At 42.4% G+C, this 143,660-nt stretch overlaps 8 protein-coding genes across 10 annotated transcripts; 5 read left to right on the top strand and 3 right to left on the bottom strand.

The window, feature by feature from the left end:
- Window positions 1-839: 839 nt before the first annotated feature.
- LOC122649177 (kinetochore protein NDC80 homolog) lies at window positions 840-10,943 on the bottom strand. Its single transcript, XM_043842553.1, has 4 exons — window positions 9,729-10,943; window positions 8,777-9,023; window positions 1,403-1,549; window positions 840-1,311 (listed from the first exon to the last, which is right to left on the bottom strand). Exons 1-4 carry the CDS (start codon window positions 10,850-10,852, stop codon window positions 1,078-1,080), a joined length of 1,752 nt encoding a protein of 583 aa, XP_043698488.1. The 5' UTR covers window positions 10,853-10,943; the 3' UTR covers window positions 840-1,077.
- A 22,160-nt stretch (window positions 10,944-33,103) lies between these two features.
- Window positions 33,104-34,264, bottom strand: LOC122671268 (probable ribose-5-phosphate isomerase 3, chloroplastic). Its single transcript, XM_043868401.1, has one exon. The coding sequence runs from the start codon at window positions 34,163-34,165 to the stop codon at window positions 33,290-33,292; it is 876 nt and encodes a 291-aa protein (XP_043724336.1). The 5' UTR covers window positions 34,166-34,264; the 3' UTR covers window positions 33,104-33,289.
- Window positions 34,265-43,510: 9,246 nt separating this feature from the next.
- On the top strand, window positions 43,511-44,170 carry LOC122643294 (FCS-Like Zinc finger 12-like). The gene is made up of 2 exons (XM_043836934.1): window positions 43,511-43,914; window positions 44,036-44,170. The coding sequence occupies exons 1-2, from the start codon at window positions 43,547-43,549 to the stop codon at window positions 44,067-44,069; spliced, it is 402 nt and encodes a 133-aa protein (XP_043692869.1). The 5' UTR covers window positions 43,511-43,546; the 3' UTR covers window positions 44,070-44,170.
- Window positions 44,171-45,006: 836 nt separating this feature from the next.
- Window positions 45,007-78,572, top strand: LOC122656474 (PITH domain-containing protein At3g04780). Its single transcript, XM_043850998.1, has 8 exons — window positions 45,007-45,213; window positions 45,338-45,424; window positions 45,532-45,655; window positions 52,691-52,739; window positions 52,844-52,901; window positions 53,012-53,058; window positions 53,168-53,245; window positions 78,506-78,572. The coding sequence occupies exons 1-8, from the start codon at window positions 45,175-45,177 to the stop codon at window positions 78,558-78,560; spliced, it is 537 nt and encodes a 178-aa protein (XP_043706933.1). The 5' UTR covers window positions 45,007-45,174; the 3' UTR covers window positions 78,561-78,572.
- Window positions 78,573-87,950: 9,378 nt separating this feature from the next.
- On the bottom strand, window positions 87,951-105,209 carry LOC122664599 (protein LIFEGUARD 2-like). Of its 2 annotated transcripts, XM_043860500.1 has the most exons (6): window positions 104,895-105,209; window positions 104,668-104,781; window positions 101,708-101,865; window positions 101,369-101,579; window positions 88,408-88,413; window positions 87,951-87,962 (listed from the first exon to the last, which is right to left on the bottom strand). In XM_043860500.1, the coding sequence occupies exons 1-4, from the start codon at window positions 105,142-105,144 to the stop codon at window positions 101,373-101,375; spliced, it is 729 nt and encodes a 242-aa protein (XP_043716435.1). In that variant the 5' UTR covers window positions 105,145-105,209; the 3' UTR covers window positions 87,951-87,962; window positions 88,408-88,413; window positions 101,369-101,372. The 2 variants fall into 2 exon arrangements, with proteins under 2 accessions (XP_043716435.1, XP_043716427.1); XM_043860492.1 differs by lacking the exons at window positions 87,951-87,962; window positions 88,408-88,413 and having other exon boundaries at window positions 101,266-101,579.
- LOC122664588 (VAN3-binding protein-like) lies at window positions 94,162-97,776 on the top strand. Of its 2 annotated transcripts, none has more exons than XM_043860481.1 (7): window positions 94,162-94,543; window positions 95,333-95,440; window positions 96,105-96,537; window positions 96,654-96,878; window positions 97,010-97,059; window positions 97,221-97,278; window positions 97,550-97,776. In XM_043860481.1, exons 1-7 carry the CDS (start codon window positions 94,229-94,231, stop codon window positions 97,765-97,767), a joined length of 1,407 nt encoding a protein of 468 aa, XP_043716416.1. In that variant the 5' UTR covers window positions 94,162-94,228; the 3' UTR covers window positions 97,768-97,776. The 2 variants fall into 2 exon arrangements, with proteins under 2 accessions (XP_043716416.1, XP_043716406.1); XM_043860471.1 differs by having other exon boundaries at window positions 95,330-95,440.
- A 1,624-nt stretch (window positions 105,210-106,833) lies between the features above and the next one.
- On the top strand, window positions 106,834-109,522 carry LOC122648733 (chlorophyllase-2). Its single transcript, XM_043841959.1, has 2 exons — window positions 106,834-107,121; window positions 108,815-109,522. Exons 1-2 carry the CDS (start codon window positions 106,834-106,836, stop codon window positions 109,496-109,498), a joined length of 972 nt encoding a protein of 323 aa, XP_043697894.1. The 3' UTR covers window positions 109,499-109,522.
- Window positions 109,523-122,185: 12,663 nt separating this feature from the next.
- LOC122648723 lies at window positions 122,186-123,434 on the top strand. The gene is made up of 3 exons (XM_043841951.1): window positions 122,186-122,305; window positions 122,501-123,116; window positions 123,271-123,434. Exons 1-3 carry the CDS (start codon window positions 122,186-122,188, stop codon window positions 123,432-123,434), a joined length of 900 nt encoding a protein of 299 aa, XP_043697886.1.
- The last annotated feature ends 20,226 nt before the right edge of the window (window positions 123,435-143,660 follow it).

The following is a 143,660-nucleotide window of genomic DNA, read 5'->3' as shown; positions in this document are numbered from 1 at the left end:
GATGTATGGGGCAGAACATTGGGCAGTTAAGAAGTGGCATATAACGAAGCTATGTGTTATAGAGATGAGGATGTTAAGGTGGATGTACGGATAAACTAAGAAGGATAAAGAGATGAACGAACGTAATAGAGCTGATGTGGGAGTTGCCCCCAATTAGCGACAAACTCCGAGATTGTCACCTGAGGTGGTTTAGCCATGTGCAACAGAGGCCTGAAGATGCCCCCACTAAGGAGCAATGATCTGATTCCGATTGAAGGAGGTAAAAGAACTAGGGACAAGCCTAAAATAACCATAGATGAGGTTATAAAGGATGACATGCATAGTCTGGGTCTTGTGCCAAGTATAACCTCAGATAAAGCCTATTGAAGGGCAAGGATCCACATTATCGACACCATGTAGCTGAGATTTTCCTAAATTCTTAGGCTATCCTCTTTCCTCTTACTTTCAGTTTTCATTTTCCATTGCTTTCCTTTTTTATCACATTTCTTTTTAAGTTTCTCTTACTTTCATTTCCCTTTGTGAGAACCTCAGTTTTCACTACTTCGTTTTTGAAAGGATCCATGTAGTCGACCCCATCTAGTTGGGATAAGGCTGTGTTGTTGTAGTTGTTGTTGATCATAAAAATAGGATCTGGCAAAATAGGCCAATTCAAATTGATCGATGCTGATTTCTATTAACCTTGATTCTTTGTCTACTAAGTCCAACTGAGTAAGAACAAATCGGACTGATTTCAACAAAGTCCGGATGGTCGGAATCGAGGGAGACCAATCCAATACCCAATTTTGAGTTTTTCAATCTTGTATGCCACCGAACACTCAACATGAGGCAAGGCAATTCCATTCAAACAATGAACTGTTTATAGTAACACAAAATAACATATATTCACGAGTACAAGAGTGTCAACATGTATAAGAGGGATCAATTAAATCAAATTATAGTTTTCCTTTTCCTCCTTCTAAGACCACCAACGCCCCCACCAAACACTGCAGGTAAAGAAGACAATGAGGCAGAGATCCATCAAGAAAAGCAAGGGAGAAATAACAGAAAGAAGCAAAAATTAAAAACTGCAATTCTGAGTCAGATAAGTCCTACATCACAGAGAGTACCAAACTGTGCCGTCAAGGAGTGCTTGTGAGCATCTGCCACAGCTTTAGCATTGTCCGAGAGATCGTTGTTCATTGCCAAGATTTTGGATTCCACATACTCTTTATACTTTGAGATTGAATCAACCAACACTACCAGTTCACGAGCACACATTTGTGTTTCTTCTTCAGTTTGTTCAATCGCAAGCTGTAGATTTGCTTTGGAAACCTGCACCAAAAATTCCGCATTGATCTAAACCCACTGAAGCATTTACAGTTCCCATCATATACTTCAGTGGAAGTGGGAAACAAGGACATACCTTCAAAGATTCTTCTGCTTCTCTTTCCACCATATTCATCTCATGCATTTCCCTCTCAATGTCTTCCACCTTTTTCTTAGCTTCCACTGCATATCTGGATGTGCAATCTTGTATTTCCTTCTTCAACATGTTCAGTTGAGCTTCACCCTGAAATTTATTATTAAAAGGAATCAAGGATACGCACAGAAGCAGCTTTCCAAATATAATTTGACTACCAATGCTATTCCCCCCCCCCCCCCTCTTTGGAATGAATTCTAACAAATTGAAAAATGAATTAACTTGTATCACAACAGCATCCAATTAGATAATAAGAACAACAATAATAGAGAAGAAAGAAAGAACCTTTTATGTAAAACCTAGCAAATGAGTATCCATCTAATGAAGAGCACTTAAGTAACATACTAAAGTAAATGAGAAACAAACATTATCCGGACTTCCATTCCTCAGATCCAAACTTCACAGTCAACAATGAGACCCATCTTGAGATTTGCAATGTTGTTTCATATATTTCCATATTTCTGGGACACTGCAATACAGTGCAGTTCCATAATAAACCACACACTTTTAGTTGCTTTAGTATAGTTCAAAAACTATCAATCATTCCAGAACCTATATAGGCAGATAATTTGGCAGCTCAAAAGTTTATACACATTCCCACCTCTAACATAAACAAGACAGTATTTCGAACAACTGCTGAGTGCAACTCTTAAGATTTGTGTCCATAATCATGTAGCAGCTTGCCAGAACAGCATGGGTAAGCACCTTGTTACTCAAGAGTACAAAGTTGATGATGGAGAAATACCATAAATTGTCATTGACATGATTACTAGGCCCTTGTTGAGACATATTGAGAGTGTGAAGGACCAATTTGGATCAGGAATTCAATCACCCATTTACTAGCCTATGGAATGGACAGATGGTTCTTCTGTTCCCCGGAAAATTCCTATTTGTTTGAAATCCACTATTTGGAAATTAATTGGAACTTCATCTAAGAACTGGGATATAAAGGATCTCGGGTTATTAATCAAAAGTATTTGCATTGTAGGGTCACAATTAAAATTATGAGTTGACAGTTAAATACTAACCCAACAATCAGCAGCCTTGGCGTTTTGATTTCAGCAGCCATACAGAGTTGTAGGCAGTAAATCAGATTATAACTCTAAAATTAACTTGTATAAAAATTGCAGCAGCTGGAAAAGATACTATAAGCCTCCTCAAGTTCAATGCACAAAAATGTGAGCGGTAGCAAAATAGCCATTGTGCCAGGCCACAAAGGTCCACTTATATCTGCCATGTGGGAGCTCACATGGCAATCAAATTTGGTGCACAGGTAGGTCACATTGTTCTCTATATATACCTAAAAATTTCAGCTCAATCCGAGTTTTATGCACGGAAAATACTGTCAAAATTCAGTTAAAAAGCTAAAGATAAGAGCAACACAGACTGGCAATTGAAAATAAACAAGGAATAATCCAATACAAGTGGACTATATGGTTGGGTTAGACCACAAAATCTGACATATGGCTATTCCAAGTTGGACCCTACCTATCCATATGCTGAAACTATCCAAATCATGTGTCACAAGGCACAAAGTGGGAAGCGATTGTGTCAAGCCCTGCAAAACTGCTGTTACACCACCCTTTTTACCCAGGATTAGTAACAAAAACAACAACAATAAACTCAGCCTTATCCCAAATTTACGGGGTCGGCTACATGGATCCAAACAAACAAAGTAGGTAAAACAGAGGACCAGACAAAATAAGGGAATGAAGAGATACAAAAAGAGGGAAGGAAAATGAGATGAGAAGTGAAAATTGGGAAATGACGTAAAAACAAAAAGAAAAGTGACAGATAAAAGTGAGAGGAAAGAGGCACAGCCCAGCAAGTCAGGAGAATCTCAGCTGAACAGGGTCTACTACATGGATCCTTGTCCTCCAATAGGCTCTATCCGAGGTCATACCTGGTACATGACCAGGATTAGTAGTTTACTACTAATAACTTACCTTTATTAATGAATAAATTCAGAAACTAAATAACAACCAAACTGTGACATCCCTATGGTATTTGCTAGACTTCTAACAAAGTAACAATTCCTGCCCCAAATTCTAAGCATCAAGGAAAAAACTCATTAGCACTATAGTCCAACTGCATGGTCCCAATAACTAATGTCAGTCCTACTTACAGAAATAAAATTTAAAGCAGTCAGTTAACCGCTAAGCCAACTCCTCATTTACAAGTCCTCAAAAGGTCGCAAACAACACAGTTTGCAAGTCCATCGACCAACAGCCCATGATTTAGTGTTGGTGTAAGGGAATCCCTACACCTATCCTATACCTACCCTACTGCTGGTGTAGGGAAGAATCCCTACACCTGCGGCTGGTTTTGGACAGCCAAGTTACATCACGCTTATTTCCACTAAAATAAGCCCCAAGTGATTTATCTACATCATATTGCCTATCCTATTTCTAAATCTTTTACTATTTCTCATCTTCCACCTCTACTTCACAACTTTACTTTGTCTTTATCTACTGTGCCTGTGTCTGAAGCATTGTATCATCCTGGTTGGAAGAATGCTATGAATGTAGAAATGGATGCCTTGTTGGATCGTCAGACATGGTCTCTTACTGACTTAACCCCAGGTAAGGAGCTTGTGCAATGTCATTGGGTGTACACGGTCAAGTATCTATAATGTAACGCTAGATTATAAGTAACCTAACCCCAATGATACCCACAGATGATAAACCAATCGCTCATTCAACATCAGTTAAAACACTGCAGCCACAGGTCCAGAAGTAGTGCTCAACACCAGAAATTTGAGAACTTCCCAAACAGCAGTTACCTAACTCGTATGGGCCTGATATTCCTATCAAATAGAGGTCTAGTAGGGAAGATGAAACCCTGCAAATCACAGCTCAAACTGATGTCTGGATGTAGAGATATAAGTAGGACATCAAAATAGAAACTAAGCTCAGAATTAGGAACTTAGTGAATAGAAACCAAACCAGCCAGTAGAACAAATCCAGGTTCGGATCAAGTGAAGAGGATGTTGAGGGGGATTTCTGCCCCAAAAATTAGCCAATTCCAATTGCCAGTTGCAGAGTTATTGAAGTCTGAAGTTGCAGCAGAATCTGGGCAGGGAACCTGACTCGCAAATGTGCAGCAGATCTTCTATTGGCAGTGTGCAACAGCAGCAGGCTTGGGTGGTGATTAAGAGTTGATTCAGACCTTCAAAAGTGGTGTTACAGCAGTTTGCTGCAGTCTCACGATAGTAACAGCAGAGGAAATCGATTGGAGAGTGAAGAAAAAGATAGGAGGGATCGATAGATAAGGCGAGGGTGTCAGCTCTCTCAGCCTCTCATCCTCTCTCAGGACAATAAATTGCTAAATAACAAGCTTTTCATTCATCAATAAATCGTGGGGAGGCTCCTAAGAGCTCATATATATTTATAGGCAGCAATACCTTACCCATTAAGGAACAGGAAATAGAAACTAACTTGAAATTGGAAACTAATATCAAAGGAAACTAAGATCTTGACAAAAAAAAAAGGGAAACAAACTGAAAATAGAAACTAAGTAAGGTTGCTTGATAGACAACCACAAAATATCTAAGAGAATATTTCTATACTAGAAACAAGTCTTCTAGAATGCTCCAACTGACTTCCTTAATTGTTTGTTGACTCATGCTCAAAGATTCCAGCCGGCCGACTGCTGTGACTAGAAGAAAAAGCCAAAACTGTCCCCATGATTTTGAGTTTGAGGCCCAAAGAACTCCCATCCCATGTGGGCTGGCTCAGCTTAAAGCTGGTTGGCCCTGTGGGCTGGTCCATGGATTGATGTAATGGACCAGACCTGAGGTTCTTGCGGCTAGTGTATTGCTTACCATAGAACTTATCTACATCAATCTACTAGACGGTTTTGTTGAACGACAAATAGCTCGCTCAATTGCCAAAAGATACACTCAGACTTATGAAGTCGACTATTTTGAGACTTTTCTGGTTTGCCTTAACTATGTTTGTGTACTTATATCTTTGGTTGTTAATCCTGACAGGCCTTTGTTTCAACTGGATATCAAAATTTCTTTTCTCTATGGTGATCTTGAAGAGTTATATATATAGAGAAACCTCCTGGGTATGTTGCTCAGGGGGGAAATGCACACAACGTTTGCCGTTTTTACAAGGCTATTTATGGGCTGAAACAGTCTTTTTGTGCCTGCTTTGATAAGTTCAGTAAAGTTATTGGTGGTTATGGGTTCACTCAGTGCTTCTTTGATCCCTCTGTACTTGTTCGTCGGCATGGTGCCAAGGTCGTCATTCTTGTTGTGTATGTTGATGATATTATCATTTCTAATAATGACTCTTTTGGCATGGAAGATGTCAAGGCATATTTACATTAGCATTTTCAGATGAAGGACTTAGGGATGCTCAGATATTTCTTGGGAATTGAAGTTGGTCATGGTTAAAAGGGTGTAAGTTTGTCTCAGAGGAAGTGTGTGCTTGACCTTCTATCTGAAACTGACATGTTGGACTGTAAGCCAATTGATAACCCTATGGATCCTTATCTAAAACTTGGTGCATGTGATGACAAAGAATTTGTGGATAAGCATTAGTACAGGTGGCTGATGGGGAAACTTATTTATCTAACTCTTACTCGTCCCAATATTTTCTTTGTTGTTAATGTTATTAGTCAGTTTATGGAGAATCCGAAGCAGGTTCACTAGGATGTTTCTTGTTGCATTTTGAGATATCTTAAAGGTGCTCCTGCGAAAGGTCTTGTTTATCGACATCATGGTCATACTGATATTGTGGGTTACTCTGATTTTGATTAGGCTAGTGTTGACGATGGTCACAGGTCTACTACTGAATATTGCACGTTTGTTGGTAGTAATCTTGTTACTTGGACGAGTAAGAAGTAAATTAAAATGGATTGGTTGAATGCAAAGGCTGAGTATAGGACCATGGCATAGGCTGAAATCTCCCATTCAAGAATTCGGTTTTTCAGTCACCAAACCCATGGAGATGTATTATGACAATCAAGTTGCTATTTATATTGCTAGTAATCCAATGTTCCAAGCTCAGCATTGGAGATATCTATGCTCCAGCTTGAGGGGGAGTGTTAAGTGTTATTAGGCGTTACCACTATTCTAAGGGTATCTTTGGTAGTATGTAGTTAGTTATGGGTAGAATTGTAATTAGTTGGTTTAAGTCATGTCCTTATTTTGTATTTGCATACATAGTTAACTATTTGTATGCATCATGGGTACCGGTTAGGTATTCTCTCTCTCCTTTCTCCCTTCAGCTCTTCTTCCTCCTCTCTTGATTGCTATTTTATTAGGTTGATACTATAACAACAACTCAGCCTTATCTCAACTAAATGGGGTCGGCTACATGGATCCTTTCAAAACAACGTAGGGAAAACTGAGATACACACAAAGGGAAAAGGGAATGAAAAAATGAAGAAATGAGATAAGAAAAGTGAGAGATGAAAAATGAGAGTAAGAGGAAAGATGATAGCCCAGGAAATCAGGAAAATCTCAGCTACATGGTGTCAACATGGATCCTTGCCCTCCAGTAGGCTTTATCTAAGGTCATACTTGGCACAAGACCCAAACTCCGCATGTCATTCTTCACAACCTCACCTATGGTCATTTTAGGCCTGCCCCTAGCTCTTTTAGCTCCTTTAATCGAAATCAGATCATTGCTCCTTACTCGGGCGTCCCCAGGCCTCCGTTGCAAATGGCCAAACCACCTCAGTCAACATTCTCGGAACTTGTCGCTGATCGGGGTAACTCCGACAACAGCATTAATATGTTCGTTCCTCACTTTATCCTTCCTAGTTTTGCCGCACATCCATCTTAACATCCTCATTTCTACAACACATAGCTTCGCTATATGACACTTCTTAATTGCCCAACATTTTGCCCTATACATCATAGCAGGTCAGACAACAATCCTGTAGAACTTTCCCTTAAGCTTTAATGAGATGTGTCGGTCTCACAGTACTCCGATTGCAGCTCCACTTCATCCATCCCACTTTAATTCTTTTTGAAACATCATCATCTATGTCACCTTCTTGGTGTATGATAGACCCTAGATATCTGAAATAGTCACTTGGTGGTATCTCTCTCTCCTTAATTTTCACCATGTCATCATCTATCATAATGTGACTAAAGTTACACATCATATGCTTCGTCTTTGATCTACTAATCTTAAAGCCTATTATTTCCAAGGCCGATCTCCACAACTCTAACTTAGCATTAATCCCTGCTTTCTCATCCACCAAAACGATATCATCGGCGAAGAGCATACACTGCGGTACCTCAACTAGGATTTTTTTCTTGGTTAATTCATCCATGATAAGCACAAACAAATAAGGGCTTAGGGCTGATCCTTGATGTAACACAACCGTGATTAGGAATTCATTGCCCTGGCCTCCTACAGATCTCACCACACCCTTATACATATCTTTAATGACCTCTATATATTTACTCGACACCCCTCTCTTCGCAAGAACATGCCCAGTTAAATCTCTAGGGACTCTGTCATAGGCTTTCTCCAGGTCAATAAAGACCATATGGAGATCTTTCTTGCTAGCTCTACATCTTTCCATGAGCCTCCTCAGTAGGTAGATAGCTTCTGTCGTGGATCTACCTGGCATAAAACCAAATTGATTCTTCGAGATATGAGTCTCTCTCCTCAAACAGGCTTCAATAACCTTCTCCCATAGTTCCATAGTATGACTAATTAGTTTTATGCTATTAGGTTGATACTATTACAGAACCCAAATCAATTTTAATTTAAAAAACAAAAAAAAAGCAAATTAAGAAGATAAGATTTAGCGATAGGAATTCACTCATTCACCAATTTTCTACAACTTACATAGGCGATTTGCATAAAGTTTAGCTTAAAAAGTTTCTAGATCTATTATTCTAATTTTTTATTGTTCAAAGAAACAATAGATCTAGTGCAGCAACAGTTGTACCAGTGTAACAAACAAAAGATATAAAGTTAGCGCGCAAACAAGACAACACAAGACAATATAGGTCATATTGGGTGCTTGACGTTTAGCTGCCCTATTCCAGTTAAGTAAAAGATCATGACTTTAGAATAAAAGCATTATGACAGGTCAGTCTGTGTGGCAGCTGCAGTAAGAACAAAAATATCAGAGAAGCTTACACTAGCAATTATTGGTCTCAAAATGTATATAAATTTTCTAAGCAATAAAATTGCTGAAATAATTCAATAACCTATTCTCCATAAGTGAAATTGTTGGTGAAGAGAAATAGCTTGAATTATCATAAAAAAAAAAAAAAGAAAGAAAGATCCAGTTTCCACAAGGATTATCCAATGCTAAATAAAAGAGTTCCAAAAAACCTACTTCATCAACTCTGGACTGGAGTCCTGCAAGACGGTTTCTTTTTGACTCAAGCTTAGAATCATTGTCTACTGACTGTTGCTGAAGCGAAATCAACTCCTCCAACTTTGTAACAGAGCTTTTATTTATGCTATCAATTAACGAAGTGAGTGCAGGTTTAATATTAGATTTGTAGTCAATCCCCAAGACTTCAGTAGGTGTTGATCCTTTGGCATTAAGCACATATTGAAAGTCATTTCCAAACTTTAACCTGTAAACAATAAAAAGGAATGAAGTTAAATGGAATCAGTGTGTGATATGATGTACACCTGAAATGGACAATGAAAATACCAAAAATCAAAAAGCATAAAAGGTAAAGAAAGAAAACAACTAACAAATAATAAGAAGGTTCAAAAAGATGAATCTATCATGGGTATAGTGTACATAGACTGTCACACAACCATGGTAGGGAAAGTAAAAGGAAATAATTAGTGTTAAGAGCCTCACCCATGAATCTGTATAAGAAAGATTAACAAGGCCAATCACATGCATTTCTTCACACAAAAAAAATAATAATAGAGGCAATAGTGAAACAGTAAGCGTTAACAGAGATAAAAGATTACATGCCCCCAGGAATAACCTCCAGGATCACTTGGCTTCAAAATCAGGGTTATAATTTGCTTTTTGCTAGTGTGAGCCAATGAATGCAAGAGACAGCAGCAAAATTATAATAATGAAGCTCTGGTATCAATTGTTCACTAAAAAACTTGACCCCAAACTCAGAGATTTCATGTATACCAAAGGACAAATAGTTCAAGGGAATTACTATAAATCAGAATTTCGAATTGTATTACACATATAAACAGGAAAACAGGAAATTAAACAATCACAAATCACAAATCAGAGTAAAACAAATAAACTGCGAGAACAATCCAAATTGGTACTTAAGAGAACATGACGAAGGGGAAAAAATCACCTCCTAAGGGCCTGGTTGCATTCAATGGCAAGGCTCTCAAGCTCCTTAAACTTATGTCCAAGTGCAGCATCAAGATCCCACGACTTCTCTTCCCACACACTCCTCGAAGCCTCTGCCTCGGCAATATCCCTCTCCACAGCCTGTAACTCCCTTTTCATCCTCTCCACATCCCTAGCATTTACTGTCTGTGATTCGATACTCTTCTTCAACTCTTCATTCTCCTCACGAATCCTGTGATTCTCCCTAACCTTTGTCTCCAACTCCATCTCCTTCTCCTTCAAAGCCGTCTCCACCAGCAAAATCCCATTAGAAATCTCCTCAATAATAGTATGAAACTTCTGCACATCCTTCTCCAACAGAGACTTATCCTTCTCTCGCTCTTCACTCGCGGACGGCGCTGTCCTCAGGGCTTCAGTCTCGGCCGCGAGATTCACGACCTCTCCCTCCATTAACCTAACCTTCTCGGCAGCAGCATTCATCTCCTGCTCCATCTTCTCAGTAAATTCGCGGTCCAGGTCATCGACCGCATCGTCTTCTCCACGGATATAGAGCGAGTAGCTGTCGAGGGCATAGAGAAGGAGCTTGTTGTCACCGAGAAAATTGCTAGTGATGGAGTCTGAGGAGGAGACATGATCCTTGTAGAGAGCGATCTGGACGAGCCAGTGGATGACGGCGAGGAGGGAGGGCCAAGTGTGAGGGGTACCGGGGGCTTTGAGGGCGGATTTGTTAAGTTTGATGGGGCAATTTAGGTGTTTTAGTAGGAGAGGGAGGTCTTCTTCGAGCTTGTTAAGATCGGGCCAATCGAGACGGTGGCAGAGGAAGCGGAGGGTTTCGGTGATGTCTTTGGCAGAGGGGAGCGGGGGACGGAGGGAGAAAGGGAAGGAGTGGGAGGAGAGATAGGTGTTGATGGTGCGGATGGCGTTGGATTGGTAGGAGCGGTCGTTCAGGGGAATGGAGGAGGCGGCGCGGCCGATACCGGATGAGGAGAAGGAAGGGCGGCTGCTGCAAAAGCTTGCGTCAGAGTCTCTGCTATCGCGGTGATTGGTGGTGGCTGTGAACTGTCGAGGGTCGACGGAGGGTCGCTCAGGTATGGAGTCCTTCGGCCTTCGTCTTCCCCCTCTCATCTCTCTCTCTCTCTCTCTCTTCCTCTAACTCACTTCATCTCTCTCAGGTATGAAGTCCTGCTGCTCGCACAACCCCTGTTCTGAATTCCCTCCAATTCCCAATTTCCATCGTTTCCGTTTCCAAAATCTCTCAGAAAAAGTTCAAAAATGGGGCAGCGCGGTTCGTCTGCTTTATTGGATGATACGTGGCGTGACAAAAAAACTGACACGGTAAACATTCATGCCATTTCGAGAGTTGTTTGCTAATGGCCCCCTAGATTCTGGCAACCTTTACATACCACTCCCCTTGATCTTAAAAATTACAAGCTCATGGGTTGCTTTTTTTTTTCATAGACGAAATATACTTTACATACCACTCCCCTTGATCTTAAAAATTACAAGTTCGTGGGTTGCTTTTTTTTTTCATAGACGAAATATACTATTAAATAAGAAGATATAAAATATTTTAGAGGACGGGCCGTGCAATGGTAAGGTTGCTCCATTGTGACCAAGTAGTCATGGGTTCGAGGCTCAATACCGTTAAATTGTTTAATAAATGGTTTCTTACGATATGAAATGTGTTGCGTGTGAAAACCTCCGGTAGTGGTTCGCCCGGGGATGAACCTGCAATAACCAAGCAATGAGCGCAAGAGGGCCGGTGTGGCTCCGGCCCAGGATTCTCCGATGCTCAAGTCAGGTCTTCAACGCGACAGCGTAACTGCGTATTAAAAAGCAAGAAGTGGAATAGAGCTCCATACCTGGGTATTTATAGAGTAAGGAGGAGATGAGACGGTTGGGAGAGTCCTAGTATGGTAGGAGTCCTTCTTTCGGAAGGTTCTCTCGCGTAGAGAGGAGTGGAGAGTTATTTTCGGGGTCGGACTCTTATTAAGGTAAGAGTCCATGTAGAGTGTGATTCTGTGTTGCGCTGGGATCGTGGCTCGGTCCTTATCCCGTGATTGTCGGGATGTGCTGACGTGGCCCGGAGATCCCCGGTGGGGTGCTATGGGAGCCTCAATGGAGGAGGGCTCGGCCTACGAGGTCGGCCCATGGGGTCGGCAATGGAGGTCGGCCCGAGAGGAGGTTGGTCTCGGCCATGAGGTCGGCTAGGAGTCCCTGGCTGACCCGTATAATCTCGGCCTCAGTCACCGGCCAGCTCGCTCAAACCCGACTTTGTCAGGTGACTTATCGGATATGGGGTCGGCCCAATTTCCTGCTCGGCCCAACTCGGTTCTCGGACTGAGGTCGGGTCGGCCACGTGACAGCCTCTGATAGGTGGGGTGTTTTACGCCTCATCACAGGCCCCCCCACTCATCAGGTGTCGGCTCGGCGCTGATGAGTGAAATTTCCTGGGTGCTTGTCGGGAAGATTGTTGCGGTTGGGCCGAGATTATTTATTGCTGCGGATTTGACGTTGCACGATCTGACTGTTGGGTGTCCGTGCCACGTCAGCAGAGTCATTATGGCGGGCTCGGGAATTCGAAACGTCCTTCGATCCGGGCCGTTGGATCATGCTGAGCTCTGGTCGGCCGTTGGATCAGTGAAACCCAAGGATTATAAATAGGTGACTCCTAACTATTCATTCTTCACTGCTCTAAGTTATTGACTTCTCGGCAAGTTTGGAACCGTCAACTCGGCAGATCTCGTCGTTTGCCTGCTCGTGATCGACTCGGCTGAAGCTTCGTTCGTGATCGTCTCGGCCGTCGTTTCGTTCCAGCTCAACTCTTCTTCAACCAGTAAGTCTTCTCCGCCCAGTATGTCAGTTGGTAGTAGTCCTATGGGCGAACTGCTCGCCAGGGCGGCAGAGGGCGCGAGTCCGAGCCGAGAACTCCCCGTCCGCTCTCCCACCATAGACCTGTTGGGCTCGACCTCAGACGAGCCCGATGTAGTGGAGCTTCGTCAAGCCGAGGTGGCCGAGCCCCCGTTACCCATGGAGTTTGCCCACGCGGCCCAATCCACAGCCGCAGATCGGGCCGAGAACTCCGGGTTGTCCTCATCAGATGAGGAATCAAGCGAGGGAGATTCGTCCCAGATGGGGGTTGGCTCAGTAAGCTCGTCCACCGACGCCCCTGAGCCTGAGGAAGGCAGTGTCGGCACCGTTCCGAGCACAATCACGGAGGCCGACCTCGACTATCTGAGGACGACCTACGCCATCCCCGAGGACATTCAGCTCCGAGTTCCTAATCCCGGGGAGATGGCCTGCTTCATCAGGCCCGGCGAGGTGGCTCTGTACGAGACGCCCTTCAAGTATGCATTTCAGCTCCCCGTTCTCAGCCTGGTGGACCAGATCTTGGACCACTTCCACCTGTCTCCTGGTCAGCTGGTGTCGAACTCCTGGCTGGCCGTCTATGGCTTCTACGCCCTGTTTTGCGAGATGGGTCAAGGTGCGAGCGTGGCGCTTTTCTCTCGGCTCTTCTTCCTGAAGAAGTCTCCCGAGAAGGGGTGGTATTATTTCTGCCGCCGATCAGGGAAGAGTGCGGTTCTAGGCGGTCACAAGTTTCTGGTCGGCACGCCGACCTTCAACAAGTATTGGAAGCCCCGTTTTTTCTTCGCTTCCATTCCCAACAGCCCTCTCCGAACCGAGTGGAAGGAGATGAACCTGAACTATGTAAATAGGGTACTACCCCTGACCGAGAACGAGATGACCTCGCTCGACCTTATCCCCCAGCGTCCGCCCTTCGATGTTCTCCGGCTTCAGGACGAGGGGTTTCTTCAGAGTTGGCATATGACCCCTGGTAGGAACCCTTGCCGAGCTTATCTCAGTTATCCGAGCCGACCCCTTAACTTAGTTTTCTTTTCCTTTTCTGACTTGTTTCCTATGTTTTCGGTTTCTCTTGCAGTGGTCGGCCACATTCCTCCAATGGACACAGCTCGGATAGGAAGAAGAAGAATGCCGAGAAGAGACCCCGGGGCGAGTCCTCCAAGGCCTCCAAGGGAAAGGGGGTGATGCCGGGACCATCGGACGCGGTGGTCGGTCTGGAGGCCGAGAAGAACATGGGTCAAGCCGGGTCTCCGAGGAAGGGGAAAGGCCGAAAAGGCGAGAGGAGCCCGTCGAGAGACCTCAAACGCCAAAAGCTCTCGGTTAACCTGACGAGTGGCGGCCTTCCGCCCGTGGCCTCTCCCACCAACATCTCCCGATACGTCCTGGGGAGGGCTTCGGCCAACAACGTCCCTGTGAGGCCGACCTGGCGCCTCTTCCCGGGGGACTCGGCCTTGACGTCGGCCGCTCACGCCAAGGAATGGCTTGATGCAGGTCGGCTCCCAGCCGACAAGGAGAAGCTGGAGGCGCTGTCCGACCCTGAGCTCCTCTCCACCCCATTTCAAGACTTCAACATGGTAAGTTTCCTTGTCGGCTCTTGCCTATGATCTGACATGTGTAGTTTATCCTGATTTTTTGTTCTCATGCTTTTTTGTAGGGGTTCGCCAAAGCAGTGGAGACCATGCTCCGCTTCGAGCGGCTCCTAACCGAGAACTATTCCTTGGGCGTCCAGGTGCAAGAAGGCTTATCAGGACGCCCAGGATGCCGTTCGAGGCGTCGGGAGACCCAAGAGAAGCTCACCGCTGCTGAGGCCAAAGTGGAGAGCTCTCAGGCCGAGGTGGCCAGGCAGAGAGAGAAGGTCCGGGCTCTGTAGGCTCGGCTCGCCAAGGTGAAGGAGAAGGCCAAGGAACATCTGGCCACGGCTCGGAGCGCGGCGATTAGCGACTATCTCCAATCGGAGGAGTACGCCGATATCTGCCACGAGATCAGGAAGCCTCCCTTCGCCGAAGGTTTTGAAGCAGGCCGAGCTGAGCTTTTGGCCGAGATCAAGGCAGCGTATCCTGATCTCAATCTCTCCCGCTTTGACGATGATGCGACTACTTTTGCAGGGGAGATGGGAGATGAGGAGGGAGCCGAGGTCACCCAAGCTCAGCCCCTGGAGGCACCTGCTTCAGCCGACGTCGTCCCTCTGGGAGCTGGACCTCAAGACCCTGCTGCCGAGCCCAACACCGTGGACGCCTCCGAGGGTGCCTCCAAGTCCCACGCCGAGGAGGCGGAGATGTAAAATTTTTTATTTTTTTTTTTGTATGTGTGGGGCCGAGCTGCCTCTTTTGTAACCATGCCGATCAGTCGGCTTACAATGAATAAAACAACTTATTTTTGTCAAAATTTGTCTAAGTATTTGAACTCGGCGCCCTCAGTGTTCTTTTCCTTGCGTATTCTGTTTCGTTTGTGGCCGAGCTGCCGAGTCGTTTCACTAACCAAGCTTAGGAACTCGTCTCTTTTCTATCCATACCAAACGTTGTCGGTGGTTTCGGCTATGCCAGCCCGAGGTCAATGCGATCTTCGCATTGGATGGTTAATTCGCCTTTCCCTTCAGTCAGATTGGAGAGGCTATCATATAAGCGGACGCGTGGCCGAATATCCTTCTTGGCCGAGCCTAATGCCTTAGCGTGGTTTTGTACTTCATTAGGCTCGGCCAAATAGGGACGTTGGCCCCTGAGAGGTCGGCCATGTCTATGTGGACATGTCTTACGACTCGGTTGTCGACCTATGAGGGTCGGTTTTTTATGTCGGCCTGGTCTATGAGGACCGGTCTTATGACTTGGCTGCCGACCTATGAGGGTCGGTCTTTGATGTCGGCCTGGTCTATGAGGACCGGTCTTACGACTTGGCTGCCGACCTATGAGGGTCGGTCTTTGATGTCGGCCTGGTCTATGAGGACCGGTCTTATGACTTGGCTGCCGACCTATGAGGTCGGTCTTTGATGTCGGCCTGGTCTATGAGGACCGGTCTTACGACTTGGCTGTCGACCTATGAGGGTCGGTCTTTGATGTCGGCCTGGTCTATGAGGACCGGTCTTATGACTTGGCTGCCGACCTATGAGGGTCGGTCTTTGATGTCGGCCTGGTCTATGAGGACCGGTCTTATGACTTGGCTGCCGACCTATGAGGGTCGGTCTTTGATGTCGGCCTGGTCTATGAGGACCGGTCTTATGACTTGGCTGCCGACCTATGAGGGTCGGTCTTTGATGTCGGCCTGGTCTATGAGGACCGGTCTTATGACTTGGCTGCCGACCTATGAGGGTCCGTCTTTGATGTCGGCCTGGTCTATGAGGACCGGTCTTACGACTTCGACTTGGGAGCTTGCCAATACGTTGAGTGTTGGAGAAAAGACTTTATTGAATCAAATGTCGGAACTGAAACCGAATACAAGCATGTTCAATTATTGAAAAAACTTTTTCAAATTTTCCGAGTTCCAAGGTCTCGGTACCTTCTTGCCCCCCGGAGTCTGCAAGCGATATGTGCCAGGGCGAATTTGCTTGGAGACTATGTACGGGCCTTCCCAGTTTGGTGCTAATTTTCCTTGTTGCCTCGGCTGGGATGCGCTGAGTTTTCTGAGAACAAGGTCCCCTTGACGAAAATGCCGCTCTTTGACTCTTGAATCATAGTAGCTTGCCGTCTTCTGTTGGTACGCCGCGTTTCGGAGTAGGGCATTTTCTCGGACTTCATCGAGGAAGTCCAAATTGGCTCGCAGCCCATCTTCATAGGTCTTCTCATCGAAGTTGAGCACTCGGTATGATGAAGCCATAACTTCAACCGGTGCGAGGGCTTCGGTCCCATAAGCGAGGCGAAATGGACTCTCCCCGGTTGGAGTTCTTACAGTTGTCCGATATGCCCATAGGACGCTTGGGAGTTCTTCCACCCATCTCCCCTTGGCCTCATCCAACCTCCTTTTAATGCCGGCAAGTAATGTTCGGTTGGACACTTCTACTTGTCCGTTTGCTTGTGGGTGAGCTACCGAGATGGGTCGGAAGTCAATGTGGAAGTGCTCGCAGAATTCTCGGAAGGCCGGGTTGTTGAATTGCGCGCCATTATCAGTGATGAGAACTTTCGGTAGCCCGAACCGGTAGATGACCTTATCTCGGAAAAATTTTTCCATGTTCTTCTCAGTGATGGTGGCAAGGGGCTCGGCCTCGACCCACTTGGTGAAGTAATCGATCGCCACTACTACGTATTTTCTGTTTCCCGACGCCGGGGTGAAATCTCCGAGAATGTCCATTCCCCACATAGCGAATGGGATTGGGCTCAGCATTGAGGTTAATTTTGTTGCTGGTCGGCTTGGGATTGGCGCGAACAGTTGGCACTTCTCACATGTTTTCACGTATTTCATGGCCTCTTCTTGCATTCGTGGCCAATAGAATCCTTGACGAAGTATCTTGTATGCAAGAGCTCGGCCGCCCATGTGACTCCCGCATATTCCCTCATGCACCTCGGCTAATGCATATTCGGCCCCCTTCGGTCCCAGACATCGGAGAAGAGGGGCCGAGATTGCCCTTTTGTAGAGTACTTCGTCGATCATCGAGTACTTGGAAGATCGGATCTTGACCTTCCTTGCTTCGTCTCGGTTCCCCGGGAGCAGGTCATTCTCCAAGTAGTTGACAATGGGGTCCAACCAGGTCGGCCCATCCTCTTCAATGTGCTTTATGCTTTCTTCTTGTAAGGATGGTTTCTCCAATATTTCTATGTATACTGACCGGCTCAGATATTGGAGGTCAGCCTTGGCCAACCTAGATAAGGAGTCCACCGCGGCATTCTCTTGTCTCGGTATTCGAGTCATCTCGAAGTGTTCGAGCTCGGAGATCAGATCTCGGGCTCGACCCAGGTATGCTATCATCCTTTCGTCTTTTGCCTCGTAGTCTCCGTTGACCTGGTTGACCACGAGTTGGGAGTCTCCTCGTACCTTCAACCACTTTATGCCCATAGCTTTGCTGACTCGAAGTCCAGCTAGAAGGGCTTCATACTCAGCCTCATTGTTTGAGGCGGAAAACTTGAACCTTAGGGCATATTGGACCAGAAAGCCTTCGGGGCTTACAAGTATTAGGCCGGCCCCGCTTCCTCCGGAATTGCTTGAGCCGTCAACATTCATGGTCCAAGTCGGGTCGGCCGTAGCCCCGACCTCCTCGACTGTCTTTTCTTCTACAACCTCATGCTCGGGCCCCGTGCATTCGGCGATGAAGTCGGCCAGGGCTTGTCCTTTTATCGCCGTCCTCGGTCGATAGCTTATATCATATTCACTCAGCTCAACTGCCCAGGAAATCAGCCGTCCCGAAACGTCGGGTTTGTGTAATATCTTTTTGAGTGGCTGGTCGGTCAGTACCACGATCGGATGGGCTTGGAAGTACGGCCTTAGTTTCCTTGCAGCCGTGATTAGGGCGAATGCTACTTTCTCGAACCCGGAATACCTTGTCTCGGCATCAACAAGAACGTGGCTAATATAGTATATCGGCCTTTAAGTTCGACTCTCTTCCCTGATCAACACCGCACTGACCGCTACGGGAGTGGCGGCTAAGTAGACTTGAAGTTCCTCTTTTGGTTCAGGTCGGCTGAGAAGAGGCGGGTTCTCCAAATATTTCTTCAACTCTTCAAAAGCTTCTTGGCATTCGGATGACCAGATAAAATCTTTTGGGTTCCGGATATTCTTTAGGGCCTTAAAGAACGGTAGGCACTTGTCGCCCGATCTCGACATGAATCGCGCCAACGCCGCCACACGTCCGTTTAGCCTTTGCACTTCTCGGATCGTCCTTGGAGGACTCATCTCTTGGATGGCTCTGATTTTTGCCGGATTGGCTTCGATGCCTCTGACAGAGACCATGAAGCCGAGGAACTTTCCCGAGGTTACGCCGAATGCACACTTGGCGGGATTCAGCTTCATCTGGTTCTTCCTCAATACGCCGAAGGCTTCTTCCAGGTCGGCCAAGTGGTGCTCGGCCTTCAAACTTTTCACCAACATGTCATCCACGTAGACTTCCATGTTCTTTCCGATCTGCTCGCGGAATATATAGTTCACGAGGCGCTGGTATGTCGCTCTGGCATTCTTCAATCCGAACGGCATGACCTTGTAGCAGAAATTCTCTTGGTCAGTTCGAAAGGCCGTGTACGACTCGTCCTCCTCATGCATCATGATTTGGTTGTAGCCGGAGTACGCATCCATGAAACTCAGCATCTCGTGACCTGCCGTGGCGTCGATCAAGAGGTCGATCCGAGGTAATGGGTACTCATCTTTTGGGCAGGCCTTGTTAAGGTCGGTGTAGTCGACACACATTCTCCACTTCCCGTTCGGTTTAGGGACCATGACGACGTTAGCCAACCAGGTCGGGAATTTCTCTTCTCGGATGAATCCTGATCGGCGAAGCTTCTCCACCTCTTCTTTGATTGCAGTTTGCCGATCAAGTGCGTAGTTCCTTCTCTTCTGCCGGATTGGTTTCCGACCCGGATCCACATGGAGTCGGTGCTCGGCTATATGTCTGGGTATGCCCGACATGTCAACGGCCGACCAGGCGAAGACATCGGCGTTCGCTTTTAAGAAAACTCCGAGCCGCCTTCTTTGATCTTTATTTAGTAGTGATCCGAGCTGGACCACCTTGGCTGGGTCATCTTCGCTGAGATGAAGTGGGGTCAGGTCTTCCACGGGTCGCCCTCTTCTCTCGATAAGCTCATCCCGCTGATCCTCGGGGAGATGTTCGACGCACATGGCCATTCCTCGAACATTACCCTTGTTTCGCTTGACGAAGGTAGCGTAGCACTCTCGTGCCTTCTTTTGGTCGCCTCGGACCTCACTGACACCGTTCTCGGTGGGGAACTTCATCTTCAAGTGAGTCGGGGAGATGATGGCTTGGAGGGCGGTCAATGACGGACGACCGAGTATGGCGTTGAAAGCCACTACCGACCATACCACCATGAATTTGACTTGGATCGTCGCCTAGCAGGGAGCTTGCCCAATTGTGACTAGTAGATCAATCGAGCCCTTGATAGTCGCGGCCGCTCCCGAGAACCCGTGAAGCGAGGTTCCTTCGGGCTTAAGCGCTTCGTCGCCGAAGCCAAATTGTCGGTATGCTTCCAATGACATAAGGTCCACGGATGCGCCGGTATCGACCAATACACGGTGTACGGGTCTGTTCGCAATTTCTACCTGCACCACTAAAGCATCGTCATGAGGTAAACTTATACCTTCGAGGTCGGTTTCCGTGAAGGAGATCGTCACCGCCGGCTTGAGTTTCTTGGAGGGCATCTCGGCTACTCCGACGAAGCGAGCGTTTGCCTTAGCCTTTCTAGTACTCTCTTGCCCGGGCCCCCCGAGGATAGTGTATATGGGGGCTCCCTTGTCATTGCTCGGCCCGGATCCGTCCTCCTTCTTCTCTCGGCTCGGACCTTGTCATCGTCTCTTTCAACTCGCTTGTTTTCGGCCTTAGGCTCGGCTCTTCTTTGATCTCGGTCATCAGGCCGCCGACCTCCACGATCTTCTCGGCCTCCTTTGACATATCGCTTCAAGTGGCCCGCTTTTATCAGCTCTTCGATTTCTCTTTTCAGTTGATAACAATCTTCGGTGTCGTGACCGATGTCCTTGTGGAATTGGCAATATTTGTTGGGATTCCGAGATGACCCCGCTTGCATCGGTCGGGGTCGGCGGATGTACCCCCCATCTTGTATTTGCATCAGGATCTCCTTGCGAGATGCATTCAATGGCGTGTAGTCGGGGCTCTGAGCTCGATCCGACCTGTCAGCTCGGCGATCCGTCCTTGGCCTTTTGTCTTCTCTTCGGTCGTCTGTTGTTGGCCTTTTCTTGTCGGTACGACCTTCGTTGCCCTTCCGGGCTTGGAGGACCTCGGCCATATTTGCGAACTCGTTGCACCTCTCCAAGAGCTCGGCCAGGTTTCTTGTCGGCTTCCGGGCCAAGTCCTTGATAAGGTCCATGTCGGCCAATCCGTTGCTCATAGCCGTATGGGCCGTGGCCTCATCCAAATCCTTGATATCTAAGGATTCCTTGTTGAAGCGGGAGACGAATGCTCGGATCGACTCGTCGGGCCTTTGCTTCACGCTGAGGAGGTTGACCGTGGTCTTCTTATGTTTCATACTACTCTGGAAGCGCGTGACAAAGGCTCGACGAGTTGAGCGAAGCTTTTTATGGAATTCGGCGGCAACCAGGAAAACCATGAGGTCGCCGCGCCCTTGAGGGATGCAGGGAAGGCTCGGCAAGAAACGATCTCGGTACCCCCGTACATGGTCATCATCGCATTAAAGTAGTTGATGTGATCTGTTGGGTCGGTCGTCCCGTCATACCTGTCGAATGGGGGAGGTTTGAAACCGTGTGGTAGCGGCGCGGTCATGATCTCGGGAGGATAAGGGTGACGCCCGACCAAAGAGTAGGCATCCGGGGTCGCTTGTTTCTTCAACCCCTCCACTTGCTTGGCCAAATCTCGTAGCCGCTTCTCCAGCTCGGTTTCAGGTGCTCGGCCAATCGGCTCCTCGGCCCGGGATTGATATGGTCGGTCGTCCAGCTGTAGTCGGCCATTCTGGTCAGCTCGGTCCTCACCATCCTTCCTTGTTCTTTTTTCTTCTTGGAAGTTGGACCCTCGGGGGCTCCCCTGTTGTTCTTCTCGGGGAGGTGAGCTCTGACGCCGGGGAGTATGACGCGATCCTTGTCCGTGTCTCGGCGCGCGCCTTTCAACCGGGTCTTTCCTTTGTTCTCGGAATATCCTCGGCGGTTCGTCCTCCCCGATCCGTCCAGAAAATACCGACCTCCTTGCTACAGAGCCGGCTGGTTCAATTTCCTGCCCTGTTCGCGGGCTTTGGCGATGTTCTTGTTCACCCCGTCGAGCGCCTCTACTGGGGCGCGGAGGTGGAGTCTTCTGACGAGACGGGTGCGAAGACGCAGCCCGACTCGGCTCGGCCCTACGCCGGCCACCATTTTGCTGCAAGTTTCTTTCAGCGCGGGCCGGAGCTGGAGGGACCGCGGCCGGCGGCTGACCCATCAGCCCGCCTCGGGCCATCTGGTTCATGAAGGCGCGCAGCATCTCGTTGGTGTGGAGCATCTGCAGCTGCAAATCCATAACCTGTCGATTATTTGCCGGGGCTTCTGGGTCCAAACTCTCCGGCAAGGGTGGCGGTGCAGGTAGGACATTCCCGTCCAAACTTGGCTCGGCCTGTACCCGGCTAGCCGCGGCCGTGGTTAGTGCACCTCCTCCATTCCCGCTCTCTGGAGGTGGAATGGTGCCCGTGATGGGCTGCGCACCCCCTGCTCTAGGGGGTCTTCTGTTTATCCCCTGCCGAGAGGCTTCGGGGGGCGGTGATCGTCTCGTCGGCACAACGGGTTGCGGCTCCTCCGTACGGGAAGTAGAGCCATGTTGCCCTGACCTCGTATGCACCATTATTATTGTTCTAGGAATTGGCAGAAACGACGATGCTTGCTGATGTCGTTCCCATAGACGGCGCCAAATCTGTTGCGTGTGAAAACCTCCGGTAGTGGTTCGCCCGGGGATGAACCTGCAATAACCAAGCAATGAGCGCAAGAGGGCCGGTGTGGCTCCGGCCCAGGATTCTCCGATGCTCAAGTCAGGTCTTCAACGCGACAGCGTAACTGCGTATTAAAAAGCAAGAAGTGGAATAGAGCTCCATACCTGGGTATTTATAGAGTAAGGAGGAGATGAGACGGTTGGGAGAGTCCTAGTATGGTAGGAGTCCTTCTTTCGGAAGGTTCTCTCGCGTAGAGCGGAGTGGAGAGTTATTTTCGGGGTCGGACTCTTATTAAGGTAAGAGTCCATGTAGAGTGTGATTCTGTGTTGCGCTGGGATCGTGGCTCGGTCCTTATCCCGTGATTCTCGGGATGTGCTGACGTGGCCCGGAGATCCCCGGTGGGGTGCTATGGGAGCCTCAATGGAGGAGGGCTCGGCCTACGAGGTCGGCCCGTGGGGTCGGCAATGGAGGTCGGCCCGAGAGGAGGTTGGTCTCGGCCATGAGGTCGGCTAGGAGTCCCTGGCTGACCCGTATAATCTCGGCCTCAGTCACCGGCCAGCTCGCTCAAACCCGGCTTTGTCAGGTGACTTATCGGATATGGGGTCGGCCCAATTTCCTGCTCGGCCCAACTCGGTTCTCGGACTGAGGTCGGGTCGGCCACGTGGCAGCCTCTGATAGGTGGGGTGTTTTACGCCTCATCAAAATGTGTACATTATGACCCTCCCCAGAACTCACGTGTGCTCATGTTTGAGTATAAAGAGTGAAAGAAGTCTAAAAAATTCAGATAAAAAAACCTATAGGCTATATAGGTCATGTGGCCCAGATCCTTTTAGAAAAGACACAAGTGAACAGAATATGCCAAACTGGCTCCTGATGAGAATTGCAAAATGGGCAAAATGGATTAAGATCACTCCATTTAGGATGCACTCCCAATCTCTAAAAAAATTTCCACCATTGAGGATTAGGAATGTGAAGCATTGTGAGGAGAGGTCCTATGGAGATACTTAGAAGCCAGTTTTGTAGCAAAAAAACCTGTACTAGATAATGTACACCACCAAGAATCAGGACCTTGAGAAATCGGGGTTCAAACTATTTGCCCAATTAAATGATAAGGGAACAAATTGGAGAGAATGTCTAAATTCCAAGGCGACAAATTGGCAGAGGAGGAGGGTTTTTTTAGAATAGTTAAGGAGGTTAGGACTTAGGATAGAATAAGAGATGAGAGAATATTTGGAGGGGCCTAGGGGTCAATCCAAAAAATTAAAAAGTGATCTGACCATCTCCAATTTTGTTTACATTTAAGATGAGGAATAATGCTAACAATATTGTTGTATGTCCAAGAGCCCCTCTTCTTCAATATAGAAGCATAAAAAATAGACCAATTATGAAAATACTTGGCTCTTAAAGATCTAGCCCGTAAGGAATGGTTGTCATTGAGAAGACGCCAACCTAATTTCAAGAATAGGGCTTTATTGTGGGTGGCAATATCTCAATCCTAAGCCTCCTTGAAATTTTAGGGAACGAACCTTAGACCCCGAAATCAAATGGGCTTTTTCCCGACTCCTCTTGTTCCCCATCCCAAAATCTTAATCAGATGAAGGAAAAGCAAATTAGGACATGAGGTATGCTAGGATAGCAGCGAGAATAAATTGAGTTAGAATATTACTCCCCGCAAAGGATAGTAAGTTAGCTTTCCAACCCGTTAATCGATTTTTTATGCGATGAACAATATGTTGGAGAAACAGTAACTTTTTTTTTTTTTTTAATAGGGAAACAGTAACTTTCACTCAACCAAGCATACATTTTACCAATTTTACCCCGAACTACCCTCCACCTCCCTCTTCTCTGGTCACCCTTCCTAGCAACCACCTGACCTATCATCCACCCGAATCGCCCACCGTCCAACACCTCACCCCAGTTGCTACCACCGGCCAAGATATCAGCCTTGTGCATCGCCAACTCCTACACCCATGATCACCTATTTTCACCCATGCCTTCCTGCTTGACCACCCCTAACTGTCCCCAATATCACCCTCTCTATTGCACTCCTTACCAGGACTAGCAGCTAAGGGTGTCAAAACCTAAATTGAAACCGTAAAATGGTTCGACCCAACCTAATCGAGCTTGATCCAAACCGAACCGATGCATTATCGGTTCGGCTTCGTTTCCGAGTTAGAGCCCAATTCGGTTTTGGCTCAGTTCGGGCTAAACTAATGGGCCATTGATTGGCCTACCCGATAGGACCGAACTGAACCAAACACTTCCGAAACCTAAAAACAGAACTAAACCACCCAATTGACACCCTTATTAGCAGCCATGGTCGAACCCCTACAATCATCACCTCAGTGGGAGAATTGAAGCTTTGCCAGAGGATTCTACCTTGTGGGTCTCTTGGGACAAGATTTCCGGAGTTGAGGAGCTCAGCCTTATGGTCGTTAGTTTCAGAGTCGTTGGAGGATCAAATTGTTGAGCTGTCGAGATCGGTGAGGACCATGATTCCATGTTTTTGAAGTGAGAGTGTATAGCTATGACCATCCACAAGCTTGTCTCCATTGCCATCTATACTACGGTTCTGTTCACCAAGTTGGTAGACCAGATTGAGAAACTTAAAGCATTTGAACCGACCTCATAAAACTAACAGTTAAGGCTTTGTTCGGAGAGGTGAGAAGGTCTGTTTCATCTTCAACAGGCAAAGATAGCCTCTATACAGAGAACTTTGGGTTGCTTAAGACGTGAAAGAAGAGAGGAAGGAGGTGAGAACGAAGAGAGGATGAAGGAAATATAAGGATGCACAGAGGGGGGAAGGGTGTCTCATGCTTGCAAAGAGTCAACCATGACTATAACCACCTTCAAATCCTAGGGATAGCTCGACAACATTTCGATCAGGGTGAACATCCCCTGGGTGAGGGTGGGGTAGGACGGGCAACATGCATCTTGGTTGTGGGGTGGGGGCGGGTGGCGTTGTAGGAGGAGGAAGAGGCAGGGGGAAGGGGTGAGATTGTTAGGAAGAGTCGTGGATGAGGGGATTGCAGAAGAAAAAGAAAAGGGAGGACAATTGCAGGGGTGGGGCATGATTGCGGAGCGGGGGTTTGGGAAGAACAAGGGGCGGGGTGATGGGTGTTGGAGGGTTGGACGGGGTGGTTACATTGGTGATCGGAGTAGGAGGACGTAGAAGGTAGTTGGGGGTAAAAATGGTATAGTATTTCATGGGCTTATTTGGGTAGTTTTGTAAACCCAAACAGTAATGGGCTAGTTTGGTAGTGAGAAACCCAAATGTGAGAAATCAAGTGATTTCCCTTCTTTTTTTTTTTTTTTGTGTGAAGAAAATATGCATTAAAATTAAGGGTTACATTGAGCGAAGCTCCCAGATTTACAAAAAGAGAGCTTAGAGGTCCTAGTTGATACAGCATAGTTGTGAGCTAAGTATAACTGTTTTCTGCTAACTTTAGTAATTACAGCAGAATTAAAGGTACTAAGCAAGTGTAAGTTAGAAAGCAAAACAAAACTTGGCCAAGGCCAATAAGAAAATTGTTCAGAAAATAGCCAAAAGACTAATTGTTGAGACTCCATCCAGATTTTTATATACTTGATGTTCTTTTCAATTGCAACCTCGACACTTTCTTCAATTGCTTTGGTTTCGACTTCAACTGTTGAACCTAAAGATCCATAATCACAAGTGACGTTAAGACGATCATCATTAAAGAAAAGACAAGAAGCCCAATCCGCCTTTTTCTTGGAATGCAAGAAACTGTCATAATTCTAATTTGCAGTTAATTCCTACTTTTGTCTCATTTACCAAAACAATATCATCAGCAAAAAAACATATCCCAAGGGACCTAATCTTAAATGTCTCTCAAATATATTGGAATTACATTCTAGCCAGAGGGACTAGATTATAGCATGGTAAGTGAAAGTCAAATCTGATATGACTTAATCAAGCATTTAAGCCTTGGCTTTTTTTGGTGACACCTCTAAACTCACATGGCAGGAACAATTGATTCTGAATATTCTCAAGAAGGTCATCCAAATATCAATGAGAAGGGACAGTTAATCAGTAAGTGACCAGCTGTTTCAGAATGGTTGTAGCAAAATGTACATCTGCTGACCATGGAATATCCTCTTTCTTGTGAAAAATCAAGAGTATGAATACTTCTGTTGGCAGCCAACCATTAAAACAGAGTATCTTAGAAGGTATTTTGGCTTTCCATACACACTTTGTAGTGCTAGCATTCCAAAATAAAAGGAAGCAAATAAAAATGGGCGGCGGGCATTCATCTCTCCCAATTTGAATTTTGACAGGTCTTTATAGCATTAATTTTCCTGGGAACATAACCATGGAGGCTCCAAAGTCTAGTCTGGACAATATCTCAGTGATATAATTGATACCTGCTCATACAATGTATATTTAACAATTTGACAAAAATTATAGAAAAAACAGCCATTTTGTTGCCACATCAACTTTTTAATCTCAGTCCAAGTTGGAAAACCCATCAATCATGCAATTCAAAAAAACAACTGAATGACCAAAGTCCTTTCTCTATATTAATTAAAATTAAAAGAAGATAGTGCATGCAATGGATAAACAAGGCATATCAGATCAACCAATAATTTAAGCTGTTCAAACAAGGAAGTTGGCCTTGCTGTACTGAAGAGCAGTAACCAGAAATCTATAGCTTGGATGCTAAAACTCTAATTGTATCCTATACGCATGTCAATGTAGTCTTGACTAAAGATGATATCTGAAATCAAGCAATGGATTTAAGGTCAAAAGATTTTAGTCTATTGAGAATTGAAGAGTTTAGAATTTAAGTTCATCCTCAACCATACAACAGGTCAAAATTATACCTTTTAGTTTATAAAAATTCAAATGTAAAACAGCCTACATAGGATTCTAAAATTCTGCGTTACACCTTTTTATTTTATGAATAATTCTGTCTTAAACATTTTATTTTTTTTTGGGGGGGGGGGGGTGGGGGGGTAAGTTCTTACACTTCAAAATTCTTTTTTTTTTTTTTTTTTTTGGTTGAATACACTTCAAAATTCAATCTGGTTCTTCTGGTATTAATTGCACAATTCAAAGTCCAAACGGTAAATTTGGAACTCAAAACCTAACTATGTCCACTTAAAATAGATTTAACCAACAAATCACCCACCCACCCCCCCTCCCAAAAAAAAAATCCCAAACAAATTAACTCACAATTTCCTAAGATGTTGATCAACTAAACCTGGGTAGCTTAGTTCACACCTAAGCTGCGTCTGCTTGCAAGAGAAATATAACGGAAGAGAAGTAAAATTAAATCCAACCTAAAAAAGAAACTTTTGCAAACTACCTAACATGATTGTAGCAAAGTCGACCTCGAATCAGGGCAACCAGTGGGACATCGATTGCAGCAAGATCAATACAAAGAAAGGAACAGCAGCAGGGTTCAAGACTGAGGTCTAGTGGGCTCCTTAGGGGTCTGAAGCACTTCTCCAAGTATCACTCTGATTGGGAAGAAGAGTGCTGAGATCAAGACCTTCGAATCAGCAGCAGTGAATAAGGAACTGATGCAGCCTCAAGTGTGGAAAGTGGTCTTCTTTGCCTCTGGACAGAAACAGCAGATTCAGTTGTTTAGGATGCTCTCTAGGTCTTTGCAGATGTAGTAGCAAGTAGCAGCACTTGATTGCAGTCACACAACAGCAGGAACAGTAGGGAATCGAATAAGAGAAGAAGGGGAAAGGGACAAGGAGATTCGGCTCTCTCAGCCCTAGGATTTTGGCTCTCTCAGCCAGGCCTCCCAGCCCTTCATGTCACACGCATGGACAAGAGAAAACTTGCTCAAAGCAATAATAATCAACTTCATTAAATCATCTGTTTGGCTTCTAAAAGCCTTACATACAAATAGGTAGCAATGACTTGCTCCTCAAGTTACACTTAGAAAGTTTTAACTTTGACAAGTCCTAAAATTGGAAACTATAAAAATAGAAACAATAAAATAGCAAGTCTCTTATAAGGCTGAGACTTGGATTACAAGCAATGAAACTAAAATAAAAACTTCTAAATAAAAGCTAAGCAACTAAAATAGAAACTCTAATTTAGAAACAAATAGCTAACAAAATAGAAACTAGGCCTCTGCCAAAATAGAAACTAAATTAATAGCAGTTTCTAATAGAATATTCCACCAACATCCAGCACCTAATCTTCACACCAGCAGTTCATATCAACCCAAATCACTGTTCACGCGAACAGTAACTCGTGGTTATTTATTTATTTTTTGAATTCTGTCTGTCTTCTTCATGCTTCGATCTACATCAGATTGTGTCACCAACTCCAAATAATTCCAAATTTGGTTATCAAATTTTACTTCCCTTTGCAATCAAATCTTTGGATTTGAAAAGTAACATAAAAATTACATCTGAAAGGGTGTTTCATGCCCGGTAGCAGAGGCTACGTGGACAGGTGAGAGCCAATGGATGCCCCCTATGGGTTCATCAATAGGGGGCAGAGAGGTCATTTCATGGGGGGAGGAGAGAGAGAGATAGAGGGGGGTGCTAGCAGAGACTACATCCCCAGACAGAAACATTCTCCTAAAGTATAATTACTAAATATGGTAAGAATTTTAAGTAGGTTACATAATCAACATAGGGTATGATTACAAATGTTTCTTTTTTAAACCAATTTCACTTCCCCTCCATTTCATTTACTTGCAACCAGACAGAGCCTTGGTGGACCCCTTGCTCTCTTGTAAACCATAATAAAACAATGCCCAAAGTCTGAAACAATCAAGCAGTGCAGCTGTTAACTGACCACAATTTATACAGTGGTTCTTTATGCTTAATTGGCCATAAGTCATATGGCGTTTCAATCATATGCCTACAAAGCTATAACTATCTTTATGCAAGAGTCTGATTTCAAGATTTAAGCCATGAACATTCCCATCAATGGCTGGCAGCTTGCAAGATTTATGGTAAGAAAAGAAAATATCTTTTGAGCAAAACTAAAGCACCTTCAAGGTGAAATTAGAAATCAGTCAAATCTGTCAATTAGAAAGCAATCAAATTCCCACAAAATAAATGCATATAGGATTAACCTATTTGTCATTTACAAGTTCTGGAGGATGCTCAATTTTCCATCCAACCTGTTAGCCACATCCAATGAGGGATGCAATTGATAGCACATAGGCATATGTAAAGAAAACTGATTCCAAGAAATTATGAACGCATTGATGAAAAGGCAAATAAAAATCAACTAAGAAAAGAAGCCCCTGCCTAGCTGCAAATCCTGCTCAACAGTAGTCTAAGGTATCACACAATCACACTTTACATGTATGACATAAAACAGTTTTATACGAAACGAGGAAAATGGGGACTATTGTTTACACATACATTATTAATAAAGTAGCTGTCCCAAAACATACCACCGTGTGCACCAAAGCCGGGGCTGCTCGGTTTTCAACTTGTTCTTCTCCACTGTTTTAAAGCACTCATGAGCTAGATAACAATAGCTATAGACTACCATACATGATGAGAAGATTCAGTTACTCCCAACAGCAAAAGAGAAACACCATAATCAGAAAACTCAGTTATTTCTGTTCTGGCTTTTTGTTGTTCTTTTTCTTGGAAGGGTCTAGAAGAATCCGGAACTAGGAATCACCTCCGCCCCCGGCAGACTATTAGCCCCCACATTTCCATCTGTCACCCCCCATACACCATTCGCCCTCAAACTTCCAGCCCAAGTGCTAACAGCATTGAGGAATGGGGCGACGGCCTCGAGGAGCTCGAATGGGGAAGGGGAATAAGGGGTAGACCTAAATCCCCGGATGAAAGGGCGCCTAAATAGATTATGTTGGAATATGTAATCCAGATTACCGTGGGGGTATTCTAGTCCTTTGAGGGAAGTTTTTATGTTATTAAGTTTAAGTCGGCTATGTGGGTTTTAGTCCCACATCGCCTAGTTTAGTCTCTTTGTAATTTCCCCTTTATTATAAATAGAAGGGCTTACCTATCAATGAAACTAAGCTATTCTGTTCTCTCAATAGTCTTCTTCCATCTTCTCTTCTCTCTTTTCTCTTCTCTGAAGTTACTGGTTACAGGTCCTAGGTTTTCTACATGGTATCAAAGCTAGGCAACCAGTGACTGATTCTCTCCAAGATTTGCAGTTTTGAGAGTCGTTTCAAAGTTCTCCGATTTATGGAGAAACCCTAGTTCATAGAAGAAAAAAAAGAAGAACTAGGGTTTCTTGCTCATTTAATCTTTATCGATTTTTTTAATCTTCCACGGTCGTTTGTTGGTCTTTCCTGGTTCGAAGAATTGTTCAATGGAGTCGATGGCTGCTACTGATTTGGATTTCTAGCAGAAGAATCCTACTGCTGGTTTCTGATTCTTGTGGAATCGATTTCTGGTTCACACTGAAGATTTATTCAGTGGATATTTCTAGAATCATTTCTGGTTTTCTGGAGTCGATTGGATTCCTGGTATGATCGCTTGATCTAGAGGTGTTTACAAATAGGATTTCTGCCTCTAGTATGTCGGTTTTTTTTAAATTCCTGCATACTAGCATGCCTTTGGTTTTCTATTGTTGAAGACAACACCGCCAAGGCAGCCTGGTTATCCCCTTGGTTTTCGCCGGATTTCCCTCCAGTTTTTGAAAGTGGGTTGGTATAAACCCTCTTTTCTCGTGCTGTTTTTCTGCCATTGATCGAGTTTGGGACAGAAGACGACACTGCAGGTGGTGTGGAATTATTTTTCTCCTTATGAGATTTAGCAGATCTGTTCCAACTATTGAGGCATCATTGCCCTCTATAAGAAAGTCACTTGACTGGTATTTGGGGTCCATCTGACCCCCTGATATTTGGTGGTGCAAAATCACTTATGTTTTTGACTCTCAGCTGGTGTTTTTGGAAGATTTTCTAAGCTATTCCGTTCTCTCAATAGTCTTCTTCCATCTTCTCTTCTCTCTTTTCTCCTCTCTGAAGTTACTGGTTACAGGTCCTAGGTTTTCTACAGATTAGTAGCAAGGAAATGTGGTTTTATTCCTGGGTGGGGAACAAGTTCCATCTTTCTTTCGTTAGTTAACCCCAGTTCTTGAGATTATTACTTGGCTACATTCCCCCCTTTAAAATCAAGCCTCTGCAACCATTGCCACATTTTTTGCTGCAAGAAAATCAGACATTCGAAGCTCCAAGTAATTCTATTTTTTTGCACATGCACACTCCAGCTGATCAGAGTGTATGCTAAAGATCTAGTAGAGACACACAAACATCTCAGAAGGATTAGAAAAGAGTACTATAACATTGTAGGCATTTCACCCTTCTGAACAAGGAACTAAAACTCGTCTCGAATACAGGTTTCGACCAGCCAAATTTCTGAGTTGGGTCGAGATCTCGACGAGTTGGGGTAGTTTTTTTTTTTCCAACTCGATGGCTGGTTTAAATGGATTTTAGACCTATTTTGGGGCTGAAACTTGATACTCAGTCTATTTTAGGCCATTTAAACACAATGGCACTATCAGATTTTGCAAAAACAAAGTCCAAATAGGAGTTTCACTTTGGACCCTAGGTTGGTAGGCGACGACGTACTAAAATATCCTACTCTACACATAATTTAGCAATAGAAAGCAATCAAAGCATTTAATTAATGTAAAACAACTTAAATACGCATTAGAAATGTTAAAGTGTACAATACATCAATCTGTTTAACATACTACATCTATGATCTATCACCACAGTAGCTGAAAGATGTCTCCGGCAGCTTCTATGACGAAATCCAGCTCAAAAATGGTGAAAAATGGTGAAAAACAAGTGGCAGCAGCTCCCAAACAACCTCTCGGTCGAGACAAAGTCCAGATCTCGACTCTCTCGCGAGATCTGGAACTAATATTAAGTGTTTTGGGTTGAGATCTGGGTCGGGTCGAGATCTCAACCCGAGATGGAGTAGTTTTTCGTATCGCATGAGATCACGTGTCGAGGTCTTGAAAAACTGAGAAACTCGTCAAGATCTCGCGAGTTTCAGTTTTATCCTTCTGAAACCTGTGTTTCTGAGAGAACCACTGAAAAATGTCAAAACCAGAATCTCCGTCGAAATGTTGAAATTCAATGCTGTTTCAGTGACAGATTTGTGTCCCATACACCTGAACCGAGTTTCTAGAATCCCATTGTGTTGACTGGACAGAAGGATCTCTTTGAAAGTTGTAATAAACAATAAAAAAGTGAATTAATACCAGTAAATCCAAAGGTTAAAAATTAAATAAATTCTTTACACATCTGACTTTGAATCCGAACCTCTTCTACTCACTGGAAACAAAAATCTACAGACAATTACTGGGATTTTCAGCTCAAAGTACTCAAAGCTCTTCTCAATGTATGAAACGCCAAGGAATGAGTTTACATGACTTGATGACTATACTAGTTAGGACCTGTGATCTCATCTCAAGAATCCTCATATGATGGCCATTACATCTCTTGTATGATTTGCAGCGATCAAATTCGGGTACAGATCCAAGTTGGTGACTTGGAAGGAGAGCTGTTCAATCAAACTTTGTTAAGTTCTGAAATTGTGTGTTTTATACTTTTATCTATTTCATTCTGTATTATCTTTGTAATGCATGTTAGGCAGAATATGAAGCAAATACCAATGAAGCCAGAAGTCCACTCACAAATGCTTTCGTTTGCAAGCATTCGATCTCTATTGCGAACTATGTGCAGAGGGACAGAATTATCAATCTTCCTTCGTAATTCAAAGAAGGAAGTTTATTGAGTTCAGCCAAGGCAGCATCATTCATATTGCATTTCGAAAAACTCCTGTCCCACAACTTTTCTAGCGTGGGATTCAAAGGCATAAGCAGACGTCATCCCACACAAATTACCAAAAGCCAACTAATAAAACTTATGCCTGCATTCCTCAATAGCAGCTATTCATGAAATAGAAACAAATACCTTTTCATCTAAATAGCCACATTTTGTCAATTCCTCACTTTCCTGAATTTACCAGTTCTAATGAACCAATAATGAAATTCAGGAAACCCAAGTAAAGCATAATGGATAAAATACAACTTTTCTAATTAAGAACCCAGAGTATCTGACTACATTTCACAAACGGGGGAAAACCCAAATATTTACCAACAAGAAAGGAAATTTGAAGGATAAGAAGAAGAAATGAAAATGCGAACTGAGAAACAATGACAGTTTTAGTATCTCACCCTACAATTCAAAAATCACTTGGTCTTCACGCTCACTCCTTCCTTCCCGGCAATAATAACTGCGGAGGCCATGTCGAGAAACAATCCATGCTCCACCACTCCTTCGAACGATGATATTTCTTTCCCTGCCGCTCCCGCTTCCTTGATTGGGGTCTTGAAATACAGATCAACAATATAATTTGAATTATCAGTAACGTAAGGCTTCCCATCTCCATCCAATCTGAGCTTTGCCTCGCACCCTTCTTCCTTGAACAATTCCTGTAACCTCGTCAAGTTGTACTTCCAGCAGAATTGCACGACCTCGACGGGCATAGCAAGGCCACTACCACCAAGACCAGTGACCAATTTAGTCTCATCAGCCACCACGACGAACTTGTCCGATGCTGCCTCCACCATCTTCTCTCTCAGCAGAGCACCACCACGTCCCTTGACCAAGTTGAGCTCTGGGTCGACCTCATCGGCGCCGTCGATGGCAAGATCAATGTGGGGGTGGTCATCGAGCACCGAAAGGGGGATACCCAGTGAGGCGGCTTGCTCAGCGGTACGTTTCGATGTGGGTACGCCCACAATGTCCTTGAGTTTGCCCGAATTGTAAAGCTGGCCAATTTTGGCGACGACGAAGGCGGCAGTGGAACCGGTGCCGAGGCCTAGGACCATGCCGCTGCTAACGTATTCGACAGCTTTATCGGCAGCGAGCTTCTTGAGGTCATCTTGGGTGAGAGGAGGGGAAGGGGAAGGAGAGGAGAAGGCTCTGATTGACAAGTGAGCATGAGAAGGGGTGCGTAAGGTAAAGGATGAGGGGCTTCGCAGGATAAGACGGGTGGCTGTATTCTGAATGGCGGAGGAGGAAGTTTTGACGGAAGAAGGGGAGAGAAGGGGTAACGTGGCCATTGGGGAAAGATTAGAGATTGACAATTGGATCGAAGCAGTAGAGAAGAAGAAGAACGGGAGGTGGGGAAGTGGTTTTTCTTGTGTCTTCGCTGTTGTACAGCACAGTATGATTTTTGGTTGTTTGGTGGCCTTTTTATAAAAGAAGAGGTTCTGATGTTGTTGATGGGCTGTGTGTGATGACGATGAAAACTTGAGATTTTCAGTGTTATTCCAATTTTCCCAAATTATTTACAAGCATGGATTGAATAACAATTAAAAAGAGTCAAGACTCAAAGAGTGAGACTGTGTGAGATGATAGCATGATAGGGTGGCAATGGACCCATGAGTGGACTTTGGTGTGTTTCCTTCTGGTTGGTAACTGTTAAAAGCCATCCACTCATCTCTCATCATTTCAGCAACGATAGTGCAAGAATAGCCCAAAGATTTCCTCACGCTAATTATGGAGCTGAGTAAAGGAAATTTTCTTAGGTGAAAACTTTTTCTTCACCCACATAAAGGTGAGAGGATCTCTTCATCCGTGTTGATTTGACATTATGGTTAGACTCGTAAAATATTAAAATCTTCTCATTAACTCCCACTCTTATTGTTGAAGTACCAATATCCTTTCTAAGTTCAACCAAAGGGTTAGATTTTGTGGTTGAAGGGATTCTCTAATGTGAGTTGTGCAAAGAGGTATGGAGCATACAGCACTCTTTAAGGTAAATCTGAACCACCAAGCACACATCACTCTAGGCTCTGTTTGATAACCCTTAATTTCCTTGATTCCATTGATTCTTATTTTGTTTTCTAACACTGATCTAATTTTATATTATAAGAAATCAAATCGACCCCAAAAGCCCTCAAAAATAAAAAATTACAGGACATATTTTTTGTGTTTTATCCATTACAGAATAAGCCAACTTGGAACAAACCATGTATGAAATTATATTTATCACATCCTGGTCCGGTTAATAAGGGTCAAGTGTGACTGGATATCTCTAACATCTAATCAATCCCAAGGATCGCAAGTGCAGTACTCCATTTACAAACATATATCACAAGTACAGTAATCAAACGCAGCGGAAGAGATTAAGTAATAAGATAACATCAATAATAAAAGGAAACTAAGTGATAAAGCATTTGTATTAATGATAAAACTTGTGTTACAGCTATACAATTTACAAAAGTACCACAAGATATAACTAAACAAGAAACTATGGTATATCTATACAAAAGTGATTTATAAATATAAAAGAGTGGGGGAGAAGCCTAGACTGCCAGGCCAGGTTCAAGAGAAAGCACAATCATCACATGTGCACGAGGCATCGTGCACCACATACAGCGGAGCCTCAACTCCAGTACCCGTAGGAGGATCCAGAGCGGAGGTAGCTCCCAGAGAAGCATCAGCAGTAGTAGTAGAGTCATCTGAAAAATAAGGTTAACCACAGGGGTGAGCTTCATTGAGCCCAGCAAGAGAAACACACAAGCAAATGCATATAGTCCATGATGAATGGCTTAAATCTAAGTATGCTTCTAGCATCAGATATTAAGTCTCATGGGGGTATAAGTGTTACTACAGTAGGTATGATATCCTCGGTCCCGAAAACACATAACCAGACGTCGATCACCTAAGACATACCACTCTACCATGGTGGAGACCCGCCAGCTCAAGTATTATGCATTTGACGCCAATGAACCCCCCAATGCTAACCCTACTGAATTACCCGTTTCGGTATTACACATCAGACCTAGAATAGTGAATGGCATCCCGATATTATACATCGGACCTACCATGGATTATCTAACACCTCAATCCTAGTTGGCAAGGGTCTTAGCACTGAGTTCATGTCAATCCTAACCATATGCAACTAATCATTATGGCATATGAATCATAATAGATAGTACAGCAATTCTGTCCAACAACATCAACATCATAATAAATTTCAAGAATCAAGTAATAATGCAAATGCAATATGAAAATGCAACGTAAAATCATGCACAACTAATGCAAAGAAGATAAAGCTATAAAAGTACATAATCAGTATTATTAGTATGATACATAACATGGCAATCATAACAAACAGAAATTAAATACACAAATACGCCAAAATTAAGGTCAAAATCCCCTTACCTAAGGTTGGATGAGTATCCAAACCAAAATAGCTTCCATCCCACAACAACAACCTCACTATTTGGCCTTACAGTCCTAAATAAACAATAAATAATATGTATTAAGTACAGAAGGAAACCCCAGGTCAAACCCCTAACAAGCCAAACCAATCAAACACAAAGGAGGCGGATGGAGTTTGGCACAGGGGCCGGACGTCCGCCTGGTACCTGCAACTCCATCGTCCTGTCCAAAACAGAATTGGGGTTTTTTATTGGAATTGCATGGATCTTCACATGCATGGGCTCAATGTGATGGGAGAGTGTACATTTAAGGTAGGTACAATGAATTGGGGATCATTTAAACCCAAAATCATGGTCCAATTTGAGGGTTTATCCAAAATCATTACTAGGTTACCTAAGTTGGGTTGAATTGAATAGTAAACTCAAAGGATTGAAGGAAAAGGGAGAGAATTCACCTAAACAAAACTGGGGGTTGGATTCCTACCTGAATTTCTATTTGTAGATGATGTTGGCAGCCCCTACTTCAAGCTCCAAGTCCTAGCTTTCAATAAACAGCAATCTTAAACCCTAGGCTCCCCCTTCTCTCTTCTTCTTTCTTCTTTCTCTTCTCTTCCCCTTTGCTGAAATCGGTTTTGGTTCTCAGCTTTGGAAAGAAATGAGTTGTACGGCTAAGGAGTGCTTATATAGAAATGCCTTACTAAGGCATGTTTACCTTGGTTGGTTAAAATCAATTTTAATAATGTGTTTTTCAAATATGATTATATGTAGAAATAACTATATAATTAGCTATATCTAAGTCATAAGGGTGATGTCATGTGACATAAGCAGGAATCCAGCTGGGGTAGACTACAGGAAGTTGAATTATGCACCGAGGATGTGGTCCCACAAGTTATAATTACCATTCTGCCCCTAATACATAAATTAAGCAATTATACTATATATAAACATATAAGGACAAGTTTTTACCTACAATCCGACCTAAGAGATTGAGAGTTTCTGCATGTGTGCGTCCAAGCACGTTTGACACATGTAGCTTAGATGCACGGATCCGGCAGGGCCTTCGGATTCCAAGATGGCTAACTGTGTTGGCTCCCCAAAATCTTCCATAGGTGAGTCGAGGAGTTGATCCGAATCCTCCACCAATACAGCCCACAACATTGAGGCAAACATGGACACTGAACCAGAACCTGAAATCATACAAGTTCCAAAGTTCAAATTTATAGTGGATTTCACAATATTGTTCCTGACAAGTTTGACCTTTTGCTCAAAACCTTCGACGCTCAACCCCTCTCATCTTCTCCTCCTTTCTTCTTATCCCTCTTTTCGATGCTCAACCCTTCCCATGTTCATTGTTTAAGTTCTTCATCCCTACAAGCAGCAAAAGGAGGTATGTCTACCTCCCTCCCTCTCTTATATGATGTTACTCTTTTATTTCATTTTACTCGCCTGTACATGTGCATACAAGAAAAAATCCTCCCCACTACCATTGGGGAGATGTTTGTGCACAAGCACAAGAGAGACTACCAGTGTCCCACCATTGCCATGTTTGTTCCATTCTTGTTGGCTTACTGGTGGTGCCTTTGAGCCACGGGCAAGCCCCTTGGCTGAGAGCCCTTCATCATCGGAGGGGCCTACTAGTACTACTAACCAGACTACCAATTCAAAGTTGGTCCCACTTTAGTTATAGTGGAAGCACCCAATTGACAGAGGGAGTCCCACCCTAGAAAGGCTCAAAACCGTCAAACTCTTCAACCATAAACATTCGAAGAGGTGTCGTGTAGCGACTCTTAAGCTGAGGTAGCTAATAGGTGCAAGCAAGCATTGTGAATCGCATAGAGTTGCCCCTATCTGCCAACATGCAGATAGATAGGGTGGGTGAAACAGAAGGGATGGATGTTTGAGCGATCAATCTTGAAAATCGGAGTATTGATAGGTGCGTCATTGAGTGACAAATGGAAATTTCATGGAGAATTACAATCCCCACCGCGTAATAGTTCGCTTACACGTCTTCATCGACGTTGTTTTTTTACTAGAGTAGCTCTTTGATAGGACCGAAGAAAACAATGCAAGCAGGGAGTCAAAGAGCATTCCGCTATGGGCAATAGGTTTAGATAAAAAAATCTTTCCTTCCAATCTTGAAAGTTCTAGGCCAACTCTCTCTCTCTCTCTCTTGCGCACACATATGCTCTAAATTCTAATTAAATTCATATTCGTCCATTCTCTCGAGCCCATTTGAACTTGAGCTCCTTGAGCATGTCTCCATGAATGCCCACTTAGCCAGCAAATTGGCCAATACATCTTTTCTGACTTCTTCATATTAGAGAAACTAAGACTGTCAATTGGTCTGATTATTCGATTTGGTTCCAATGTGGTTTACATTTTGACAAGGTTAAATCAAAACCGAACCGGATAGGAATCAACCCAAAGCATAATCGTTTTGCATTCAATCTGGTTTTACCGGTTTCTACTTGGTTTTCATTTTCGATTCACAACCGGTTCACATGCAGTCTATAGTGTCGTTTTGGAAATGGCATTGAAGATAACCTCAGTTTTGCAAACCCTATATATTTCCATGTTTTCTGATTCTCTCCCGGTCTCCCCCACTCATCTTGTCACCCATGCCTCTGTGATAATATATATATATATATATATATATATATATATATATATATATATCATCTTCACCCATCCTTCTTTTTCCTTTCATGTTCCTTGTTTTCCCATTTTTTTCTTCTCTACTCTCAAATGATAAACAAACCATTTCTTCCATTAGCATGTATGGTTTTGTTAATCTCTTTTTTTTAAACCCTGAATATTATCTAGGACCCGGGTTGGCCCCTAGGATATTATTAAAAATCAAATAGAATGAATAAAAAGAGTACAAGGGGGGACATACCCTCCTTACCCCAACTCGACAAAAACAAACAACCAAAGGCTCACAATAGCTCACTGAACAACCTCACTCCCTTACAGAAAACCCAACAGAACAACGAGAGGAATTATTTCCCCAAAACGGGAAACCCAATCAAATCCTCCCGAATGATGCGCTTGAGACCGAGGGGAAGATCACTTTCCACTCTAAAAGAGTTCTCGTTGCCGACGTGCACGCATAGTTCGCCAACTAATCCGCCACCCTATTGCCCTCTCTAAACGTGAAGGCAGTCAATGGCTGAAGAGAATCAACCAAAGCCATAATCTCATTGAACCAGTACCACACCTTCCATATGTTGCAACTCCTTATAGCAACACAATGCACCACAAATGCCGAATCAAAATTCACATGGAATTCCTTAAAACCCATCTCCGCACAAAGCTTGAGACCATTTCTTAATGCTCTAAATTCTGCAATAGAGTTCGTGCATTCACTATAGAAATTAGCCAAAGCAGCTAAACACATGTCCTTCATGATTCCTTATTACACCCCCTCCTCCCCCTATCCCTGGGTTCCCCTTGCACGCCCCATCTACATTGAGCTTCACTGCATTGAAGGGGGGACACCAGAAGACTAGAATAGGGGGCCTTCGGCGAGAAGGAAAGTGAGAGAGGTTAAAGATTTGGAGAATCAGATTTTCCCTCAGGGAAGGAAGTTTAGAGTAATAACCAAAATATGGAACTTTTTTCACCTAGTTTTTAACCTACTCAATTATCAAAGATGTTGATCAAACTTTCCCATCGTGGCGTCTACAGTTTCTCTCTTTCCATAGTTCCCAGATGATGAAGGAGGGAATTAATCCAATATTAACTCCACATAAACTTCTCGTATGGTTTTGTTAATCCATTTTAATATTACCCATCATTTTCAATTTGTGTTTGAACATATCTATAATATAGTTAGTCCCAAGACATTTTACATATTTTATGTTTCAAGTATGATGCAACAATTGTTGTTTATTATTAATCATTATGTTATTAATCAACCCAATCGATGCGTAGGCTAATATTCGAGTGAGACGTACTGGATGCTATTCGTTTTTCGACTATTATTCAATTTAAAACCATCGATTTTTTGGTGCAAATCAAAACTAAACAAGAAAGAGAACCTATGAAATCAAAATCGGATCATTTTTATACAATATGGTTTGATTTGATCATAAATGGATGGTTTTGGTTCAATTTTGACACCCGTAGAAGAGACCACTTCATTTCCTTCTTCATGACACCAAGGACGAATTGTTGGTCTCCCATACTATTTTCCACAAATCCTCATTGAAATCAAGTGATTGGGCGCCAACTGTGGAGCCAAGTATCGTCTCAAGGTCACACTTCCCCCTCACGTTCGATACAACCTTCTCAACAATTATCAAAAGCATGCTACAGTCAATAGTCTGTTTATCACAATCTAGGTACAGTTTAAAGAGTTCCCTATTATCCAAACAAACCGAGACAAGAATTTGTTTATGAGCCCCTCTTCCTCACTAGATTGTGATTCACTATCTAAATCTTCAAGTGGTTCCTTGAATAGAGTGAAGAAATCTAGAAACGAAAGGGGTAGATTTTGGGATTTTAGGGTTACAAATAAGTGAGAAGAACCTATGGATGTTCGGAGGAGGGACGGAAGGAGAAATGAGGTTTGTGAGTTTGCATTTCTACAAATAGAAGTTGAAGGGGAGAGCCACGTCCTCGTGGATCTTGATAGATTGGTGTTCGCTAGCTTGTAGACAGTATAGGGCCTCAGTTTCATGCCTGTGAACTATTAAGTCCACGGTATCGGGAAGAAATCGCTTTAGGGTTCTGCTTTTGTTTTTTGCGAGGAATGTTCTCTCTACTAATTCCCTCTCTTTTGATTTAAAAAAAGCCAAAATGGGTAATGTCATTTCAATAAATATTGGAAAGTGTAAAATTGGAGAATGGAAAATACTGTACCAAACATTGATTTTGATCTCATTCTGTTCCAGAATCGATTCTAGAATAATATTACCAATCGCCGATCTTAATCTTAAAAATCATGGAATAAAAAAAAATTCCCACATGGAATAAAGGAATTGAGAGCGGGATGGTTATCCAACATGGCCTAATTCTTCATCACCATCTTGATGCTGCAAAACAACCTAGGCACCATCAATTATGGTGAACTCGCAACCCAAAGATCCTCCACGCAATTTGGGATTAAGGAATAAAGAGCTAGAGCTTCAAATTAATTACGAGATGGAGAGTAATAGAGGTCATTAGAGGACATTCTATTGTATCTTTTGGGGGAGAGGTGAATTATTAGACTAAGTTCCTACGATCGATATAATACCCATCAAGAATAGGTCCCAAGGTCTCACTTCAATGAGATAAATCCCAGCTAACGAAGGTTTTATGGTTGTTAATAGAGTAGTTGTTGCAATTGGAGCCTTGAAAACCAATTTGTAAGGTGAGGGAACCCAAAACCATATCTATCTACACCAAATCCCTTACGGAAGGGATATGAGATTAGCCCCATATTACTAATATAGAAATGTTACTCAAGAGAACTCGCCCTAAAAACCATCTTGTAAAGTGAAGGAACCCAAGATCATATTAATCTATATCAAATCCCTTATGGAACCGATGTAGGATCAACATTTCATATAATTGATATGAAATTGTAACAAAGTGGTAGAGAATTTGAGGATCCAAAGTAGTCTAGTTGAGGTTCATACCAACACCAAAGAAGCAAACTAGAGCTTTTCAATGCATAGAATATTGCACACTTTTTGAAACCCTTTTATGGTTTTGTTTTTTTTTTTTGTAATCACACAAACCATACGCCAATCCCAAAAGGTTAACCAACTATTGGGACAGCGGAATGGCGGATATCCTTTCTATGGTGTTGGACTAGTTAATATCAACAAAAGAGTGACATAGTAATGGTTCCTCATTCAATGTTTAGGTATACAGAATTGGACACGTTATCAGCTTCCTTGAATTCTAAAAATCAGATTAAAATCAACTTAGAATCATCTGCAAATAGTTGGAACCCAAGAAATTGGAGTTTTTTATTCAATAAATTTGGGGATCGTATTACAACAAATATATCTCATTGTTTTTTTTTGCTGTTTTATTGAGTAAGAGATAAAAAACAAGAATAATGAAAAGAGGGTGGACAGTTGACTTGGTAGATGGTTGTGCCTCTGTTTGTTGAAGCTTTGGCCAAAGCTTGTACTTAAGTTCAAGTCCCCTCCGACACACTTGGGATATGTATGGTAACCTTCCAAAAAATGGGTTCTAGTGTTTTTTTTCTGATTTTTGGGGCAGAATTGAAACAGATTATGTATGGGTTGTCTGGTCTGTTTTTGTGATTTTTTGAAACGGACCAGGTGATATAATAGATTATGGCAAACTTTTAAGAGATACCAAAATGATGTTTCTCACATTTTAGAATTGATTCTACCAAATTTTTTGTGAAACAAGTGGACTTAAGTGAATCAGGGGCATTGATGAAATTTACCATCAAAACATTGTTAGAAAACTCTATTTAGAGAAGGAAACTTCAAATTGCTTTGAACACAATCTCACTATCTTAAAGAAGATATTTGCCCTACACAACAAACTCACCTTCAGGACTCAACAAAGCAATAAAAATAAAACATAGAACTTCTTTTAGAGATGCTAAATGCAAGAGAGAGAGATATTTCGTTTGAACACAACACTTCTATTTTATAGAAGTGGAGCACCTCTTCTGAATAGACATATCTATTCATTTTGTATTTAGACCATTAGATCGATTGCCATCCGATCTAACGGTCCAGATTAAACCAGAGATGAACCTGTTCACAACAGTCATATCCTATCAAACGTGATCATAGGATCTTCTAAATCGGCGAATCTGATCATTTCAAAAAATCAACGTACCAAATCAGATCGCTTACATCGTGATGCAAGCGTGCTAAGGGTTAAGTGCATGCGTAAGCCACTAACGCCTCTACAGCCCACTGCCCACGCTGTCCTCGCATATACACCATAGAATGTCTCTCTTTTCCGGTTTAACTTAAGAGATAAAGAAGGTAATATAATAAATACTATTTATAACTCTTGTAGTTTTCCGATGTGGGACTAAAGCACTTTACCCAAATAACAAAATATTTATTTAATCTCTCATCTTATTACAATCTATCTAACAAACATAACAAAACCTAAAACGTCACCCCTCATCTCTCAACTTTTGCAACTCAACTTATGAAGAGGAATCCGAAGAGAGCAGACTAATCTTAGAGAAGGGAAGATCCTGCAAGAGAATCAATACTGTTTAATTAATTCTCAAGATTGCTCTCTAGACTAGAGAGAGAGAAGGGTGTGTCGGAGGAGGAGATGACAAGCCCTAAGAGCATCTTCCAGTCACCGTCATCGAGAGGTTGCTACGGCGGCATGAAGAAGAAGAAGAATTGTGAACAAGTGGCAGGTGCGGTGGGTTTGGGTATCGTTGCCGCCATGGAGAAGTCCGGCGCTGGAGCCGGACAAGGTGAAATCCTGGCCAAATTCTTCGTGGGGAGCATCAATCTCAATCTCAACCGCAACCGCTCTGACCCTATTCCCATCGTCTTTTGCTTGTCACCGCCTGCATGTGGTGGTGTAGTCTCTGCCAACCTAGATATTTTGGCGTTTCTGACACCAGACTTCCTTAATTCATGCCATTTGTGTCGGAAAAAGCTCCATGGTAGAGATATTTATATGTACAGGTAACCCTTTACTCCTCTCTCCCTTTCTCTCTCTCAATTGATTAGCAAAGGAGTTAATTTGTATAGTGAAATTTTTTTAGATTGTAAAGTAATGAAAACATATAAATATATGAATTTGCAGGGGAGAGAAGGCGTTTTGTAGCACAGAGTGCTGATACCAACAGATAGTAACGGATGAGAGGAAGGAGAAATGCAGAGCTAAAGATTCACAACCTGCAGATCTCTCTGCTTCTCCCCATCCTAACAATTCCATTCGGGGTCATTTTAGGTATGCATAGAAGGAGATGGAGAAGGATTTTTAGAAGTTTCATACTATTATTGAGGAGATCTCTAATGGGATTTTGCTAGTGGAGACGACTTTGAAAGAGAAGGAGATGGAGTTGGAGACAAAGGTTAGGGAGAATCACAGGATTTGTGAGGAGAATGAAGAGTTGAAGAAGAGTATCCATACATGTTTTTGTTTCTCTGTAATAGCAGAAACAATTTTTTTACCATACAACATTTGTTGGTACAAAATTACTCCAAAAATTAAAAAACAGAAAAAAAGGATTCTGACTCATAATCAATTTTTTGAAACAGAATGGTTACCATACACATCCTTGGGTGCCCAACTGAGATACCCACCCTTCTTGTTATCCCCTAAGGCCCTATGGATGCCCAATCTCCCTTGGGGTCCATGTCACTAGTTGCAAGAATCGGCTGAGAGTTAGAGCAACGTGCACTAGAACAAGTTGGAGCAAAACAAAGCTTAGCCAGACTGAGCTTAGTCACACGTACGAATTTGTTGGGAGCATGGCTACAAAATATAAAGGAAAAAGAACTCTGCCTGGGAGGGTATCTCCTGTGTCCAGACATAGAGGGGGCGAAATGACTGCCCCACTCCCATAAAATACGAAAACGTCCCCCAAACAGATGCTTCTATACACGCTCCTTCGCGCTGGCACAGGAGTCACGCTCCCGGACAGCAAACCCCTTTCCTATATATAAATTGCCACCGCTACCAGCGACGCAGCGGCCACGGGTCGTATTCCCGTATAGGTGTATACTCTTTTTTGCTATCTTCCCCGATACAATCTCATTACAATCGCGTTGTTCCGAAGACTTGAAAAGAAAAGATTCTCGTTGATCTTCCTATGCTATAAAAGGAGAGAATATAGCAGTCCACCCCACTACCATATCCTTTTCCAATTTCACTGGGATTTCTCTCTCGTATTCTCTGTCGTTTCTCCTCTTGTGAGTCCTCTTTTAATCTGTCTCGCCATGTCTGCGGAATCTACAACTGCAGTGCAAAGAGCACAAGTAAAAACCCTAATCTCTTTTTTCCCTTTTCCCTCTTCGCCTTGTTTCTGTACTGATTCTCTACGTTCTTCCTTTCTTGGTTTGACAAAAATAAACTTTGATTTAACGCGAATCTTCCTATCAGGTTGATCTATTGGACTTCGTAGATTGGAGTAGTGTCGAATGTCTCAACTACAACTCTAGTCATTCGCTCGTCAACGCCCTGAAACAGGTAATGAAGCGGATGGATTGGTTTTCCTATATTTAATTTTGTGCTTGTTGTTTACCCGATGTGTTGTACTTTTGTATTTTAATCAATTTACTGTCTGCTCTTCTTAGGGTTACAGAGAAGACGAGGGTCTGTATCTGGAGAGTGATGCGGATGAACAGCTCTTGATTTACATTCCTTTCACCCAGGTCATTAAGCTGCATTCTATCGTTGTCAAGGGTTCGGAAGAGGAAGGTAATTATTAGTTCATCTTTACTTTCCGAAGTTCTTCCGTTTCCAATTTTTTCTTTGATAATGTTGTTATCTCATCGCTGAAAATTAGTGCTGATTAACGATCTCTTTTACTGTTTGTTCATTTGTTGCATTTGATCTAGTTGCTTACTTTTTCCTTCATTCTCATTATGGTGACTTTGTGTTATTTTCCTTGCATGAAATAACTCTTATCCTTAACTTGCCGTGCTATTTTGCTTTCTGTTCAAATAAAAGCATTTGAATCTAGAATTGATATGACCCAAGTGCGAACATCCAGAATTGGCAAGAATTGAGAAACCAATGAAAAGATATGCCTTGCTCTATCTTAAATAGTGGATTCTATATTTACTTAAAAGGCTTTGAACAGGACTTTTTTTTTGGGGGGGGGGGGGTGGGTGGGGGGTGGGGACAACAATTCAGTTTGTGTAGGTTTATGTTCAATACACGGTGTCTTTTGGTAGCTGATGTGCTTTAATGAGTAATGACTAATATAGTGTAATCAGATGGCTACAGAAGGACAGTGGTTTTTGCCCTCCTTTGGAAGTCGTTGACTGGTTAACATTTGGTTGTTCACTAGGCTGGTAAAAGTGAAAGTAATTCTAAACTTTGATGTTGGTTTTTGTGTGTGTAAGCAAGCATGTGCATGCTAACTGTAGAATTGTTCATATTTGTACATAGTTATTGAAAATAGAGATATGGATTACAGAATATAAAGTGCTTGCTAACAAGTAGCTTACAGGCAAAACAGAAACTTCCTATAAAATCTAGCCGCCGTACATCAAAATAGAAACTTCTATTTTAGAGAACAAAATAAAAATAATAACAAACTGAAATTAGGAGCTACATAAGAGTCTATGGCAATGAAATAAAATATACTTTCTAAAACTGAAAATAGAAACTAAACTATGGCAGCATTAGAATAGAATCTTTCTCCACTTGATGGGCCCACAAGATTTTTTAAAAAGCATCCTCACACAAGGCAAATATGGGCTGTGACACTGTTCACGTGAACAGTGTTTTGGTCTTTTTTTCTTCATATTTCAATCTACATAAAAAACTCTTAAAATCCTTAAATGTAATGTTAGTATTTACTTTCAATTGACTGAGGGTCAAAGTACCAACATGAGATCAAGATTGATAGATTAACACATTAATTTCTTGGCCTTCCATGTAGACAGCAACTGATCATGTTTTGGTCATTGTTGACAACTAACAACTTGTGCAATGCTAGTATAAGTTGATTGGTATTTGATGCAATCGATAAATCCTTACTGGGAAAAATTTTCAGTTAGTGGGTGCATAGTTCGAAAACTCGGGTCTCGGACCCTTGGAAAACCAAGACGAGTCGAGATCTCGTTGAGATTCTGCATATTTTTTTTTGACTCGGACCCCCAACTCGGTAGGTTTTACACATATTTTGGGTCTGAAACTTGGTATTCAGCCTATTTCAGGCCATTTAAACACAATGACATGCCCAGATTTCCCAAAAAACAAGTCCAAATATGAGTTTCACTTTGGACCATAGGTTGGTAGGCGACGAGTCGTACTAAAACAACCTACTCTACACATAATTTAGTAATACATAGCAAATTAGCAATCAAAACATTCAATTTAGTACATATCAATCAAAACATTCAAATAAAGAGTACATTACATCAATCTTCTCTGAATTTGTTACATAAAATGTGATCGAGTAATGAATTCTTCCCCATATCGATCCACAAAGAATTCCCATGTCATAGAATTGTTGAAGTGTTGTGCATAGTGTGACACAGCCTCCATATAAGTGTTGTCATCAACAGATACCCAACTCCCTATCCTAAGGTACATAGGAGGTTGTTGGTATGAGGTGTGAGATCCACTGCTATTGTCATATTGAGTTTGAGGTGTGTATGGTTGGTTTGGGACTGTGAATATGTACCCAAAACCTGACCCAGTGGTTTGATTGTCAAACTCAACTGTTGACTGCCCAAACTGACCATAGCCACTATATTCAGAACTGGTGCTCTCCTGGCCATATTCATAGCCATGATGATGCTGAGATGAATGCCATGACTGATGCTCACTATTAGTATCTATACTCATGCTTCCGAAACTTGCAAGCATGGTGTTCATACTGTTGTCATCATCCTGAGCATGAGTGTTTGCGACCCTTCTTTCTGTTGTACGTTTTAGTGTGGCTACCATGGTCTTGATCTTGAGTGGCATGCGTAAACTGAGACTCACCTGTGAAACGCACAGGGTCCTCCTGCATTCCCACTTCATACTGGTACTGCTCACGCATCCCCTCATGACGATCATCATAATAACCACCACTCTGCATGCCACCACCACCACTACTACCACCATCACCACCGTTATCATCACCACCATCATCATCATCAGGAGGACTTCCTATAGCAGGCTCTAAAGGTCTCGGTGACTTTGAATGTGCACGCCTCTCTTGCGACATATAGTCCTTAACATCAGTACCGGTTACAAACGCAATGGTGGGGTCGGGCCTACCCCCAGGCTGATCCATATCGGGTGTACCACGATCCCTCACCCACTGGAATAGGGGATCCTCATCATCATCAGAGTCCTCCTAGAAAATGTTGGACAGTTCAATGGGTTCTTTGTCATTGGCTTCAATTCCTTCATGTATGTGCCTTATCCTTAATCTCATATTGTAGTGCACATACACAAGCTGCTCCAGTCGTTCGCTACCCAACCTGTTCCGCCTCTTTGAATGTATCAATGAGAATGTACTCCAGTTGCGCTCGCATCTGGAGGATGAACAAGTTTGTGAGAGCATTCTCACTGCTACCTTCCTCAGGTTGGGTGAACTTGTACCATAAAGCATCTACCAGTCGGCTGCATTACAAATATAGAATATTAAAAATATGTACATTCTAAACGGATAAAATTATAATTCATAAATATAATATCATGCCACCTACCAGGGTTTGACTTTTGTCTACCCTTCACTGCAGCTTGTCGACCGAAACTTGCTGAGGCCTCTCTGAAGTATTTGATCTATTTTCATTTTAAATTTCAAACATTGTTAGAGGCATTAGTATTTGCTATTTAGTAAGTACATTCATAAACTAACTACCAAAGTACCAAAGTCCCATACTCTCACCTCATCATTGCAGGTAGCTTATATCTTTGGATTGGGCTCTAACTTCTCAATAACAGCTTGAACTCCTACTAACAAATCTGTGTCTAGCCCAAGATTATGGGAGTACTGATACTTTGGATTCAAATAGTATGTTGGTAAAGTAGACACCATAAATATAATTTGTTAGTGACTTAATGCCTTTGGGTTTTGAATATGTAAATGTAAAAAAGTTTTAACATTTAAAGTGTAAAGTATGTTGAACTCACCAACTTTATGCGATGGGTGACTCAAGTGCTTCTCCCACCGCTCATCAATGATGTTAATGTAGGACTTTGCACTTCGAGGTATAGCAACTCTAACCATTTCCTTCATTTTTTGAATGACAGCATAAATGTGGGCCAAGGTAGGCTTCTTCTCTGTATCAACCATCCGCAATACTGCCACCACTGGCTCTAATATGGCAACCACTTTATGCAAGTCCTTCTAGAATCCGTCACTTGCAATGGTCTGTTGTGCTGTCCTCCCTTCTTCTGACCTAGAACCTTGCCAACCAAACCATTGTTCACTTGCAAAAATAGACCTCAGACTTATCACCTTCGTCTGAAAGCTCTTCAATGCAATGTAATTGGTGGCAAATCGAGTGACATCAGACCTCACTAAATCTCCGTTGCATTTTTCCCTCAATAAGGCTAAAGCATAACCATGGTTATACACAAAATTTGTCACTTGTCTGGCCCTATTTACCACACCCGCCGCCAAAGTTTTTTTTCCCATGTCCTTCAGCATTAAATCAATAGAATGTGCTGCACATGGAGTCCAAAAGAGCCGGATCCTCGTACTCTTCTTATTCATCAACTTCTGTCCAGCCTTTTTAAAGTTGGAACCGTTATCCGTCACAATTTGGATAACGTTCTTTGCTCTTACCTCGTCCACCACTTGCTTCAACTCCTTATATAAGTATGATGCATCCTTTACATGCTTTGATGCATCGACAGACTTCAAGAATACAGTCTTCCCATTGCAACTCACCATGAAATTTATAATGGACAGTTTAGTAGGTCTAGTCCAACCATCAGCCATAAGAGTAATCCCATACGTCTCCTACATTGGCTTCAAACCATCAATGTACTCTTTCAGCTCCCATACCTCCTGAGGCAAATATACATTATATAATTCATGTGGTGAAGGCCCCTTCCATCCTGGGCCAGCCCTCCCTGCAGCGTCAAGGAATGCATTATAGTATGTTCCTTGTGCTACATTAGCTAGAATGCCATTGTATAGCATGAACTTGTTGAAGACTTTCCGTGCTTCCTTTTGTTTACCACCAAACATTTGCGGGATGGTTGGCTGGTCGGGATCTTGTTGCCTAAAAATTGTTGGATATTGCTTAAAAATGGGATCTGGAGAATGTGCTCGTGGTCGGGTTGGGGGCCGTGGTATATTTCTTGTCCCAGTGCTTTTCCTCTTCTCATCTTCTTGCATTGGTGCAGCTGAGCCAGATCCACCAGCTCCTCTTGCCTACTCATATCTTCTCACATTCTCAAAATGCAAACTTTGTCTACTCTCTGCCAAAATCTGCTGGTAAATTCTCCATTCAGCCTCTGATTGAAACTCACCAGGTGGAGGCCTAAATTTAGTATCATCTCCTCCACGGACCTCAACACCAGGCCTCTCTAGTACTGTCTCATCAAACTATTGTTGCATTCTTTCCCTCTCAGCTTTCTTTATTTTTCCTCCTCTCAAGTGTTGTGCCATAACTAGTTTTACTTGGGTCGGAACATTTGGGTATGAGGCAACATCTTTGTCTGTACCAGACAAATGTTGTTTTAACCTTGTGGCTTCTCCAGATAGCAACTTTCCACAATAATTGCATTTGGACTTCTTTTTGTCTTCGGACATCGGGACTCCATATTGCCATGCTATATCAAACATTGTGTACAAAATGTCTTATATTTTACACTGTTACATAGAAAAACATGTATTAATAACTATTAAAGACTTAAAGTAATGTATTCAAGATTTGAAGTATTCTATTCATAACTGTTAAACATAATGTCAAGCTACTAGAACAATGAAATAACTCTCTCTTATTTATTCCCTAACCCTAGTATTTATTTCTTAATTAAAAATAATATTTAGAATTTTTATTAAAAATATTTATACCTTAAAGTATAAGAAAAATATAATGTAATGATGTATTTGACACCATTTGAAGTTGAACATTATGTACATATGTTGTGCATAATTTTCCATAAACAACAAGTATTTTTCCTTAATATTATACATATTTTTTTAATTTTAATAATATTTTTATTAAATCTGAAAAATAAAATAAATTTTTTAATGGGTGAAAATAAAAAACTGATGCATGAAGCTGTAGAGCATCCAAAGTTGTTCAACATAAATGAAAATCATTTCCAAACAATCAATATTCATCCTATTTTTTTCAAATTTTTTTCTTCAAATAAATCATTTATTTTTGCAGAAATTATAATAAAAAAATTAATAACAGAAAAATAATTCGGACTCCATCAAGTGATAGATTGGCCAAAGTTGTTTAACATATCTCAAAATCACATGAATCTATCAAGGATTGAATAAATTTTGTGGAAAAAAATAGATTTGGGGAAAAGAAGGAATACCTTTGAAAAATCTTCAAATATGTGATGATTCTTGCAGTATTGGAGTTGAATCTTCAATTTAGTAGTTGAATCACACTTGAAATCATGCAATCCATCCAAAATTTGAAGCAAAGAAGAAGAAAATGGAGTTTGGAGGTTTTTTTTTCTAAGTTTTAGAGCTTTAGGACAGAACTCGCCGAGATATGCGAGTTCTGTCCATGGTTAGGTGGACTTAATGAGGTAGATGGGTCATGAATGGGTAAAAAACCGATATCCGAAACGGAGACCGAGATCTCGGCGAGATATTGCAGTTTTAAAATGCGTACATGGTTTCGTCTCGGGATTTTGAAATACTGAGAAACTTGGCGAGATCTCGCGAGTTCTCGAACCATGAGTGGGAGCATATATGCTGTCCATTTCTCTAAATTCTTTAATCTTTACAAATAGATACACAAAGGATGATTAGTCCCTTTGCTTTAGGTGCTACCCATAATCTAGAACTGGAAGCATATTGTTGTTAAAACCCTGGCCATTCTAGCTAATAAAAGGTTAAATTGCTATATCAAGCCCAAGACCTTCTTCTGTTGGGTCTGAGAACTGTGGGAACCTCCGACTCTGTCTAAGACCACCCACTTCCTTTGTCATGGTCCAAGGTGACCCAAAGTACCATCTGACCACTATAGCAGATTCCTTGTGACTTGCACACATGTAACATGCTTTTGGAGTGATTGAACCCATAGAAATCAAATTGTCGAGGGTTAAAATATTGTTTAGGGAGAAACAGTTGAGGGACTTCTTAACTAAATTTTGTACTAAAGAAAAGATGTAGGTGCAGCTCTAAAGGGAGCTACTTCATAGAAAAAATCCCTCCTACACTTTCAAGCAATAGACTCCCATCTGACCTTCTACGGTTATCAACTTTGAAGTCGATGTAGTTGTTAATGCCTTGATCTGCTTGTTCATGGGATCACATCTTTCTTCCCTTCTAATTCCCTTTTTTTTTTTCCTGGTGTTGTTTTCATTATTATTTATGTTTGAGTGCTGCTTCTACTTTTGTGGGGGCAGAGCTTCTCATTCTCACGACTGTCATGTAGTACAAGCAGTGTGCAAATAGTCTCGGGCACACTCTTTTCTTCCTGTATGTCCTCCGTTATGGTAATTGATTTGCTAATAAACCAGTTGTTTGTTAGCTTTTGTTTGATTAACTTGTTTTTCCTCCAGAAATCTGTTTAAGCTATACTGGAACCACTGACTACATTTGAAATACTCATATTAGTGTTGTCTGTGTGTGGCTAGGTCCCAAGAATGTGAAGCTCTTTGCAAACAAGGAACATATGGGTTTTAGGTAACCTGGAGGATGATTACTCCTACAAACAAAACCTCCGATTGGACATTTTAGTTTGTTTGCATCATTCATACATTCTTAATTTCTACCGGTAACTTCTGCAGTAATGTCTCTGATTTCCCACCTAGTGACACTGCTGTGCTGACCCCAGAAAATCTTGAGGTAAGGATTTTCTGTCCAAATGCTACTGTCAAAGCAGTTGTTACAGTCCACAAATGGATTTTTAAAATGAAGTTGTTATCATTGTCAACAACTCCTGTTTCACTTCGTAGGGCAAGCCAGTTATCTTAAAGTATGTCAAGTTTCAGAGTGTTCGTAGGTATGTGTGATCTTATTGTGTTGCCGTACTTTCCCCCACAATTATTTTCTCTCTGTGGCAATATGTTTCAGGGAAGTAAATTGATATAGTTGACATATATTTGGTTCAGCTTGACAATTTTTATTGAAGACAACCAGTCTGGTGCTGACATCACCAAAGTTCAAAAAATTGTTCTCTATGGAACAACGTAAGTATATTCTTTCCACTATCTTTTTTTCCTATTTAATATCTACATTTTCTTCATATTTGCATTGATCATGGGTTGGCTTAGTGTTTTGTTTATTGTTTTATCATCAGTTTTCTTTTCTGATGCAGTTTCATTAGACATTAGTCCTGTATGGAGGCCCATAAGGTGTTGGTGTCAATCTAATGAGCTGAAATTGACCTTTGGGTAGTTATATTATAGGTTGGGTCTTTTATTTTCTGGGTTTCTTTGGAACGGGCCTAATTTATAAGCCCATAAAGTGGGGATAAAGCTACTACACAGGATTAAGTGTTTTAGTTAGAGTTCTATTTTGAGTTTATTTACATTTTTGTGTGTGCGAGTGTGATTAGTGGTCATTTTATGAGTCAATTTAGGAATTTTAGAAGGTTTATATATACTTAATACACCCCTCAAGAGATGATTTGTGATAAGGCATAGAATCACCTCACCAATCAGATGCTGCCACTTGGCCGAGCCGAGGTCAATCCGAGGACTGATCTGAACTGAGAGAAGTCGGGCCGACCCGATCCCCGAGAGATCACACGGCCGAGCTGAACACCACGGCTCAGCCCGCAAAGCACTCCCAAATCAGCCATCGACCCCGAGCCGACCTCACGCTAGTCAACCGAGAGCGAGACCGAACTCTGAGGCCGAGCTCCGAGGCAGACTTCTGAGGCCGACCACTGAGGTCGAGCCCTCCACAAAAGCCTTTATAACAGCTCGCTGGGAATCGCGGAGCCACGTCAGCACAATCTGAGAATCGTGGGTTAAGGATCGAGCCACAATCCTATCGCAATACCGAATTACACTTAGATATGGACTCTTACCTTAACGGGAGTCCAACCCCGAAAATGACTCCACACTCCGCGCAACAGGGTAGAGCCTTCCAAGAGAAGAACTACCACCATACTAGGACTCCTCCAACCGCTTCATCTCCCTCTATAAATACTCAGGTATTGAGCTCAAATGCTCATCTCACTTTTTACTAGCTGTTACGCTGTTGCATTGGAGACCTGACTTGAGCGTTGGAGATTCCTAGGCCGGAGCCACACCGGCTCTCTTGCGCTCACTCGGTTTTTTGCAGGCTCATCCATGGGCGAACCGGGCGACGGAGGTTTTCACACGCAACAGATTTGGCGCCGTCTGTGGGAATGACGTCAACTAGTCATCGTTGTTGCTACCAATCCAAGGGGCGAAGACAATGGTGGTGCAAACAAGACCAGGACAGCACGGCTCCGCCTCCCGCGGAGATGAGCCGCAACCTGATAGGCAGGCGAGGCGATTACCGCCCCTTGAAGCATCATGGCAAGCCGCGACCGGAAGACCCCCTCGTGCAGGGGGTGTGCAGCCCAGCATGAGCGCCGCGGCCAATCCAACTCCCCCGCAGGAGGGTGGGAATGGTGGAAGTGTGCTGGACACTGCAGCGGCTGACCGGACACAGGTCGAGCCAAACTTGAACGGGCTGAGCCTACCACTGCCGTCGCCACCCTTATCGGAGAATTTTGATCCGGAAGCCCCGACGAATAACCGACAAGTTATGGATTTGCAGCTGCAGATGCTCCACACCAACGAGATGCTGCGTACTTTCATGACCCAGATGGCTCGGGGTGGGCTGATGGGTCAACCACTGATCGAGCCCCCTCTAGCCCCTGTCCGCGTAGAGGAAAACTTGCCGTAGAATGGTGGCCGGCATGGGGCCGAGCCGAGCCGAGCCGCATCGTCACATCCGCCTCGTCAGAAAACTCCTCTGCGTCCCAACAGGAGTGCTCGGCGGGATGAGCAGGAGCATCGTCGGAGCCCGAAGATCGGGCAAGAGATTGAACCAGTGGCATCGGTAGCGAGAAGATCGGTATTTTCGGGCCGGCTCGGGGAGGATAGACAGCCGAGGGCACACCGAGAACAACAGGAGGTAGCCCCCCGGCTCCGAAGCCCTCCGCCTCTCCGAGAAGAGCAGCCGAGAAGCCCCCGTGGGTCCAATTTCCAGATGGAAAGAAGAGTAAGGAGGGGTGATGCTGACCGAGCTGACTAGAATGGCCGACCTCAACGGGATGACCAAGTGATCCGGTCCCGAGCTGAAGGACAAAATGGCCGACCTTGGCCTAATGAACGGGACAATTTGCATCAGGTGGAAGACCCGAACGGTCGAGCTCCTGAAATCGAGCTGGAAAAGCGGCTACGAGACTTAGCCGTGCAGGTGGAGGGATTAAAGAAACAGGCGACCTGGACGCCTATTCCCTGGTCGAACGACACCCTTATCCTCCCGAGATCATGACCGCGCCACTACTGGCCTTGTTCAAGCCACCTTCCTTTCGACCGGTATGACGGGACGACCGACCCGACGGATCATATCAACTACTTCAACGCGATGATGACAATGTACAGGGGAATCGAGATTCTCTTGTCGGGCTTTCCCCTCATCTCTCAAGGGTGCGGCAACCTCATGGTTCTCCTGGTTGCCACCGAACTCCATAACGAGCTTTGCTCAGCTCTGCCGAGCCTTCGTCATGCGCTTTCAGAGTAGCATGAAACACAAGAAGACGACGGTTAACCTCCTCAGCGTGAAGCAACGATCTGATGAGTGGATCCGAGCGTTCGTCTCACGTTTCAACAAAGAATCCTTAGACATCAAGGATTTGGATGAGGCCACGGCCTATACTGCGATGAGCAACGGGCTCGCTGACATGGACCTCATCAAGGACTTGGCCAGGAAGCCGACCTGAAACCTGGCCGAGCTCTTAAAGAGGTGCAATGAGTTTGCAACTATGGCCGAGGTGCTCCAAGCCCGGAAGGGAAACGAAGGCCGAGTCGAGAAGAAAAGGCCAACGATCGATGATCGCAAGGAGGAAAAGCGGCCCAGGACGGATCGCCGAGCCGAGAGATCAGACCGAGCTCGGCGTCCCGATTACACCCCACTGAATACCTCGCGCAAGGAGATTTTGATGCAAATACCGGACGGTGGGTACATCCGCCGACCCCGACCGATGCAAGCCGGGTCATATCAGAATCCCAACAAGTATTGCCAATTCCACAAGGACACCGGTCACGACACTGAGGATTGTTATTAGTTAAAAAGAGAATTGAAGTGCTGATAAAAGCGGGGCACCTAAAGCGATATGTCAAAGGAGGCCGAGAAGAACGTGGGGGTCGGCGACCTGAAGATCGCGATCAAAGGAGAGATGAGCCGAGGCCTGAAAATAGGTGGGTCGAGCATGACGAGGATAAAGCCCGAGCTGAGAAGAAAGATAACGGATCCGGGCCGAGCAGTGACAAGGGAGGTCCCATATACACTATCCTTGGAGGGCCCGGACAAGAGTCAACTCGGAAGGCCAAGGCAAATGCGCGGATCGTCGGAGTCACCGAGATGCCAGGCAAAAGGCCAAAGTCTGAGGCGACGATCTCCTTCATCGAGGCCGACTTGGAAGGTATAAGTTTACCTCACGATAATGCTTTGGTAGTGCAGGTGGAAATTGCAAAGAGACCCGTTCATCGTGTATTGGTTGACACGGGCGCATCCGTGGACCTTATGTCGCTAGACGCGTACCGACAGTTTGGCTTCGGCGATGAAGCGCTCAAGCCAGAGGGCACCTCACTTCATGGGTTCTCGGGAGCCGCTGCCACCATCAAGGGCTCAATCGACCTTCTAGTCATGTTTAGACAAGCTCCATGTCAAGTGACGATCCAAGTCAAATTCATGGTAGTGCGGTCGGTGGTGGCCTTCAACGCCATACTCGGCCGCCCATTATTGACCGCTCTCCAAGCCATCATCTCGCCGACACACTTGAAGATGAAGTTTCCTACAGAGAACGACACTGGAGAAATCCGAGGTGATCAAAAGAAAGCTCGGGAGTATTACGCTACATTCGTCAAGCAAAATAAAGGTAACGTCCGAGGAATGGCGATGTGCGTCTAACACCTCCCAGAAGACCAGCGGGATGAGCTCACAGAAAGGCGCGGAAGACCTGTAGAAGACCTCATCCCGTTCTCCCTTAGCGATGAAGATCCGACAAAGATAGTACAACTCGGGTCATTGTTGAGCGAGGAACAAAGGAATCGGTTTAGAAACTTCTTGAAGGCAAATGCCGACGTCTTGGCCTGGTTGGCCGCCGACATGCCCGGTATACCTCGGCATATAGCCGAGCATCGACTACACATAGATCCGAGCCGAAAGTCGGTTCAACAGAAGAGAAGGAACTATGCCCTTGATCGCCAAGCCAACATCAAGGAAGAAATAGAGAAGCTACGCCGATCAGGATTCATCTGAGAAGAAAAATTCCCGACTTGGCTGGCGAATGTCGTTATGGTTCCCAAGCCGAACGGGAAATGGAGGATGTGCGTCGACTACACCGACCTTAACAAGGCCTGCCCAAAGGACGATTTCCTGCTACCTCGGATTGATCTCTTGATTGACGCCACGGTGGGGCACGAAATGCTGAGCTTCATGGACGCGTACTCCGGCTACAACCAAATCATGATGCATGAGGAGGATGAGTCGTACACGGCATTCCGAACTGACCAAGAAAATTTCTGTTACAAGGTCATGCCGTTCGGGTTGAAGAACGCTGGAGCAACATATCAACGGCTGGTGAACTATATATTCCGCGGGCAGATCGGAAGAAACATGGAAGTCTACGTAGACGACATGTTAGTGAAGAGCTTGAAGGCTGAGCACCACTTGGCCGACCTGGAAGAAGCTTTCGGCGTGCTAAAGAAGAACCAAATGAAACTGAACCCCGTCAAGTGTGCATTCGGCGTGACCTCGGGAAAGTTCCTCGGCTTCATGGTCTCCGTCAGAGGCATCGAGGCCAATCCAGTGAAAATCAAGGCCATCCAAGAGATGAGCCCTCCAAGGACGATCTGAGAAGTACAAAGGCTAAACGGGCGAGTAGGGGCATTGGCACGATTCATGTCGAGGTCGGGCGACAAGTGGCTGCTGTTCTTCAAGGTCCTCAAGAACATCCGAAACCCGAAGGACTTCATTTGGTCGGACGATTGTCAACAAGCTTTTGAAGAGCTGAACAAATACTTGGAGAACCCGCCTCTTCTCAGCCGACCCGAGCCAAAAGAAGAGCTTCAAGTTTACTTAGCCGCTACCCCGATGGCAGTCAGCGCGGTGTTGGTATGGGAAGAAGGCCGAGCTCAGAAGCCCATATACTACATCAGCCATGTTCTTGTTGACGCCGAGACGAGATACTCCAAGTTCGAGAAGGTAGCATTCGCTCTTGTCACGGCCGTGAGAAAGCTAAGGCCATACTTTCAAGCTCATCCGATCGCGGTGCTGACCGACCAGCCTCTCAAGGAAATATTGCACAAGCCTGACGTGTCAGGTCGGCTGATCACCTGGGTGGTCGAGCTGAGTAAGTTCGATATATGCTATCGCCCGAGGACCGCGATAAAAGGGCAAGCACTTGCCGACTTCGTCACCGAGTGCACAATGCCTGAGGTCGAGGAAGAGAAGACAGCGGAAGAAGCCAATGCGGGAGCTAAGACCGACCCGACGTGGACCATGAACGTTGACGGCTTGAGCAACCCCGGAGGGAGCAGGGCCGGGCTGATCTTAATCAGCCCTGAGGGCTTTCGCATACAATATGCCCCATGATTCAAGTTCCCAACCTCGAACAATGAGGCCGGTACGAAGCCCTCCTAGCCGGGCTCTGACTGAGCAAGGCTGTAGGCGTCAAACAGGGTACGAGGAGACTTGCAACTTGTGGTCAACCAAGTCAACGAAGACTATGAGGTAAAAGATGAAATAATGATAGCCTACTTGAGCCGAGCACGGGAGATGATTTCCGAGCTTGAGCACTTTGAAATGATCAGAGTACCGAGGAAAGAGAACGTCGTGGCCGACACCCTGTCTAGGTTGGCCGAGGCCGACCTCCCAAATCTGAGCCGATCAGTATACATTGAGATTCTGGAGAAGCCTTCCTTGCAAGAAGAAAGAGTCGAACACATCGAGGAGGACTGGCCGACCTGAATGGACCCCCATTGTAAACTACTTGGAGCATGACCAGCTCCCGGAGAGTCGGGAAGAAGCAAGAAAAGTCAAAATCCGAGCTGCCAAGTACACCATGATCGACCGAGTGCTTTATAAGAAAGCCATCTCAGCGCCCCTTCTCCGATGCCTCGGACCGAAGGGAGCCGAGTACGCCTTGGCCGAGGTGCACGAAGGAATATGCGGGAGCCACATGGGTAGCCGAGCCCTAGCATAGAAGATACTTTGACAAGGGTTCTATTGGCCGAGAATGCAAGAAGAGGCCATGAAGTATGCGAGGAAGTGTCAGCTCTTCGCACCAGTGCCGACCCGACTTGTAACAAAGCTGACCTTTATGCTGAGCCCGATCCTTTTTGCTATGTGGGGGATGGACATTCTCAGAGATTTCACCCCGGCATCGGGGAACCGAAAGCATGTGGTTGTGGCGATCGACTACTTCACCAAGTGGGTCGAGGCTGAGCCCTTGGCAACCATTACTGAGAAGAGCATGGAGAAGTTCTTCCGGGATAAGGTCATCTACCGGTTCGGACTACCAAAAGTGCTCATCACCGACAATGGTGCGCAATTCAACAACCCGGCTTTCCGAGAGTTCTGCAAGTACTTCTATATTGACTTTCGACCGGTCTTAGTAGCTCATCCACAAGCCAATGGGCAAGTAGAGGTGTCGAACCAAACACTACTTGCGGGGATCAAAAGAAGATTGGATGAAGCCAAAGGTAGATGGGTGGAAGAGCTGCCGAACTTCCTATGGGCATATCGGACAACCATGAGAACACCAACCGGGGAGAGTCCTTTTCGGCTAGCATATGGAACCGAAGCCCTCACTCTCGTCGAGGTCAAAGCGTCATCATACCGAGTGCTCAACTTCGATGAGAAGACCTATGAGGATGGGCTTAGAGCCAACCTCGGCTTTCTTGACGAAGTCTGAGAGAACCCCTTGCTTCGGAACATAGCTTACAAACAGAAGACGGCAAAGTACCACGACTCGAGGGTGAAGGAGCGACATTTTCGCCAAGGAGACCTCGTCCTCAGAAAGCTCAGCGCGTCCCAGCCAAGACAGCAAGGAAAGTTGGCACCAAATTGGAAAGGCCCGTACATAGTCTCCAAGCAAATTCGCCCAAGAACTTATCGCTTGCAGACTCCGAGGGGCAAGAAGGTACCAAGGCCGTGGAACTCGGAAAATTTGAAGAAATTTTTTCAGTAGTCTTCTTAGATATCCTGCTTGGCACGGTCTATGACGAGCAATTTTGTACTCGGCTTTGGCCTCGACGTTGACGATTCAATAAAACAAAGTCTTTCTCCACTACTTAGCGTACTTTCAAGCTCCAAGCATGTCGAGTCATAAGACCGACTCTCATAGGTCGGCTAAGTCAGAAGACCGACCCACATAGTTCGGTGACTAGACCAACAAGCATAAATTCTCGCCACAGTCGAGCCGAACGAAAGCCAAAAAGCAAACAAAAATATCCAAGGCATTGTGCTCGGCCATAGAGTCAGCTCAGCCGCACAACCAATCAAGTGGTAGCTGGACTGAGCTAACCGGTGAAAACGACAAGTTAATAAAGATGGACGACAACATGACCTCGGCCCATCGCAGACGTTTCATGACCAAGCAGTCAGGCCGACCTGACCGACCCAGCACAGCATAGCTAAAAAAAACCAAGTCCGGGAACTCGGCTAAGAGGCCGGGTCGGCAGATCGGCCACGGCACACAGATAGTTAAGAACAACACATGCAAGGAAAGAAAGGCAAATGAGTGCCGAGCTCAAACACTTAGACAATTTGTAAAAAGAAAGTTTTCTATTCATTAAAGGCCGACAACCCGGCATGGTTACAAAAAGTGGGCAGCTCGGCCCCGTACATACAAAAAAAAAAAAAGAGAGAATTTATCCAAAACCCCACACAGGGGGATATGTACATCAAAAGAAGAAAAGGGAGCCTAGAGCTTGGCGGTATGGAGGGGGTCCTCGGCAATAGGGTCCTCGACGGTGACCTCCCTGACGGCGGTGTCCTCAGCAACCTCGTCCTGGGGAACGGCCACGGTCAGGTCGACCTCCACCCCAGCATCGTCTCCCAACTCCTCGACCACGGTGGTCGCGTCATCGTCAAATTGGGAAAGTTTGAGGGTAGGGTATACAGCCTTTATCTCCTTCAGAAGGTCGGCCCGACCAGCCTCATAACCCTCGCCTTACGGCGGCTTCCTTTTTTCATGGCACACCTCGGTGTATTCCTCCGACATGAGGTACTTGGTAACAACCTCGGCTCGAGCCCGTGCTAGGTCGTCCTTGGCCTTCTTCTTGGTTTGGTCGAGCTGAGCCTTCAAGGCCTCAACCTCTTCCCCCGCTTCGCCGCCGCCTCCTCTAAGCTCTTGACCTCAGCCTCGGCTTCCTCGAACTTTGCTGCGGTCTCCCAACGCCTCAGGACGGCCTCGCGAGAGTCCTTGTTAGCCAACTCGACCTGAGCCTTAAGAGAGTTCGCGGTCAGAAGCCATTCAAATCGGAGGAGGGTCTCCACGGCCTTGGAAAACCCTTGAAAAAGATAACCGAACATTAGCAAGGCCGAGCACAACAGGTCGGACCGCTCAATAAAAACCGAACAGAAAGCTTACCATTGTAAAGTCTTGGAACAGGGAGGAGAGGAGCTCGGGGTCGGTCAACTTCTCGAGTATTTCCCTGTCCCGAGGAAGCCGACTTGCGTCGAGCCATTCCTTTGCATGCGCGGCCGACGTCAGGGTCGAGTCCCCTAGGAAGAGGCCCCAGTTTGGCCTCAGCTGGACATTATTGGCCGAGGTCCTCCCCAGGACGTACCGGGAGACGTCGGTCGGCTAGGCCACGGGCGGAGGACCACCACCCGTCAGATTGACCGAGAGCTTCTAGCGTTTGATGTCCCTCGGCGGGCTTAGCTCGTCCTTTCGACCCTTCCCTCTTCAGGAGGGGCTCGGCGGGGCTCTGCTCTTCTCGGCCTCGAGGCCGACCACCGTGTCAGTTGGGCTCGGCAGCACAACCTTGCCCTTCAACGTCTTGGAAGACTCGCCTCGAGACTTCTCTCCTCCTCTCCGCGACGGTCTCGGCCCTGAGCCGAGCCGTGTCCATTGGGGGAATGTGACCGACCATTGCAAGAGAAACTACATGTTAGAAATATGCCAAAAGAAAGAAAAGACCAAGTCCACAGGTCGGCTCGGATGCCCTAGCCGACCACGGCAGCCTGAAGACAACTCAGCTCAGACTCCTACCAGGGGTCATATGCCACCTTTGAAGGAACCCCTCGTCCAGGAGCTGGAGGACATAGATAGGCTGATGCTAACGGATCAGGTCGAGCGAGGTCAGCTCGTTCTCGGTCAGGGGCAAGGTCCTGTTGACATAACCTAAGTGGGTCACCTTCCACTCGGCTCGGAAGGGGCAGTTCGGGATGGAAGCAAAGAAGAACCGAGGCTTCCAGTTTTTATTTGAGGACGGCGTTCCGACCAGAAACTTGTGGCTGCTCAGCCCCGCGTTCTTCCCAGTGCGGCGGGTGAAATAATACCACCCCTTCTCCAGCGACTTCTTCAGGAAAAAGAGCCGAGAAAAAAGAGCCACGCTCGCAGCTCGGCCCATCTCACCGAAGAGGACGTGGAAGCCATACACGGACAACCATGAGTTCGGGACCAGCTGACCTGGAGACAGGTGGAAATGGTCCAAGATTTGGTCCACCAGGTCAAGCACGGGAAGCCTAAAGGCATACCTGAAGGGCATCTCGTACAAGGTCACCTCGCCAGGATGAATGAAGCAGGCCATCTCCCTAGGGTTAGGAGCTCGGAGCTCGATGTCCTCGAAGATGGCGTAAGTCACCCTGAGACGTTGGAGGTCGGCATCAGTAACTGTGCTCTTGACGGTGTCGACACTTCCTTCTTAAAGCTCGGGAACGTCAGCAGACGAGCTGACCGATCCGACCCCATCTCGGGAAGAACCTTCCTCACCCGATTCCTCGGCATCGGTTGAAGATGATCCCGAGCCCTCAGCTCGGTCTTCAGGAATTGGCTGGGCCTCAAGGCCAGACTCCATGGGCAGGGGGAGCTCGGCGACGTAGGCCTGACGCGGCTCTGCTACGGCGGGCTCGTCCGAGGTCGAGCCCAACAAGTCTATTGTGGGGGAGCGAGCAGGGAGCTCTCGGCTCGGACTCGCACCCTCAGCCTCCCCAGCGAACACCTCGCTTGCATGACTACTACCAACTGACATAAAGGGCAGAGGGGACTTACTGGTTGAAGAAGCTTCGGAGACGAGCTGAGCACGAACTAGAAAGCTGAGAACGCCGAGCACCGAATGGGCTGAAGAATCCGAGCTAACCGAGCAGTCAAAAACTTGAAACACTTAAGAATGAATGAAGAAGGGTCGCCTACTTATAGCCATTGAGCAAAGAAGATCCAACGGCCCATATCAATAGACGATTCGACTTCCCGAGCGCAATTATGGGGCCGGATGACGTGGCACTGCCCCAACTGTCAAGCCGTACAACGTCATATCGCTGATAGGATGAGCTCGGCTCGGTCGCAAGGAGAGGCAGTCGAGTAAGCCAGAAAATTTCACTCATCAGGGCTGAGCCGACCCCAGATGATTGAGGGGGCTTGTGATAAGGCATAGAATCACCTCACTAATCAGATGCTGCCACCTGGCCGAGCCGAGGTCAGTCCAAGGACCTATCTGAACCGAGAGAAGTCGGGCCGACCCGATCCCTGAGAGATCACACGGCCTAGATGAGCACCACGGCTCAGCCCGCAAAGCACTCCCAAATCAGCCATTGACCCCGAGCCAACCTCACGCCAGTCAACCGAGACCGAACTTTGAGGCCGAGCTCTGAGGCCGACCACTGAGGCCGAGCCCTCCACAAAATCCTTTATAACAGCTCGTCGGGAATCGCGGAGCCACGTCAGCCCAATCCGAGAATCGCGGGTTAAGGATCGAGCCACAATCCTATCGCGATACGGAATCACACTTAGATATGGACTCTTACCTTAACGGGAGTCCGACCCCGAAAATGACTCTCCACTCCGCGCAATGGGGTAGAGCCTTCCAAGAGAAGAACTCCTACCATACTAGGACTCCTCCAACCGCTTCATCTCCCTCTATAAATACTCAGGTATGGAGCTCAAACGCTCATCTCACTTTTTACTAGGTGTTATGCTGTTGCACTGGAGACCTGACTTGAGCGTCGGAGATTCCTAGGCCGGAGCCACACCGGCTCTCTTGCGCTCACTCGGTTTTTTGCAGGCTCATCCGTGGGTGAACCGGGCGATGGAGGTTTTCACACGCAACAATTTGAGCCAAGAATATGAGTTTGTTTTAAGAGTTTTGGTGCTGTTGAGTAGGGCCTAAGGGATTCGTATCGCATAATTGAGTTCTTCTCTTTTCTTTTGTTCTCTTCTTCCTCCCAAAACAATCTATCTCATCTGTTTGCCCTCCCCTTCTATCGGTATGATTTCTTCTCTTAACAATGCTGTTGCTTCCTTTATCTCAGATCTGATCACAGATTTGATCCTTGGGTTCTCTTGCATCAAGATCCATAATCTGGATTTTCAGATTGCATTATTTTCTTCCCCCCCTCTTTTTTTTTTGGTAAAATTCCACCCCCTCTTTTGGGTAATACTGAAAGGGAAACCATTTCATTAATTTCTATTTAGAACACCATGCAAGGTTGGTCCTCCCTGCAATAACATCAAACCATTAATTTATTTAGTGACAGTAGTGACACTATTAGCTAGTTCAAGGGTTCTCCAGTCATTACTTAGAGATTCTAGGTATCACGGTATCTTTAATACAGCCCCATGCATATTTAAAATGTTTAGTAAGTAGCTCTCCACATAACTAAATATATGGCTGCACCAACTTCCTCCCTAACAGCCTTCAGTTCTGCTGTTGTTTTAGTAGTCACTCCCAACTACTCTTTGTATGCTTCACTGAAGAATCCTTGTCGATATCTGAAATGCTTTGCTTCACCCACTATATCACTTTTAACGAGGATTAACGTAGCCATCCATGTTTACTATCTGTTTAGCCATTCTTTAATTTGTTAATGCTTTAGACGATTCATTTGAGATGTGCTAACTACCAACCATTAGGCTGTTATTTGTGCCAAGGTTTAGGTTCTTTGCATGTTGCAAAGCAGATTTGGTTTTTGTCTTTCCAAATTTGCAAGTGAGTGAGGTTAATATGAAACATTAGATAACTATTCCTCCTCCGCTTGATCTCGATAGGTGGTAGGTTGTAATGTTTGTTATGAACTTTGTAACAAACCCAGAACCTGTAACCAGTACCTGCAATAGAAGATAGAGAGAAGAGACTATGGAAGTGAATCAAGTGATGCGGATCCGGTAATACGATACCAACTGAGACACACCATTTTCTACAAAAAAAGATACGTATCGGTATGTATCGTATTGGTACCGACCGATACCGATACATATCGGTCCGTTTTGTATCATAACGGCTGATACTTTAAACCATGGATGTGATGTGGATCCGGGGTCCAGAAACCGTATTTGGATCGCTTACAGGCCTGCCCAAGTGTTAGTGATGCAGGAGCAATTGATTGGTTAGACCGGACTGTCCCAATTTGGCAGCCCATGCCTAGACGCAACTAACCACGCACCAACCTGCCAAGTGCCAGCCACTCTGTATGCGTGGAGCATCTGCTGGCCAAAACCAGCCCCTTTTGGCCCTTGATATTCTCAAGAAATATTTAGTAGGATTGAGTCTTATATTTTCTTCTTTCGTCTTTTCGTATTCGTAGGTATATTAATGTATCTCTTTAAATTCTTAGATTAGGAGTCCAAGAGAGTGAAGGCTAGTATTTAATGTTTTATGGGAGTTAGTTTCTGGGTGAGTAGTTAGGTTAGAATAGTGTGCTAGTCATTAATGTTTATTGGTTTTAGTTTTTAAGAATGATCAAAGTCCAAGAGTCATTTTCTTCTTTAAATACCCTTGTATCCAACCTTTTGTAACATGTTGAGTTGAATTATTGAATGAAACAAAAGTTGGAGCCTTGGTGGCCAGACCTGCGTTGAAGCAGCCCCTTCCCATACCCTCAACGTATTCTCTTTTTTCTCTCCCCCTCTCAATCTCCTCTCTTTTCCTCTCTCTCACGATACTCCTTCTCATCCCCACATCTCTTCTTCTATTTTCATCTACAACCCTCCTAGCTATCTCCTTTACATCTTCTTCAGCCTCCAACCCATCTCCATTAAACCTGCAACGCAACCTTTCATCTTCCATTCCTTTAAACAGCCTTACAGCCCTTAAACCTAACCCCTTTTATTCCTCATCTCTTCCACAACACACCAGCCACTTCCCTCACCTATCCCTCAAAACCGTGGTCTGTTTCGAACTTGATTGTTCACCTCCCAACAGCCTGCAACTTCTCTCTTCATCCAAGATCAGAATCTGATCTTGAAACCTCATCTTCTCCCTTTATCCTATCCCTTACTTCCCTATAAATTAGATCTGATCTCTCCATTATAGATTTGAACCTTCTGCCTGCGTCAGTTAGATAACTCAAATGATAAGCACAGGTGGCAAAATGGTAAATATTTGAAGTTTATAAGAGAAATGGCAAAATGGTAAATAACTACAAGTTAGGGATGGCAGTATTGTAATTAATGGGAGTCCAGTGAATGGGATGCAACCTATTAGTGAGAGGAGTAAATTAGGAAGAGGAGATAAAATAAGGACAATAGAGGTAATCAGAGAAAGGGAGGGGCAAATATGGAAAGTCAGAAAAAGGATTAAAACACAACTCACATGATTGGAGGTATCTTCAACCTTAGGTTAACAGAACATGGCGGTAATGTAATTCTAGATGGCTAGAATACCAACTTGAACCAATAACCAGGATCTGCTAAGGGTTGGAGAAATCGGCTAGGTCAAAATAAGTGAAATTCTGAAATTAGGGTTAGGGTTAGGTGGGATCTAGGGTTAGGTTAAGTTGGTGAAGGGAAGTCTTCCAGTGAAGGTCTTGAGATGTTTTATGTAGGTTGGGTATGTAAACAAAGATGGATATTAAATTAGGGTTTGGGTTTCTGTGTTTTGGAAAAGTGGAATGAAGGAGAATCTGGGGTTTAAAGTGATCACCTAGGACTGGAACCAGAATCGAGTCTCCCTTATGGTGCAAGGGAAAGATCAAATCTAGAAAGGTGGGATTTTGATGGGTGGATTGGTGTGGACAGGATTAAGGGTATGGGGGATGAAGTTCGGGTGTAGGGGAATGTTAGGGTTAGGTTTAGAGGATTAGGAGAAGGGTTTGGGGATGGGGTTATGAACTTACTTGTTAGCTTAGGATTTCTTGAACCTTGCAGCAGAAAACCAGCAACTGAAATTAAATCTTCAGACTTTCGGCTATGGTAGAATTGTGAACAACTTGAATGCTTAATTGCAGATCAATGGAGAGAGAGGCAGTGAAGGCTATCTTAGCCTGGGTATCTCACCCTCATAGCCTATCTCAGGACAGTGATATTTGCAGAAGCAAAATTCTTTATTCATTAAATCGTGGGGGGCTCTCAAGAGCTCTTACATATATATAGCCTTATGGCTGGACAGAAATCAAATTCTAACTATGACTCAAAACTTAACTGGGACTCATAACTAAACTAGGAATACTAACTAGGACTTCTAACTAGGATTCAAACTTGCACCAGGAGTCTCAATTAGAATTACAATTCAATAAAAGACTAATAACAAATTAAAATCAAATTTGAGCCCATGATTTTAGGGGATTCTTCCCTTACACCTACCCGATGGCTACTCATGCTGGTGTAGGGAAGAATCCCTACACCTGCGGCTGGTTTTAGACAGCCAATTTACATCAACTGCCCCCTCTTAAAAACATTCGTCTCCGACAAATGGATGAAAGACATGTAACTCTCATAGAGATCCGGATCAAGACGCTTGAAGTCGTCGACGTGAATTCAGGTGTTGTCACTATTAGGGCGATCCTTCCATTTGACAAGGTAAGAGTAATAACCACGACCACCAGGCATAATAGTGAACTTGCTATCAAGCACTTTCTCAATAATATCATCCGTAGGAGCAGTGAAACAGTGGCAAACGAAGAGCATGTTCAGTGTCACCTTTGTCAGAATGGTGGCCGGCATATAGGGTGAGATCAGCTACATTGAAAACATTACTAATCTTCATAGATGGAGGGAGTTCCAGCTGGTAGGCATTGGGCCCTATGCGCTGCAGTACTTTGAAAGGACCCATCTTGCGGGGCTGGAGCTTGTGGTTGGCGTCCGGAGGAAGTCGCTCAAGAGAAATACGAACTATCACCAAATCACCTAGTTGAAATTCCACATATCGACGATGATGATCAGCCGCGGCTTATACCCATCATTACTAATAGCAATGCTTTGACGAACGTCGGCATGTAGCTCTGTAATATGCCTCAAAAACTCATCAGCCTCCACACTAACATGAACATGAGGAGGAAGTGGAATCAAGTCCACAGGACGCTTAGGTTGCAGACCCAGAACAATCTTAAAAGGGGTACGTCCAGTGGTGCGATTAGAGCTGTTGGATGCGAACTCTGCAATATCGAGGATAGAAGGCCAATCTCTTTCATGATCACGAACAAGGCATCGGAGAAGATTGCCTAAGCTATGGTTAACCACCTCAGTCTGACCGTCGGTTTGAGGATGAAAGGTTGTAGAGAACTTCAATTTTGTATTTGTTTTCATCCACAAGGTCTTCCAAAAATAACTAGTGAATTTCACATCTCGATAAAAAACAATAGGCTCTGGTAGTCCATGAATATGCACCACCTCTTTGAAGAAGAGTTTGGCTACATGACTCGCATCTAATATCTTCCGGCAGGGGATAAAATGAGCCATCTTCGAAAATCTGTCCACCACTACAAATATAGAATCATGGCACTCCCGTGTAGATGGTAAACCTAGAACAAAGTCCATACTAATATGCAGCCAGAGTGCATGTGGAACTGGTAAAGGTGTAGAGACATGTATTCTGTTTATCGCCCTTAGCAAGTTGTCAAGCACGACAATGTTGGATAACCTGCTGTACATCACCTTGTAGATGTGGCCAATAATATAAATCAGTAACTGCAGCATATGTCTTGCTAACTCCAAAATGTCCTCCCATACCACTGCCATGTAGCTCTCTAATGAGGTGCTGCTGAAGGGAAGTGTTAGGGATACATAACCGTGTCCCTAAGAAGAGGTATCCATCACGTAAAGAATACTTCGCATCAGTTCCACCTTGCTGTAACGTGGCATGAATAAGTGAAAAATCAGAATCAGATGGGTACTCATCTCTTATGTTCAATGCTGGCACTGTGACTAGTGGAGGTTGACATGGTGAGTACTTTGTGGCTTAATGCATCAGCGACCTGATTCTCTTTGCCTGCTTTGTACTTTAGAGCGAAGTGGAACTCCTGGAGATAAGCAATCCATTTAGCATGTCGGTTGCTTATGGATCGTTGTGAATGCAGATACTTGATGGCTTCATGATCAGAGTATAGAATAAATTCCTTGCCCACAAGGTAGTGTCTCCAATGTTTCAGGATCTGGATCACTGCATATAATTCCAGACCGTAGGTAGAGTAACGCCGCTTGGCTTCGTTTAGCTTTTCACTGTAGAAGGCAATGTGGTGACTTGATTGCATAAGAACTCCACCAATTCCAATATGGGATGCATTTGTCGCCATCTCAAATATGATATCAAAGTTGGGTAGCCGTAAAACTAGCATACCAGGGCCGTGCATAAGCGGGCCTAGCATTGAGTTGTGGCCCTTTATTCATTTTTGAATATATTGCCAGAAGAGCCTTGTTTAATGGGTTGTGGGTATTCTGTGGAAGTATTTGAACCCAACATGGTTGAACTTAAACAACTAGGTTTTGGTATTTGAGTTGCCTAAGGTCATGCCTGTCTTGTCTATGAGGGAGCAATGGAGCATGATGTGTTCCATGCTACAATATGAAGGTTTTGTGTTTCTTTCTCCTAGATAAACTTGTGATGCAACTATTCGAGTGTCTTCAACACATTCCCCAATTTTTTCATGGACTGCATGGCATACATGGAAGGTCACACTGGACTAATACAGCATATGTGGTAAATTGATGAAAATGGCTTTTGGTTGTTCTACTACCTCATAAGGAGATGCGATGGCCAATTTATACTCAGGACCTTAGTTGTCACGGTGTGGACGCAAGGCGACTAAGGCGCTGTATGCCAAGGTGTTGTCTTGGCGACCCTAGGCTTCGGAAGGGGCTTGGACGCAATGCGACACCAACAAGGTGACTAAATGCCAAGGCGTTGTCTAGAGGACGCCTTGACAACTATGCTCAGTGTTTGTTCATTGAATCTTTACGATGTAAGCATGGATGGTAGATTTGATGACCCCTTGGAAAGTGAATGGGTTAATGACCTGACCAAGGATCGAGATCTTAGTTCCGGACCTGGTTTCGGTCATGCCCAAAACTAAGATGTGTCGGATCACGTTTCGAGGTTTTGACCTTGGGTTTCGTTTTAGCCAGGCCCGAAACCGGGACAACTCAGAGATTTTGGTCAGTTTCGACCATAACCTACAACCATGGTTCTGACACGGTCATCTATATCAAGCCTTCTATGAAGCACTTCTTTATGGATAATAAATGTATGAATGGCATGGTTGGAGGAATAAATTAGAATTTGGAACAGAAAGAATAGGAAGAGGGGACGAATGCTAAGATGTGACCTAATGATCGATCCCTTTCCCTACTGTTTGGTTATTAACCTTCTTCTTTCTTCCCCTTCAAGGTTGATTAGGATTGCTGCAGTAACATTTCACAGTTAAAAGCAAAGTTCAAGGTTTCACCAAAATTTCGCGATTTTTTTAGGTTTCACAAGATGTTGAAATGGAATTCCTTGCGATATGTAAAAGATGAAAGGTTTCGAACGAAATTTCAACGATATGTGTTTTTCAAATGAAATGGGTTGGTTTCGACTCTAAAGTATGTGGAAACTTGGTTTTCTGTGATCTTTGGCCAAATTACTCCCTTGCAAGCATGGAGCAAGTTGGTGGGCAGTATTGGAACACATCGAAAGTTATGATTTGCTGCATTCGTGAATGGTTTGTGCAAGATTCAAAGTTGTGTGAATTAGACCATATTAGATAATAATGTATACAACAACATATACTACCAACCTAGGGTTTGAAGTTAAACTACCATTTTGAGTATCTTTTTTTTTCTTTTAACAAGCTAAGGGTTCCACTATGTTTTGAGCGGCCTAAAATAGGGTTTCTAGAAAGATTCAAGACCTAATTTGTCCTTTTGGTCTTTGAAACCATCCACCGAAACTTACTGGAAAAAGTGTCTAGGAAACCAGACTCGAAACCGAAACCTGGAACAGCAACAACAAACACAGCCTTATCCGAAATTAATGGGGTCGGCTACATGGATCCAAAACAAGCAATAAAAAGGAAGACAAATGCAAAATGGAAAATGACATGAAAGATGGAAACTGAAAAGAAAGGAAGAAAGAAAGAAAGAAAGAAGGATGAAAGTAAGAGGAAAGAGGCACAACCCAGCAAGTTAGGAGAATCTTAGCTAAATGGGGTCTGCTACATGGATCCTTGCCCTCCAATAGGCTCTATCCAAGGTCATACTTGGTGTAAGGCGTAGACTATGCATGTCTCACAACTTCTCCTATGGTCATTTTAGGACTGCCCCTCGCTCTTTTGGGTCCTTCAATCAGGATCATATCAGTCCTCCTTACTGGGGCGTCACTAGGTCTTCGTTGAACATGACCATACCACCTCAAGCGACTCTCTCGGAGCTTGTCATCCTTCGTAGTTTTTCCGCATATCTATCTTATCATCCTTATCTCTACTACATAGCTTCTCAATATGACACTTCTTAACTGCCCATCATTCAGCCCCATACATCATAGCCAGTTGTACAATAGTCCTCTAGAATTTTTCTTTAAGCTTTAAAGGGATACATTGGTCACACAACACTCCGGACGCGCCTCCACTTCATCCATCCCACTTTAATTCGTTGTGAAACATCATCGTCTATGTCACCTGCTTTGTTCATAATTGACCCAGATATCGAAAATAGTCACTTTGCGGTATCTCTATTTCCTCAAATCGCACCATGTCAATATCCATCATAGTATGACTAAAACTACACATCATATACTTTGTCTTCGTTCTACTAATCTTAAGGCCTCTTGTTTCCAATGTTGATCTCCATAGCTCCAACTTAGCGGTAATCCCTGCCTTTGTCTCCTCCACCAAAACAATATCATAGGCGAAGAGCATTCACCATGGGGCCTCGTCTTGAATACTTTTGCTTAGGTCGTCCATGATACGCGCAAAAAGATACGGGCTTAAGGCTGGTCCCTGATGTAACCCAATCGTAATTGGGAATTCTTTGCCCTGACCTCCCCACAGATCTCACACTAGTCTCCACACCTTCATACATATCTTTAATTACATCCACATATTTACTCAACACCCCTCTCTTCACTAAAACATATCAGATTAGATCTCTGGCAACTAGGTCATAGGCTTTTTCCAAATCAATAAAAACCATATGGAAGTCCTCCTTACTATCTCGATATCTTTCCATGAGCCTCCTCAATACGTAGATAACTTTTGTCGTGAATCTACCTGGCATAAAGCCAAATTGTTTCACCGAGATATGAGTCTCTCTTCTCAAACGGGCTTCAATAATCTTCTCCCAAAGCTTCATAGTGTGACTCATTAGCGTTATGCTTCTATAATTATTGCAGCTTTCGATATCACCTTTATTTTTGTAAATTGGGACTACAATGCTGCACCTCCATTCATCAAGCATCTTCCTTGTGTTCATAATCCTATTAAATAGAATGGTAAGCCAATATACCCCACAACCTCCTAGGGTTTTCCACACTTCTATTGGAATCTCTTCTAGACCTGGTGTCTTACCTGCTTTCATCTTTCTTAAGGAATCTTTAACTTCTTCCACGCTAACCTTTTGTACATATCTATGACATGTGGTGTCATGTTGAGCAATGTAATCATCCGAGTCATTTCTACTTGACCTATCTCCATCTCCATTCTTTTATTCTATGCATCACACTGATTAAAGTTAGTAATTTGTGGTTTCTGTTAATTTATTTTTCTTCTAGTTGCTGAAAATTTACATCTCAGTTCTTAAATCATACTTCAGATTTGGACATCGGACCACATTTTAAACCACACTACGGCTTCAGAGTCTTATTTTGATTATGTTTTGATAGAGTCCTATTGCTACTCGAATTGCTGAAATTCTCAGAACTGGTTTCTATTTCAGTCCTCGTTTCTGGTTTCTTGTGCTAGCTTGATTGTTAACTATTAATGCTTGCTTTTGGGTTTCTGATTGATCATCCTTTCAATACTGTTTTGGTTTCCCTATAATCTGAGATATATCCCTTGATTTGGAAATCCTAATCAAAAGTCCTACCCTCATTAAGATTCCTCTGTAGATCCAGATCCAACCATTGGGTCAGAGTCATCTTTTGAGGGATTGTTACCTGCTATATTATAGACCTTCGACAAGAATATTCTCTGCATCTGAACTTCTGATCATTAGTTATCAAAATTTTCTTGAATCTGGTAGTTTTTCTTCACTGCGATTCTGGTTTTCAGTGGAGTTTTTGAACCTAATCCCTTAGGCTTCTAGAAACCCATCTATTATTAGACTAAGGCTCTCTTTGGTATAATTTCTATTTGTATTTATGACCTATTTATAGGAATAACTTACGGACCATAAATGATAATCGTTTGGTTACTACTAGACACAATGATAGAATAGGGAAAGAGAAGGCTGCCAGACCGTGTGGCACCTGTGCGCAGGCACAGGAAGGGAGAAATGACTACCCTGCTCCTCATGAAAAGAAAAATCCCACCCCTGTTTGATGTAGATCGAAGCATGAAGTAGAGAGGAACCAAAATCGGAACAATGGGACCAGATTTGAGGTTTGGTTAGAAGTTCCAGTAGAGGTCAAATCTTGACTCCAAACTGTGTAGGGTGAGTCGTTTCTAGTGGAGGTATGAGCCCTTAAAATCTCAAACTGATCCCGAAGGGTATCAGGAGAGATCGATGTCAACAACTAGGGGCTGCAAGTACTGCCCAGAACAGAGTATCGATGGCAAACACAAAGGAAGATGAGTAGTAAGAGAGGAAGAAGAAGAAATATAAGAAATAGAGTAGAGATCAAACCTGGAAGGGGAATAAGAGCTGGCTCGATCAAGTAGAGAAGACAGAACAAAGTGAAAGAGTACACGGTTGCAAACACAGGTAAGCATAAACCAACTTCTTCATTCAATTCTCCAAAATCTCAAATCTGAGTATCGTTGGAATTCAATGGTATTTAAAGAAAATAATTGAAGACTCCTACTCTAAAACTGAAACAAGAAATCCTAATTGAAACACCACCATACATCTCTCCTGTTAGAAAGTGTGTCTCGATTGAAGCCTTGGAGGTCTATGGACCTCTGTTCCATGGGATTGTCTTTGTCTAAGTAGTTTAGTTTCTTCTTGTTTCTTCTTTTCCTATGGTAATTAGACTTTAGGTTCCTATTGTTTAACTTTAGACTTAGCTAAAGTAGAGTTTTATTCTATTATGTAATTTGTTCAGATCGGTATAAATAACATTGGCTTGTGCAATGAACTATTCTATCTATCGCACAACCTTCTCTCCTATTTTTCTACTTCTCCCATCTTCTTCCTGTCCTTTCTCATTCTCTGGTTTTGGTCTTTTAAGCTCTGATTTATCTCCAATAAAATCACCTTCACCTTCAAGAACCACAAGACCTTCGTTGGAGGTTGTACCGTGGGGGTACATCTTGTGTGGGTAGCTGACAATAATAGGGGGTGTCCCTATCGTGGTATATCGTGTTTCATCAGTCTTTACTTTTATATGTTGTCTAAGGCAACTACTTGTAGTCTAAGCAGGAAATCTGCTTAGATTATAACTAGGATTTGTTTTCTATATTTCCTGTGATGAGAGAGTGCATAAATAAAGCTTGGCTGACCACGATAGAATTATTCTTTCTATCGTCACAACCTTCACCATAGTATTATTCAATTCTTCTCTTCTTCAATCTCTTGTGCTGACTGGTTATTAGTTTATTTATCGTCAGAACCTTCACCATCCCCCTCTCTTCCTTCACCTCCAAAACCTTCACCCTCTCCATCTGTTTGTTCAGAGCTTGACCCCAAACAGGTGCAGGCCCTCCTCCGTTGTCTCAACTTCCCAACTGCCAAACCTCCCTGCTTTTAACCCTCCCTCTACAATGCCACTCTCTGCAATTCCAGAAAGCCCTTCAGGCACCTTGTCTCACTTCGACTCATCAACTGTTCCAACGACATTGAAATGTCCATCACTGCCTTGAAATCCCCAATCACGTTACAAGTTCTCAAGTATCTCAACTGCCTTATCCCACCTATTCACTTTCCAGTGGATGGTTCTTTCCTTGAAAGCCTGAAACCAACCCAACAGATATGCTTTCCTTGAACCCTAAGACCTGAATATGGAGAGAGAGTTATAAAAGTACCTACTCTTGGGTTTGAGCTGTCACAAAACCAAAATAAATGGTTTGTGGACACAAATAAAAAACTGCTCCTTGGCTATTTATGATTTGTAATTTATTTTGATTAATTTTTTTGCCTGCTTGCACTTATGGAAGGCAGAGAATTCTGTGCTCAGTGCACTTGATGGGACAAATGGCACAACTTTGACAGGAGATTTTGCTTTTTATGATATTTTTTCGTGGTGTATGTGTTTCTGTTATAGAGGGCGAGCCTTGGTGCAACGGTAAGGTTGCTCTATTGTGATCAAGTGGTCATGAGTTCGAGTCTGGAAACAGCCTCTCTGTGACAGCAAGGGTTAAGGCTGCAGACATTATGAATCTCCCCAGACCCCGCAGTGGCGGGAGCCTCGTGCACTGGGTATGCCCTTTATATGTGTTTCTGCTATGAGAGGGTTCCCTGAAGTTCTACATGTTTGGTCTTCAACTTTGCTTTGTTAGGCCTGAAAGAACATATGGAATGGGGTGTTGATTGTGGGGATGGCCTTTTGGTCTAAAGATTAAAAGGTTGGTCTCTGTGGAGTTGTTTGTTTGAGATTCATCAGATATCCCTCTCTTTTTTTATGATGTCCATCAAAAACTTAATGTTGAGGAGGGTTCTACATATTAGTTAGAGGAGACTTAAATTTCTTTTATCGGGAAAATTTTTTTTGGTATTGGAAGTTCTCAGATTAAAGAAATGGAAATAACTGTGGTTCTTTTAACTCATGCCAAATGTTTGAATATCACTGGCTTTGAGAAGTTTTAGGATGGGTTGAGCTCTCCCGGGGATTCCATTCCATTATTTTTCTGGTTAGCATTTTATTAAAATGCTTAGCCAACTGAATATAGCCAGCAAATAGAAGACCCATTCAGGTGATTGTCTTGTTTCCCCCCCCCCCCCCTCCCTTTCTGATTTTGATACAACACTACTTAGGGCAGTTTTCTTAAGTTTGCCTTCGAGATAACTTCAAATTTTTGAGGGATGGTTTAGCTTCAGCCACGGGGAACAGTACAGGCGTATTATCGACCATGTACTGTTAGGGGGGTGGGGAGGGGCAGACATTCAGCCACTTTTCATGTACCAACGGTGCAGGAAATTTTTCTCCATTGAAAAATTTTCAGATTCTCCAAAAATGGGTTTCGGTTTTACTAAATCATTCATTCATCTTTCGTTTAACCAAATTATCCAAAATAAAGATGCGTATCACTGAAATGCCTGAAACAGTGTCAGCCCTAAAGCAGCCCCACCTATGTAAAATTTTGACATTTTTACCCCCAATCAATGTCCTGAAAGTGTTAATCATGTGAGCATGGGTGTGGTGACAACTATAACAAGTATGAGGGAGGAAAAGGGACAACTGTAGCATGGGTGCGGCACACACAGTTGGAAAGGCGATGCCTTGGCGTCCAGGCCCCTCCAACGCCTTGGGTTGTCTAGATATCGTGACAGCCATGGGCACACATGATTAATATTTCTTATGGACATTTTTTGCTACAGTAGCCGTGGATAAAAAGATAAAAATGTCAAAAACATATGTGGTGAGGGTTAAATATAGAGTATGCATTATTTAGGCTGTTTCAACTTTCAATAGTACGTGTGTGTGTGTGTGTATATATATTCGGTAATTTGGTCAAATGAAAAAAATTGGGTCGGTAATTTTGTTGTAATCTGATAAATTTTCTTGTGGTTATGTTTGGAAGATTAAAAAAAAAGAGGAAAAGACAAAAAATAGAAATTTTTATAAAGAGGAGAGAGATAGACACATTAACTCATCATTAGTTTCATCACGACTTTTATCTTATTATGTTTTTTTTTTTGCCTTCTAAAAACATATGTTATGTTTGGAAGACAAGAAGAAAAGAAAAATTATTCATTCAAAAAAAAAAAAATTAAAAAAAAAACATAATAAGACAAAAGTAATGATGATAATAATGATTAGTTTATGTGTTTATCTCACCATTTTCAGAAATTTTTAAATTTGTTATTTTCTCCGTTTTCCAAACAGGCCTTACATGTTGCTTAAAATTTGTAGTTAATTCACCTCCAATCTTGCGCATAAAGGCTGTGAATGGCTGATTAAGAATCTATTTGTAATTTTGGTTTTGGATATGCCTTTGATTTTGATCCATTTGATCCGGTAAAAGTCTGGTGCAGACCATGTAATAAAGGGGGAGGGGGAGGGGGAGGGGGAGGGGGGGGAGAATAGTTAATGCTGCATTACTCGTTGTGGGGTTTAAAACCTATTTATGACCGACCATATTATGCTGTCATTTTTATGGGTTTGATGCACGGACATCATATGTGATACTGATCCGGATCTTGTTGGACATGACTTTGTCGAATGTAATTGTCATGAATTGCAATGGGATCAGGGAGGGAGTTGACTCAGTCTTGTAGATATGTTAGTAATTGGATTGAAACTCTGGATATGGAGGTAAAAAATTGCTATGGGATCAGGGAGTGAGTTGACTGTGTCTTGTAGATATGTTAGTAATTGGATTGGAACTCTGGATATGGAGGTAAAAAAAGCAAAGCTATGGACCTGAATCTGTTCCAATCATGGTCACAAGTCACAACTACATTGACTGCTTGTGTGCTGCTTCTAGTGTGCTGGTTATGGATATAATTTTCATATTACCTTATATATATATATTTTAAGAAAAAAACCCATTTTGTATGTAATATGACGCAGGGTGGAAACAACGGACATGAAAGGGTTGAAGAAGATCGAAGAACATGGGCATTGAAAGAATAATGGAGAAGTGGGAAAAGGAAAAGGAAGCAGAGAAGAGAAATTCGAATTATCAGATGTATCAGAGCAGAGGGGAAACATTTCATCCTCTCTCTCTCTCTCTCTCTCTCTCTCTCTCTCTCTCTCTCTCTCTCACACACACACACACACACACACACACACATGTATTTCTCTTTGAACTCTTAATATGGATTTTCGATTAACCTTTATTTTTAAAAGCCTCGAGGTGGGGGTGCCTTTGAGAAAAGGAGAAAAACCAAAAAACAATATGTATTTCATCATCGCTTGGGCGAGAGAGCTATATGGCGTTTTGGTTTGGTTTCTCAGTGTTGTGCAGTAGCAGCAGCCTTTGTTGTCTTGTCTATAGAATCTTAATGGTGTGAAAGATCTGATGATCCCTTCAAGTTACGATAAGCCTTTCTGTCGGCGGCGTAAGTAAAGGATTGTAGCAGTAGTCTTGTCTATGACGCCATTAAATTTGACACTTTGAACGGAGGGGCACATCTGTGATTTTAGTCGACAGTCTAAGAATCCGGCTTTCATTTTTATCTGTGCTTCTCTCCGACTTTTGTGCCAACGTCTGCTTTCTTTCTCACACCTTTACTTTCTTATAAATTAAGAAAAAAAAAGACCCCTTTTGCTTCTTTGAAGCTTTCTTGTATCTCGCGCAGCCCATCATCTTCTTGCTTGGTGGTGGTGGTGCTCTTTACTTGGGAGGCTTTTGGACCGCTGGCTTTTAGCTTTAATTAAAAGAATTTTAAGGACCCCTAAAAAATTTCCATTTCATTTTCATCCTAACATGGGAATTCGACAATGCTCAAATGTTGTTTTGGAGTAGGATATTATCAGATTTTGCCAAGATTGAGAATTAAGCATTCAATCTTCCATGAATTAAAGAAAATTGTCTAATGTTAGTAAGTTATTTATTTCACTTCAATTTTTTTTTAATGTCTCATTGCCTTGGTTAGAATTTTATGAGGAAGGGGAGGGAAGGGAATGATCTTATTACATGTGGAGTTCAAAACTTTATTGAACATTACAATAAAAATTATGAAATTACATTATTTACTGTACGTGCCTTTCTTCTCTTTGGTTGTTTTTTAACCCCAGTAAATGTGGTCCTATAACTTCTTCTTTTACCCTGTCTGTCCGCCAAACAAATAGGGCCCAAGAGATTCAATAGTGGTATCATTGATGCAATGCTTTCATAGTTATGATGGGTTGGGTTGGTTAAATATTGGGCACATGGTGCGGTGCCTCTTCCAAAAATTGATGTTTCTTTACTATGATATGATATGTCCGGTCGATCTTCGATTTGTAGCTTCTTTGGTGCTTTACCGGAATTGAATCTCCCTGGGTTTTGGTTGGATGGAGTGATAAAATATTAATGGTAGGCGAGATTGCTATAGAGTATCTCTAGATTCCCTAGTCTCCACTTATATTTTAAACCTATAAACATTGACATTAAAGCTTTCCATTTTTAATGAACTGATATTTATGGTAGCCAAATTGTCTCTCAAAAGTCTGTAACCTCGGGGGGATCTGGGAAGTATCATTCCATACACAATAATGGATCCGGATCCTCCCTAACCATCCATCTAATGGTTGAGAGGATTTAGACACACATCCCAACATTTGCCAATACCTGTGGATGTGTGTCCAAGTCTTTCTTGTTATTGGTGAAGCCTGATTTCGGATCAGAAAGTGGTTCAGAGGATCTTTAGAGGGTCATTTTGATCTCGAAACAAGCTTGGATGGGTCTAAAAAGCGGATACGTCACTGCCAAAGACGGTGTGTTGTGTAAAGCTCGTCGAAACTTTCAAAATGATATATATTTCGACATATGTTTAATTTTGGTCCGATCTTGTTCTGTTACTCGACTGTGGATGTAGCTTCCCATCTTGGGGGTGAAACACGTAAATCCTTTGTGTTGTGCGTTGTGTGTTGTTTCTTCTCTTTCTTATTTTGGTTTTCTCTGTAAATCGCCACTTCTGGACTTTGTTTTCTTAACACTCCCTACCGTTGGATGAGTGGTTGGAGAGGAGTTGAAATTGGAGTCCTGCTATGAAAAATTTCTATTTCTAGTGATTTGTAGGAGATTTTCTTGTCTTTATTGGAATTCCTAGGGAGATTCCCCCTGCTATTCTGGGTATCTAATCCCGCTATTGTAGATCTTTTCCAGCCGTTCAAGCAGGGTGATGCATGTTTCCTATTCCCAGTAAGACGCTAATAGTTAGGGATGTAAATGGATAACCGAAATCCGAATCCGAATTCGCATCCGTATTCGTTTAGGGGCATCCGTATTCGTTTAGAGATATCCGGAAAATAATCCGAATACTCCGATTAAAATCTGTCCGAAAAAAAATCCGAATACTTAATAATAAAAAATTAAGTAAATAATGATTTCAAGGGTTTTTGAAGATTAAATAAGTTCTAGAATATGATGAAAAGAGAATCATGATCTAAGAGATATGGGTTGAGAGTGAATTGTATCCGCTAGGGGGAGGAAGGTCCGGGTTACACAAGGCAGAGATGTAAACGGATGGTCGAAAATCCGAATCCGATCCGCATCCGAATCCGTTTAGAGGTATCCGTATTCGACCAGGGAATATCCGGCTCCGAACACATCCGATCCGTATCCGATCCGTTTACATCCCTACTAATAGTAGGTAGGTGTTTGATGTGGTATTGATTCTTGTTGAGAAAGTTATGACCTGACACAGGAATCCAACTCATCAATTCTCTTTGCGATATGTGCCGTCCACATGTCACCTTGGGAATGGCAAGTTTATTTTACCCGTCTCAACATGTTTGATTCATTTTTATGCATTTTCTAACTTTGATTATTTGGTGTTGGAATGCAATTTCTAGTGGTGCTAAGTGCTGACCATCATATTATCCGTTGAAATTCTTTCATCACTTTTATAATCCCCACTTGGTGGGAAGCTGAGAGAGTCCTGTGGATTGTTGACATAAGATTTTATAATGGAGGAGGATTAACCCGCCAATCTTAGAATTGGGAAGTGGCTAACGATATTATTACTGGGTTTGAACCCTTTTTTATGGTTCACCTCACTCCTCACCCACATGAACATGAACATGAACATGAACATTCATATATCACTCAGTGACTCACTGCCACTCCACTCTGTTGTGATGTAAGCTTAAGCTTGGTATGTATATATATCACATTGTCTGTCCCACCCTGATGTGGTAAGGAGGTAACAAACGGGAGACACTCATCACCATCACTCACACTGTGCTGAACTGATATGTGATAGGGGAAGATGTGGTTATAAGGAAATGCTAATACAATTAGGGCAATTGGTGATGTGGGTACCCTAAATTCATTACTGCTTCTTGACTTCATATGGTGTGGTGGTTAGCTTTGCTCCTATCTGTGATCAATATTTTGCCGTCTCCTACTCGCATTGAGAGTAGTGCTTTAAAAATCAGATCAGCCGATTTGTATCGATATCGGCCGAGGTTGATCTCAATTCCGATTGATCCGAAAACTAGGGTTTAAAGCTTATTGGGATCAATTTTGACCAATGTCTCATCGATTCCGATCTAAACTAGATACTAATTAAGATCCCGATTTCGAGATTTTAATCCTTAATGTAGAGTTATTGTTGAGGATTGATGTCTTATACTTCGGGTTGTTCGGCCGCCTCAAGGACAGTTAAAAGATCGTAAGACTTATTTTTATAATTTATATGAAGATAATTTCAAAAATTACGTCTTTTTGTTTTCCCTTTAAATTGAAGGAACTCCCAACTATCGACCTATTCAGTAAATTCCAAGTGATGGTGATTTCGCTCCTATCCTATACTTAGTTCCATCCTAAATTAATTCCTTTCACTGATTCCATCATATTAGGGTTAAAATGAAATTCTTTATAAATAAAGAGGTGAGAGGAAGAGAGCTTGTAATTCTATTCTCTATTGCTAGTGAAGACATCCTCCTCTTCCAGAAGACATAGGTATCTTATCGAATCATGTATATCTTTACATTGTGATTATTTAATGTGACGATATGTACTATCATTTGAAAATTTTGTGTGTTATACCTAGGGGTGAAATAGGACTAGGGTTTAACCCTAAGTCCTTTTAGCTCAGGCTAGTCAGGTCCAGCCTTGCTTGATTTTGATTGGCCTGGATTCATCTTGGTTGACCCTTTTTTTTGTGCCATTTTATGTCCTCATATGCACTAAAGTTAATGTAAGAAATCATCAACATCATTCTTAAAAATAATCCTAAAAGCTTAAAACCTTAAACATAATATGTAATAATTAATATATGGTAGGGGATCATGTCTGCCCCTGCACCAGTGTAAGGGCCAATGAGAACACACGTGAGGAGTTTGGGAACATCCAACATGATTGAGATTGTTCATTTCATGGGAAGCGAGGCGGCCCTTCGCATGTCTGGGCACAAGCACCATGTAGTCTGACAGTTTTCTTTTTACCTTAACATATAGTTGTATAAAATCAAGGTCAAGATGAACCGGGTCTGACTCAACTGGAGACTTCAACCCAACCATAGATTACAAATTATTTAACACATTGAAGGATGTCAATATTTAATTGTGAGAGTAGAAATTACAAAGAGGATGACAATTGGAGTGAGTCTTTGAACTTAAAGTGGGCCGGGACAAAGGGACAGATACATATGTAGAAATAGGGATAGATGGGATTAGAAGATAAGGGAGTGTTAGTATGGTAGGGTACTAACTAATTAAAGGGGATAGGTTGAATCATAGACTCATTCATAGCTAAGCTGCGTGCGTGTGTGTGATGTTAGGTCGTCATTAAAAGTCGATTTTGTATCGGCTTTAATGATGATAGTGAGATACTTCTGTCCCACCAAACCCATCTCCCTACCCGGCCCATTTCCTTTATTTGTTTATTTTACATCTAATGGATCTTTATAAAAGTTTATTCTCATCGATATTCTTAGTGGCACAAAGCCTAAGCCATACCACCCAATCTCTCATCCAACCTATAATGTTAGTGATGGACCATGGAAATTTAAAATCCCCCCCCCCCCTTTAAAAAATGATGGAAAATATAATATAATAAGCAACCCTTTTCATCAGTTGCCGACACAGTATTTTTCTCTCTCTTGAAGCACTCTCAAAGATGTTATTTCGTTCTCAATTCTGAGTTAACGACATATGAGGATGTTGAAATGGACGTGTGGTAAAATTAAGAATGATCATATTAGAGTTGATTTGGAAGTAATTCTAATTCGTGATAAGTTACGAGAAAATCATTTGAAATGGCATGACATTTTCAACAAAGGCCTTTGAATGTGTTAATTAGGATTAGTAGTTCGAATTTTGAATACGGCAACAACCTTTTGAATTTTGAAATTGTTTAAGATGTTCAAAATTCTTGTAACTACTTTCTCTACTTCTAATATCTAGCACCATATCACTTTGAAATTCCAAAGGTCGTTGCTGTATTCAAAATTCGAATTGGTATTCTTTAACAGAATGCTGCTCTAGTAAAGAGATAACAGCAAACCTAAAATAACCTTAGGAAAAATGGCGAGGAAAAACATCCATGGGTTAGGCATTGTATAAGTATGACTAAAATAACCCTAAAAAAAAATGGTGAGAAAAATATGATATGACTAAAATATTTCTAGGAGGAGTGGTGAGGAAAAACATGCATGGTTTAGGCATTGTATCAAGTATGATTTCAAAAAAAACATGATTGAAGGATAAGGATGTCTATAGCCAACCTAATTTAATTGAGAATTTGGAATAAGGTTGAGTTGTTGTTCTGGACTAACTTGAATGTTAAGAATCACAGAATTTTCTTTCATCGTCTTTTCTTGCCAACCAAAGATACATAGTATTCAATAGAGCCCATGATTTATTTTTACTATCTCTTTCATTTTTGCGTTAACATTAAATTACTGCCACCAGTTCTTAAATTTATCCTTCTGTAGAGAGAGAGAGAGAGAGAGGGGAATCTAGGCTGTCATTCTTTATTTATGCAGTTACAGTTGGAAATTGGGACTTTTGAAACTGGGCTGTAACTGATAGTTAACTCGTGTAGATTGGACAGAATGATGGAAAACAAGGCCCTCTATTAAGTGTTTCAGTAGACTCAGAGTGAATAGATAATGGAGATCTACTTTACCTTCTTTAACTCTTTAATTACCCATTAATACTCGTAGTACAGTGGGAGTGTTAAAAAAACCACAAAAAAAAAAAAAAACCCTGAGAGTTTTTATGGATCATATATAACGATGTAAATGGGTAATCGAAAATTCAAATATGATTCGTATCTATATCTGTTTAAGGATGTCTGTATTCGTTTAGAAATATTTGAGAAAAAATCTGAACATTCCAATAATTACTGTTAATATAACAAAACAATAAAACAAATAAATACTATTTCAAGTCGAACTGATCCATCAAATCGGATTGTATCGGTTAAAGCCCTCTACTACCGGCAAAGACCTCACAAAATTTCTCTTTTGAATTGCCATAAAAAAATATCAAAATCGGGAGCAAACTTCAAAACGGTTACAAGAATACAAAACACACACAACATATATAATTCCATATACGTCAGTCCCTTCATAATTGTGTTTCCATGTCTGTATTCTAATTGAAAAAGATTTGAAACTTTTATTAAGAGTGGAATGAGTATTCAAATGTGTGCTAAGTTTTGGTGGGGTTTTCTTCAAACTTTTAAAATAGCAACAATGTGACATTACCGTTGCCTTAGTATCTTTCCATGGTCTTATGAGATTCGCAATCCATAGATCAGAATATTGTTAAGGATTATATGGGTATTTCAGTAAATTTTTTATATAGGAATTCACTAAAAATCTATAACGAGATTTCTTTCTCTATATTATAAATCTAAAAAAAATATGAAGAACAAACGACTATAACCTTATTCTCCATTGATAGTGAAACAGATCTCATACACATTGTGTTATTGTATTTGTGATTTTCATTCTTCTTTACATTGTATTAGGTTTTCCACAAATACCCAAGGAAACTCGTTGGGGGGGGGGGGTGGCAAAGAAGAAACCAATACCAAATAACAGATTTTGAGAGAGAGAGAGAGAGAGAGAGAGATGTGTGTGTTTTGTAATTTACAAGGATTTTAAAGTTGACGAAGCTTTTGCTCAGAGCCAGAAGACCAGACCAGACGCTAGATGACGACGAGGAGTGACCTGAAGAAGGGCCATGGAAAGAAACGGTCACGGTACTACAGCAGAGGAGAGAGAGAGAGAGAGAGAGAGAAGAGGGACGCAATTGGGACTGGGGGGGGGGGAAAGCCTGGTAAGATTGAGGAAAGGAAAGGGAGTCGCTGATCTCAAAAGAGGGAGATGATGACGTCTCCAAGGCACGCGTAAGGTTACTGAAGCACCTCTCTCTCTCTCTCTCTCTCTCTCTCTCGTCCCAAAAGATGAAGATTGGAGACCCACCAGGACAGGTCAGAGGACCCAGATACAATCTCTGCAATAAAAAAGGAAAAAGAAAGAAGTGACATAAGAAGCGGGTGGTTAAACGCTTAAGAGAAGCGCAAGAAGGAAAGCAGCCAACAAAGAAAACCAAATTCTTGTCAGTAAACAGAAGTGCAGAACAGAGAGGGACAATGGAAATAGTAGGGTGGACTGTGAGAGAGAGAGAGAGAGAGAGCGATTAGGGAATGCGGGAGGGATCAGGGATCAGGGATCGACCCTCCATCTCATCAGATCTCAGATCTCATCAGGTCTCACTCCACTCCGAGTCAATAACCGATGTGGGTGTGTACTTAATAATGGTTTTGTCGGGCTAAGCCGATACAAATATACAAATACCACAGACAATCCCAGAGGAAACACAATCAATCAATCCACTCACCTTCTTTCTCCAGCCCCCTTCACCCTCCCTCCCTCCCTCCCTCTCTCTCTCTGTCTGATCCTACCAACCTGGTCTGCAACTGTGGACCCCTTCAGGTCAGAACTCCTGATAATGGATCAGATCCGACCCACTCACCCACCCTGGGTAAGAGAGGATTTACGAAACCTATATCTGAATCAAAACATCTCTCTCTTTTTTAATTAAAAAAACCAAAAACACCTCTTTCTATATCGTAGCAACCAGTCCATACCGATCAATGGTATTGATCATGTCTGATACTAATACATAATCGATCGATTCGTATCGATCATCTATTAACATAACTGAGACTGATATAGATCAATTGATCTGATACCATTTCCTATAACCGTATCACATTCTTCCTTACATCATTTTCTTTAATAAGAGAAAGAGAGAGAGAGAGAGAGAGAGTATTTTCTTTTTTTAAAATTTAATATGGGAAAGAGATGTCTAAGCCCCTAGAGCCTGCATGTGTGTACTGGCCAATGGGAGTGTGCACGTAAGCATCATTTTAGGTAGGATTTTTGCCTTTCCATGGAAATGATATAATAGTTTCATGTAATTCTATGTCTAGGTATAGGAGCCATGTGGGACATGTACCTAGGTAGCGTTCTTTTCTGCTTTAAATATTTAGGGAAATAGAACACTATCTGATCATACGCTAGGCGTGACGACCACGCCTAGACACATAAATGTCTTGTGGTGCCTGAAATTTCCACCTTTACATGGAGGCAAAGCGATCATTTTCAGACACCCCAAGACGGTGATGTGTCTAGGTGCGTATGACGAGGTAGCATTCTTTCACCCTAATGTTTATATCCAACTAAGGAAAAATATTTTTTAAACCGCAAGACTTCATAATCCTTTTTACACAAATTTTTTTTTCTACAAGTGAAAGGAGTGTAGGATACCCGGGCTTAGAGAACCCTTGCCCGGCCAACTAATTATTATGTAGATATTATTTGTGATAGCTAATTATGAATATGACTATCTAAATTTTGATTATCTACTTACATCCATAGCAATGGAGTCATAAATGTGTCTTGGACCACTCTACATTTTATAATTATTGGTTCTTTTATTTCTTGCTATGTTGTTATTGTTATAGCAAACTCTTGTATATTTTTCCGTAATGTGAATAAACCAAATTAGTGAACTAACAAGTTATTCCCACATAATGAATGTGAGATATATTGATTGATCTACTCTTACAAGAATTTTTACAAGAAGGCTAGCCCATATAATCACTTGTTAGTAGATGAATGATCTTGATTAATTTTAAACATGTTAGAAAATATGATTTTCAATGGTTAATTTACCATCTTTCCTTGTTAAAACCCAAAATTATTTTCACAATATAATAGGCAAAGGCTGCTATTTTGGGATTTTTATTGGCAAACAAACACTTAATTGGTAGCAAATGAATGTAGTACTATTTCAATAGCATTTGCTAATTTTTTCTTTGGATGAACAACATTTCTTAACTTTATAATTTATGCAACTTTGTAAAAGAAAGAAATTTTTTCATCTTGCCGAGGTTGGGAAAGAATTTCTTCATCCACCATGATGTAACCTTATAAATGGTCTCTAGGGTAGTGGGTTAAGATGTTCTCTCTTCACCAATTAACATATCTTCCATGAACAATTAGAATTGTCACATTAACACTCTATTAAATTGACGATAAACAATTCATGATCAAAATATTTCAATAGATGATTGATTCTATGATTGAGATAAACCACATAATTTGACATGTAAATAAATTAAGGGAAATTTACATATACCATCCCTGAGGTTTGACGAAAGGATATTTTCATCCTCTAGTTTTGAAAAATTCTACGTACCCCTGAGGTTTGCAAATGGTAACAAATAAGTCCATTCCGTCAGTTCATGACTAACACCGTTAAAAATTAGAGTTAGTGTTAAAAATTAAACTTGAACTGACAGAATTGCCCTTACAAAAAAAAAAAAAAAAAAAAAAAAAAAAAAAAACACCTGCAACTCTCATCTACCCCAATCGATTTTTGTTGCTGGATCTATTTAGACGAATCCTCTGTTTTTTCCCCTGCTAAATTAGGTTTTTCACCTCTAAACTTAGTTAGTCTTCTTCGAGTTTTACTTCACCTAGGTTAATGTTCTTGTTTTCTGTAAGCAACTTTGTTCGGATTTCTGCTGTTGAGTTCTCTGGTTGTGGTCGAATGTTAGGCTGGTGAAGCACAGTTTTTCACAGACTGGGGTTTATGTCTGTTCAGAGTGTACTGAGTGTTTAAAACTTTGGCTCAAAGCTTTTTGAATTTTTTTCGTATCTGGAATTTCCTCCAGTGGAATTTCTCATTGCAGTTGGTGTTTGTAGTAACTATCTCGCTTCAACGTGATGATTTTCAGGTGTCAGAGCAAAATCTCAGCTTTTTGTTTCAGTATCCAAAAAGCTTATGATTGGGGCTTTTTCTGGTGTTCATTCGATTTCCTTTTTCTGGGGCGTCTTCTCCGGGAAAGGGGTTGCAGAGCTAAGATCCAATCTTCTGTGGTCACCGTTGTTAGAGTCTCCCTCTGTTCCTTCTCTTTCTTTTCTGAACCATCTCGTCGCTCTTCTCATTTTCCTACAGAGCGAATAGATGATAACTCGATGAGGAGAGAAAATGAGAAGGGGAAACCCAAATCGAGTTCTTATTAGGAGCTTTCCTCCATGTTGCAAATTTGCAATAGGGTATAAGGGATCGAACTGATGCAGTACAAGCTTAAAATATAAAGATTAGGATTGTAACTGGGAGAAAAAAGCAGAATATGGGAAACTGTCGGCTGTCAACACCTCGTGAAGGGAACTTACATTAGAAGACAAAAGGATATTTGGGACTTGAAATATCCCTAGTATCGATTGGATCTACGTCTTCTCGGTTAGATGTTCTTAGATTTTAGGGGTTAAGCTTGTAGCGATGGCGGTCATTACTCGTGAATTTGGGTTTGGTGTTCCTTATTATTTTTTTTTTGAAAATTGATTCTCTCTGGGTTTGCAGAGAATAGATTTACAGGGGAAGAGAGAGATTTACAGTGGAGTGCCTCAAGGAGATGGGTTTTGGGTTGCAGGGGATGGTTCTTTAGTTTGCTGTCCCCTCCGGTGGGTTCTCTTCTGCTTCTACAGCCACCGCCACTGGTACCGCTGCTGTTCCCTTCGGACACCATTGCTTTGTACAGGCATTCAAGGAAAGACAGGGAGTGATGGTGAACAAATCAGACTTTAGGGTTAGGGTTTGAGGGTGGAGCAGAGAGTGATGGTGAAGATGGTGATGATTTGGTTCAGGCAAAGAGGTTGAAAGGCATTGGGATGGTTGCAACTCATTTTCCCCAATCGATTTTGGGGACGATGAGTTGCAGGTTTTGTTTTTTTGTTTTTTTGGGTTTTTTTTAGAAGGGCAATTCCATCAGTTCAAGTTTAATTTTTAATAGTATTACTCAGACGGAATGGACTTATTTGTTCCCGTTTGCAAACCTCAGAGGGGTACGCAGAATTTTCCAAAACTGAGGTGAAAATATCCTTTCGTCAAACCTGAGGGGTGGTATGTGTAAATTTAAAAACAAATATATATCCAACTATCAAATAAATTAAATTAGACCATCCAAATGGCACAAAAATGGTGGCTCCATATAACATTTTTTTGGGGGGTATCGATTACATTTGCTATTGTAGTTCATTTGAAAAATTCAATTCTATTTGGGATTGATTAAATAGAAAGTGTTCTCAAATGAAAAAGGAATGAAGTCCATATAAAAGTGGACCATATGATTTTGATGAAGCATCAAATTGAGGCCATATGAATCAAATGAACCATCAATTTTGGCATGTAATATATCCATGGAAATCCCCATCTACTTTAGGATAGAACAAACTATGTTTTAGATAGATAGGAAAAATAATTGATGATGTAAGAAATTGTTCTTGCACATCGACATTCCGGGTACTTTTTCATGCATCAACACACAAAATATGCCATTGGATTGACATTTCCCCCTTCCCCTTTGTTCAAATCACAACTTGATTGTAGGCGACAAATGATTTTTGATTAGGTCCTATAGTATCTTGATCTTGATTACCTATTGTATGTGAACTCCATAAGATTCATTATATTTTGAAAATCAAATAGATGATTAAAAATATATGGGAAATCTGACAATATATAGGCAATAAATTGTTTAAGTTTATTTTACAAAAAAAATTAAAAGTTACATTTATTTTTTTATAAAATAAACTCAGACATTTACTGCCTATATTTGGTAACATTCCTTTGTAATTTTAGTTATCTACTTGTTTTTCAAAATATAATGAATAGGATTGAGTTCAAATTCGATAGGTAATCAAGATACCATAGTACCCATTTATACATACAATTTGAGACTAACTAATATGCCATATGTTAAAAAAAATGAAGAAGGTTAAGTAGGGGTGTAAGTTTGCTTGTCGGCCAGAGCCTGCCCAAAGCCCGAACAAAGTCTAGGCTGGATTTTTCAACCCTAAGGGCGGGTTAGGGTTGCGGCGTAGGCTGAGCCCAACCCCGTGTTAGGTTATGTTTTACCCTTTACAATTTTTTGGTTTAGAGTGTAATTGTGTATTGAACTAACGTTTGACAAAAGTATTTAACATTTTAAGTTTCGGGGTTAAGCGGTAAGATAAAATCTCACAAGAAGCTTTAATTTTTCATAGAATTATGACGCAAAGCTGTATGTGTTCAAGATGCGATACCAAGCATGTGTCTCTTTTTTTTAATGCATATAATCAAGGTCAATCAAGGCCAACCTGGCCTAGCCAAGCTCGATCAGGATCAATCAGGGCTGGGCTAAGATATCTCAACCAGACTTTAGGGCCGACTTGGGCTTGGACTGAGCTAAGAGGACTCCAGGTTGGGCAGGAGTTTTAAAAAACCCGGCCCAACCCTGTTTCACCCCTAAGGTAAAGTACTAATGAGGGATTAAGACATAAAGGAGAGATTGTAAGATTATTTTTACAGCCTACTACATGAAGACATTTCAAGTAATACAGTCCAGAAAGACTACATTACTCATTAAGACATCTTGTATGATAGATACATACGAAAATTTAGAATGCCTAAAGTAAAAGAAGTTTTAAGGAGGATGAAAGTAGGCAAGACATCAGATTCAGATGGGGTTCCACTAAAAGTGTGGAAGAGTTTAAGAATCAACAGTTTATCTTGGCTAAAAGAAGTTTTAAGGGGATGAAAGTAGGCAAAACACCAGGTTCAGATGGGATTCTAATAGAAGTTTTAAGGAGGATGGAAGTAGGCATGACATCAGTTTTAGATGGGGTTCTAATAGAAGTGAGGAAGAGTTTAAGAATCAACAGTTTATTTTGGCTAACTAAGTTTAATAAGATTATGAACACAAGCAAAATGCCAGATGAATGAAGGAGAAACATTGTGGTTCCGATTTATAAACATAAATGTGATAATCAGAGTTACAATAATTCAAAGATATAAAACTAATGAGACATACTATAAAATTATGAGAGTTATTGAAAATCGCATGAGACAAGAAACTAATGTTATGAAAAACCAATTTGGTTTTATATCAAGAAGATCCACAACAAATGATATTTACTTACTTAGGAGAGTTATGAAAAGATTTACAGACTGCAAGAAGGATCTCCACATGATTTTTATTGAACTAAAAAAATTTATAACAGAATCCCTATAGAATTAATCTAACAAGTACTAAAGAAGAAAAACGTTTTAAGTAAATATGTGGACATAATTAAAAATATGTATAATGGTGTGATGATTAATGTAAGAACTATGGGAGATCAAGGTAGTGAATTTCTAATTCAATTGGACTACATCAAGGATCAACTTTAAATCCCTTAATTGTTTGCGTTTATCATGGGTGATTCAACCAGAAATATTCAAGATGAGGTTCCTGGGTATGTGCTTTTTGCTGATGATATTGTTTTAATGAATGAACCAAAAATATGGATTAAATGCCAAGTTGGAGCTATGAAAATCAACTTAGGAATAAAAAGGTTTTAAGGTAAGTAGAATGAATATGGTGTACATGGTGTGTAACTTTAGTTACACTAGGACATGTAATGAAGTGGTGAAAATTGACGAGAGTGAGATCCCGCAAAGTGATTATTTTAGGTATTTGAGATCAATCATACAAAAAAAAAAAAGCAATATACAGAGAATGTTGTTTCACAAAGAATTAAGATATAATGGATGACTAAGAAAACAGAATGTTTGATACTTAAGACAGGTCATATATGTAAAGTAGTTAAGATGAAGATGTTGACATTGGTGTGTGACAAAACTAGTAAAGATTAAGTAAGAAATGATCATGTTGAGTTGGGAATAGTTTCGATACATAATAAGCTACGAAAAAATCACTTAAGGTGACATGACCGTGTTCAACGAAGAACTTTAAATGTTCCAAAGACAGATCTAAAATAACTCTGCAAGAAGTGTTGAGGAAAGACATGCATAGCTTAGGCACTATATCAAATATTATCTCGAACAGAGTTAATTGAAGGATAAATATCCAATAACCGACTCCATTTAATTAGGATAAAGCTGAATTGTTGATGTTGGTATGCCATGTTTTTAATATTAGTGTTACTAACTAATCCATATAACCGACTCCATTTAATTAGGATAAAGCTGAAATCTGAATTGTTGTTATTGATATGCCATTGCTATGTTTTTAATATTGGTGTGACTAACTAACATCCTATGATCAAACAAACCACTGTTTCAACTGTCATAAAATTTTAGTTTTTATCCTTGAAAGGATTGAAGACGACAAGGGAGGCATTCTTGTGGCTAACCTTTAACTCATAAGGTCCTAGTTAGCTGGACTTTCTTGATCACAATTTTGGTATCGGTGACCATATCTATCATCGTCGATATTAATATTGATATGATATTGATCGGATCCTATAATATTGATATTTAACATGAATAATATCGATACATATCAAGATCGATATACTGATACAATTCCATAGTTAGAACCATGTTTTGAAATCTGCACATTTTTTAACTAACGTTGTAGAAAAGCAAAAGATTAAAATCCTCTCCAATGATGCATCTGCTAATGTGGGCGCTAAATCTCGAAATCTGGTAGATGTTACATCCAACAGTGCCGAAGTTGATCGATTGACCTAGGTTTTTTTTTATGTCTTCTCAAGTTTGACACCGTTGGATATACCATCTATGAGGAGTTAAACTCCGATGCCCGCAATGCATCGTACTAACACCGGAGAGGATTTTGGTATGATACTTGAAAAGGGTATTTTGGATAATTTTAGAAAAAGGAAGGAGGAAACTCACAAGAGTAGCTCCTGGAGAGAGAGAGAGAGAGAGAGAGAGAGAGAGAGAGAGACGTCTGAACTCTGAAGTTGTTCTACCAGTGAAAGTGGATTTTTTCTCTTTACCCCCCAAAAAAAGTGGATTTTTTCTCTGATTTTAAAAAAAAAAAAATAAAAATTTAATGGGCCTTTAATAAATGGTAAGGCTTATGGGTTCGAACTTACAATCTTACTTGGAACACTCAAATTAATGTTTGTTCCTTGTGCTTTCCGCTATAAAAACACCATTCTCTCTCTCTCTCTCTCTCTCTCAAATTAATGATTTAATCCTTTCTGTTCTTTCAGAATTCCCCTTCTTATCCTGCGCACTCTTCTTCTTCTTCTTCTCCCCACTTATAAAGTCACACACATTTATATATAAGATTAGTGAGACAACAATAGTTTTAAGTAAGCTTCCATGGATGATTCCATAGGTGACAGATGGAGACCTGAATCCGTCCCCGTCGTTGGGTTCCAACCTCCCGAGACCCCACGAGAGCCCATGGAGTTTCTCTCACGCTCATGGAGTGTCTCTGCTCTAGAAGTCTCCAAAGCTCTTTCCCCTCCTTCCATGCTCTCCAAGACTGCCAGCGGTGTTGGTTCTATACCTGAAGATATCTCTGGCGAGGCTGAAGATTCTGCTGCTGTTGCCGGAAACCCTTTTTCTTTTGCTTCTTCTACAACTTCCCAGCTTGTCATGGAGAGGATAATGTCTCAGTGTCAGTCTCAGTCGGTAAGTTATGATCATATATATATATACACACACAGAAGGAATGTCAAGGAAAAATGTTGCTTCTCCGCTAAGTCTCAACTTTGATCTTACTTTCATATCTTTAACCCCTTCATTCTCGCATCGGGCTTTCTTTTCTCTTTTCTTTTTGTCTTGATTACAACATTGATTACTGAGCTTTATAGCGTTTCTGTTTCCTGTCTTAGCTTGCCCGGAATGACTTCTTAGCTATAATGACTGAAGTTTAGTGGGCTCTACATGTTTGAGTTCCATTTTCTCAAGGATACGTTTCCGCAGGAAATCGGTTCTTTGTCTTGATTCTACCAGCTACCTCTGTGGCTCTGTTTTGTTTCTTCCTCTGTTTCTAGTGTTTATGTCCCCAAATGTGGTTTTGAGAAGCGTATTCCCTGCAAATACCAGAATGGGGCTGCTTAATCAGATTTACTGTATCCCATCCTCGAGTAATCCAATCTTGTGCTTTCTTAATTTTTGTTCTCCAGCTGTTTCAAGCTTTGTTCTCTTTCAAGAATCGTATAAAAAAATAGAAAAAAAATAATTGTTTGTGCCTTATTTTATTCTCTTCGGCAATGTGCTTCTCTGAAATCTGTAGTAAATCGGCAGGAGCCTTTTTCGTTTTTTAAATTCTCTGTTTTATATATTTATTTTTGTTTCCATTTTCGAGGTTTGTGTTCGAAATTGAAAATAGTTGAGTAGATGAAATATCTCTGTTTGTAATTTGTAAATTAAGCTCTAATGGTTTCTGGGTATTTCGCCTGTGTTGACCTGCAGCAGGAAGTGTCACCGCTTACATCGGGAAGGCTTTCTCACAGTAGCGGACCTTTGAACGGCTCGCTGACGGATAGCCCACCAGTCTCTCCATCTGATATCGACGATCTTAAGGTCCGTTGTCTCTTTCTTTTCACTCTTAGTTACTATCTGAATCTATCTGACGCTTTTTACTATAAATTGTTCTCCCCAAGGCGCGAGCACTGAAGACAACGCGACCAATGTCGCAGCTTTCGTCTGCCACCACCCTCTCTCTCGTCTCTGCTCTTCAATGTGACCACTCACTTTTTTCTGTACAGAAGACGTGAAATTTAAGAAAACTCTTAAGCTCTCCTGATTAAACTATTCCCTGTTCTGGTCTTGGGCTCTGTTTGAATCAAATGTTACCGTCCCAAACATACTTTGAGAGACCCTTTTGCCCCTCCATGATCCCAAAATAGCCATTGCTCATCCTTTGGGAAAGCGATGTCTTGTTTTCTTCCTGTTGCTAGCTCAGAGTTGCAGAAAAATTTATTAAGAATGCATCAATTCTATTCATAGAATTTCCAGTTAGTTTTCATTTTCATGGTTTGTTACTTTATTACTTGTTTTGGTTCGGCGAAGTGATCCAACATTGATTTCGCAGAATGGGCTTAGGTTCTCTGTTTTCCTCTTTCTTTAATGCGAAGAACACGAAAGTCAATTCGATAGGGTGGAAGAGGCAGTGCTATACTACTATATGAACGGTAGATGTGTTTTAGTTTTTGATAATCATGTACTGTTCCTTCTGTATTTGCAGTACTGTCGCTTGAACAACACTGTAAACACCCAGTACAGAGGAGTTGCAGTTGGAGGTGGAGGTGGAGGCGGAGGAGGCGGTGGCGGAGGTAAGACCGTCGGGAGATGGTTGAAGGACAGAAGGGAGAAGAAGAAAGAAGAAACCCGAGCGCACAATGCACAGCTCCATGCTGCAGTTTCAGTTGCTGGCGTTGCTTCCGCTGTAGCAGCTATTGCTGCAGCTACAGCTGCCTCTTCAAGTTCATGTAAGGATGAGCAGATGGCAAAGACGGACATGGCTGTGGCATCTGCTGCCACATTAGTGGCCGCACAATGCGTGGAGGCTGCAGAAGCAATGGGGGCAGAGCGTGAGCACCTCGCATCTGTCATTAGCTCCGCTGTTAATGTAAGATCGCCTGGGGATATCATGACTTTAACTGCCGCAGCTGCAACTGGTAAGCTCGTTTGTTTTAGTTTCTTAATTACATTGTGATGAACCCTTTTTGTGGAATACCAGTGGTGGGTCACTGAATCATTAATTGTGGATAACGAAATTGAATTGCGTCGGCAGCTCTACGTGGGGCAGCGACATTGAAGGCCAGAGCTCTCAAAGAAGTATGGAACATAGCTGCAGTGATACCGGTAGAGAGAGGGATGGGTATGGGTGGTAACAATAATAACTGTCATCCTAACGGTAATTACAGTGGAGAGCTTGTACCTGAGGATAATTTCCTGGGCATCTGCAGTCGAGAATTCCTCGCCAAAGGCTGTGAACTCCTTAAGCGAACCCGTAAAGGTCTCTTCTTACAAATCCTTCCATAGTTCTAAATTTTTTGTAAAAAGATAAGATTTTGGATCTTTACGTTGCTGTTTGGTGTGTAATTTTGAATGCATTTAATTGAAGATGTTTGGTATTAATGGTGTTAGGTGATCTTCATTGGAAAATTGTATCTGTTTACATCAATCGGATGGGTCAGGTTTGTCTTTCTCGCCCATCCTCTGTTTCCTTGGCTCGTATAGCAAAAAAATGAATGAATGATTGAACCAGAAGAAACAGCTTTTCTTTTACTCACCACTTCCACTTGGGTGTTTGAATTTGACACTATTTGAAACAAATTGAATCTTATTTCCTCTTCAGGTGATGGTGAAGATGAAGAGTAGACATGTTGCTGGGACCATTACAAAAAAGAAAAAAAGTAAGTCTCTATCATCCCTTCCTTTTTGTCTCTCTTCCTCAAAAAATGGGGCTAACCTAGAAACCTAGTGTGAATGTGGGAAGGAAGGACAATGTCTTACTTGAATCCTCGGGATCTGATAAAGGATTCAAAGCACTACTAAAGTGCAAAAAGAAAAAGAGATGGGTCTGATCATTGAGACTTCTTTTATCTTTAATATAATCAGATTAGATTTGGTTTTATTATCTAATTCAGAAGAAATCTCTTCTTTTGAGTTTGTTTTGTATTGCAGATGTGGTGATAGAGGTATGCAAAGACATTCCTTCATGGCCAGGGCGGCATTTGTTGCAGGGTGGGGAAGAGCGCCGTTACTTTGGGCTAAGAACACAGATGCGTGGGGTAATTGAGTTTGAGTGCAGGAACCAACGTGAGTATGAAGTATGGACCCAAGGTGTCTCAAGGCTCCTATCCATTGTTGCTGAACAAAGGAATAGCAGACATAAGAAGTGAGAGATGTTGGTGGATGGGCCCTCATTGTTAGTTGTTACTACTGTTGTACAGATAAAAAAGTGAAAGTAGGAGAGATGATTAGGAGAAGGGTTTCCTTTTTAACTTGGAGGGAATAATTTGGGTTCTTTCTGTTTCTGGGCAAAGGTGGAAGGAGTAGCTTCAATTAAGAGAATGAAGTCATGTGTTTCAGCTCAGAACTTGCTGCAAAGGAAAAAAGAATCTTGGACTTAGTTGCAGTCAAAAAGTGGGAGAACCATTTTGGGTTTATTTGTTAACTTTAGTTTTATTACTTGCTCTATCTATGTATTGTATATCCATGTGGCATTTGCTTTCTCACTCCCTTTTGGTTTGTTTAATGGTTTTCAGTGAAGTGGAAGCATTCTTTTCAATTGGTCTTTAGATTTAAAAAAAGAAAGCAATGCCATTGAAGCCGTTTGGTTCCCTTTTTTCTCCAATTCCTGTTGTGTGTTTCTTGTTTCCTCTCTGTTTTAATCATTGAAAGCCCAACTAGGATAATTCTCAGTTTGAACTAATCTTCTTTTATCCAATTCTCAGTCGATTCCTATTCAGCTGGAATTGGTTGGGAATCAATTGGAAATTAGTCAGAATTGGTTTGAACATGAATTTTTTTTTAGGTTATCTTATGTAACTGTCCAATGGGACTTTTACAGTCCAATTGGTTGGAAATCGATTGGAAATTGATCAGAATTGGCTTGAACTTTAGAAAAAAGTTGTTCAAAAATAAATGTTGTTGAAAGTAATGACTTTTTTTTAGGTCTATCTTATCTAACTGTCCAATGAGATTTTTACTGTCCGATTGAAAATTGGTCAGAATTGGCTTGAGCTTTAGAAAGAAGTAATTCAAAAATAAATGTGGCTGAAAGTATGACTTTATTTTCACCCACAATCCTAGGGTTCCCTCCTAGGGTTTTTGTGTGTTCCAAAATACCCTCCCGATACCCTTTCCCACCCTCTCTTGCCCCATGGTGCATGAGATCCCATTCAGTGTGGGTGGAGAGAAACTCAGTCTTTTGTTTTTTTTTGGTCTATCTTATTTGTCTTATGGGATTTTAACTACACCTATCGGGGGAGGAGGGGGTGCCTTACGACACAAATGGGAAACATGAGAGTCAGTCCCACGACTTCCATGAGGCATGCACTCTACTAAGCAGTTGTTTAGTTGAAAGCATTGACTGAAAACATAAAAAAATTTGTCTGTCATATGGTGTAAGATTGGAAGGGACTAGTGAGGAGTCTTAGAATGCGGTGGATCCTAGGAAATGGCGAGAAGAGTATGGATAGGAGTGTCAAAACCTAGCCTGAACCGATAAAACATATTGAAATCGATAGAAAAAACTTGGACTGAACCAAACTGACCATTATTGGATTGGTTTTGGAGTGAGGTAGGACATGATCGGCTGAAAATTGGACCGCACTGAACCGATTGATATCCAAATTGACAACTAAACCAAATGCAATCAATAAAAAAATCTTTGAGTATGAAGTTATAAATAGGTGAATTGATTGTCCATTAATTTCAATATTAGTGAGAAATTTCTAGTCATAAGGGGAGTTGTTATAAATCAATGAGTACGAGGTTATGAATAGAAAAATTGATATGTAACAATGCTTCCATTGGTCTCCTTGTTCAGTATACAAAATTAGTTCTCCCATTGACCTTCTTGTTCAGTATACAAAATTAGTTGGACATTTAAATAAAGGGTTCTTTATAAATGCCTCCCTCAAAATGCCCATTTGTCCAAATGCCCCCTACAACTTTTCTAATTGCAAACTCTCTCCTACTTTCAAAATTGTGTAGCACTTTGGCCCAATCCGTTAGTCTGGGACGTTAGAGGTTAGTTTCAGGGAATCTAATAACCAAAATGCCTTTATGAAAAAAACCAACTAAAATTAAAGAGTAAAGTTACCAAATTACCCTCATCTTCCCCAAATAGTTTAGGTTTGAAACTGAAACCCTAAACCTAAATGACTCCAAACCTCTCTGAAATCCAATCTTCTTCAACACTTTGTACATTTTCAAAGTTATTAATGATGAAAGATGGTGTACATTTTCAAAGTTAATAACCCCAAGAATCAACACTTCACAATTAAGAGGCCATGAGTTTTAACTCTCTTTCAGGCCTACCTATCATAAAAAATTGGTTATTATTGGACTAACCAATGATCTAATGTTAAAACAGTGCCAAGCCCACCCGCCCTGAACCTGACAGGGCTGGGCCTGAGCCCTAGGACCCTGGATGGGCCTCAGTTTTCAAAAACCCTAACCAGCCCAACCGTGTTGCACCCCCTATTGAAAACGAACAAGCGAACATATGGAAAGAATTGAGAGAACTAATTCAAAATAAAATATGGTGTTAACAAGCAATAACTGGAAACCTAAAGAAGTAAGAGTTCGCTTGTCATATGGTGTAAGATTGGAAGGGACCAATGAGAAGTCTATGACAAGAAATAGGCAAGAATGTGGTGGATCTTAGGAAATGGAGAGTAATTCAGAGTATGGACACTTGGTTAGAGATTGCCAAACTATGTGATCTTTTTCTAAACCTCCATCTGATCTCCATCAACAAGGAACGCAAGATTAAAGACTGCCTCCATTGAAGGAAGGATTCAGTTGGAACCTTTCTTTCATTTGCAAGGAGAAGATTGAATGAAGTGCGAATCCACCAGAAATATGCAGATTTCATTCAATTACTACATCTGAGCCAGGTCCTTGATCAAGGGGAAGATAAGTGGTAATAATAGTGCCTAACTAATTCTAGTGGAGTCTGTTAGATCAGACTAATTGGCCGAGCCAAATCCAAATTTAGGCTGCTTTGAATTGGCCTCTCCGTACAAATTTTTCGACGGTTCTGACCGATCCTAGCTTATTTCGTCGGTATATTCTGGGCCAATTCCGTCAGGCTGATTCAGGGTTTTAACCCGCTGGTTAGATCCCATTGCACTGATTTGGCAGCTAGTCAAATGCAAGTATGCAACCGTCAAGAGTTAGAAGACAGGTTTGGTGTTAGTTGGTACCCCCCTATAGTTTAGTAATTTGCTTGGACATAAGCTAAATGACACAGGTTACCACCTGCCTAATACCTGTTTGATGTAAAAATTATTCCTGCAACTCTGCCAAATGCAAGATAGTGTCAGCAGTTTGGTTAATTTTCTTTGATCTGTTCCAAGAGAAGAAAAAGAACATTAATCTACAAATTAAAAGAATCGGCTTCTCTGGATCATGAAAGATTTTGGCAACCACTTCCATTATATTCTAGAAGAAGTTAAGGAACTCCAATTATTGCAAAATGGGCTTTGATCATATATTGCAACACATGTAACTTTCTTGTTAAACAATTCTTTTCTTCTCGTTTCTTCTTTCATTGCTGGGGTGGGGAATATTTAAGGTATACGATACCAGTTGAACACTGATGCAAGTTACTGTTCAATCTGAGTTGCACAAATGGCTACATCAGATTTAGAACTAAAGAGTTGTAACATCTAAAAATGGATTTACAAGCTTGATTAATGATTACTTACATTTTATATCATTTAAAAAGAAAAATTACACTTGTAAAATTTCGTCCCACCCAAAAAAGAGATGTCTAACTGTCTACAGCCCTGAAGAGAGTAAGCAGGGAGAGGAAAAGGTTGATGACATCCAGATAGAGAGATACTGCAGCCCAAATGTACTCGTCGTAAGAATAGCGTTTGATCAAATTGTCAGTGTCGTAAACGATGTACCCACAGAATATAATGGATGCCAAAGCCCCATATATCATAACTGAAAGTTTTCCCAAGGGGAAAAGTATCTGCAAGACCAGAAACAAGAAGCTTTAATTCCATAAACAGGTGAGGGAAATGGATCTCTCCACCTCCACTCCAATAAGAAGCATAAATAATATCATCCTTTGAGCCTATAGTCTGAAATCACACTTACCTGTATTAAAGCGAAAACCATAAGAACTAAGATTGCCCCAAATAAGAAAGGTCCAAGGAAGCTGAAATCATGCCCTCTCCTTGCTGCCCAGAATGTGTAGAGAGTAAGGCTCACTACCACAACAGATGTTAGAATCACAGATTCCAAAATAACCTTCCCTGTGACAGTGAAAACATTGGGGTTAGTTTTTGTTGCAGTTCAGAGTATAGACAAATATGCTAATCCAAGTAAGGAAGGTAATCAAAAAATCATAAACTGATGTTGCAATTTCAACCAATGCTTTGATAAAACATGATATAGATTGGTCTGGTGACAAGCTTCGAATCCAAACTTCATCATATAACTCCCCTTGGAATCTTACTAGTTTCCCCTACATGTTTTCGGCCATTCAAGCATTCCTCAGCAGCCTGATTTTCAAAGTTTCTTCTTCCCTTATTCTAATCTAGTTTTATTTCACCGCGTGATCAACTTCCTCAGGGCTGAAACTTGACATGTAAGTAGGCCATGCTTGGCCTTACTTGACCACAAGATTTTCCCCAATCGGATCTGGCCAAGTGTCTTCTGGTATTATGGCTATACAGGAAGGCTATCTTAAGTAGGAAACCAATCCACATGCTAACAGTAATTATGGTTGACATAGCAGCCCGCGAGGGACAATCCACTTAAATATGTTTAAACATGTATAGAGTAGGAGTGAGAATCCGAAATTCTAAGGCTGTGTTTGGTATGCATTCTTAGAATAGATTCTGGGTCTGGAACGTATTTTGAAGTGAGAAAATAGAAAAAAATTTGGCTTTCGGAATGTGTTCTAGACTCACAATCTATTCCAAGAATGCATACAACTCAGGCATGCATTCATAATGCACATTTGACTTAAATGTCATGTATTAGAGACAAAATTAGTAGTTATAATTGATCTATTTCAGATGCAAGGCTATTATATCATGCACTCGTCGACTCCACTACCATTTATATTACAAATAGAACTACTCTACTAGAATTCAACAGTAGTAAATCTCACAAATAGCAACATGGAATTTTTTTTTTTCTTCAAACCCTCTAATTACGATAGGTCATTTATTGTCTGTTTAACACCAAGGTATCGATACTTATATATCCGCAACCCTCCCCCCCCCCCTCCCAAAAAAAAAATGAACTTAAAAAACCTTTTTCTAAGGACATTAGGTTCTGGATTGCTATAGGCAATTTGGTTGGCACTCAACCTTTTCACCACAGTGCCCATGTAAACCTAAAAGCATATTGTCCATATATAAATATATATATATATATATATATAAAATAAAAAAAATGAAACAAAATAAAATTCATCATGTGTAGAAAAACATGGGAAAAATTGTACACATGGCGGCTGTATTGACATGGCAAGACACCAAATTTGATATTGGAGCAATCTAATGCCTAACTATAGAATTGACGAATCAACCCTTTGTGCAGGCCACTAAGGGGAAATGCTTCCTTAACTTTCGGTAGGCTGTGTCAGGTTACAAGTCAAAGGAAGGGAAAGAATGGTAAATGGATTTACAAAAGAAAAAGGAACTTTTATAATAATCACTGTTATTGTGTTTTAGATGTAATCTTTGGTTTACCTTTCCAAATCAATGGGATTTGGTTGCAAATTAAAATTTAATAACCAAATTTAGAACATTTTGGAGTTAGTTACCCAATCATGTTAATTAATGCTCAGAAAAGTTTTCATTTAGTATTTATTTGATTTCACTTCCTCAAAATTAATTTCCATAGCAACCATACTGAGCCTTTAATTATTCTTCCTTATATTACATAGGTCAATAAGCAAGTCAATGGCAAGGGAACCTAAATGGAAGTCATGTGAATCAACTTAGGAGTAAAATAAACAATAGTACAGAGGAAGTTGAAGGAGAACACTGAAACTGCAGTAATATCAACTCATTATACTAAGCAAGACATAGAAAGAACCAGAAAAAAGGGCATCCTTCAAGCAAGAAAAGTACAGGAATGTTAAAATGAGTGTCTGGTCATGTCCAAACCCAAATCTGAAAAATGTAAAGACACATAAAATCTGCAATAACGAGCCACCGGTTTTGAGATTCCAGCTTCGCTAACTGATTTATTAACAGAAATTAATATTATAATAATTTCATCAATAAGACAGATTTTTCTAGTGAACCAGATGATGTTAAGATTATAGACGAGTAAGCGGCAAAGCCAAATCATTAGTTCTCCATTTCTTGTCGCTGCAACACTAGAAGGAACTAGCTAGCTCTTGTTTAAATCAAGGATTTAGTTTCTCTTCATCCACAGGTGATTTGATGCTATCATTGGATTCTGGAAGAGCAATTGTCATCATTAACACCCGTCCCTGTTGATTAACGTCTGGAATATCCTTCTCCAGTCCAATCAGGGGGTCAGATCCTGTGGTTGAAGAGATTGTCTCTTCACCATGTTTAAGCATAACTCAAGTCCTAAAATCAATATGGGATAAAGTTCTCTGCACTGAGGGCGCAGGGTGGGCCCAGACACATGGGGATGGACAAAATGACCAGCCCACCCCCGCATGAATGACACAAACCCCACCCCTGTCCCGGCCGATGTGTCTGGGCGCCCACAGAGAACGTGCGCCCAATCAATACATTTCACATTACTTCTCTTACTCAATTTCCTAATTCGCTAGTGTCAAAATGAAATTCAATACCAAGAGAAACCAAACCAGGTTTGAAAACACAAAACCCAGATAAGGCTCTAATATTAAACTCTCCGGTCTTGGGGTTTCTCCATTAAATAACAAGAAAGCTGCCAACACCTAATACATATAACCGTTCTTTCTTCTTCTTCTTCTTCCCTTACAAACAAGAAAACATAAATTGGAGGTTCATGTCCCTCACAAACTTAAACTACATCGAGGATTCTAGATAGTCAAGCTAATTACACAGATTAAAAAATATAGGGTTTATATTACTTACCGCTTGTGAATGCACAAGTCAATCCAACGGAGAACGCAAGCGTTGTGGTAAACAATCCAAGAAGTAACATGTTCACCGGATGTCGCTGGTGGTAATAATAAAGAGGGCACAAGACTGCAACAATTCAACATAGCATAAAAGAAAGAATAATTAGATTAAATTCAGAATAAAAATAAATAAAACCTAACAAGATTTCCAATTTACAGAATTCGGAAGAGAAGTCATACTTATGAAAGGCATAATAATAAGAACAATGTAAAGCGCCAATCCGGCAGTCGTGCTGACAAAGAATTGTGAGATTGGATGGAAAGTAACGACGACGGCCGCCACGACAACGGTGAGAAGCAACTGAAGGGTGAGGATGGAATAGACCTTACGAATGAAGGCCCATCGGAGTTCTGGACTCTCCAACATCATAGGATACAGTTGCCGGGATCCGGACTCTACGTCGTCTTTCCGGTAGGGCTGATTCCACATCGTTGCAGAAACTTAGGGTTTCTCTCCTTTACGGTTGTCGCAGAGAAAAGAAAAACACAGTTAGACAGAAAGCGAGACGAGCAGAAAAATTAGGGTTTTCTTTGTGGTTGTGTGTGAATAAGGTTTTGGAATTCGATGAGAAGTGGAGACGAAGAAAGAAGGATTGCGAGTGGATATGCCTTATTGGCTTCGGGAGATTTCTTCCAACGGCTTTTTGGTGTTGCTGGAGCGTTGTAGATTCTACGAGACAGCAAATGACACGTAAATGGGATCGAACGTTCTAGTCTTCATTTGTAAGGAACGTTATAGCAGGTTCCGAGTTTGTTTCAATTATTAAGTCCTTGAATGGACGGAAATACCCCCAGGCTGGGGGTGTCCATTGGTCGGTTTGTCTTGTTTTGATTGTGTTGAACCGGTTTTCTACAGTAGTGGGTTAAACTAAAAACAAATAGTTCAGTTAAGTTTGATTTTGTACTGGTCTGATATTGGTTTTGGTGTAGTATGATTTACAGTGCACATGCACAAGTATTTAAAAAACAAGGAGAAAGAATGCTGCCTGGGCATGTGTGGTGCGCTGGTTCTACGTCTAGACATAGGGGCAGGCAAAATGATCGTCATGCTCTCAAAAAGATAGAATTTCTTGTTGGCGTGTGGCAGTAATGTCACCCAACCCTATTTCTGGGGTTGTGTACCACATGTGTTTTGGTAGCGTTTATTATCACAAAAAACCAATAATAAAACCATGATTTTTCTATTTCTTATTGGTTCTTTTATCGGTTTTGTTATGAGTTCGGTTCGATTTTCCAGGTTTCTAAAACTCAATCCAAAACTTATCAATAAGGTTTTGATTTTGGTTTGATCCAGTTTTATTTGGTCTAGCCGGTTGGTCCAACCAGTTGCAGTTGGATTTGCCACCCCGATACCTCTGTTTCAGGGGGGTATTTTTGTCCTTAGACTAGATGGATAGAGAAACTTCGAGGCAGAGGAATGATAGACCGATCGAAGTGTAAGTCAAAAGTCTTTTGCTTTTTTACCCAAAAAAAAAAAAAAAAATAAAAAGTCTTGTTTTTTTGGTTTTTTTGTTGCTGTTCGTTTCTGGGAACCCGCGTGTGGCTGACTGGACTTGGGAGTTGGGACCCACCATGGGACCAGTAAAATAGGTCCCACCTTACAACAATAATAGCAACATATGAAATATGAGCTGTTTTTACTTTCTCGGCCAAATCCGCAGGGTTGAGTCATTCAGGTGGGCTGGGCTTTGGTCGGTTTTGAAAACCCAGCCCAGTCCATGAGGCCAATGTCACTTGTCCCTAATCATAGCTTGGCCAAGCCCATACTTGGGCTGAAAATTCCAACCAGGGCATGGCTCATTTGGGTTCAGCTCAGACCAGTCTTGTAGCCTAAGCAATGGAATTTGACTCTCCATATCGAGGTTCTATGGCTACGCATGCAAACACCCAATACAAAAGCCTTCGGATTGATCAAGCGTATATACCATCGATCTTCAAAAACAAAATATTCCAATCCTACGGTTCTTGAGTAAGGTAGACTTCATATACACATCCGTAGCAAATATAAGGCTATAAAGGCCACACAACGTCAACACATGAACTTATCATCAGCTCGATCAAGTAAAGTGTAAAGGAAGGAAGGAAGGAAGGAAGGAAGGAAGCATTTACTTTACTTGTCATGTCTTCTTCTTCCACTGGAAATAATGTGTTTGAGATGGGAAAGTACATAGGCTTGCTGGTCCGAGTGCAAGCACAGAGTACCTGTTCCTTATCATCAGCATCATCATCAACAACTGCAGCAAAATCTGTTCCTCCGCCGCCGAAACCCCTTTTGATCGCCACGCCATCAGTGAAAGGAGACTTCCCGTTACTGCTGTTTCTTCATGGATATCTTCTCAACAATTCTTTCTACTCTCAGCTTATACTTCACATAGCCTCTCATGGCTTCATCGTTATTGCTCCTCAGGTCAGTTACGTTTCCTCGTTACTTCTAGCTGTTTCTGTGACTATTATCTTACTTGCTTTAGTAATTAATCCCAATGGAATTCTAATTAAAGAAAGCTATAAACACTTTACTCACAAATCCTTTAATTAATTGGATCGTATATATATATATAATACAGATTGATGAGATAAAAATATTCCAATATCTGAAAGCAAGTAACATTAATTTCCATCCAAATTGTTTATCATTTTAGGGTGATTCATTTGTTGGAAATATCTATATATATCAGCATAAGATTTTCAGGCCTAAATTAAATATTTTAGCTTCTTAATCCATATTATGAATTAATTAGTGAAATAAATTTTTTTGCACACTAGTGTTGAAGGAAAATGATGAGTTAAATGAAGGGGATGGTTTTTCCTTCAACCACAAAATCTCTTGACCAATCGAGGCCTTTAGATGGTGTGGGTAGGACATCAGAAAATAGTACAGAGGTATTATCGACCTAATATAGGTGTAGACATTTATGGCCATTATATTGATGGTTGTACAAATAAAAGGAAATTAGGGAGGTATAAATATTGTAAAAATCCACAGGGATTTTATTTCTCTTAATTGATTTTTTGGGGACAAGATTTTCTACATATACGCAGCAGGATGTGATTACTAAATGCTTCAATGTCTATCATGTTGGAATTCAATTAGGGCTCAATTTCGTAGCATATATTTTTGACATCATCATCTCTGTAGATGATCATCATTTCATTAAAGTTTAAAATGTCTAAGAAGTGAAGTCAATGTAAACTCGAGATTGAAACTAAGATATATGTCATCAGATATGACTGGTGGAGGATGAGCGAGGTTCTAAATATAGAGAAACAAAATCTTATACATGATGCAATCAAACAGCGTAAGGATTTACGTGGTTTCACAAGGTGCCTACGTCCACGAAGAGATTAGAATAATGTCACTAGCAATGGAATGGAAAAAAGGATTGCAGATTCTTTTTGTCACGCCTAATAATCCTAATAACCCCCATTGAAACAATTTAAAAAAAAAAACAAAGGGATACAATTTTCTGTAATCACCCCTATAAAATTATAAATTATATGAATTTTTGCGGATGAGAAAACCCACAACCTAATCCACATAATACAAGACATCAACCCTCAATGCTAAAGCCATCCAATGATAATCCTGCCTAATTACTACTCCACATTGCTGAAAAATGGTAAGACTGCATGAAAGTGTTCCTAGTGCAGGCATGAAATTAGAAACATTTGAATTAATTTTTCAAATATGATAAAGCAATGCTTAGGGAACATGAAATTCTCCTCTTTTTTTTTTTCTTCGTTATTCAATTCTGTCATTTCAATAGGGTCATCCACCTTAATTTGCCTGTACACACCCAAGATTTGATTGAAAATAATGCTTTTCTACACCCATTTTATTGGGAGTATCTATTACTTAGTATACTAAGATTATAATGTCTTTTCTTTCTACATTTTAATCAAGAATTTTGGTAGTAATGTAGTATTAGATGTTAGGGATAAAGAATGCCATCTGGTCGTGCAACCTACGTTACCCCTGCACTTAGATACATGGGTGCAAAATGACCACCACACCCTTGGTCATGATCATTTCGCTTAGGGGTGGCGTTATTTCTCCCTTGATGTTGTTTACATTGATGATTATTTCGCTTGGCAATGTATAGTTATACAATGTGGCTGGACCAGACACAAATGAGGAGATCAAGGCTGCAGCTGCAACAACAGATTGGTTATCAGCTGGGCTGCAAAACGTTCTTCCAGCAGATGTAAGACCGAGTCTAAGCAAGCTTGGACTCGCTGGCCACAGCCGTGGTGGCAAGGTTGCGTTCGCTCTTGCTCTTGGACACACCACCACTTCACTAAAATTTTCAGCCTTAATGGGTATAGACCCAGTGGACGGCATGGACAAAGGGAAACAAACTCCACCTCCGGTACTCACCTATGTTCCTCGCTCTTTCGATCTCGACATGGCGGTGTTGGTTGTTGGTTCTGGTTTGGGAGAAGTAAAGAGGAATCCTCTCTTCCCTCCCTGTGCTCCAAAGGGTGTCAACCATGAGGATTTCTTCAACGAATGTCGTGCACCGGTGAGTTATTTTGTGGTGAAAGACTATGGTCATGTTGATATGCTTGATGATGATACTAAAGGAATCAAGGGGAAAGCTACTTATTGTCTTTGTAAAAATGGTAAAGCAAGGGAACCCATGAGGAAATTCGTGGGAGGAGTGGTGGTTGCGTTTATGAAAGCTTATTTAGAAGGTGATCACAGTGACTTCATGGCTATTAGGGGAGGCAAAGGCAAAGAAATTGCAATACCTGTGGAGCTTCAAACTGTCAAGTTCCTTGTATGAGAAATTAAAAACTTAAAATTTTAGCTGCTTTATCTTGGATCCAGATTCTCTACAGCGAGCTGCTCGTCCTGTTTCATGTTGCGCAGACACAGGGTCACGCGCAATGATCGCCTTACGTTTAGAAAAAACATTCGACCAGGGGTAAGGCGGTTATTGCAAGTCACCCTGTGTCTGCACAACACGAGGCAGGAGGGGCAGCACACAGTAGAGGATCCAAATCCCTTTATCCTTTAGTTAGATTTAAATTTTTTTTTTTTCAATTGAGTTACCAAGTATAATATAAGCTCATAATTCTATATTGAGAATTTGAATTGTGAGCAAACGTGCACGATAGAGATTTGTATTCCATGCGAAACCTTGGGAATGACAAGACACCATGGTTTTGCATTGTTTCCCCTCTTTTTTCTAGCTCTTCACAAGATCAATGACAATGTTTAAAAACTCGGATCAGGTATGAAATCAATCTCCATCGATTCCAATTTGAAATCCATCGGTTTAGTCTTGAGCAGTGTTTGATATGCATTCTAGGTCGACTTTGTAAACTCGAATGACAAAAATAGTTGTTTTTATCATCTGAGAATGACTTAGAATGCATTCCAAGAATGCATACCAAACACAGCCTAAGATTGTGTTTGGTATACATTCTTGGATTGCGCTCAACGTCGATTTCTCTCTATTAAGTAAACATAAAAGTGGGGTTAATTGGAATCGGTGCCAGTCAATTCTGATCCAATTTTTAAAACCCTGATCAATGTGGTGATAGAGCCCTTGTTCTGCCCCTGCATTCCCAAATTCCCGCGTTAAATACTCTTGTTGTTGTCCTAAGGGCATATTTGGGAGAGTGTCTCACACCCAAGTACTTCAGAGCGAGAAGGAGGGACTCGACTCCTATCAATCCGGGCAGCAGTGCTGCATGTGCAGCACCTGAGATGAGGCGGTGCGCATTTACTGCCTTACCCCTACCCAAACGCCTTGCCCGAGCAGGGGTAAGGCGGTCAATGCACATGTCTCATCTCAGGTGCTGCACATGGCTGCACACTGCCCGGAATGACAGGATCTTTTTGGGAAGTAGGGGAGTGTCTCTGCTGCATGTATGTGCACTCTGCATGTACACTCACTAGCAAACATGTCTTTCTTGTGTTCCAATGGTTGGAGTTATTACCAAAAAAAAATTCCAATGGTTGGAGTCATCCGTACACGCACCCCGAGTTCCTCCAGCCGTTGGATGCATTCCGGAAAGGATTTCTTTCCAAATATACATGCAGCATAGGGGTGTTAATCGGTCGGTTCGGTCCGGGTTCGGGCCGATTTTTTCGGTTTTGGTGTGGCTTTTAGGAAAATCGAAACCAAACCAATAAGGACTATTCGGTTTCGATTTCGGTGCAGTTTGGTTTTGTGTCGATTTTGGTTTATGCTAACGGGTTGATAGCGGTTTGGTTTCGTGTCGGTTTCGATTTATGATAACGGGTTGACAACGGATTTGGATAGCCAATTATCATTCTGATGAATACAGAAATAGAAATTAACACTTTACAGTTCCAAATTCTTTCTTAGCCTGTCCTCAAAGTGGATAACTGTATCCCAAAAACTATAATTCCAATTGGAATTTTCAATAAGCACTAGGAAGATGTTTGATCATTGCAAAAGTTGTAGAAATTGTTACAACATGTAAATAGTAGTCCAAAGGAAACAGATAAGCAGACAATGGAATTCAAGCAAGTATTACAAAACAAATACTAGAAAGAACATTTAATTCACAGTAGTCAACATTACACAAAAGGGCTCTTCTAAAATCACTTAGGGACATACTGAATTGAGGAGACCAATCTAACCCTGATATACCTAGAAACAATATTAAATAAAGGTTAAGCCAACAATACTAGTGTAGTAGTGTGATACACAATACGCTTTCATTCTACTTCCCCAAACACAGACTCTCTCTCTCCTTCCTCAGTCTCTCAAATCGCAAATCACCTCCCGTCTCTGCAAATCGGAGTTCAGAACCTAAGTAGAACTCGCCGTTGCAAATAGTAAAGAAGCAAGTCGTTGCAAATCTCCCTCCACCTAGTTTTTATTTCGCAAACAAATAGCACAGTAGCAAGTCGAAGAGAGAGAACATCGACCATTGGAAAACGCTTGGGCTTCTGGTTTTGGATTCTTCGTCATGATTTTGAACCTGTCAATCCTCGACGGGAACGAGAATTTGAAGTGGTGGAGCATTTGGAGGTGTTTTCACTGATACAAGATCTTGGGGAAGAAGAAGAACCGAAGTTTCGCTACCGGTTGCCTGAGTGCCGCCAAGAGTGAGAGTTGAGAGTTGAGAGTCTTGCCTCTTGAGTGTTAGGAGTTTAGGAAAAGTTGAACAGAAGAAAGAATGAAAGGGGTTAGTCGATTAGGGGTTAGGGCATTTAGTCTTTGCTAGGATTTGTACCGGGTCGGGTTGGTTCGGTCCGGGTTCGGGTTCACAATGCATCATCGGTTTAGATTGAACCGAGCCAAAACCGAATGACTCCTAAACACAAAATCGAAGCCGATCCAATAAGAGGTTGGTCCGGTGTGGTTCAGGCTCATTCGGGTCGGGTCAGGCCAGTTCAGCAGGTTCGGTTTTGGTATTCACACCGCTAATGCAGTAGAACTGGACTCAAATCGAGAAGTTGTTGCATCTTCTATCTAGTCACGGTCCTCACCCCTCTCCCAAAATAAGTAGAATAGTAAATTCATATGTTTCTTTCACCATAATAGATAAATTGCATTGGATAAGAAAATAATACACAACTGATATAATTTTAATAAAGGGAACAGAATCCTAAAAGGGATTAGGGCTGCTGCGCCCAGACAGGGAGAGCAAAATGAATGCCCTGACCCAAATGTATGGGTTGTATGAGCTTGTGTGATTCATTTTTTTGAACCTAATATTTTATCTAACATACTACAATTTCTGAACCTTAAGTTACTTGTCATTTATTATGTTTGTGCAACTTAAGTTTTGAAATGACAAATGCTAATTAAGGATAAAGGACAATAAGGGTTATACCCTTGAATTGACCATAAGATTAATTCAGAATTTACCATTAAATTGATTCTCTAAAGTGTGAAACTAACCACACTAGGGTTCATTATGGGAATGACAATTCATTGTAATAAATGGGAGGAAGTAACCTATATATTGGATATTAACCGTCATGATTCATGAGTTGGAGTTTTTATTTTGAATATTAAGGAAATTGATGTTTCATATATATCCATTAGCAAATGCAACACAAGACATTTACTTGGCATGTGCCAATATGATCCAAGTAGGAGAATGTTGGCTAATGTGGCCTAATTTCCGCATCACCATGAGTAGTTGTAATGGTGGTTTCATTGCTTATCCAAGAGGGTAACTACCTTGATCATAGGTAGTTACCAAAGTATAGGGATAAGACAAGGGGGTTTGGCTTCAAGTCTGGACTTAAGGGGATTCCACCTAATCACTGTACTACTAAGGGAGAGACTGAGAAGCCAGATAACAACCTTGTTGTCCATTATCGGATTCTAGAATACACTATAGGAGAGAGCCATTGGAGTAAGGATCATCTGAGTTGGACATTGCGTCTAGAGACAACATTGGGACAAGAGGTAGGTCTTCCACCTTTGTGATTTCCACTGCCATTATAGAATGACCATTTTCCTGGATCACCTGTACGTACGTGCTCTACAGACATGCTAATTAGTTGATACATATCCAAGTCAATGATGAAGGTATACTGTCCGTTATTTATTTTCATTTTTTTTATTATTTCCTTCTCCCTTTCTTTAACCATGATAAAGAGGGCAGACCTTGGTGCAATGATATGGTTGCTCCATTGTGACCTAGTAATGTGGGTTCAAGTCAAGAAACAACTTCTCCCCGAAGTTGGGGTAAGTTTGTAGGAATTATTTAATTCTCTAATTGTGTGTCCCACATGACCATAACTTATTGATTAAGTATGTCCCAATATAGTAATTGGATTTAATTAATTGAGGAAACCTATTAGACTACTAACTTATTTCCTTCTCCCTTTCTTTAACCATGATAAAGAGGGCAGACCTTGGTGCAATGATATGGTTGCTCCATTGTGACCTAGTAATGTGGGTTCAAGTCGAGAAACAACTTCTCCCCGAAGTTGGGGTAAGTTTGTAGGAAATATTTAATTCTCTAATTGTGTGTCCCACATGACCATAACTTATTGATCAAGTATGTCCCAATATAGTAATTGGATTTAATTAATTGAGGAAACCTATTGGACTACTAACTTGGAGATTAGAGTCGTACTCTAAATAGCAATCCTTGATGGGAGGAGTACATCACAATATCTATATAACGGACTCTGGGTCTTCTTTCTATTTGTACTAAGTTTCATATCAGTCCATTACTGAGAAACATTGTGGGAGATCAAGAGGGAGAAACCTAAAAGTTCCATTATTTGTTCATATTGCAGAGATTTGAAGACGAAAGTTGTCATCACTAGTGGGAGTCAAAGAATCATCTCACATCATATGATGGTGAATATTATGAACAGATCACTCTACTTTATACGGGTCTACATAAGGTTCATATGGTATGAATAAGAGAGAGAATGTCAATACGAACTCCACGGTTGCTCATTACATGGACGGATATGGGAATCGTATTATCGGATCCAATCGCATGGATCTTCTCCATATGGCATGCGATCCCTTTATTGCATGAGATCCGCATGCAATATTCTCCAGTATTCTTCTTCCTTTTCATCTCTTCTTTATATTTGTAAAGTTAGTCAATAAAATAGGAAAGTCATTGTATATATCTATTTTTCCATTCATTCAATGAAAGCAACCAATTACAGTCTATTGGACTTACTATTCTAACATGGTATCATCCTAAGATCAATCCCGTTTTGGGTTCTTCCGGCTCCCCCATGGCCGAACCTCCCATCACCATCTCATCTCCCTACTTCCTCCATTCTTCGGATCAACTGGGCTCTTCTTTGGTTACCCCTTTGCTTGATGGGGATAACTATCCCACTTGGCGTCGCTCCATGCTCATGGCTTTGGAAGTGAAGAACAAAATTGGTTTTCTTGATGGTTCCCTTGAGGCCCCTGACTCCGCCTCTACTGATTACCCTCATTGGGTCCGTTGCAACAGCAAGGTTCGATCATGGATCGTGCATTCTACCATCTCTTCTATTGCCCACAATATCATATGGATAGATTCCGCCATTGATGTTCGGTCCGATCCCCATAATCGCTTCTCACAGAAGAATTCTCCTTGCATTTTTGAGATCTGTCATGCCCTCTCCACACATGTTCGGGGGACGAATTCAATCTCTGCCTACTTCACCAAGATCAAGGCCCTTCGTGATGAACTCCTGTCTTACCGCGAACTTCCATCTTGCACTTGTGGCGCCATGTCCACCTTACAAACCGTGCTCTTTAAAGATTATTTAATGGATTTTTGCAGGGCTTGAACAAGACCTACATGGCTGTTTGTAGCCAGATCTTACTTATGGACCCGTTCCATCGTCCTTGATTCGACTGTGATGGTTGTTGCTTCCCTCAAAATCGAACCAGCGCCCCTTGCTGCTGCTGCCCGAACCACTTCTTTTGGCACCAAACCTCATTATCACTGCACTTACTGTGGCAAAGATGCCCACTCTGAATCTCGATGCTACAAGAAGCATGCGTTCTAGGACGGATGGAAGGAACGGGCTGGCTCCAGGCGGTCTGACAATGGCAATCGCCCCACACGCCCCCCGTTGCTGCTATGGCCTCTACCGCCCCCCACCACTTACGCACCTGCTTTCACGCATGCCCAGATTTATCACCTCATGTCGTTGCTCCCATCTGGTACTCATCCCTTGGTCAATATGACAGGTAATATCCACCCCTTCCTTTCTTCAACTTGGATTCTTGATACCGGGGGCACCCACCACATTACATTTGATCCTTCCCTCTTTGATAGCTTGGAACCATCCAACACGTCCTCACTCATTACCCTTCCTGATGGTTCCCAAGCACTTGGTACCCACGTTGGCACCATTTCCCTTGCCCCTGTAATTTCTTTACAGCGTATTTTACATGTCCCTTCTTTTCGTTATAATCTTCTCTCTATTAGTACCTTAACTGCTACTTCTCCATTCTGATTTCCTTTTCTTCAGATGCTTTCAGGACTATCAATCGCAGAAGATTATAGCGACGGGTAAGAGGCGGGGCGGCCTCTACTTTCTTGAGGTTGGTCCAATTGCTTCTGCGGTATCTACAGGGGCCCATTCTGATCTCTGGCACTGGCGTTTGGGTCACCCCGAGTTATAATCGTACCCAGGATAATAATTAATTATTCTTTCTTCCTTATGACGTGTAAATACCGTTGTCCTGTGCTGGTGAATTGTTCTGAATGGTGGTCAAACCCAGCTACAAGATCATTGACCATAGTACGGGTTTACCTGTGGTGGAAAGATTCCTCAACTGGCAGTGGGGGAAATTCATTGATGGTGACTTTGTTGACTATCCTCCAAGTACCAACCCGGGAAGCGAAGAATTTCAGAGAGAGTACCCCGGAGCGTCGCCTCACTTGGACACTTCGTTTAGTGATAAACTTGGTATTGCTGTGGGGAAACTATTTGGGGTCATGGGGGACACACCATGACAGTTGGGAAGTAAGTTTCTAGCCCCTTGTTTTGTTTGTTTACCCTTCCCTTTGATGTCCTCGAAGTACGGGGTAAAGTGGGGCATGTCTGGGTTAAGCTGTAACCCATCCTTGCTTGGATGGTTTACTATGTGGTTGGGTACTAAGTAAAGCCACCATAGGACCGCCTAGGCTATTTTAGCTGAATGGTGGAATATTTTATTGTGGGTCCCACTTACCTTGGGAAATGTGTAAGGGACTTGTGTTTTCATATCTGGTGGACCCCACTTATAAATCTTCTTTTCCTTGTGGGACCAATGGGTGGACCCATTTAACCTAATATGACCCAAAATGGGTTTTGACCTATTTAATACCCAATCAAACAGACCTTAGGAGGGGTTTAAGTTATAAATAGAGGCTTGGATTCCCTTAGCCCATTTCTTTTACTCCTTAAGCCAAAAACATGGAAGAGAGCAAGAAGAAAGGGGAAAAGGAAGAAGGTGGGTGAAAGGGCTTGGCTGGAGACTTGAGACCCCACCCCTTGGAGCCCTAAACGTGGAGTTCCTCTGTCTTGGTCAGGTAGGCCATTAAACTCTCATCCCTTCTTCTATTTTTGGGTTTTGGAAACTTGGGAGATGGGAAAACCTTGACCTAGGGTTCTACTTGGAACCCAAGGATCGATTGGAACCTTTAACCTATGCTATTGTGGAGTTATTACACTCCATTGTTAACCCTAAGACTCACCATCTCATCCTACTTGAAAGACTTAGGGTTTCTACCCTATTATGCCTTACATTAAGTTCATCTTAGATTCTCCTCTTGAATCCTTTGGGTTGTATGGACCTAATGAGGTCTTAGGACCCTAAGGGACCTAGGGGGAAGCTCCTTTGATGTTCTCATACCTTCAAACTCCTTGGGAATGAAACTCTTGATGAAAAACCCCTTGAATCTCGGACCTGAAGGTGTAAGGTTTTACATGTGGTTTTGAGACCTACGAGACACCACCCTTAAAACCGCCAGGCTTTAAAGCTACTGGTTAGAGAGGTTTTACATGCGATTTTAGGATTTGGGTTAAGACCACCCATAAAACCACCCTACCTTTGAAGCCCTATACTTAGGTGATTTAAGGGATGCCTTTTGGGGATCCTCTCCATTCTTTGTTTAACCTTATTCTCACTTTTTCCCTAGGGTTAAACCTCCTACTTTGTGGCGTATTACTCAATCGTGGCGACAAACTTGTAACAACAGAACATAACTTATATTATGAGTGGGTTTGGTTATTGTTTGGGTTTGCTATTATTAATTGTATATGTACCATGCTACTAGTATACGTTATTAAGCATGATTGCACATCTTACATACTTTATAATACTTGATTGATATGATGATGTTGTGATTGCTCTCCATCTTTTATTTGGGTTACGGTGCCGGTAAGTGCCGGTGTCGGAACCCCATGAATGTATAATATCTTTTATTGAATGTCATATTGAACTGTATGCGTCGTGCTGTGCTGGTACCTGGGTACTAGATAGAATGGAACGTTGATGCATCCGGAATACCTCTCAGGACGATAGAACTTGCATGTAGTAGATCTGCGGCTAAGACCTTTGTACCCTTATGCTACGACCCTTACCAATAGGGGTTTAGGTGTTGGGTAACCAGAGCTCTGGATTCTGTGGAGTGAGAGAGAGCCAGTCATGGTAGTAATGGTTATCGGGGTCTGCCATTGGGTGGTTTTGGTGGCTTCGACCGGCGTAGGCCCCCTGGTGACAATTGAGGTTTCGATGTGGCGATAATCTTAGTGACCCACAGTGTCTCTCGAGTTGTTATAGTAGCATATACCATTGACTTAGTCTGTAGGTGGAAAATTTACTAACATGTGTATGCATCATGAACTATAGGTGAATTTTGTGTTTATGCATCCCCATCCCCTCACTAGTTTAGTGGAGCTAACCCCTTGTGTACACACTTTTTAGATTATGATGCAGGCGGCGGAGGAGCACTGCGATCGATGTTCTTGAAATGATTTTACCTACAGGGCATACTGATGGCTAGGACTTGGTCCCCTTTTTTATTTTAACTTTTGGGCCTTATGCCTTTATAATAACATTATCTGTTACACTATATATTTTGTGTAGTCACTATATAGTCAACTCAAGATGAAAACTTTAAACTATATGTATCACTTAGTAGTTTGAGCATGAAATAATTATTATGGTAAACGCTTCCGCTTGTATTTCTGATCTTTCAAAATATAATATTTCTTCCTCCACGTTCTAATATTACTGTGTTGTTAATATTAGTTTTGACTGTGTATTGGGACACTGCATCTGTGATCCTGGTAGTGGTTGTGATGATATGTGTCGTCCTAGTCATACCTTTTTATTATATTTTATCTCTTATTAGGATGAGGGTGTGACAGCGTGGTATCAGAGCGTGATGCTCTGCACCAATCACAGTCTAGCGAAGACCCTTGATTTTCTCTACACAATTAGGTTCAAAACTTAAAATCTGGCAAGATAATAAGTTGATGAGTACACAACATAGGTAGAAGACTAGTTAAGAGTGAAAGCCGATAACATCGATAATAAACAAAGTAACAAGGCACAGTAATGAAAAAAAAACTATTCATTCATAATTTCAGTTGAATTTCTTGAGCTCTTACATAAATGGGAAAAGAAATAGACTACTACTACTTGAACTAAACTAATGTAAAGGGCATAAAACGTAAGAAAACATAAAAGAACTATAGACCCTAAGCTTAGGATTCCATGTCACTGTCACTGTCAGTCTCTGTGTTTGAATGTAGAAATTTTTGGGTGGTTGATCAGGCGATTGTATGATCTACTTGTAACTTGCACTTCAACCGCCCAAGCCAACAATGGAATTTTTGACTAGCTTTCCTTGGCCAATCCAATTCTAACTCATAGTACTCCTCCTTTATGTTTTTCCCATCACTTACGACTTGTCATGCATGCATATGTGTGTGGGAACTCAATGACTTAAACTCTTCTTTTATGCGTTGATAATTTGACTCCTTTTTTTTTATGAGGGTGACGAATGAGCAGGTACTTGAAATGGTTCGTACCCGTTCTAGTGGGAATCGTTCCCCTCCCCATGATGAGGTCGCAGACTCCTCAGGTGCGGTTCTGTTAGAGATGCCTCTAGTTCAAAATGATGCGGGGGTTACCGCAATGCTGAAAAACATGTTGTAAGCTATGCTACAGGATTAGCGGGCCATGCAACAAGAGCAGCACTTATTCATGCAAACCATGAACGCCCAGCTTTAAGCAATAGCAAGGGAAACGCAGCCAGTGCCCCCATCGCAGGTACCACCACCTGTACCTCCCTCAGAACCTGCTACCACTGGTGCGCAGGGCAACCCACCCCTGCACTTGCTACACAACCCTCCCTCACTGCTCACAATGTCATCATTATGGTGAATGATATGATGAGAAGTTTCTTGCGACCCCAAGATGAATTTTTGAAGGACACGTTCTTGGATAAGCTAAAAGACCTTCAGCAACGTCAAGAACTATTCATGAATGAGGTAACTGCTACAGTGTAACATCCGCAGCAGCAGTTCATGGCTAGTCTGAATGCACAGTTTCACACTGCGCAGTGGGCACAAGCTGTTCCAGGGACTCCTCCAGTGTCGGATACACACCCTGTACCTGATAAGTCTGGGAAGGACGGACAAGAGGAGGAATATGTAACTTAGCTAAAATCCAGAAAGAGACCTATAAGTCCACAGGAACCCGTGGGACCCAATAAGAATTTTTAAGGGACCTACCCTGGTTAAACTCTAGTGCAGGCTGGGAGATGGAATGCAACTCCACATAATCGGTCATCACGGTCCACCAATACCCCTCAGGCTTGTGATCCAAATATTACATGCTACGGATGCAGCGAGCGGGGGCATATGATTAGGAATTACCCATACCATAAGGCCGAGTACGTGCCGTATCTGAATGTCTTGTATCCCGAGGAGTCACAGCGGGACAGTGGGTCCCAAAGCAACGTCTTACCATGATTCTAGAGTGGACAGAGTCACCACCGAGCGCAGTGATAGGTATCTTATTCTTAATGCCTGACATGCATTATTTTCTTCACATTGCTAACATGACTATAAGATGAAGTTCATTGTGTCAGGTACCATATGTTCATACCTATTACATGTTTATGCTCTGTTTTATTAGAACTTTGAACTCAATTTTAGTTTTCGATCGTTGCTATAGGAATCCCTTAGTACATAGCCTACTATCGGTGAGAGACTCACCAAAGGACTTATTACGTAGTCTAAAGATTAGGAGGAGGGTTGTTCTTTTCTTTTCTTTTGTTTTCTCGTGGCCTCAATGATTAGCCCAGGCTTCTTTGGGAGATATCCATAGTTCTGAGATTGGCCCCGAATATCCTTGGGCATGCCTATCCTTGGCCTTGTTTGACCCTGAGTACCACTTAGGAGTGTCAGATGGAGAATTTGGTATCAGCCCTGAGCGATCCTTGGGAGAATGACTTGGATCTTGCCTGAGCTTGAGTACCCCTCGGGAGTATTAGATGGAGATCTCGGTGTCAACCCTGAGCATCCTCAGGAGAGCTGATTCTTAAATCTTGACTGGCTTTGAGCGTCACTTAGGTGAGTCGATTGAGTTTGAGCATCGGCCCCATGAGTCCCTTTGGGAGTGCTATTCTTAGAACTCATTAGTAATCGTACTGGAAGTACTGGGAGTGGTCCTGAGTGCTCTTGGGTGAGCCTATGGTACCCGTGTCACTTGGGAGTACCATTCCTAGGACTTATCGATAACCCTACCAGAAATGTTAGGAATGACTTGGTATATGGGCCTAGTCCATGGACCTTGTCCTATAGGATCCCAGATATGTGTCTAAATTTTGGAGGGGCGGTGAAAGGCTGTAAGGCGTGTAGTGGAGTGTTAATACGGCTGTTCGCCCACAACTGAAGGATGGTTAGAAGAGGTAGTCTAGACTAGAGGTAAAGAAATTGGTAATAGCTCTTGGGATGGAAGTCGGTGTAGAATATTCTGTCGGGAGTTGGTCTTGTAGTCTTGTGTGGTTGAATGGCCTTGAAAATTGGAACTGAAGTATTTGACAGAACTTTACTCAATAATATGTATAAGTGGAGTAATGGGTCACTAATGCGTTCCCTCCATATTGGGAGTGAACAATAGGAGATTCCATCAATATTTCAATTCATTCTAAAGTTGAGTTAGGTAATGGAGAATCAGAAGTGAAAGTCTTCAGATCAAAAACCTCATGAGAAAAGTAGTATAAACCTAACCTTGCAACCCAAGTGATGGGTGTATGACTTTGGATGTAGTCCAGAGGTTTAGTTGGACCTTTTGTTTCCTTATGGTTTGTATCCAAAGATCGAACCTCTTGGGCTCTTATGTATGTTGACTTATAATCCACAGATTTCAGGATCGTCTTAAACTACATCGTTAGTGGTGGATGTTGTTAGAAATCTGAGTTCAAGCAGCTCAAACCAGATAAAAGAGTTATATCACTATAGAAAGAGAGGACCTGGATTTGCTGGTAGAGGGTGTTACCTTGTCTATGACAGCCTTATCAAGTACAGTCGACACTAATGGAAAAGATCAAGTCGGCCTAAATTTCCATTGAGGAGTTTCAAGGGATAAGTGAGGCAATCAAAGAAGACACGCAATGAGAACTAGACTTCACTTTAATAGAGGATGGTGTTCTCATGTTTAGAGATCGATTGTGCGTACCTTATGGTGCTCAGTTGAGGAAGGGAGTGTTATTTGAAGCCCACTACTCTCCTTATTCAATTCACCCAGGCAGCTACCGAGACTTGAAAAAGCGCTATTAGTGGAGTGGGATGAAGAGAGATGTAGCTGAATTTGTGGTAAGATGTCCCACATGTCAGCAGGTGAAGGAGGATAGGCAACGACCTCATGGCCTTTTTCAGTCGTTGCCCATTCTGGAGTGGAAGTGGGAACTTGTTACCATGGACTTCGTCATTATGAGTGGTAGATGACAGATTGATGAAGACAACTCATTTCATCCCGGTGTGGATCACTTACTCGATGGACAAGTTAGCTCGCTTGTGTATTGGCAATGTGGTTCGTCTGCATGGAGTTCCAGTTAGCATCATCTTTGACCGGGATCCCAAATTCACATCTAAGTTCTGGGGTGGATTTCAGAAGGCAATGGGTACATTGTTGAGTTTTAGTACAGCTTTCCATCCTCAGACTGATGGACAGTTAGAGAAGACTAATCAGACATTGGAAGATATGCTCCGAGCTTGTGCCATTGACATGCAAGGCAGCTGGGATGAGCACATCTCACTCATCGAGTTTACTTATAATAACAGTTACCATTCTACTATTGGTATGGCACAGTTCGAAGCTCAGTATGGGAAGATGTGCCAAACACCTCTATACTGGGACGAGGTGGGCGAATGGCATATTCTTGGTCCCGAGTTGATTCAGACGACATGCGAGAAGGTGGACTTGATTTGTAAATGGATCAAAGTAGCCCAGTCTAGGCAGAAAGGTTATGCGGATCTGAGGCGAAAAGACCTGGAGTTCACTATCAGCGATAATGTGTTCCTTAAGGTATCACCCACCAAAGGGGTGATGCATTTTAGTAAGAAGGGCAAGCTGAGTCCGAGGTTTATAGGGCCTTTTGAGATCCTTACAAGGATTGGGCTAGTAGTGTATCGGTTGGAACTCCCTCCGTCCTTGGATGGTGTGCATAACACCTTCCATGTGTCCATGTTACAAAAGTACGTTCATGACCCAAGCCATGTTCTATCACAGGAGCCGCCAGAGCTAGCGGCCGACATATCTTACAAAGAGCAACCTCAGAAGATTCTGGATAGTAACGTTGTTCACCTTCACAACCGGCCTATCCACTATGTGAAGGTGAAATGGTGCAATCATCCTGAGGAGGAAGCATCTTGGGAGACAGAAGTAGAGATGCGGGCAAAGTACCCTTTCCTTGTTTTCCTACAAGGTATGTCAAATTTCGGGGACGAAATTTCTTGTAAGGTGGGGGGAATGTTATAACCGCACCCAGCATAATAATTAATTATTCTTTCTTCCTTGTGAAGTGTAAATACCGTTGTCCTGTATGCTGGTGAATTATTCTCAATGGTGGTCAAACCCAGCTACAAGATCATTGACCATAGTACGGGTTTACCAGTGGAGGAAAGATTCCTCAACCGACAGTGGGGGAAATTCATTGATAGTGACTTTGTTGACTATCCTCCAAGTACCAGCCCGGGAAGTGAAGAATTTTAGAGAGAGTACCCTGGAGCGTCGCCTCACTTAGACACTTCGTTCAATGATGAACTTAGTATTGCTGTGGGGAAACTATTCGGGGTCATGGGGGACACACCATGACAGTTGAGAAGTAAGTTTCTAGCCCCTTGTTTTGTTTGTTTACCCTTCCCTTTGATGTCCTCGAAGTACGGGGTAAAGCGGGGCATGTCTGGGTTAAGCTGTAACCTATCCTTGCTTGGATGGTTTACTATGTGGTTGGGTACTAAGCAAAGCCACCATAGGACCGCCTAGGCTATTTTAGCTGAATGGTGAAATATTTTATTGTGGGTTCCACTTACCTTGGGAAATGTGTAAGGGACTTGTGTTCCCATATCTGGTGGACCCCACTTATAAATCTTCTTTTCCTTGTGGGACCAGTGGAAGGACCCATTTAACCTAATATGACCCAAAATGGATTTTGATCTATTTAATACCCAACCAAACAGACCTTAGAAAGGATTTAAGTTATAAATAGAGGCTTAGATTCCCTTAGCCCATTTCTTTTACTCCTCAGGCCAAAAACGTGGAAGAGAGTAAGAAGCAAGGGGAAAAGGAAGAAGGTGGGTGAAAGGGCTTGGCCGGAGGCTTGAGAACCCACCCTTTAGAGCCCTAAACGTGGAGCTCCTCTGTCTTGGTTAGGTAGGCCATTAAACTCTCATCCCTTATTCTATTTTTGGGTTTTGTAAACCTGGGAGATGGGAAAACCTTGACCTAGGGTTCTACTTGGAACCAAAGGATCGATTGGAACCTTTAACCTATGCTATTGTGGAGTTATTACACTCCATTGTTAACCCTAAGACTCACCATCTCATCCTACTTGAAAGCCTTAGGGTTTCTACCTTATTATGCCTTACATTAGGTTCTTCTTGGATTCTCCTGTTGAATCCTTTGGATTGTATGGACCTAATGAGGTCTTAGGACCCTAAGAGACCTAGGGGGAAACTCCTTTGATGTTCTCATACCTTTAAACTCCTTGGGAATGAAACCCTTGGTGAAAAACCCCTTGAATCTCGAACCTGAAGGTGTAAGATTTTACATGTAGTTTTGAGACCTACGAGAAACCACCCTTAAAACCGTCAGGCTTTAAAGCTATAAGTTAGAGAGGTTTTACATGCGATTTCAGGATTTGGGTTAAGACCACCCATAAAACTGCCCTGCCTTTGAAGCCCTATACTTAGGTAATTTAAGGGATGCCTTTTGGGGATCCTACCTTGTAACAACGGAACATAACCTATATTGTGAGTGGGTTTGGTTATTATTTGGGTTTGCTATTATTAATTGTACATGTACCATGCTACTAGTATACGTTATTAAGCATAATTACGCATCTTACATACTTTATAATACTTGATTGATATGATGATGTTGTGATTGCTCTCCATCTTTTATTTGGGTTACGGTGCCGGTAAGTACCGGTGCCAGAACCCCATGAATGTATAATATATTTTATTGATTGTCATATTGAACTGTATGCGCCGTGCTGTGCTGGTACCCGGGTACTAGATGGAATGGGATGTTCATGCACTCGGAATACCTCTCGGGACTATAGAACTTGCATGTAGTATATTTACGGCTAGGACCTTTGTACCCTTATGCTACAACCCTTACCAACAGGGGTTTAGGTGTTGGGTAACCAGAGCTCCGGATTCTGTGGAGTGAGAGAGAGCCAGTCATGGTAGTAATGGTTATCGGGGTCTGCCACTAGGTGGTTTTGGTGGCTTCGATCGGCGTAGGCCCCCTGGTGACAATTGAGGTTTCATTGTGGTGATAATCGAAGTGACCCACAGTGTCTCCCGAGTTGTCATAGTAGCATATACCATTGACTTAGTCTGTAGGTGAAAAATTTACTAACATGTGCATGCATCATGGACTATATGTGAATTGTGTGTTTGTGCATCCCCATCCCCTCACTAGTTCAGTGGAGCTAACCCCTTGTATACATATTTTTTAGATTATGATGCAGGTGGTGGAGGAGCACTGCGATCGATGTTCTTGAAATGATTTTGCCTACAGGGCATACTGATGGCTGGGACTTGGTCCCCTTTTTTTATTTGACTTTTGGGTCTTGTGCCTTTGTAATAACATTATCTATTACACTATTTATTTTGTGTAGTCACTATATGGTCTGCTCAGGATGAAAACTTTAAACTATATGTATCACTCAGTGGTTTAAGCATGAAAAAATTATTATGGTAAACGCTTCCTGTAGACACTGATTTTTGTCACCCCCTGATCGACGATGATGGCAATGGGACATAGACGATGGATGATGCACTTTCCCTCTTTCTGGACCTAAGATACCTGACCCATAAACCCGAGAACCATTCTGAACACAAAATGACCCATTTTAGGCCCAAAAACAAGAAAAAATGGCATTGCGCCCCCACGACGTCATGAACTCCTTCCCACGGCGTCTTGGGCTCCTTCCCACGGCACTGTGGGGATGTGTAGCGGATTTCCACGGTACCACGAGGGGGTGTGACATCAGCTTACTGACGTCACCCACGACGGACGTCACCCACGGCACCGTGGAAAAGTCCCCCACGACGCCGTTGAGGACTTATCTGGCCAGGAGAGAGAGGAGACCAATAAGGAATTTCGGGTAGAGAGACCCTCCCCAAGTGATTTCCACCTTCTTTTCCTCATTTTTCACCTTCCTTTCTCCCCTTTCTCTTATGAGAGTGTGAGTGAATGAAATTTTCTTGGTTGTGGATAGATCCTTCGATTATCCCTTCGAGCATAGAGCACTTCTGCTCCTAAGCATTGTTATCCCGTCAATGTACGGATAGCAATCAAAACCCCTTTATTCCAGACGTTATTTTGTTTGTTTGCTCCTCTTCAAACCATCTGAAAGAGCCGTTACTTTGCCCAGAAAGAATTGGCATCAGTCCATTCGTCTATCTCCCCTGAGCCAAGGGAATACAACCGTACAGGTATAATTACTACACTCTTGTTGATTCAATGTAGTCCTTTCATATTTCATCATTTTGGTCTGTATTTTTTGTATATGTAATGTAGTTTATTATGTTCTAGTTCAATTTATAACATTTGATTGTAGTTCATAATATCTCCCATCCCCGCAATAAAAGGGAGAGAACATTCGTCCTTATGTAGCATTTAAGACAAAGAGACCGACTTCGGCCGGGCGAGGTGGGTGCCTAACACCTTCCCACACTCGTAACCTGACCCCTTACCCGAACCTCTGGTAAGACCATATGGAGTCACGTAGCCCGATTCCGTTCACAATGGATAGGGCCACACCTAATGGGTCCTAGGCCCTAACCCTAGGTGACAACTTCACATTATGTTAGCATATTTTAATGCATGATCCCAATCCCCATTTATCAATATTATACATTGACATTATTATCCGTATCAATAAGATACGGTTGTCAAGAAGAGGCTGAGGAAACCCTTGTCGGAGCCCAAGAGGACCACGGTACTTACAGTGGCGACTTCACTGGGGACATGTGGACAAACGTCCACTCGAAGTCAAACTTTCTAAATAGATGCTACCAATAAATGACAGAATGTTCTCTCCAAACTCTTGTGTGAAAATAAATAAATAAATAAATAAATACCATAATATGTTTTTCTGGCTAACCCTTATGTGTGTACTAACCGCATCATGCATAGTACTCAAAGTGAAATCAAACGGCGAGGGTACTCCCTGTGGTGCCTTTACCCCTGGGGAGGTGAGGCATGTCATACTAAGTACTCTGAGATCGGATGATAGCCGCTTCCTGTACCACTCTCTTGCACACACACGCTACATGGGAACTCCTCTTACCCCCGTAGTTAGTCGTTGGACCTCATGAGTAGTCATGGGTAATTCGCGGCAAAGCTACAGCCCTTGATATTTACTGTACGAGTGTAGAATCACCAGCGAGGGTATTCACTAGTGTGTTGTGGAGTGCTTTTGCCCCATACTCTCTTGTGTATGGAGTAGAAGCTATGTTGCCGGTAGAAATTCAAGTCCCCTCTCTTTGAGTTTTACTCGATAGTCAGTTACCTGAAGGAGAATGGGTAAGGAACAGATATGAAGAGCTCAATCTCCTGGATGAGAAAAGGATGAAAGCCATGGACAATCTCAAGAAATATCAACAAAGAATGGCTAGGGCGTTCAACAAAGGTGTACGCACTCGAAGCATTGAAGAAGGAGATTTGGTTATGAGAGAGTAGCGAGCTCCTGTTCATGATCCGAGGGGAAGGTTCCAGCCCAACTGGAGCGGACCTTACAAAGTCAAGACCATATTGCCAGGCCAGGCGGTTCAACTCTTTGACCTTGATGGAGAAGATCTTCGGGGATTAGTCAACATGGACCAATTGAAGAAGTATTTTGTCTGAGTTACTTGAAGTGACTTGAACTACGTTCGACCTGATTCCTCCCAAGGGATACGTAGGCAACTCGATATATCCGAGTGCGGTCTCAAAAAAAAATAAAAAAAAGGGGGACATTGTATTGGTTCCCTTCCATAAACTTTGCCAACCGGCATCCCCTGTATGTATGGGTAAATCTCGCCACTTGGCCTTCTATTCATTGGCTTAGCTTAAGTGAAAAATCATCTAGAGCTGGTTATTAACAAAGGATTTATTCGTTCTATGCCACAAAATGCTAACCCGATCCTTCATGCAGGTAGTATGAGGGGATCAAAGAAAGAAGGGTTGGACGAACAGTTGCGCCAATGGACCTCCGGATGAATGTGGATGAGCCCACACTTCTAGAGGATCTCCATCTAATCGTGCTGGGAAGAATCGATTGTTTCAAGCTCTATCATGACTTACTCAAAAAAAATATGGCTGGCTCCGACCATTGAAGAATTCTGGGCTTGCATGATGGCAACCCCTCGAGGAAAATTGTTCCTCCCAACCAGGAAGAAAGACCAGCTTTTCAAAGATTTGGAAGATTTCTTTGCCATGAATAAGAAGGAGGTAAAGCAAGTTCCCAATTATGACAAGGTAGATGCGTTGAAAGTTGTGAAGATCTTCAACAACAATAGGTTTGAAGAGGAAGGATAGATCAGATGCAGAAAGCGGGCATACTTGTTCTGTATGATTGGGAGGTACCTGTTAGCATCTCCGGGAAGAGGCATGACTCCAATGATTGCGGAAGTAGTTAAATAGATTGAAGGAGGATGCGACATCGCTCCCACCATTTTAGCAGAAACATTCAAAGGGTTTGATACCATGAGTCAATCTCAGAAATATGGAATAGACTTCTTTCATGGATCTCCGGCAGTGTTCCAAATGTGGTTGATGGAAAAATTGAAGTTGGTAGCACCAATTCCATGTCCTCACCTCCGACCCATGCATTACCAAATAAAAAGGGAAAAATCAGAATTCCATAAGATCCAAGACTGGAAGAAATATTTGGAGGAAAGAGATGTTCAAGAAATCAAGTGGGATTACCCCTGGATGAAGGCCGAGGTAGAAGAACCAAAAACCCTCGAGTGCAATTATGTGAGATTCATGGGTCTGACTCATACCAGTTTTTACATCCCTTCCTTAGTATCTCTAAGGCAAGAACAACCCAAGTTGAAGAATGTCAGAACCCTAGAGATATCAACACAAGAAGTGGTGGTTCTGTTGTCCGAAATGTGAAAAAATGTTGTAAACAAGTGATATCAGTCCAATGTTCCCATCTTCATTTGTTTTCCTTTCTCATGTAATGGAACCATTGATCAATGGAATTCGTGCTTCTAAGGAAAAGGATTGAGTCATGTGTGCATTTCAAAGAAAGAAGTATCCAATGAATTCATGCAATAATGTGTAAACAACTTGTTTACACGTATAAAAGAATAAAGTGTACAAAACAAAAAAAAAATCATAGCACATCTGTACAATGAAAAAAAAAAAAATAATATCATACAAACAAAAAACAAATCAACAAAAAAGAGTAAATGTACATAGCTGTGCCGATAAAAAAAATATATAGAGGAAATCATGGCTCAGGGGATTAATCGTCAACATCCAGGCCTCCCCCCTCCCCGCTCTGAGACATACTCAGGCCATCTCTCTAGACCTCGACTCGCGCGAGGTTGAGCTGCAGCTGCTCGTTCGTAAGCCTCAATCTCTCGACCACTCTCCGATAGTGGTCAAGCTCAACCCTCTGGGAAAAAAAAGCATTAAAATAGAAATAAATAAATAAATAAAACAAAAAGAGAAAAAAGAAAGAGGGGCGAAGCATTACCATCCGATGGCCTGCATCCACGCGAGATATGATCATCTCATCCATGCTCGCCATCATACGCCTCATGTCGGCGTATCGGCTCGCGTCCACCTGGACAAGATATCCGTTTGAAATGTCAAAAATTTGAATGGATAAGTGTTAGGAAGGTTAGATGTGCTCACCCCATCATAAGAAAGAGGGAGGCCAAGGTCAGCGTCTGCAGCCCGAGGAGGTGGCAAGATGACCTCGACCATCCCAGGCTCATGGTGGAGGAAAGAACTCCCACCATCGTAGACCCCTGGGACCACAGGGCGGCCAGGGAACTGTCAAAAGAAGAACAAAACAAGAGTTAGCTTAACAATCTAATGAGTAAATAGAAAGTGAGAAAAATGGAGAAAATCTCACCAGAGGCCCCTCTCGGGTGAGGGGGACGCAGACCGTCTCTCGGTGAAGAAAGGCGGTGTAGTCTGTCTCAACTAACACCAGCTCAATCCCAGGCTCACCTGGCCTCTAATGCTCGATCTCCTCTTGATCCATCAGGGCCGGCTCATGAACTCTGGCTGGAGGAGGGCAGGGCACCAAGCGAGCCTCGGACCACTGCAGGGACACTTGCTCTCCCAAGTAAAAGGCAAATCCCCACGGGCCCTCAAAGAGGACCCTGCGGGTGGAGAGAGCTGAGGCCCTAGCAAATAGGTCCGGATCTAAAATCACCTCCCCCAAGTAAGGGCGGAGAGAAGCCTGTCAAGTAAAAGTCAAGATCAATACAAAAACAAAAAAAGAAGAAAAGAGAAAATAAGATAAACAATCAGCTTAGATTTACCTCAGCAAGCTGCAGCTCATCTAGGAGGTCGCGAATGGACTCAAGGTCCTTATGGCGACCACTCCTGAGCAGGTGGGACTTACGCCACAGTGTAGATCTGGGAAAAGTGGTTTCGGGGTCATCCCTAGGTCTGAAGGTGGGGACCCAAAATCGTAAAATCTCGTAGCTCCATATCTGTAATAGATGGTTGTGAGTTAGCAAAGCGAGCTCAAATAAACAAAAAAAAGGGGGGGGTGAAGTTGAGGAAGCTTACCCAAAGGACATAGCAACATCCGATCAGGTTCAGCAACCCCACAACCAGATAGTCCATCATATCCAGGAAGTAGGTGTACGCCAAACCACCCCAATCATAGCCCGTGGCTACGTCGAAGTCCTAAAAAAAGTGAACATATACGGCATTGACTGTCACAGTACCCGTCATATCGCTGAAAATCACCTCCGCCAGCAAGAAGAGGAGGAAGCATCGAGCCTGCTGATCCTGAAGATCGGACGGCGACTGGTATGTAACGACCCTCTCATCCCAGGAACCCCACAGGACCGAGGCGGGGATCTCTCTCCCCGTAACAGTGATCCCCAACTGCTGCCAGTAATACTCCAGGCACTCTGACGGCTTCGTCGAGGCTATAACCCTCTCCTCCGGAGTCAAGGTCACGAGTACCCCTCCAAAGGGTAACCCTGTGATCATGTAGAAGTCTAAAGGGGTGATCATCGCCTCGCCAAATGGAAGGTGAAACGTATGGGTGCTCCGCTACCACCTCTCTATCAAAACCCTCGCAGTCGGGTTGTCCAACTCGCGGGCTAGAGATGCGGCGATGTGTCCCAACCAGGTTCGAATCACCCGCGACTGTACCATCGAGCAGAGTGAATGGTACCACTCCAAAATAGCTTCTAGCCCACAATACTTCTTGGACGAAGGGAGGGGCTTGCCCTGCAAAGAAAAACAAGGCAAATGGTCAATCAAATTAGTTGGGACAACAGTCAAGATCAATACAAAAAAAAAAAGAGAGAGTGTGAAAATAAATAAGGGGCACCGCCTCCATTTACGTGCCAAAAGACACTTAGGGTAGTGTCTAATGGCCTTGCCTTGATTTGCATGTCACTGGGTGCCTAAGGTGGTATCTAGGGGCATCGCCTCCATTTGCGTGCCAAAAGACACTTAGGGTAGTGTCTAATGGCCTCACCTTGATTTACGTGTCACTGGGTACCTAAGGTGGTATCTAGGGGCATCGCCTCCATTTGCGTACCAAAAGACACTTACGGTAGTGTCTAATGGTCTCGCCTTGATTTACGTGTCACTGGGTGCCTAAGGTGGTATATAGGGGCATCACCTCCATTTGCACACTTAGGGTGGTGTCTAATGGCCTCGCCTTGATTTGTGTGTCACTGAGTGCCTAAGGTGGTATCTAGGGGCATCGCCTCCATTTGCATGCCAAAACACACTTAGAGTAGTGTCTAATGGCCTCGCCTTGATTTGCATGTCACTGAGTACCTAAGGTGGTATCTAGGGGCATCACCTCAATTTACATGCCAAAAGACACTTAGGATAGTGTCTAATGGCCTCGCCTTGATTTGCGTGTCACTAGATGCCTAAGGTGGTATCTAGGGGCATCACCTCGATTTGTGTGCTAAAAGACACTTAGGGTAGTGTCTAATGGCCTCACCTTGATTTGCATGTCACTGGGTGCCTAAGGTGGTATCTAGGGGCATTGCCTCCATTTGCGTGCCGAAAGACACTTAGCTACTTAGGGTAGTGTCTAATGGCCTCGCCTTGATTTGCATGTCACTAAGTGCCTAAGGTGGTATCTAGGGGCATCGCCTCCATTTACGTGCCAAAAGAAACTTAAGGTAGTGACTAATGGCCTCGCCTTGATTTGCATGTCACTGGGTGCCTAAGGTGGTATCTAGGAGCATCACCTTGATTTGCATGCCAAAAGACACTTAGGGTAGTGTCTAATGGCCTCGCCTTGATATGCGTGTCACTGGGTGCCTAAGGTGGTATCGAGGGGCATCGCCTCCATTTGCGTGCCAAAAGATACTTAGGGTAGTGTCTAATGGCCTCGCCTTGATTTACGTATCACTGAGTGCCTAAGGTGGTATCTAGGGGCATCGCCTTGATTTACGTATCACTGAGTGCCTAAGGTGGTATCTAGGGGCATCACCTCAATTTGCGTGCCAAAAGAAACGAAAAAGATAGGGCCCCGCAGCAAAAATGGCAATAGAGAAGTGAGGAGAGGGCACTTCTATTTATAAAAGAAGTCATCGCACTCACGGCACCGTGGAGATCTCCACGGCTCCGTGAGACAGCGGCCCATGGCACCGTGGAAGTTTTCCCACGGAGCCGTGTATGCGGAGCCGTGCAAGCACGGTGCCGCCCATACACGGTGCCGTGCAGACCCCCACACGGCGCCGTGGGCCGAAAAGAAAAAAAAAAAAAGAAATAGAAGAGAAAGAAAAAAAATAAATAATAAAAAGAAGAAAAAAAATATATATATATATATATATATATATATATATATATATATATATATATATATATATATATATATATATATATATCTACCAACATAAGTCGAGGATTACCCCTCATGCAAGTACTCATGAGAAAATGGATTATCCAATTACGATGAAAGCCACTTGCAACTCGAATCATGGGGCCTCGCGTACAGTTTGACCGAGGTTTCAATTACTTCTGCACTTATGAAAGTCACAAGTCTTCTTTACAGGGCTCACCCGTTATTAAACTTTCCTTTTACACATCTGTGGAGGCATCGTAATCCCAGGAAAGTACATCTGTCCTAATATTTCTAGTGGTGTACGTGCTATACTAATCCCCAATAAAGTTGTCAAAACCCTATTGAGTAGTGCCTTATCACCCTCTAAGCTACATATCCCCAGTGGAGTCCTCTAATTCTGATTTCCATTCAGGAAGGTGTCCCTTCACCTTCAAAATCGGTGCTTCATCACCCTCAGTGTCATGCATCCCCAGTGGAGTTGTCAAAGCTATACATCCCCAGTGAAATCTTTAAAAATTCCCCAGTGAAACCCAAAACCTGATCTACGGTCGAGTAGTGCCTTATCACCCTCAAAACTTGATTTTCGATCGAGTGGTGCCTTATCACCCTCAAAACCTAATCTTTGGTCTAGCGGTGCCTTATCACCCTTATATCTTCGGTCGAGCGGTGCCTTATCACCCTCATATCTTTGGTCGAGTGGTGCCTTATCACCCTCATGATTAATCTTCGGTCGAGTGGTGCCTTATCACCCTCAAAATTTGATTGAGCAATGGTCGAGTTTTGCTTTTGAGGATTATCAAAAGATTTCATCGTGATTAATCGTCTATTTTTGGCAACTCTGTCGCCTTTGAGCAAAGCGTCAGCAGTACATGCTCTTGGTGACAAAATTAGTTGGTCTTTTGTCTGTACCCTTCGGCTGTTGGCACAGGCCTCGACCAAAGAGGGGCAAACTGTAGACACTGATTTTTGTCACCCCCTGATTGGCGATGATGACAACGGGACATGGACGATGGATGACGCACTTTCCCTCTTTCTGGACCTAAGATATTTGACCCATAAACCCGAGAACCATTCTGAACAGAAAATGACCCATTTTAGGCCAAAAAACAAGGAAAAATGGCACTGCGCCCCCATGGCGCCGTGAACTCCTTCCCACTATGTCGGGGCTCCTTCCACGACGCCGTAGGCTCCTTCCCACGGCACCATGGGGATGTGTACTGCATTTCCACGATGCCACGAGGGGGTGTGACATCAGCTTGCTGACGTCAACCACGACGCCATGGAAAATTCCCCCACGGCGCCGTGGAGGACTTATCTGGCCAGGAGAGAGAGGGGACCCCTCCCTATAAATAGGAGGGTCCCCCTACCCCAAAAAAAAAGGAATTTCGGGTAGAGAGACCCTCCCCAAGTGATTTCCACCTTCTTTTCCTCATTTTTCACCTTCCTTTCTCCCCTTTCTCCTATGAGAGTGTGAGTGAGTGAAATTTTCTTGGTCGTGGATAGATCCTTCGATTATCCCTTCGAGCATAGAGCACTTCTGCTCCTAAGCATTGTTATCCCGTCAATGTACGGATAGCAATCAAAACCCCTTTATTCCAGACGTTATGTTGTCTGTTTGCTCCTCTTCAAATCATCTGAAAGAGCCGTTACTCTGCCCAGAAAGAATTGGCGTCAGTCCATTCGTCTATCTCCCCTGAGTCAAGGGAAAACAACCGTACTGGTATACTTACTGCACTCTTGTTGATTCAATGTAGTCCTTTCATATTTCATCATTTTGGTCTGTATTTTTCGTATATGTAATGTAGCTTATTATGTTCTAGTTCAATTTATAACATTTGAATGTAGTTCATAATGTCTCCCATCCCCGCAATAAAAGAGAGAGAACATTCGTCCTTATGTAGCATTTAAGACAGAGAGACCGGCTTCGGCCGGACGAGGTGGGTGCCTAACACCTTCCCACACTCGTAACCTGACCCCTTACCCGATCCTCTGGTCAGACCATATGGAGTCAAGTAGCCCAATTCCGTTCACAATGGATAGGGCTACACCTAATGGGTCCTAGGCCCTAACCCTAGGTGGCGACTTCACACTATGTTAGCATATTTTAATGCATGATCCCAATCCCCATTTATTAACATTATACATTGACATTATTATCCGTATCAATAAGATACGGTCGTCAAGAAGAGGCTGAGGAAACCCTCGTCGGAGCCCGGGAGGACCACGGTACTTACACTTCCGTTTGTATTTCTAATCTTTTAAAATGTAATATTTCTTCCTCCGCGCTCTAATATTACTATGTTGTTAAGATTAGTTCTGACTGTGTATTGGGACACTGCATTTGTGATCTTGGCAGTGGTTAGGATGATACGTGTCGTCCTAATCATACCCTTTTATTGTATTTTATCCCTTGTCGGGATGGGGGTGTGACACCCCGGTTCTTATCCCCATCCGCATTTAAATTCCCTTGATTCTACTATCACTATTTTAAATAAGTGCACATGCACAATCTGTCCATTAGCTAAACAATCACAGCTGCCATTTTTTTCTGGTGCAATTACAAGGACACGTATTTTTTATTTAAGGGTAAGTTACACTGCCACCCCCTGAGGTTTGTATTAAATACAAAGCGACCCCCTGAATTTCTAAATTATGCAGCCACACCCCCGGTGTGGATGGTTAGTGGACGGTGTTAAATAATACATTTTAAATACCAACTTTGCCCTCTTCTAATATCCTGTTAATACTCAATGGGAAATTCCAACTTTACCCTTTTACCCTTATGTACAAAACCCTAATGAGGTGTGAGCTTACCATTTTGGCCCTTAGGGAAGCCCAAACTTCACACCCCTTCCCTTCCCTTCCCCTGCTACTCGAACTTACCTGCTTGCTACAAGGCTTCTTCTAAAACCCTTCTTCTAGGGTTACGGTACCGTTCTCCAAGGTTGAGTGTAATGCAATTTCTTAGCAACACATTATCTAATTTTTCTCCCTGTAAAACATGTTACGATACCATTCTCCAAGGCTGCTTACTGCTGTTTTACCATTTCCTTAATCTCAGGAAGAGGATTACAGACAATGGTAAATTGGTCTGGGTAGATCCGAGCATGTTTGGTTATCAGACCTGTTATATTTTCCTCAATAAAGGAATTAGTGAGTGTTACTTCTTGAAACATATGATATGAGCTCTGGTGGGATTGAGATGGAATTTTGGAGTTTAAAACCATGATAATTGGGGCAGGTTCCTTTTACAATAGTGCTCACTTGTATTCAGCAGATATCAATAGACATTATTGTGAATTAGCAAAAAAGGACTCTTCTTGTTATCCCTTTCCTTTTTAGAGCAAATCTTCTTGACCAAATAAAATTTGTGAAATCACAGAGTACATCAAACCAGCAAACCCTCCACATCTCCAATGTTGGAAGGAATTGTGTAAGACACATGGGGATTAGTAGGAAATAAGGCTTGCAGAGTTCAAGCAATAGCCTCAGCTCTCTCTGTTCAATCTTCAATCGATCTCTTTACATCATTTATACCCCCTCTCTCTCTCTCTCTCTCTCTCTCTCTCTCTCTCTCTCTCTCTCTCTCTCTCTCTCTCTCTCTATATGTGTGTTTGTTCTTCAAGAGTTCAGCTCTAGCACTTATGCATAACCCATGGGAGGGTGTAATTTCATCTTTTCTGTTCAAGCAAATTCAAGCCGGGAGGGGAGGATGTGGTGTGGTGGTGATGGTGTTAGGTTGCAGGGGGTAGGGGCGGGTGGGTTGGGTTGTAGCAGGTGGTGGGGCCAATGGGGTTGCTGAGAAGAAGAAGAAGAAGAAGGGACGGTGATGGGTCCCATTAAGTCTATTTCAAGGATAAAATTACAAAAAAGAAAAAAATTGAGCAATTGGGGGTATATTAGTCATTTTAAGTCATAAATTATCAACACCGTACTACTTAACGGGAATGATATAACGGAGTGGGGAGTCTGTAACAACTAACCAAACCTCAGGGGGTGTGGCTGTATAATTTGAAAACACAGGGGGTCGCTCTGTATTTAATACAAACCTCAGGGGGTGGCAGTGTAATTTTCCCTTTATTTAATTCATGTTGACATTTGGGGACCATACCGGACACGCACTTTATCCGGTGCTTGTTATTTTCTAACCATCATGGACGATTTTTCTCATAGTACATGCCTTTTTTTTATGCAATCTAAAACTGAGGTAAACCATTTGATCCCATATTTTTTCCCCTTATTTAAACCCAATTTCAATGTGTTATTAAATACTTTCAATCTGACAATGCGTTTGAATTTTTTAACAATGCTACCCATAATTTTTTTCAAACACATGGGGTTATTCAACAATTTAGTTGTGTCCATACACCCCAACAAAATGGGGTTGTTGAGTGCTAGCATCGGCACCTCCTAAATATTGCCCGTGCTTTACATTTTCAATCGCATTTACCTTTGGGATTTTGGGGTGAATGCGTCCTAACTGCTGCTTATTTAATTGACCGCCTTCCCACCCGCCTTCTACAGGGCAAAACTCTGTTTGAAATCCTACATCACACACCCCCTCGTCTTCACCATTTGCGAGTTTTTGGGTGCCTTGTCTTTAGGAGAAACCTGTTGTTCACCATAAATTCGATCAACGTGCTTCTCCTGGCATGTTTATTGGGTACCCTCATGGTCAAAAAGGATATTGTATACTTGATTTAATTTCATAAAAAAATTATGTTAGCCGTGATGTTACATTCCATGAGACCATTTTTCCACATGCCATGTTTCCCAAACCTCTTGCACCAGGCTCACCTGACTTACCCTTACCCCACCCCCACCCAACTTGACCCCTTGGTGATCCCGAGAATATCATTGCCACCCCCCCCCACACCCTTGGCCGAACCCGAGCCCTTGGCCGAACCTGCTTCCTCTAAGCCATCCCCACAACCCCAACACACGAGACAGCCCTCCCGCATATTGCAGGATTAAGTCTACTCTCTTCCCAAGTGAGACTCTTCTTCAATTTCAGGTTCGACAACACCCCACTCCCTTAGTTCTTTTCTTTCCAATGATCGTTTCACTGACTTTCATTTGGCTTTTCTTACTTCTATTACTTCTACTGATGAACCCCGTAGTTATTCCGTGGCCACAAAATTTGCAGAATGGCATGCGGTTATGCAAGCCAAAATTGAAGCCTTAACGGCCAACGATACATGGTCTCTTGTTCCCCTTCCCCCGGGCAAGAAGGCAATTGGTTCGAAATGGGTTTACAAGATCAAACGGAAATCCGATGGTACAATTGAGTGTTACAAAGCTCGGCTTGTCGCAAAGGGTTACACGCAACTTGAGAGGGTTGACTATCATGACACCTTTGCGCCTATTACCAAACTTGTTATTGTCCGTGTAGTACTTGCCATTGCCACTGCTCGTGGTTGGCCTCTTCTTCAAATGGATGTTAACAACGCATTTCTTCATGGTGACCTGGATGAAGAGGTCTACATGTCCCCTCCACAGGGTTATCGTCGTAAGGGGGAGTCTTTAGTGTGTCGACTTCATAAGTCCCTATATGGTCTCAAGCAGGCTTCCCGCCAGTGGTTTGCCAAGTTCTCTTATTCTTTATGTGCTTTTGTCTTTCAACACTCCACCGCCGATCATTCTTTATTTATATTACGACGGGCTGGCGGCATTGTGTTTGTGCTCCTGTATGTTGACGACATTGTCATCACCGATTCTGATTCTTCCATGCTACACAACGTCAAGACGATGTTGCATGGCACCTTCCATATCAAGGACCTTGGTACTCTGAAATATTGTTTAGGGATTGAGGTTGCACGCTCCAGTACAAGTCTTTACTTATGTCAGAGGAAATATGTACTTGATATTCTCCACGACAACGGTTATACTGGCGTACGGCCAGCCCACACTCCAATGGAACAGAACCTTAAATTGACAACTGAAGAGGGTGTGTTGGTATCTGATGCTTCATCTTATTGCCGACTGGTGAGTCGTTTGATTTATCTCATGGTCACTCGCCCTGACATTGTTCAGGCCGTGAACATTCTTAGTCAATTTATGCACCGACCACGGCAGCCCCATCTCGATGCGGCTCATCGTTTATTGAGATATTTGAAGGCCACCCCAAGCCAGGGTCTTGAATTCTCAACCTCATCCGGTCTTCGCCCAATTGCGTATTGTGACTCAGACTGGGCTAGTTGCCCCATGACATGTCGTTCTACCACCGGCTACTGTGTCCTTTTGGGTTCTAGTTTGATCTCTTGGAAGTCCAAGAAGCAGCCCACCATCTCTCGGTCTTCTGCAGAGGCTGAATACCGTGCCATGGCCAATGCCACCTGTGAACTTACATGGTTAGAATCTTTATTTCGTGATATTGGCCTTGCGTGCCCCTCCCGATTCCACTCCACTGTGACAATCAAGCAGCTCTTCACATTGCTGCCAATCCGGTCTTCCACGAACATACGAAATATATCGAGATCGACTGTCACCTTGTACGTGAAAAGCTCCTTTCTAGTTTGGTCAAACCATCCAAGTTGCGACTGGGCTCAAACTTGCTGATATTTTCACGAAGATATTTAAGCAGAACCAATCTATACTCTCCAACTTGAAGGGGAGTATTATCGAATCCAGTCGCATAGATCTTCTCCATATGACATGCGATCCCTTTATTGCATGAGATCAGCATGCAATATTCTCCATTATTTTTTTTTCTTTTCTTCTATTCTTTATATTTGTAAAGTTAGTTAATAAAATAGGAAAGTCATTGTATATATATACTTTTCCATTCATTCAATGAAAGCAACCGATTAGAGTCTATTCGACTTACTATTCTAACAAATCAAAAATGTGATTTTCCATTACATCACGAAGACATTAGAATATTTGGGCCCACAGTCTACATTTAACACTGCTCTACCTACGAACAGTGAGAGACCTACACAAATGACAGACATACTAAGAGTGTATAAACAAACGAGATAATAGATGATCATCCGTTTGTTTAGTAGTGTTTACCATGCATAGAGGAATAGAGGAGGATGATGTAATGATGGCGTGGAGATGGAAGAAGTTCAGGGTCTAAGCCCTATTGATTCCACTTACACCACCTAAGTATTTTGTATAATAGTAAAAACCGGTACATTATGTCAAATCAACATCACTTCATCCCAATATCCCAATCGCATGGATCTTCTCCATATAGCATGCGATCCCTTTATTGCATGAGATCAGCATGCAATAATATTCTTTATTATGTTTTTTTTTTTTTTTTCTTCTTTATATTTATAAAGTTGATCAATAGAATAAAAAAGTCATTGTATATATATATATATATATATATATATATATTTATTTATTCAATAAAAGCAAATGATTACAATCTATTGAATTTACTATTCTAACAAATCTAAAATGTGCTTTCCCATTACATCATGAAGACATAAGAATATTGGGACCCACAGTCTACATTTAACACTGCTCTACCTACGAACAGTGAGAGACATACACAAATGGTAGACCGTAGACATAATGAAGAGTGTATAAATAAACAAACGAGATAATAGATGATCATTCGTGTCTTTAGTAGTGTTTACCATGCATAGAAGAATAGAGGATGATGATGATGTAATGATGGCGTAGAGATGGAAGAGTTCAGGGTCTAAGCCCTATTGATTCCACTTCCACCACCTAAGTATTTTGTATAATAGTAAAAACCGGCAAAAACAACATAATTAATTATGTCAAATCTACATCACTTCATCTCAATATCCCAATTGCCCATTTGCCTATCGCCTATTCCCAAAACATGATTAAAGCACACACCAATCTCCCTCCATCCCCTCTCTCCCCACCTCACGACCTCCTCCACTTACTTAGTGAGTGACTGATCCATCCATCCCTGATTTGAAGTCTCTCTCGAGTCCAAAATCTCGGCCGGTAAGGTAAGACGTTGATTGACCCACACCCACCAACCCTGCCTTGCCCTTCCTCTTGCTCTGCCACTGCCACTGCCACTGCCAGCATGCATCCCATCCCTTCATCTACCAAAAACTGAAAAGTGAAGATTGGAAAACCCAAAGTTACAGCTCAGAAGTAAAGACAAACCAGCACTAGCGTATTCCATAATACAACCCCACTAAGACCACCATCCCACAGACTTACCACACCCAGAAGAAAAGGGAACTAAAAACAAACATCTAACAGGCAATAACAACAAAACAAGAACAAGAACAAGAACAAAAACAAAAACTCCCTCGTAAAGTTCCAATCCATGTTTGTTATGAGAGAGAGAGAGAGAGACCCGCATACATAGAATAAACAGACCCACTTATCTCCCGTTGCATCCAATAGGCGAGAACAAGATCAATAAGACAAGAGAGAGTAGGATATTTCTGGGCTAAGTTTTCTATAAGCAAATGGAGTTTAAATTTTTTGATTTTTTCCAACTCAATTGTAGAACTCTAATCTGAGAAATTTTAGTGGGATAAACAAAACAAAACAAAACAAAACAAAACCAAAAAAAAAAACTATTCTTGTTTGCTTGCTGTGTAAGCTGGACTTTGAAGCTTTTGCATTAATCACCACAGAAACTAAGGAAGGCCCTACATTTGCAGTGTCAGGCTAAACCAAGACAAACCGAATATATAGAACCAAAACTTACCTACCCATCTTCTTCTTAATAACCTTTACAGTTTACAGACTTTCCCATAATAATTGCATTAACAGAGAAAGATAGAGAGAATCAAGATAGACTGAAGAGTTAAAAATTGCATTCCCCATGTTTCTTGTGTGTTCCGTTCAAGGTAAGAAAATCAATACATACATATACAGAAGAAAATACATAGTAACAGATATAGATAAGAGACGGAAGCTAGAGCAGATATACAGAGTTCTTCATTCTTCCCCCCCTTCTTTCTTTCTTTTCTTTTCTTTGCTTTTCACCCACTGTAGGAATCTGTTTGGTTGTGTGAATCAGGTTATTCAATTCAAGGCATGAAGTACTTATTGCCACAATTGCAACGCCAAGCTTCAGGGTAGTACTCGAGAGGCATACTCCGATCGGGCTGAATCGGCACATGCACTGCCCTGCAAGGGGAACACCGCCCACACTTAGACCGGCACGTCGGCGGAGACGATCCCGGCCCACCTAGTCTCCTCCGAGTCATGACTCGCTCCCACGCCTGCAACCAACTTCCCCTTTTCGTCTCCTCTCTCTCTTCCCTTACTACTCCACCTCCACCTAATCATTCAAACAAAAAAGAAAAAAACCACACACACATGCATCAGAGAGAGCAGATTGAAAAAGACTATTTTACACTTAAAAAGAGTCTTTATTACGTACCGAGTTGGCGAATCGGGGAGAGGTAAGAATGAGCAATGGCAGAGGAAACGAAGGCAAAGAAGAGGAGAGCAAGAGCACTTGCAGCGGAGAGTCGGCGATGAGGTTGGCGTAGTACGCCCATGGCCAAGCCTCTTATACAAAACTAATTATAAGACTAAAAGGAGGGGAGGGGGAGGGGGAGGGGAACCACACAACAAGAAAGAAGAAGTGATCCAGTGAAACCCCAACAATTAAAAAATAATAATAATAAAAAAGCTGCGCATGTTAGCAAGGATATGGAGGGTAAATTAATTAAAGCTTTGGAAAGAGAATTATAGATCCGTAAATGCTATTGGAAATGAGGATTGCGTGTTAGTCCAAAGTCAAAAGATACAAAGAAGAAAGAACTGAGAAAACGTGAACGGGAGGATTGATGGATGGAATGGGATTCTTATCAAGTCTTGGATTTCAAGAATATTACAATAACGCCATTGACATTAACATTAACATTAACATACACGCAGAGCAGAAAGCCATGAAGGGTACCAAGTTGTAATTAATCTGTCAGATTAAGGGTTGTAATCAAGAGCTTGTCACTGTGAGGGAGAGGGAACACACGTGTGGTCGCAATCGTGTGGGTAAGACGGGACACGGGGAGGGGACGTTGTCTCGTACGGCGCGAACATCTGATTCAAAGAAGTGTGTGGATTCAGGATTGTGGAGGCCTGGAGGGATGGATGGATGGATGGATGGATGGATCCCACCCTCCGCCATTATTGACTCTCTCTCTCTCTGTGTAAATTATTTTAAGAACAGAGAAAAAGGGAGAATCATCCACAGTTGAATACGACAGTTTATTAATTAGAAGTGGCTCCACATCAAACCCCACCTGAGTCTCCTGATCGAGTTCCTGAACACCACCTTCCTTCGCTTCCTCACCACTACCACACCTGTGAGGGTAAAGTGTTCCCAACACAAAAACAAACAAGTAAAAAACGAAATGGATTGACGGGACGAGAAAAAGCGAGCTTTGTTTGGAATTTAAACCATTCAGTTCACCTGTTTGGATCTCTCTATCTGTTCGGTAGTTCAGCTGAATTGGCATTGTGTATGTGAGTTCAGAGTTCAAAGAGAGGGAGAGAGAGAAAGAGATCAAAAGTGTTTCCTCTTTAAGAAATCGAGGAATCCTAAGTTCCCAATTGTCAGAAAATGGGAATTACAGAATTAGGTTTCAGGATGATAAGTTGAAGTGAGAAGTACTGTAGGCTACAGGGGATGAGATTTGAGGAGGAGGAGGAGGAGGAGGAGAACATGGAACCTCTGCTAAAAAAAGCGTACAGAATCATGTGAGAGTTTATTTTCATCTGAAGTAGAGTGAATTGTAGAGACCAGACATATAGTCAATGAGGAGATTT

This window comes from Telopea speciosissima, chromosome 1 (assembly GCF_018873765.1).
Source record: "Telopea speciosissima isolate NSW1024214 ecotype Mountain lineage chromosome 1, Tspe_v1, whole genome shotgun sequence".
NCBI lineage: Eukaryota > Viridiplantae > Streptophyta > Magnoliopsida > Proteales > Proteaceae > Telopea > Telopea speciosissima.
This window is presented reverse-complemented; position numbering and strand designations above follow the sequence as displayed.

What these genes read in the sequence shown, in the direction of transcription:
- LOC122664599 (XM_043860500.1), bottom strand. Translation starts at nt 105,144, where the DNA reads ATGTGGAATCAGCCCTACCGGAAAGACGACGTAGAGTCCGGATCCCGG. An exon ending in TATTATTATGCCTTTCATAA is followed by an intron (nt 104,782 to 104,894) that starts GTATGACTTCTC and finishes GAATTGTTGCAG; the next exon opens with TCTTGTGCCCTCTTTATTAT. An exon ending in GACTTGTGCATTCACAAGCG is followed by an intron (nt 101,866 to 104,667) that starts GTAAGTAATATA and finishes TCACTGTCACAG; the next exon opens with GGAAGGTTATTTTGGAATCT.
- LOC122649177 (XM_043842553.1), bottom strand. Translation starts at nt 10,852, where the DNA reads ATGAGAGGGGGAAGACGAAGGCCGAAGGACTCCATACCTGAGCGACCC. An exon ending in TGCAACCAGGCCCTTAGGAG is followed by an intron (nt 9,024 to 9,728) that starts GTGATTTTTTCC and finishes TATTGTTTACAG; the next exon opens with GTTAAAGTTTGGAAATGACT. An exon ending in AAGCAGAAGAATCTTTGAAG is followed by an intron (nt 1,312 to 1,402) that starts GTATGTCCTTGT and finishes TTTTTGGTGCAG; the next exon opens with GTTTCCAAAGCAAATCTACA.
- LOC122648733 (XM_043841959.1), top strand. Translation starts at nt 106,834, where the DNA reads ATGTCTTCTTCTTCCACTGGAAATAATGTGTTTGAGATGGGAAAGTAC. An exon ending in TCATCGTTATTGCTCCTCAG is followed by an intron (nt 107,122 to 108,814) that starts GTCAGTTACGTT and finishes GGCAATGTATAG; the next exon opens with TTATACAATGTGGCTGGACC.
- LOC122648723 (XM_043841951.1), top strand. Translation starts at nt 122,186, where the DNA reads ATGGACAAGTTAGCTCGCTTGTGTATTGGCAATGTGGTTCGTCTGCAT. An exon ending in TCTGGGGTGGATTTCAGAAG is followed by an intron (nt 122,306 to 122,500) that starts GCAATGGGTACA and finishes GGTATGGCACAG; the next exon opens with TTCGAAGCTCAGTATGGGAA. An exon ending in TTTCCTTGTTTTCCTACAAG is followed by an intron (nt 123,117 to 123,270) that starts GTATGTCAAATT and finishes GGTCAAACCCAG; the next exon opens with CTACAAGATCATTGACCATA.
- LOC122656474 (XM_043850998.1), top strand. Translation starts at nt 45,175, where the DNA reads ATGTCTGCGGAATCTACAACTGCAGTGCAAAGAGCACAA. An exon ending in AAGGAACATATGGGTTTTAG is followed by an intron (nt 52,740 to 52,843) that starts GTAACCTGGAGG and finishes TAACTTCTGCAG; the next exon opens with TAATGTCTCTGATTTCCCAC. An exon ending in ATTGTTCTCTATGGAACAAC is followed by an intron (nt 53,246 to 78,505) that starts GTAAGTATATTC and finishes AATATGACGCAG; the next exon opens with GGTGGAAACAACGGACATGA.
- LOC122643294 (XM_043836934.1), top strand. Translation starts at nt 43,547, where the DNA reads ATGACAAGCCCTAAGAGCATCTTCCAGTCACCGTCATCGAGAGGTTGC. An exon ending in AGAGATATTTATATGTACAG is followed by an intron (nt 43,915 to 44,035) that starts GTAACCCTTTAC and finishes ATGAATTTGCAG; the next exon opens with GGGAGAGAAGGCGTTTTGTA.
- LOC122664588 (XM_043860471.1), top strand. Translation starts at nt 94,229, where the DNA reads ATGGATGATTCCATAGGTGACAGATGGAGACCTGAATCCGTCCCCGTC. An exon ending in AACTGCCGCAGCTGCAACTG is followed by an intron (nt 96,538 to 96,653) that starts GTAAGCTCGTTT and finishes TTGCGTCGGCAG; the next exon opens with CTCTACGTGGGGCAGCGACA. An exon ending in ACATCAATCGGATGGGTCAG is followed by an intron (nt 97,060 to 97,220) that starts GTTTGTCTTTCT and finishes TTTCCTCTTCAG; the next exon opens with GTGATGGTGAAGATGAAGAG.
- LOC122671268 (XM_043868401.1), bottom strand. Translation starts at nt 34,165, where the DNA reads ATGGCCACGTTACCCCTTCTCTCCCCTTCTTCCGTCAAAACTTCCTCC.